Source organism: Halichoerus grypus, chromosome 4 (assembly GCF_964656455.1).
Source record: "Halichoerus grypus chromosome 4, mHalGry1.hap1.1, whole genome shotgun sequence".
In the NCBI taxonomy this organism is placed as follows: Eukaryota; Metazoa; Chordata; class Mammalia; order Carnivora; family Phocidae; genus Halichoerus; species Halichoerus grypus.
In genome coordinates, this window is record NC_135715.1 from 105351007 (window position 1) to 105495185 (window position 144179).

The window sequence follows — 144179 nt, forward strand, 5'->3', positions numbered from 1 at the left end:
TGACCTTAACAAAGATGATGGGAAACATCATGAAGGTTTCTAAAATTTTACCAGCATGATCTTAGAGCATTACTGAGACTGTTATGTTAAAAATTATTTTTCATACCCTCTGAAAGCTTAGCATATAGTATGATAATATGGATATTCTATAAATGTGAAGTGAAAACATTTTATATTAACTGTCAATGGGAAATAAACTCTCAGGTTAGTACCTGTGAAATGCTAAGCTTGGCTTGTTAACTCAAATGTGCTGCTATTAAAATAAGGGGCAAAACTGGATTTCTTCATGACCATTTCGCCATTTCTTATTTAAATATGCTTTTAAAATTCAGACCATCACTACCTTAGTGTTTGACATAACACATTTGGTTGACTTTTATCTATAGCAATAATGATGGTTGAAAATATCACTACCGTTATGCAACAAATTGTATGTTCTTGTGATGTGCCCTTAAGCAGCCTGTCTCCTAAGTAGAATAGCAAATTACTGGACTTAGATAATCTTTCAGCAGCTTGGTATTTGTATGTTTTTAATTTTCAAAGCAATTATAGAACCTTCTGCTTGAAAAGCCTGTTGTGTAGCAGGCAAATAGAAAAGATCATCATTACTTCTCTTTAAGTCTTGAGATACATTTGTTTTGCTGAGAGACAAGATCTTTGCTGTGTAGTTGAGATCCAAATATAGAACCCAAACTCCTTCAAAAATCCTCATGCAGACTTTAGGTCTTTCTGTGATTTAGAAGAATTTTATCCTTTAGAATGCTGAAGTTAATATTATTTTGTTGAAATTATAAACAATTTATATATAAACAATTTATAATTTACAATTATAAAATTGTAAAGTGAGGAAGGGATTGTGGAGAGAGTGGGAAGCCACAGTAATTCAGCAGCATGGAGAGAGCCACGTCTGTGGGCTGTCGTGAAGGAGGTCGGTGTGAATTTCTGTGTGTGTCCGTGCAATCTGCCGGTTACATTTTCCAAGTTTTCCTGTATACGCTTCTTCATCTCTTGCAGTTCATGTCTTTTAACTAGGTTTGAAAACAGCGGGGATATGAATTTGGTATATGATTGCTCTGGTGACTATCATTGCAAATTGATATTTTTCTATTTATAGGTTCCCCACAATTTTTACAGCTTTAAATGATAGGAAATCTCATCTTGTAATTTTCACTGAACTTTAGGCACAGTGTGCTTTGCTTTTCTCAAGTCTGCTGCAATGTGATGTTTCTTTGCCAGTATTCCCCACAGATCAGTCATCAGGGTGTCATTTTAACACCGTCTTCATGCAAAGGCAATAAATATGAAACAGTCTCTGAAATTATAAGCAGAGTCTTGCATAACTGATTACAGTTGTAATTGATGGTACCATTGATATAATGTCCAATATTCCCTGAAAAAATATTAGCCAGCCCTCTGGGTGAATGACAGTCAGAAGAAATATAGACACTGCTATTAAACGGGCCAAAACCTGTCTCAGTGGCAAAATATTTGATACATTCAGTCTAACATGTACAAGGGCATCAACCCATCGATATTGTCAATTCAAGTCAACTTTCGGTCACAGGAAAGTGATCTTTCTCTCTAATGGTGGGAGGCCTCATTCCCTACCTGCAACTCTTTGATAAAGAAGATTTAGTTGGTACCTAGCTTTTCTTTGCCATATCTAGGTTGAGTCAAAATGTTAGAGTTTTTAGAATACATCACAGTTCAAATATGCTTGGATACTTCTCTTTTCCCATCTGGGTTTTGTTTCTATGTTGAATTTATGCTTATTTCATAGTACAGAGATGCATATTTATGAGATCTGACATGAAAAGGAACGTGGCTGAGTGGCACATGACATAACTTTCACTAAGTGCTCATTGTTCATGGTCGAGGTAAAGCCTAAGACATCCAGCTATGATGCTTGTTTTCTAGGCATGTTGGAAATATACCACTGAAAGCTTGAACCACCCACTCACCTATTTCTAGGTTTTCATCACCTGGCTCAGTCAGCTTCCTTTCGACTGTAAGTTCTAGATAAGTAACATTGCTTTCCTTTCTGTGAATAGGACTGATTTTTTTCTCTCTTGAGTCCTTGCTTACAGAAGTTCTATTTCCTAAGAATTCCTTTTAATCCTATTTGCTTAAATAAATATCAAACCTGTTTTTAAAGATTCAGTTAAATTTTAACCTGATCCATTGGCATTCTTTACTAACTGGAAAACATGGAAAATAGGTAATCTTCAACAAATATGTGCTAGATAAATTGATGAATGAGTGAATGAAGAGTTAGAAGGGATCCTCAACCTTTCCAAATTCTATGGTGTTTGTTCATACCTATGTGGTCACAAATGTAAAATATTATTTTACTTTCTTTAAACAAGTAAGAGACTTGTGGATAGAAAATGCGTCATCAGAATCTTTGTATTTGTGTAGAGAAAATAAATTAGTTGTTTGTAAGAAATGACCAGTTTACTCAAGTCAAACAGTAGATTAATTACCATAAGTGTGGACATAGATTTCTCTTAACTATGAATTTTGTGTGGCTTTGGAAAAAATATTTAACCTTCTGGGCTTCAGCTTCCTTGTATACTAAATGAGGTCACCGGATAAGATAATCTTGAAGAAAATTTTCAGCTTTGAAAATATGATTCCATAAACAGAAGAAAAAATGCATCTGAGTAAGACCATATGAGAGTGGCAATGTACCCCTAAATATCCACGTAATGGAGTTTTTGCTGAAGTGTCAAATACAGGCCACTGAGTAAATTAATGTGGGAAGTGGGAATCAGAATTTAGTGATTTGCCAAAGGCAGAAACATTTACTAGAGAAAATGATTCTACCAGGAAATACAGAGCTAGTAAAATGAGTGAAATAAGTTATATCAGTTAAGTCTCTTTATGTTGCAAATAAGAGGAAAAAATTCAATGTGGCTTCAATAAAAAAAGAAATTCATCAGCTCACATAACTGAATAGTTCATAATTTGGTCTGGTTTAAGGCAAGACTTGGTGTTATAGCTCTAAAGATTTCAGAAATGATCTGGTTTTTCTTTATCTCTTTCCTTGCCCGTGAATGACCATGGCAGCTAACGATACCCTGTTGGATGTTAACACAATGAATTTTGAATTCCAAATTTCATATTTCACTCCAAAAGAGCCAGAGAGAAATGGTAGCGTTATGGAAGTGAATTATCCCAGAATTCCCTGATAAATGTCTCTTCACATTTTATTTGCTTTATTTCAGTTACGTATAGCTCTATGAATCAATCATTGCAATCAGGGAAATAAGATACTTGACAGGCTTAATCCAATCAGGGCTTATCTCAGGGCCCTGGGGTGTGGGATCAAGCCACAATGACTAAGAATCAGGGAAAGATGATTGTCTCAAAAATTTTAGGAAAACTTTTCAGTGAAGAGGGAGAAATAGATACAGGAGAGCCAAACACAGAAAATCACTAAGAAAGTCATTTTGTTTTCATTAATTTTTCTCATCAAACATTTGCTGAGTATGTACTAAGTAACAGGCACTCTGAGCAACAAGGAGTTCAGGCTACAGACAAGGCAGTCAGCAAAACCTATGATGAGATACGATGCGTAAATGTGCCAAGTGCTCTGGCAGGAGAGACACAGGCATCTCATCTATGGGGCACGGACCAGGAGCTGGGCTCATTATCTTGTACTTAAATCTTAAAGAAGTTGAATAACCTGCTCAAGATCACGCTAATAACATTAGGGCAATCATGTCATCATACTACCTAGCCTTTGCTATTCATTGATTCTAAGCAAAGACAAAGTTATTGCAAGGAGACCAATCTGTCATATATTCAAAGAAAGAGGTGGACAACCAGGACTCTACAAGGAGCAGCTAGACCAATTTTGATTCATGAAAATACTTTTTACAACAGCTGTCAGAATGTTTATGGGCAGCTCTTAACTAGAAGGTGACAAGAGAGGACTGAGGAAGGTTAAGTGAGCATCAGAGCATATTTCTATGAGGCGGTGAGCTTTGAATTGAGTACTGAAGGAGATAAACGATGGAGAAGGGGGTAAGAGCAGAAGTGGGTAATGAATGAGAAAGAGCACGTATGCCTAGGGGCATGGAGGATCAAGCTAGAGCCAGCAGCCTTCAAACAGTTTCGTGTGGTTAGACTTTAGGACGTATTTGGGGAACTGATACGTGTTTACCTGGCAAAGAAAGCACGTGTCCAGTTATGAAGAGCCATTTATGTAATGGCAAGGAGTATGGACCTCATCCTCCAAATAAAGTGACCCATTGAAAGATTTTAGTGTAGGAAGTGACATGTTTCAATTTACATGATTGGCATTATGAAGATAATTAATTAGAGAAGGACCAGAAACAACAGATATGCAGAAAATAAATCGCTATCAATGGATAAACAAGTAAATGTGAGGAAAATAGAAAATCCATAATAATGCCTATATTTCATTCTTGTGTGATGATACTGTCCCACCTTATCTCCCCCCCACCAAAAAAAAAAAAAAAAAAAAATGGAATAGGGAAGGAAAAAGAAGATCGGGTTTGAATGGGAAAGGAAATTTTGGATATTGCCTTAAATGCCTTCAAGTGAAGATATCTAGTTAGAAGTTGAGCTATGAATTAGAGAAAAGTTCACAGAGTCAACAGTGAAAATATAGGTGTGACCCAGGAAGATTTGTAAAGTGACAAGAGCAGAAGGCTAAGGATGGAACATTAGGGAATATGAACATTTAAGGTTGGGTATGAGGAAGAAAATGTAGCAAGACAAGGGAGGAAAATTAGAATAGTGTTATCTTTATCAGGATTACCAAAAAGACCCCAAAAAACAAAAAAACAAAAACACCACCAAAAAACCAACAGAGTTAAATGCCACCAAGATTGAAAAAAAAATGGCAGAGAACTATTAATTTTTTAAAAAATATTTTATTTATTTATTTGTCAGAGAGAAGAGAGAGAGCACACACAGGGTAAGCAGCAGGCAGAAGGAGAGGGAGAAGCAGGCTCAGGGAGCCTGATGTGGGACTTGATCCCTGGACCCTGGGATCATGACCTGAGCCAAAGGCAGAGGCTTAACCAACTAAGCCACCCAGGCACCCAGAACTGTTGATTTTGACAAACACGTGGGTTAAGGAGCCACTTCAGGGGAGAAGTTCTGTAGCTTAGTGATGGCAGAAACCAGATGCTAAGCTGAGGACAGGAGGTGAGGAAGTGAAGTCATCAAGGGTTAACTGGTCTTTGTCGAAGTTTGTCCATGCAAGGGAGGAGAACAAGGGTGGTAGGACAAGGGAAAGGGTGATGAAAGTTTTCTTAAATGGCCAGTATTTGAAAATAATTGTATGCTGTGTTTAAAAAATATCAGGATAAAAAGGCTGTGATGGAAGGAAAAGAAGATGATCAATGGAAAGCAGTCCAAGAGAGGGAGGGAAGAGCGGGAGCGGTGGCAGCATTAGGCCTGGACAGAGGGAGGGGCGTATTGATTCCAGTCCACAGGCCAGTGACATTTGGCTCTGTTGTCATTACAGACTTGAGTTTCTAAGGAAGAAATTTCTGAGCATTTAGATAGAATTGTGAAAAGTCATAATAGAGGCATTTATGGGTTATAATACCCATCATGGAAGATATTAATGTCATATTAGCCAGAGTGGAACATTTTATAACTTCATTTAGGAGGTCTTGTTTCTGAAGTGGGGTATTGGCATAAAGGAGATTTTCACTCTTAATGTTTCTAAAATTTCTAAAAAAAAAAAACAGGCTGGCCTGATCCTCTCCAGATGCTGTTTTCTTGCTTATCTAATTAAATCCAGATGCATGGTCCTGCTTGAAAACAAAAATAGGTATGATAATTATTTAGCTGTAAATTGTGAAGAAAATGATTTACCTCTGTGTCTGAAATTTACCAAAAGAAATAAAATTTCAGTGTTTGTTTTGTTCTTGGGCTGCACCTGTGTGTTAGAAAGTATGAAGCTATGTAAGAAAAAATGAAATGGAAAAAAAGCTCTTATAGTTTCATTGAATTAGAAGTGTGTGTTTTAAGAAAATAGTTCATCTGCAATGTGGTTTGACAACCCTGGTTTTGTTTAAGAGAGCTCTCCATTCCTTCATTGTTTCCCTCCCGCAAGCTGATATGCAGCAATAAGTTCCAATGTCTTGTTTTGTCGTTGGGATGAAAGGAGGTGTAACAGAGAATTAAATGAACCTATGAGAGTCCTTGTCTCTTATTTAGGTCTGAATAATTTAATTTCTGTATAGCTGCCTTTTAATGACAGTGATTTTTAATTATTCTATTCCTTACTAAAATGTCCTTTTGTTATTTTCTCCTTTAAAATCAATGTGCTCCTTTTTTTTTTTTTTTCTTTTTTAATGGCATTGTCTATATTTGCAGAGACTTACAAAGTGGTTCTTTTTACGCTTTGCCTCTTGGCTAGGTTAGCACCTGATTTCACAGCTTTCTTTGAGGACTTTAGTGTAGGTTGTCCATCAGAATGCTCCAGCTACCAAGCCACATTCTTCCTGGTCTTCATGCTATCACAGCAAGTTACATTTGCATAGCAATTGACAGTGTATTAACATTTTCAATATATGTTATCTTTATTCCTCAAACAAGACTTTGCTATTGAAAAGGTATGATCCCAATTTTGTGGAGTTTATTGGAAATGGCACTGGAATGAGAGACAAGAGGTCTGGATTATAATCTAAGGTGTGTAGCTTTGAGTCTTTTTGTTTTAACAGAAAAATGAAATATTGTGTTGAAATTGATCAGTACTTAAATTTAAGTTATATAGCTATTGTTTAATAATAAAAATTATGTGTAACCACGAGATATAAGTCATTAGAATTGTCTGAGACAATCTAGAAGAGAGTGCTGATTGTAGAGTTGATCTTTCTAGCTTCCCCAACACCTTCCATGAGCCCCTGAGACTCCTGCATGCTTCTAGATGCTCTGTCATGTTCCCTTTGAAACTACGCTCCATCTGATCCTATCATGTGACCACTGAAAAGTCTTTTCATGTCTTTACTTTTTAAGAAGTTACAATATTAATTTGGAAAAGAAGATAAAATTGCTTCCTGTGTCCCTCCATGTTGGAGCTTTCTGGCAAGACCTCTAAGACACCAGAACTGCTGCCAGGGTATCTTTACTTTGTCATTTTCTCATGTCAATTAACTAATGAATATGGAGGTCACTGGGTTTCATGGGTCTCAATTCTCTGTCGACATTTGGATGCACAATGGAGAACAATGGTGTGTTTTCTGATTGACAGCGTAATGTTTAATATGGCTAACTTCACACTCTTTAACAGGAAGTCACCTAATGATACAGTTGTGGTGTGTGTGTGTGTGGCTCCCTATCTTCCTGGGAATCCTCCATTGTGTATAACAAGACAGCGACTTTCAACCTGCTTCAGCATGCAAATTTATTTTACTCTGTCCTGCTTGTGAAAAGTACTCCCTCTGGGAATATTTGAAGAAAAGCTCTTCCTCTTGTTCTTGAAGAAGAAAGCTTCTTCTTCTTCTTTTTTTTTTTTTCTTTTTGGTGGATGTGGAGGACTGCTAGTTATTCAAGCTTTTGGTTTAAACATCCTTCAAGATTTACTGTGAAAAGAAAAGAAGAGAATATGGTTTTAGAAAGAAATTTTATGTGATGGGATAGTGACCACTGAAAAAAGATGAGAAAGCGAGGAAGATTCTGGTGTGTGTGTGCACATGTGTGTGCATGTGTATAGTGTGTTTACATTAGCCTTGTAGTGACCAACCATCCCAGTTTGCCTGAGACTGGGTTTCCTGGCATGTGGTATATTTTGTGTTAAAACCAGAAAAATCTCAGGCAAACTGGCACAAGTTGGTTTCCCTAACTATCTTACCACCGTTTTTCTTCCTTATACACAGCCAGATTTACCCTTGAGGAATTCCTTTTCACACTGACATAGTCTGATAGATGTGAACAGAGGCTCTCAACACATTCTCCACTAAATAGTCAAATGTCCCATTTATGTAATTGAAAAGAAAAACAAAGACTCCTGATAACTGCTGTTCCATGTTTTCTCCCTGGTGATTTGTGACCAGACTGTTTCTTCTAGGAGACTTATAATTCCTGATTCCCGGGCAATTCCCAAACTACCTTGGATTCTTCTGGTCCTGGAATTCATTTCTTTTGACTGTATTCTAGAAATCTTAACTAGTATAAAAGGTTGTCATATTTGGAATCCACACCACAATTTATTCTAGAGTATGTGTCAAAGAGAAGGAATGCCGTCCAGGAACGTTTAGAAGGGTGAATCCCTCTAGATGGAGCTATGTTGAGTGCCCAACAGGCTGCTCTGAAGCAGGGTTCACCCCTGACCCATCAGAGTTCATAAGAACAACAGTTCATGTTCATCACTTCCATCCGGGGCCTGTGCCAATCAATCTACTAATTCCACGAATTCAGTTCTCCAGCACTAAGGTGGTAGAGAGGACATTGTTCAATCCATGCCAACACCTCACCATTAATGGCTAGGAAGGTGTCTTAATTTTTGTCATTAGACTTTCTTCTGTCTCTATCTAATTAATTTGAGTAGACTCCCACTCAATGCACGAACATACCTGTCAACACTAAAAACAGTAGAGGCTAAACGCTTGATGAGATGGCAAAGAGACTCTTCTTGCTTTTTTACCAGGGGTAGAATAACTGGTTGATAACTTCAGAGCCGGGATGTGATCGCTAAAATGCTTTTATGTTATTTTATAATACCAGTATTCACACCCTCAATTCTGTCCTAGATTATTCATTCTAAACTTTCCAATATCTATTACATTCTCTTAGAATTCAAAGGAGAGAGCATTTTCAACTTTATGAATTTATCCTTTAGCAGGGAGACCATTATGCAGTAAATGGAATTGGTGACTATTTGATAGAAATGTAGATAGTACATACTTGCAAAATCATTAAGATAATTTCTAAGTGTCTGTACTTCCTGGGGGTCGAGATGTCTTTTATGGCTCTCCTTTAGAAACAGTCTGCTTCTAACACCTGATGTTATTTTTGACTTGCTTTTCCTCTCACTTAGCCTTGTTCTTCTTATCATTAAGTATTAACAATTATTCAGAAGATGTGACCCTTCTCAAATTTGGTGCCTCAAAGTGCACCATTGAGGCATGTTGAGGCGGTGCAAATAGTGGTTAGGAGCCCTGATTCTGGAGCTAGACACCTGGGTTTGCATTCAAGGTTGTCATTTGGCAGATCAGCAAGCAATGTAAACCTCAGTTCTTCAGCTTGAAAATAGTGGTAACAATAGTACCTACCTTGCAGGAGCATATGGATTAAATGAGATAATATGTGTAATTACTTGAAATGGTGCCTAGTGATATATGCAAAACACTTGAAATTGTGCATTCAAATGTGACAGAGAATTCTTTGATATCCATGAAACCCAGTGACCTCTATAGTCATTAGTTAATCGATAAGAGAAAATGATAAATTAAAGATACCTTGGCAGCAGTACTGGTGTATTAGAGGTCTTGCTAGAAAGCTCCAGTGTGGAGGGAAACAGAAAGTGACTTCATCTTATCTTTTATATTTTGTTTTATACTTTATGTTACACTGTAAATCTTATATGCATTGCCTATTCTTACTGTTATACAAAAACAAGTGATTTTGGCTTACCTTCCTGGACCTGTTCCATGATTTTTCTCATGCTTTATTTCTGACTCTACCTTCCTTTGTTGTGAATGTGTGTGTTGTGTGTGTTTTCTCTATTTTTTTAAAAAAACCTTATTCTTTAAATTTCTTTTTTCTTTTCTTTCTTTAAGAATTTAAAAAAGGATAATCTAAATTAAATCAGTTTGTCCTTGACAGTATATATATATAGTTTCCCTCAATGGGAAAAAAATATAGTTGCAAAGAGATTACTTAAACTAATGTAAGTATACAAAACTAAAGAATTGTGGACTGTCATATCAACAAATAGATGTGTAACTGCCTACTCTAAGCAACAGCAAATAATACTTTCACATTTAAATAGTGAGAGTCCTTTCCTGAGATACAAGTAATCATTGCATAGATCGAAATATTTCTGTGAAGAACTAAACACGTCCTTTTAACAGGAGATGAATCTGTGACACAGGACAGAATAAGAAAGTGTGCTTTTCCTGGTGGGTATGGTCTATAGCTACTGAGTTAAGTGTGAAGAGAAATTTCTTTTGGGATTTTTCACCATTATTACCATTTAGAAAACTTTTGTAAAATGCCTAATTATATGTATCACTGTACTATGTGAGCTGAAAATAGTCTTAAACAACTTTTTAAGTACTTATTGTTTGAGATCTTTTGAATGGTCTATGAGATACCATACATAAAGGCATTTAAAAGCCCATTATTAAATATAACATAATCGATATAAGTGTTCATTAATTCATGCATTAGTTAATTAGTTAATACTCATTGTATTATTGAGTATGTACTCTGCAACAGGCACTGTTCTATGCTCTAAAAGTTCAACACTGTGGAAAAGACTATTGGTGACTGACTCAGTAGAGATTATTACTTTTTTTTCTCATTATCAGAAAACTGACCTTGTGTAGGGTAATGTGCTTAGACAAAAATAAACAAAATCTTAGGATTTATAGCAACTAGAGTTGGCAACATGATAGAGTTCTGGCGAGTAGGGTGAAAGCGAATGTCTATAGGATGGATCTTCTAGGGAAATTATCAGTTTTTTGCTGAAGGGTTTAGATTTAGGTGGCCCATGTCTTTGCTCTTTGTCTTTTCCCCACTTTCTAGCCTTGAACTGAAATGTAGTGCTTCAATGTAGCAAACATATTGTGTCATCAGAATAAAAGACAAAGAGAGAGCTTAGCAGACGGATGGAAGGAGCTTGGGTCCTCTATCACTTCCTTGGGTATTTGGACTATTTCTGGACTACCTACTTCCAGGTTTTCTGTTGTCTGAGAAAAATAAGCTTTTTTTTTTTTTTTTTTTTTTTTTGCATTAAATGTCTCGTTAGTTTCTTTTATATGCAGCCAAATACAATCCTTGCTGATATTGGGAATAAACCACACAAAGTAATTGATCAACAACAGTCAAAATGGTGGGAGAAGTGATTTATTTGCCATCCTTAGTAGGGGATACAAATGTCTATATAAGTGAGTTTGGATTATGATTTTTGCAAAGGAACAATGTATGAAATTCATATACTTTATTAAGAATTTGAGAGCACATAGGAGATAAAGACTTGTTATAGGCTCAGTGGTCTGTGTGTATTTGTGTATGTGAATTATGTCTGGCTGACTCTAAGCCTTTAAAAAAATATAGTAACCAGTTTCTCTCCTGTTAATAATATGGCAGGACACCAATAACAAGCTACAAACTAATAGGGGCTAGGAAAAGGGAGATTGGAGGTGGTATGACATTGTTTCTTCTCTCGAAGAACTTATTATCTAATTGAACAAATAAAACAGATATGTAATACAAATTAAAAATACTTAATATGCGTTATAGTATGTAGAATATGAAACTTGGAGCTCAAGAATTCTGTTAGGGAGGAAAATAAAGTTAGTTTATAGAGACACAGTAAAATAAGGAAGGTCTCCTGAACAAGATAGGTCTTGAATAAATGAATTTGGTGGATGGACGGACAGAAACAAATGAAAGAATATTTTTGAAGTTCAGACTGGTTTATACAAGAGCCATGATAAGACCAAAGAAAGTCATTTATATGCAATATGAATATCAACTCTACTGAAGCAGAGATCGCAGAAATTAAAGTTGCTGAGATTCAGAGGACATAATAAAGGAAACATATTTGGGTGGGGCACAGATATACCTAAAGATTTCCAAATGTCATATAAAAGGGTTTGAGTTCTATAGGTAGATAATGAAGAGATATTTTCTCTTCCTCTCATTTCATTTCAAAAGAAAAAGTTGTTTCTCTGGAATTTGTCTGTTTATGTCCTTCTGATTTGGTCAAAGTGAGGCACAGAATTAGGGAAGAATGAAATAATATGTATCTAATGTTTACAACTTAATTGGAAGATGGAACATTTTAGTGGAAAATTCTACATCATATTTATCTCTCCACCCATCCCCAGATACAAAAACAAACACAACAAAATGATTTTTTTTTCTTTCCCTTATCCCTTTCTTTCTATTTCACTCTTCCGGCTTCCTTTTTTATTTTTAAGCAAAAGGTTTCTTATACATCAAATGGCTCTTTGAAAACAACATGCACTGAAGTGAAAGCAGGTCAACCCTAAAGGAAAAGGCACACTTATTAGAGAACACACAACTGTGAATAAAGAGAGGGAAGCCTTTCCTTCTATGAAGAAAAAGTTTCCTAAAAGGGCAAGGGATGCTTTTGAACCCAGTGACAAGACTGTCTTTTAAATCCCCAAAAGGTCATATAATAATTGAGATTCAGTGTTTTTTTTATTTTTTTAAACAGCAGCTTCTACTAAGTGAACCAGTAAAAGTTAAGCACTTAAATTAACCGAGCTGAGTGTAGACCCAAACATCCCTAAGGCAGAAAATGACTTTTGCTTTGACTCTCCAAACTTTCATATCCCTGGTGACTATGAACACACGCCCCAAAGTCATTGCACCTTAAGTACAAAACACATGAAATATTAGAAGCAGTTCCAAACTTTGGTTTCCACCTTTCTAGGGCTGTTTCTTCACAACTTTGGGATTTATTTCTCCATCAGATTTCCCAAAGCCTCAAAATTCTAGTCCTATCTCACATTGCTGACTTTATCCTCTCTGGGAACTACTTCTTGAGGCTAGCATATACCCTTCTGCTTTGAAGTCTTTGGTTATACTTTTTTTTTTTTTTCCCTTTACCTGGATTGAGATTTTTACCTGGTAAAATACTAACTTCTTTCAGTACTAATTCAAATATTTTTGTTTCATCTTATGTTATGTGTTTCCATTTGGAGCCACATCTTTGTGCAGAGATCTTTGGCAGGTCTCTGCCATGCACCCACTCCTGTGGCTGGCATCAGACTGACATTTTCTGAGTCTCAAGGACTGATAAGAGGTGAAGGGTAGTTATGTGAAGGATGGCATTCCCAGAAGTGGGGATGAGTACTATGTAGACAAAATAGCAGATTTCCACCTCAAATGGCAAATACACTTTATAAGATGCCTCTGGCTTTTTCTCTCTAGTGACAGGAGCTTTGGTATGTTGTGTTTTCATTTTCACTTATCTCTATGTATTTTCTATTTCCCTTGTGACTTCTTCTTTGACCCATTTATTGTTTAAAGTATATTGTTTAATTTCCATATATTTGTGAATTTTCTGGTTTTCCTTTTATTATTGATGTCTGGCTTCATTCCATTGTAGTTGGAGAAGATAATTTGTATGATCTCACATGTTAAAATTTTTTAAGATTGTTTTGTGGATAAACATATGGTCTCTCCTGGTGAAAGTTCCATGTGCATTTGAGAAGAATGTGTATTCTCTTGTATATATATCTGTGAGGTCTAAATGGTTACTCTTGTTGTTCAAGTCCTCTATTTCTTTATTAATACTCTGTAACATTACACTATCCATTACTGATAATGGTGTATTAAAGTATCCAACTATTATTGTAGAACTGCTTATTTCTCTCTTCGATTCTGTCAATTTTATCTTCATATATATTGGGGTTCTGTTGTTAGGAGCATGTATAATTGTATCTTCTTTATTAATATATTCATGCTTATAATTGCTAGGGCATTTTGGTGGACCGACTTTAATTTAAGTATCAATATCTTGGGGCGCCTGGGTGGCTCAGTCGTTAAGTGTCTGCCTTCTGCTCAGGTCATGATCCCAGGGTCCTGGGATCGAGCCCCGCATCGGGCTCCCTGCTCTGCGGGAAGCCTGCTTCTCCCTCTCCCACTCCCCCTGCTTGTGCTCCCTCTCTCGCTGTCTTTCTCTCTGTCAAATAAATAAATAAAATCTTAAAAAAATAAATAAATATCAATATCTTTGTCCCTTGTAACAGTTTTTGACAGAACATCTATTTTGTCTGATCTTGGTGTATGTAGCCAGCTCAGTTCTCTTTTGGTTACTATTTGCATGGAATACCTTTTTACATCTTTTCCCTATTTTTCTCTTTATATTTCAAGTGAGTCTCTCGTAGGCAGCAAGAGTTGAATTACATTTTTTCTCTTAATGCATTCTGCCAATCTATATATTTTGATAAGATAGTTTAATCCATTTACATTTAAAGTATGACTGATAAGGAAGCACTTCCGTTGTTTTCCTGTTTTCTCTACGTTTTATAGCTTTTCAACTCATTTCCTCCATTACTGCCTTATTTTGTGTTGAGGTGTTTGTATGTGTGTGATTGTTTTGTTTTTAGTGAACTATTTGATTTCCTTTTCATTTCTTTTTGTGTATTTTTGTGGTAACCATGGGATTGCATTTAACATCTTAAATTTATAGCAATTTAATTTGAATTGATAAAAACTTCATTTCAATAGCATGCAAAAACTCTGTCTTCCCCTTTAAATTATTATTGTTACAAATTACATCATTATATATTGTTTTCCCAATAATATAGATTAATAATAATTACTTTTTTAGATTTATTTATTTATTTTAGAAAGAGAGAGAGGTGGGGAGGAGCAGAGAGAGAGGGAGAGAGAGAGAGAAGCCTAAGTAGGCTCCAGGCCCAGCATGGAGCCCCACACAGAGCTTGACCTCATAACCCTGAGATCATGACCTGAGTGGCAATCAAGAGTTGGGCACTTAATGGACTGAGCCAAGCAAGTGCCCCTAGATTTATAATTATTTTTGGCATATTCTTTAAAATCATGTAGGAAATAAAAAGTGGAGTTACCAACGAAAAATACAATAATGTGGTTTTGATATTTATTTAAGTATTTACCTTTACCAGAGATCTTTATTTCTTCATAGCTTCCAGTTCCTGTCTCTCCTTTCTTTCTGGTCTCCCATTATGTATGTGTTGGTTTTTCTCAGGCTCTGATCATTTTTATTATTCAATTTTCTGTCCACTCCTCCAACTGGATAATTTAAATTGATCTGTTTTTAGTCATTGATTCTTTCTTCTGCCTGCTCCAATCTGATATTGAACTTCCCTAGCAATTTTTTTGTATCAGTTATTATACTTTCTAGTTCCAGAATTTTTATTTGGTTCCTTTTTATATTTTTTATCTCTTTACTGATATTTTCTATTTGGTGAGACATTGTTCTCCTTGTTTCCTTTATTCTTTGTTCGTGATTTTCTCTACTTCTCTGAACATATTTAAGAAGTCAATTTACAGTCTTTGTCTACTACATCCAGTGTCTGGGCTCTGTTCAAAAGTTTCTGTTAATTAATTTATATGTGTGTGCATGTGCATGCAGGGGCCATCCTTTCTTGTTTCATTGCATGTTTGTTTGTTTGTTTCTTTTTGAGAATTGGTGATTTTGAATATATTAGTGTGGTAACTTTAGAACTCAATTCCCCCCTTCCCCAAGAGCCTGTTGTTACTACTTGTTATGGCTTGTAGTTTGTTTACATAGTAGCTTTTCTAAACTGTTTGTAAAGACTGCATTCTTTATAGTGTGTAGCCACTCAAGTTTCTTTTCTATTAGCTTAGCAGTTAGCTAGTTATGCAGAGAGTTTCTGTGAAAGCCTGGGTCAAAACAACAACAGCAACTACAACAACAACAACAACAACCACAACTACAATAACTCTCCTGGTGTCTGTAGATTGGCTCTGCATAGGGCATTCCTTCATTGCTTATGCAAGCTGTTTACATCTCCGCCTTAGCTTTCACTTCCTACTTAAATGGTGCCTAAATGTCCATCACAGGTAAAAACCTAGTGTCTTCTCAGGTCTCTTTTGAGCATGTGTCTGTCCTGGACATGTGTATGGCTTTCCAGATTCTCCAGTGTAGGCAATAATTTTTGAAGATCTATTCCCTTATTCTTCATCCTTTTCTTTCCCATTATTTTTGGTTTATCTACTCCTTGCTGTGACTTTTCTCCCTTGTTCTTTGGATCTTTGGAGTTAGTGTATTTGCCGTTTCATGCTTTCAATAAACCTCTTCCAGGAGTACATTTATCTCTGAGCAAGCTCTTAGGTGGGTAAGACAAAGGCATATTTCCGAGCTGAGCCCTCAGGGAGTCATCACACAGTCAAAATATACAATAATAATTCTTTGAGAACAAGTTCTATATTGTTCCCTCTGGCATTAACAAGCTGTATGAGAAGTGTGGGTTGCCACTTCATTCCCACCAACCAGCTAGTGAGTGAGGAACGGTAAGTAGGTAAGTTCAAATGCTTTCTCACATAATTTCAGTGGCTTCTTTCTTCATTAAGCACTTTTTTGGTTCAAGTTTTTTATTAGGTTTCAGGATCCCAAAACATTTGATTTCGACAGTTTTTGCCAGTTTACTCATGCTTTGGTGGAGGGAAGTGGTTTTAAAATTCCCTACTCTGTCATTTTCAGACATCATCCCTGGAAATGACTTTTATATGTATAATAAGAAAGGAAAGAAAAATATAGAAGCATTAAGAAAGAGAACAAAGGACATTTTGATAGATACACCATTAAGGATGATTTTTGAAATTGTCGATCTTCTGGAGGGAGGGAATATGCCATTCCAGCCAGACAAGAAGTCTATGTGGCTGGTATTGAGAACTAGGTAAGCTGAGGGCTTTTGTGTGATATTCAGAAATAGGATGGGCCACTGTGGAGATTAACACAAATTATTAAGGGCAAACATGTTCACACTCAGCGTGTAATTTAAACTCTGAGTTATAAAGGTGATTTGTTCTATTTTTTATTATCTTGACAAAATCAAATTAAGGTAAATCCAATTCTACCACAATATTTCCTTTCCCCCCAAACCCTCTTACAAACAAAACAAACGTATATCTTATGCTTTCTGCTCTATCTCATTTCCCCAAATGTGAGATTCTGCTTCTAAATTAGATTAGAGCCTATGTGAACAAACTGAGACTTTACTTGACCTTTAGTTATATTCATTTTTCCATGGGCGGTTGTCTAAACTTTTCTTTTTTTTCCTCAATTCTGTCTGACTCTGGTTTTTTACATATTCATCTTACATCAGACTGATGACACCTGAAAGTAAATGATTTCAAATAAATCTGCAAAGTGATCACATTTTTTGAGAAAATTCATGGTACTAAATTTCAAGTTAATACTTCTCTAAATTATGTGGTATTTAGTTAAAGTAAGCAGACAATGGAAATGGAGTTGTACTGGGATTAAGTACCCTGGTGCTTGTTTCAGTTCTGTCCCTGTCCCCCAGTGTGACCTAGGGGCTTTAGTCTTCTTGGATATAATCACTCGTTGGCCTAGTTGGTAGATCTATTGATTTCAGGAATTAAAATAGCATGACACTTGCAAAGAATTTCTAAAAAGATCACTGTGGCTGAAATAAGGTTTAGGGGTGAGGCTGATAAGGAAGGCTTAGGAGTATACAGTAATGGGACGTGGCTACAGAGAGATGCAGGACTCAGCTGTTAGGGGTCTGGAAGCTGTCTCATGGAGTTCCAATTAATTATAGGGAAAGTGATGGTTTTGTAGGTATTTTTTTTCCCACTCCAAAAATTTAATAGTCATTCTTTAATATTATTATATAGTGGAGTCAAATTTCCCTCACTTACACTTTGTTCAAATCAGGATCTAAAGAAGGTCTATACATTGCAATTGGTTGATAAGTCTCTCTCTCCCTGCCCCCCATCTCTTTAATAACAGCTTTATTGAGATATAATTCATATGCCATACAATTCACCTATTTAAAGTATACAATGCAATGTGTTTTATTATAGTCACATGGTTGTATGACCATCACCACAATCAAATTTAGAACACTTTCATCACCCCAAAAAGAAACCCTGTATTTGTCAATAATTATTTTTCATTTCCTCTCAACTCACCACTAGCCCTAGGCAAATAAATACTAATCTATTTTCTGTCTTTAGGGATTTGTCTGCTGTGGACATTTCATATAAATGAAATAAAACCATATAATATGTGGTCTTTTGACATCTTTCACTTAGTGAAAATTTTTAGGGCTCATCCATATTATAACATATATCGTACTTCACTCTTTTTTATTGCTGAATGATATTCTGTTGATGGACATTTGGGTTGCTTCTACTTTTTTTTTTAAGTTTTTTTCTTTTGATTCCAGTATAGTTAGCATACAGTGTTATATTAGTTTCAGGTATATAATATAGTGATTTAACAATTCTACACATTACTCCGTGCTCATCATAGTAAGTGTATTATTTAATCCCCACCACCCATGTCGTCCATCTCCCCATCTACCTCCCTCTGCTAACCATCAGTTTGCTCTCTATAGTTAAGAGTCTGTTTTTTGGTTTGTCTCTCTCTCTTTTTTTCTCTTTCTTTATTTTGTTTCCTAAATTCCACATATGCGTGAAATCATATGGTATTTGTCTTTCTCTGACTGACTTCTTTCGCTTAGCATAATACTTTCTAGATCCACCCATGCTGTTGCAAATGACAATTTCATTTTTTATGACTGAATAATATTCCATTATATATAAATATATATATTTAATAGGATATTATATATATATATGGTATATATAAATGGTCTTTTTCCCATTTCAATCAGATTATTTGTGTTTTTTTGGGTGTTGCGTTTTATATCCATATGTGTGTATATCCATATATGTGCACCCATATATTTTGGATACTAACCCTTTATCGGATATGTCATTTGCAAATATATTTTCCCATTTAGTAGGTTCCCTTTTAGTTTTGATTGTTTCCTTCACTGTGCAAAAGTTTTTTGTTTTGATGTAATCCAAATAGTTTATTTTTGCTTTTATTTCCCTTGCCTCAGGAGACATATCTAGAAAAATGTTGCTATGGCCGATGTCAGAGAAATTACTGCCTGTAATCTTTTCTAGGATTTTTATGGTTTTAGGTCTCACATTTATGTCTTTAATCCATTTTGGGTTTATTTTTGTATATGGTGTAAGAAAATAGTGCAGTGCAGTTTCATTCTTTTGCATGTAGCTGTCCAGTTTTCCCAACACCATTTGTTGAAGAGACTGTCTTTTTCCCAATGGATAGTCTTGCCTCTTTTGTCAAAGATTAATTGACCATATAATCATGGGCTTGTTTCTGGGCTTTCTCTCTTGTTCCATTGATCTATGTGTCCATTTTTGTGCCAGTGCCATACTGTTTCGATTCATACAGCTTTTAAAATATAACTTGAAATCTGGAATTGTGATTCCTCCAGCTTTGTTTATTTTTTTCAGGATTGTTTCGGCTATGCTGGGTCTTTTGTGGTTCCATACATATTTTAGAATTATTTGTTTTAGTTCTGTGAAAAATGCTGTTGGTATTTTGATAGGGATTGCATTAAATCTGTAGATTGCTTTGGGTAGACATTTTAACAATGTTTCTTCTTCCAATCCATAAACATGGAATATCTTTCCATTTGTTTGTGTCATCTTCAATTGTTGAAACTTTTTTTTTTCTAACAGTGGTTGTATTCAACTCAGCTCATTTGCAACATTTAATAAATAAAGCCTGGATACAATAATTTTCTTACCTTTTGGAGAAAAAATGAATTTAAATGTAAACTTTATTAAGTAATGAGTTTTACAATTGCTTTCTAAAGAACAATCATAAAAGATGATCATGTTTAAATTTTCATGACTGACTTGCTTTTATCATTATTAAGCTATACCTTCCTGGTGTGATTCTGAATTGCATAGCTATTCCAACTAGAAGCTGTTGATATGTCACTTGGGGAGGTTTGCTTTTGAAGTTTCTTTTGGCTCAGGGTTAATGATAGCATAGCTTACTCACAGTCTCTTGCTTTGGATGTAGAAAGGTAAGCGAGTTCAAACATTTTTGAAGGTTTTTTGTTTTTAATCTATACCCTCAAAGGAAACGTTACTGGGGTAAAGAGAAACATTTCATGAATACTTGTGTTGGCATAGGACCATGTTATTTTAGAGGGGATAAAACTTATGAAGGTTTTTGTTGTTGTAAGATATTTTAAAATATCATGAAAACAGATGAAGAGAAGATGCTTCTCTTAATTCCAATAGTTTTCCTCTTCCTGTGGTACTTCCCAGGAGTCAGGTTTAGAGCTGAGCCTCCTGATACACTGCCAATTATTAATGATTCTATTTCCTCAGTGGCCCAGATAAAGTTATAATCATTTCCTTCCTGTAGGTCTTCGCTTCAGTGAGAAGATGAGTGAAAATGGATATATCTGTCCTCAAACTGGTAACAATGTCTCACCTTCATCCTCTGCCCCAATTTATCTCTGTCAAATAGAAGTATTTTTGTTTTCATCTAAAGAGTAAAGGAAGGAAAAGAAATATTCTCTTTGTGGATTATGTTAGCCCAGAGTAAAGCCAATCACCCTCCCTTATTAAATTGTTAGGAATAGAGAGAAATATCTACACATTCACTGAATGATAAAATGCTTCCCAAGAACAGAAGCAAGGGCACTAGAGGTATTTTAATAAATAATTTTCTCTTTTCTATTCAGAATTTGATCACAAATACTTTCCTGACGTTTTGAAAACACACCTGGGCTTCCAGGTCTCTGGTGCTTTTGAAGTACAAATACTACAATAGCCATTGGGATCCATGTTCTAACAAACCTATGATCTAAAAGTGGGATAGGGGCTGTTATAAAATCATAACTAATGGGCCTAACTGATATTTAATCCACATGAAAGTGCCAAGGGCACCCTGATCATTCTAAATTGATTTAAGCCTTATCAAAAACAAAGCTGGGTTAAATCAAGGATTGACTTTGAAAGAATGCTTTAAGGTTTAACAGTGGAGATTTACCTATTGGGAGAAAATAGAGATTCTAAAATGTTTTTGTTTTGTTTTGTTTTGGGGCAATGTGCCAATTATGACCTTATTGCAGTAATAATCTCTGTAAGAATTGTGGTATAAGATGAATCCTTTTGCGTATCCTTGAGTATTCACAAAGATAAAATAAAATAAAATAAAATAAAATAAAATAAAATAAAATAAAAAGTAAAATAACAAGGTCTAGTCTTTTAACTTTAAGCTCAAGTCTAAAAAAAACCAGAGTTTCTCTGCAGCAAGTCCAGGCAATAGTAAAGGCCACATTATCACTTGGGCCTTCCTTATGGTCCATCAGATCTATTGATATTTTTCATGTTTATAGCAAATGGAAATGCTATATGGAATCTCTGGACAGCACTAATAGGAGAATCATAGCTCAGAGCTCAAGATTTTGGAGAGAATCTGTACCATCTCCTGCAGTTGTTTTGAGAAAGAGCTACTGGATTGCTACTGGGCCTTCATAGAGATTGAATTCCTAACCATGGGACAACAGGTGACCATGTGCTGTCATGAGCTGGGTGTTTTCTGATATACTTGGCCATAAAACTGGGCATGCTCAGCCGTAATATATCATTAAATGAAAGTGATCTATAAGAGGTTGAATTAAGACAAGTTCTGAAGATATGAGTCATTTCATATGCTGGTCCCACTCAGAAGTGGGCAGCTACAGTACTACGGCCCCTCTCAGGAGTGCTCTCTGAATGCCAATAGTGAAAGAAATTCCTCCCACTGTAAAAGCCCTCAAGCAATACATATGGTTGCCCACTATGCCTGTAATGAAGGATAGCTAGAGGTAAGAATTTTCACTTATTTATGAATAATTACTAATGGTTTGACTGGATGGTCAAGGAACTTGAAAGAAACAGGATTTGATAATTGGCAATAAGGAAGTCTGTGGAAGAGAAGGATGAACCTCTCAGAATGGGAATACAATGAGAAGATATTTGTGAAATTTATGTGAATACTGATCAAAGTTTATCCACCACGGAGGAGAATCTTAATAATCAAGTGGACAGAGTGATACATTCTGTGGATAACCTTTTCCACTACGTTCTCTAGTGTTTGATCAACTAACCCATGAATAAAGTTATCATGGTGATGGGGACAGACTACACATGACTTAACAGCATGGAATTTTTCTTACCAGTGATGACCTGACTAATGTACTGCTTAGTACATAATGTATCAATAGTAGAAATAAACATTTGGTCCCCAGTATGGTACATTCTTCAAGGGGACCAGCCGGTCAGATTGATTATGTTGGGAGATCATCATGGGGGAAGTAGAGACTTGTTCTCCCTATAATAGATTCATACTCTGGATATGGATTTTTCCTCTCCTGGTGCTTTTGAGAGCACCACCATCTGTGGAGCCAGAGAATACCTTACCCACTATCATGCCATTCTATAGCATTTCTTCTGATCAAAGAGCTGATTTCACATCAAAAGAAGTATAGCAATAGCTTATGCCCATGGAATTAACTAGTCTTTCCACATACTTCATCAACCAGAAATTGCAGGATTAATAAATATGTGGAATGGCTTACTGAAGACTCAGTTCCAGTGCCAATTGGGTGACAACACCTTGGGAGGATAAGGTTCTGACATATGGAAACAGAGACCTTTATATGATGCTGTGTCTGCCATAGCCAGAAGACTTGGACCTGGGAATCAAGGGATGGAAATAAGAGTGTTTTTTCTCACTATATATGAGAGTGTTTTTTCTCACACTTTCTCACAGCAATCCCCCTGCAGAATATTTGCTTCCTGACCCAACAATCTTGAACTCTGCCACCTTGGAAATCTTAGTCTTTAAATTGGGCTTGCTTCAACTATGGGCCATAATGTTGTTTCTATTGAATTAGAAAATGAGACTGCTACCTGGCCAATTTGGGCTTTTTATGCCACAGAGCCAACAGGTAGAAAAAAGGGATATTCTAATTGATTTATCCCAATTACCAAAGAGAAATTGTGTTTTTGTTACACAAAGGAGATAAACAAGACTAACTGAAATCCAGAGGCTATTCTAAGGATCTTTCAAGGTGTTTCTTAGTACTTCCATGCCCCAAAGTAAAGATTAATGAGAAATTGCAGTAACCACCCCCCAACAAAGGCAGCATGACTGGGAGATCAGACCTTTCAGGAAAAAAGGATTTCTATCACTGCACAAGGTAAAGAACCTTGACCAACTGAAGTTCTGGCTGAGGGAAGGGGGAATATAAAATTAGTAGTGGAGGGCGCCTGGGTGGCTCAGTTGGTTAAGCGACTGCCTTCGGCTCAGGTCATGATCCTGGAGTCCCTGGATCGAGTCCCGCATCGGGCTCCCTGCTCAGCAAGGAGCCTGCTTCTCCCTCTGACCCTCCCCCCTCTCATGTGCTCTCTCTCTCATTCTCTCTGTCTCAAATAAATAAATAAAATCTTTAAAAAAAAAAAATTAGTAGTGGAAGAAAGAAGCAATATATATGAATTATATTCTTGCGAGCAATTATAGAGATGAGGAATATATTAGCTTTGTATAAATATTTCTGCTTGTTTTATATATGTGTGTTCATTGGTATATGCTAATAATGTTCTTCTCTTACCCCTTTTCAATTTTTATTTTATATACAAGTTGTTGGACGTTAACGTTAAAATTTAGTCTTAGGCAACAGAATATTTCCTGGAACTGTGATAGAATTTGGGAAGTATTTATTAAAGACTGTAATGGATATAATGATTATTGAAACTGTCCTTCTTCTCATTTGGGGGAGCAAGTGAGGGCTTCTCGTAAAAAGAACAGCTTTATCTTGTTAGAAAATATAGAGGTGTTTTGTTATTGCAAAGAAGCACAAATATGTGTAGAAATGTGAATATGAAAGCTGAGTAGCCAAATTGTGAGCTGTTCCAGTTACCGATTTATTGTCTGTCAGTTACTGATTCGCCTTCATTCTTTACTCTGTGATTATGAGGATGGGCCCTGTAAATATTTTTCTTTTGCTAGCTACCATGCGAGGGCATGTCAGTGGAGGGACACTGGAGCAGAAGAGGGCTCTGATGTGCTTCTCTTGGCAGGCTCCTGAAGTGTGCACCACTTTTCTATCACCAGGTTCTTGAGCTGTGGGTTGATCCAATAGCATCAGCTCTTATACCACAGGTGGTTTCTTGAGGATCTCGGTCCTCCTGCGCATTGTGCCCATCCATGTTTAGCAGTGAGCGGATTCTCCTGTCACTCCCTTGGACACCCTTGCCCCAAGTTCTGAGGTACCATCTTTCCCTATGATGGACTTTTCCTGGCATTTCAAGTTCTGAGAATGTGTTAACTTAGTGAACTTTATAATCCGTATCTCAAGCCCTGACAATGTTGGTGGGGATGTGTCTGCCCCTTCCTTGAATATTCTCTTTATATATGTTATTCTTGTGTTTTTTAGAGTTCCTTGTTTGTTACTAGAGAAATCCTTTGTTGTGCCATTCTTTTTTTTTTAAAGTTTTTAATGCTTGCATTAAACTTCTTATTAAATTACTGTGTGTGTGTGTTTGTTGTTGTTGTTTGGTCTCCTGATTGGATCCTGACTGACACAGTTGACTAAGTAAGTGGCTTCCTGATTGATTGAAAATATAGCCTACCAGGGATGCCTGGGTGCTCAGTCAGTTAAGCATCTGCCTTTGGCTCAGGTCATGATACTCAGGTCTTGGGATCAAGTCCCACGTTGGGCTCCTCACTCAGTGGGGAGCCTGCTTCTCCTTCTGCCTGCCACTCCTCCTGCTTGTGCTCTCTCTCTCTCAAATAAATAAATAAAATCTAAAAAAAAAAAAAAATAATAAAAAACAAAATAAAATATAGCATACCAGAAGGACCTTTGCCCTTGGAATATTTTCCATTACCTGCTACTATAAATGCCTGGAATTTCATATCTATAGACCCATTTAGTTTCATAGATTTTAATGAATATCTATGTGTTGGTTCTGTGCTATGTGCGGGGAGGTAAAATAGAGTCAGTGTTCATTCTTCGAGGCTTACAGTGCAAACATTTATAAGCAAAGTCTTTTAAACTGTATATTTCCAGAGTTAATAGATTTAGCCGACATATAAGCATTAATATTAAGTTGACTTATGTGTTTTTTTTCCCTTACTGGGCTGTTAACTAATATTAATGGAATCAAGGTATAGGCATTTTACTTTGTTTTAGGTTAGGGGCAATGGAAAGCAGAGGGGAAAAGGATAATTAGCTTTCAGAAAATTTTCTAATACCAAAAGAGAATTATAAGCTCACTGGTAGGAAACTTGGAAAATTAAAAAATATAAAATTAAAAAAATATATAAAGAAAGATAAAGGTTTTAATATTCAGTTTTTTCCACGTGCCAGGAATTAGATAGATTCTTTTACATATTTTAGTTCACAAATGGTCTAAAAATTACAAATTATGTATATTTGTACTTTTTTTGAACAGATGATGAGATTGATATTCAGAAATATTAAGTAACTTCCTCAAGGAGTCAGATCTGTGATTCAAAGCCCATGAATCTACCTCCAAAAGTCATGCTTTCTCATTCTAGAATACAGCTTCCCCACATCAGTCAATGAGTCTTAGTCCCAACTCAGTGATAAATACTTTGACTGACTTCTTTCTAATCTCCTTTTATACATATGTAATAGATATCTGCATTTGTAATAAATATGTCAGTTATACTATACATTCAATTTTACAGCCTTTTTATTTTCTTAAAGTAATGTCGTATTTCCCCACATCTTTAATAATGGCTTTGCAATATTATTTTACCACTCTACTAGTGGTTGAAATTTATGCTCCATCTACTGTTTTCATTGTGACAAATAATACCTCATATTTTTTGTGAATCCTTTGATGACCTTAAGATGATTTTTTTTAGAATAAATTCCTAACGGTGAAATGATAAAATGACACATTACAGCTATTTGTAATGATCTTGATGACATTGCCAAATTTTTATCAGAAGATTTGTAACAAAATTCCAACAATGACTGAGGGCACATTAAGGATTTTTGTTTTAATATATTGGCTAATTTCACTGGGAAAATATGGTAGATGAAATTATTTCAATAAAAAAGCAGTTAATGCTTTTTAAAAAAATTAAGTATCACTCAATTTGGGGGAAATGAATTATATTGTCTTTTGTATAAGTATCTTTAGAAGGTTCTTTGTTTTATACTAGATATAATAGACCATTTTATATCTGTGATTGCTATCTTTGTTGAAAAATTTTTAGGCCTTATGTTTGCTTTGAATTTTGTTTATGGCATAATACTGTTTCCCATTTAAAAAAAAAAAAAGATTTTGGGGCGCCTGGGTGGCTCAGTCGTTAAGTGTCTGCCTTCTGCTCAGGTCATGATCCCAGGGTCCTGGGATCGAGCCCCGCATCGGGCTCCCTGCTCTGCGGGAAGCCTGCTTCTCCCTCTCCCACTTCCCCTGCTTGTGTTCCCTCTCTCGCTGTGTCTCTCTCTGTCAAATAAATAAATCTTTAAAAAAAAAAAAAAAAAGATTTTATTTATTTATTTATTTATTTGAGAGACCCTGAGAGAATGAGCAGGGGGGAGGGGCAGGGGGAGAAGCAGACTCCTTGCTGAGCAGGGAGCTAGACAACAGGGGCTCAATCCCAGGACCCTGAGATCATGATCTAAGCAGAAGGCAGACGCTTAATGATTGAACCACCCAGGTGACCCTGTTTTCCATTTTTGTACAGTCAAATCTATTAACTGTTTGCTTTGTTATTGATCTAATTGTGGTTAACTTTAAAAAAAATGTCTCAGATCTAAAGTTCAGATTAATATTGCTTGTATTTTTCTTTATTTTTATCATTAAAATATTTACACTTAGCCTTTGATCCCACTATATTTTGTTGTATAACTTGAGGTAAGTGATAAGCATCTATTTTTTTTTTTTTTGCTTTTGTTTGTGTTTTCTGTATAAAACAAACTTTTAATAAATAGCTCTAATGAATAAGAGGGTATTTTAAAGTGATGGAATAGCTGGTTATGTCAGACCTGGCTAGGGTCCACCTTTGAGAAACTTGGATTAAAAAAAGGTCAGGATAGGACAGTAGGTTACATTGGAGGTGAGGAGAGTGATAAATAATATCCTGCTGCCATTTAGTGACTATGTACAATGCATCAAACAGTTGGTTAATTGTTATTCACATGTTGTTTATTCTCACAAAATCCCATTAGTTGTATTTTATTATCTTTGTTTTAAAAATGTCCAGTGATGTTAGTAAATTAGTAGATTAGTACACTTGTCCAAGGTCAGTAAACTAGAGAAATGTCAGAACTAGCATATGTGAAGCATATACTTTTTAATTTGAACATTTTATTTCATTTTAAGTACTATGTGATTAAACATTTTATTTCAAAAGTTTACATAACATAGAACTGTATAAAGTGAAATATTTAAATACCCCTCTGTTTTTAAGTTTTTACATAAATAGGACATTATTATTCATTCAACAAATATTTAGAGACTGCCTACCATGTTCCAAACTCTCTTTTAGGGTATCTCTGATTTCATGGATGGTACATTCTTTTTTTTTTTAAGATTTTATTTATTTATTTGAGAGAAAGAGAGAGAGTGAGAGAGCATGAGTTGTGGGGAGGGGCAGAGGGAGAGGGACAGGTAGACTCCCCACCTAGCAGGGAGCCTGATGTGGGGCTTAATCCCAGAACCCTGAAATCATGACCTGAGCCGAAGGTAGACACTTAACCGACTGAGCCACCCAGGTGCCCCGTGGATGGTACATTGTTATATTGTTCAAAACTTGTATTTTTATCTTGCTTATAAATTAATGAAACTTGTTTTGGGCGCCTGGGTGGCTCAGTTGGTTAAGCGACTGCCTTCGGCTCAGGTCATGATCCTGGAGTCCCGGGATCGAGTCCCACATCGGGCTCCCTGCTCAGTGGGGGGTCTGCTTCTCCCTCTGACCCTCTTCCCTCTCGTGCGCTCTGTCTCTCAATCTCTCTCTCAAATAAATAAATAAAATCTTTAAAAAATAAAAAATAAAAAATAAAATAAATTAATGAAACTTGTTTTGAAGACTTTCACTTATCTCTGTTTTTATCTCTATCTTTATATCTATATCTCTGAATCTGATTCTGTCTTTTGTCTATCTCTCTCTAGCATCATCTCTGTGCATACTTTATTCTGTTTAAAGTCTTCATAATATTTCATAAATATATATACTCTAATTTATATAATTACTGATGAAAGATTAGATTGATTCCAGGGTACAACTTTTAAATAGCCCTGTGTAAATATTTTTTACACACATATGAAAGTTTTTAAGATAAATTCTTAGGACTGAAAGTATGGAGTCAAATGGTTTGCATTTAAAATGTCTAAAAAATGCCAAATTGCCTTCTAAAAATATTTTGCCAATTGACATTCCTATCAACATTGTGGGAGAGTTCTCATTTCCCTTCCTCCTTACGAAAATGGATTTTATCAGTCTTTTAAATTTTGCCAATCTGAAGTCTGAAAAATGATGTCAATCATTAACTTACCTTTCCCTGATTCCTTCATATACAACTTCATTTATTTTTCAAACATAAAACGTTTATCAGACAAACTTCAGTTAAGATGATGCAATGCAGAACCAATTTTGTTTCTTTTTCCCACTGCCAAACCTGTGAAACCACCCGTTGGAATCATTCTTCTGTGCCCCTGGATGACTGGGGTAGGTGTCATTGATTTTTTGAGTTATTCCTTCAGACCATTCTCATCTCACGAGTTTCAGAAATTCTGTGTCGTATAAGATCAACACCAATGATTGTTACTCATTTTAAAACTCTCCCCCTCTCTCAGCTGGAGATCTTTAGTGGCTGAGGCCATATTTTGTTAACTCATTTTTTCATTCTTCTGTCTTTCTCATTTTCTCATTTTCAATCAATATTTCTAGCCCTTAGAAGGTTGAACTTAGTGTGAAAAAGAATTAGGAAAGAAGGACACAGTCCTATCATCCTGGTAGAGTTATAACCTCTGGTTAGTGTTCTCTTGGCGATGGCTATAAAACCATCATTGTTTTTTTTTTTTCTTCTGTGGGGGGCTTTTTTCCTATCCTTGGTTTTCCCTTGGGAGGGAGCCCTGTTCCAGCTTCCTGAATCCCAGGGACATCTGTTCTCCGTGCTCTGGGTTTCAGTTACCCACTTCCCTTTTTCATCCTCGGGTTGTTTTTGAGAAGAAGGACCTCCTTTTAAAGTAACATTTTATTAAAGCACATGGGCCATACAGGAAAGTAGATAATTAAATGTACAACTTTAAGATTCTTCCCAGAGTGAATATATCTGCGTTTTCACCACTCGGATCAACAAATAGAACCTTGCCAACTGACCAAGAAGACATCTCTGTGCCCTTTCCCCGTGATGGCCAGTCCTCAAAGTAATAATTGCCTTGGTTTGTAAATAGCTTTACCTGTTTATCTCTAATAATGCTTCTGATCTTAGAGTCCTCTCATTTAGTATGGGGTCAGCAGCTCTCCTTCCATTAGTGTTTGCATCACACACCTTTCTCTACCCTTGAACTTTCAACCTCTGTGCCCCTATCTTTCTAAAGTGGCATATAGTCATATTTTTAATAGTCTTGCCATTCCTTTCAGTTATTCAGACTGTTAGTTTTTTCTAATATTTTATTTATTTATTTTTGCGAGAGAGAGAGCGCGCAAGCAGGGGCGGGGGACAGAGGAGAAGCAGACTCCCAACTGAGCGGGGAGCAGAATGTGGGACTCTATCCAAGGACCCTGGGATCATGACCTGAGCTGAAGGCAGATACACAACCGACTGAGCCACCCAGGTGCCCCCAGACTTATTTTGTAATTTTATTGTTCACATATTGAGTTTAAATTTATCATCTTATGATTTCTTTAAAATTTTCCCAGCTCTTTTATGTCTCTTCTCTCTTTTCAGTTACTCAAGTGTATTTGTTATTCCACTTTCCTTTTCTATCATGTTGTTAGTTTCATATTCTTCTGCTACTATTTTTTAATTGATTACTTTTGAGATGACAACAGGCACAAACTTCTTCACCTGCTTCATGAATTGCTACCTCTTAAACATTCTGAGTAATGCAGGACACTTAATTCTCAAAAAAACTTTAATTCCATTCAAGCCCTCTTGCCTTTGTGTTTTTGGTTTCATGTATTTTATTTCTACTTCAAATCCCTCAGTATATTATTATTTTAGAATTCAGATTTACCTTCAGTTACCCATATAGTCACCATTTTTATTACACAGTCACATCATTCTTTCCTGAATGTCCACGCTCTGCCAAGCATTGTATTCCTTCTGCCTGAAGAAATCCTCTTCGTCCTTTCATCTTTTTAAGTTTGATTGGCAAGATAATTTCTTTATGTCTCATTATTATCTGGGAATGTTTTTTATTTGGTATTTGGCTCCCAATTAGCCTTTAGCAAAATCATTTTATTGTCTTCTATTGTCTGTCATTACTTTTAAGAAGTCAGCTTTCAGTTGCAAAATTGCACCTTTGAAGGAAAATGGTTTTCTTCTATTTTTCCTTGGTATTGTGTAGTTTTACGATGATGCACTTAGTATAGATTTTTATTTGTTTGCATCCTCTTTGGAGTGAATGATACTTCATTAATCTTGTGGCTTGATATGTTTCATCAGTTCTGCAAATTCTCAACTATTAGATTTTCCAGTATTAATTCTGTGCCATTCTTTCTCTTGAATTTTTCTGAGACTCAAGTGGTATCAATGTAAGATCTTTATCTTGTCTTACGCAGCTTTTAGATCTTTAACCCTTTTCTATATTCCAGATTTTCTCTTCTTTGTACTTCAGTCTGGCTATCTTCTATTGGTCTATCTTCAGAGCACAAATCTTCTTTGCAGCTATAAATTAATTCCATCAATTGCATTCTTATTTTCAGTCAAGTATTTTTCACTTCTAATGTAACTTTAATTCTCTTTGATAGTTTGCATTCCTTTTGAGAAATTCTCTATATTACTATCTCTTTTCTTAAACATAGTAATCATTCTTAAATGATAACTGTATCTGATAACTGAAATATCTGAATCACCTTGAAGATCTCTTTCTATTTTCTGGTTTAGTCTCATGTTGTCTTTTGATATACTTACTATTTTTTGATTGAATGTTAAGAATTATAAATTAACTGTAAAGGGTCTAAATTATGTTTTATTCCATTATAGAATATTTTCTTTATTATCTGCTAAGTAGTTAGACCACAATTGGATTTCATTAATACCAGCATTGATTAAATATATTTGAAGTTAGTTCTCAATGTCTGTCAGAAGTTTTATATTTCAAGATTGTTTTTATTCTTAGAGGGTCATCTTTAAGTTATCCAAACTGAAAACCTGAAATTTTCACAAGGGTTTCTCCATCTAGTGAGACCTTACTCAATTTTATTCTCTTCCACCAGGTAAGACTGCCCATCAATCTACTTACCTTCTCAGCCTCTTAGCAGCTACTTTTTCAGCTTCTCTCCCTCTCTCCTGAGCTGCCTAAGAATCGTGATGCTTTGAGGAGAAAGAGGATCAGATTGTCAGATTCCTTCTCTGTACTTTGCTTCACTCCTGAATCATGGACATGAAGTCCTGATTTATTGGTATCTCTGAATTCCATTTTTTTTTTTTTGTTTCTCCTGTTCTTTAATATTCCTAAAAGCTCTGCAAAGATTTTCTACACTAAAGGAACTGCTCCTCTCCTTTTCTCTCTTCATTTCTTAGTCTTTCTACCTTCACTGCTGTTACAGGTGAAAATGATCTTGGGATGTATGGTCAGCCTCAGGGAATTGCCTTTTTATCTGGAATCTCAGCCCCTCACATTTATGCTGCCTTTATATTTCCTTGATACCCTTAATCAGGTGATTTTTGTATCTGATACAGCTTTTCTAGTTATTTTTGATGAGTTCAATTGTCTACCTCAGGCTAACGTATCATAAGTGAAAGCTTATAGGTTTCCTTTTGTGACAATCCCGGTCTGATTCTCCTTCCCGTGATCCACTTCTGCTGGGTCTGGAAGCCCCACACCCTATCTGAGGTAAAGAAGAGGCACCCTCTCTTAACCCACTGAAAAGCTACTCAAGTTGTACTAATCATTCTCTCCAGAGAAATTTTTGCCAAGGCTTCTTCAAATTCACCTCTGGACAGACCTGGGGAATACATTTTTGGCTCATGCCTGTGCACATCTCCTCATAGCAATCTGCTTAGAATGAGGGATACTTGAAGCCTATTGTTTTGTCATAGTTTAATGAGTTTCTCTGAAAATTTTGAGGCAGAAAAGTGTATTTGCCATTCTGTTGCATATTTATTGGATGTTTTAAATTCTTCTCTTTGAATTGCCTATTTGTATCCTCTAACAATTTTCTTCTGCTAGATTTTTTTCTATTTTAAAAAATTGGCTTGGTGTTATTTAGTGTTGACTAGTTTCCAAATATGTTTTTTTAAAGTTTGCCACTTATTTTAAACTTTATGATATTTTTTGTTCAACAGCTGTGAAGTAGAGGTCTAATATTTTATTTTTTCAAAATGCATCCCACTGGCACAAAACCACATAGTAAATCATGTATCCGTTCGCGATCATATAGTCTCTCTTTTATCTTAAACTACATTCAATCCCTTTCCCTGACTTTCAAAGCAGAAGTTAATAGCACCTAAAATAGTAAGATCCTTAGTGTTTTTTCATTATCCATACTCCTTATATTATTCTCTTTCCTTTATTCAGCACATGAAAGGTAGAGTGCAAATATCGAATAGTTATAGTACCGAACATATATTCTGATATTTTTCTTCTTTTTAATCACAATGCTCTTATACTTTTTCTTTTTAAATGTTATGTCTCTAATATGCCAATGTTAAGATTGATATTTACCATAGTTTTTGGTAGATGTTTCTTAAATAACTTCAAGGATGTTCCCATTTATTTCTATCTTAGCTTGGTTATTTAGTTAGAAATATCTTTTTTGCATCTATGGAGTTGATTTTTTTTTCTTTTACCGTCTCGATGCAATGAGTTAATTTGTTAACTTTTTATTTTTAAGATTTTATTTACGTGCTTGACAGAGAGACACAGCAAGAGAGGGAACACAAGCAAGGGGAGCTGGAGATGGAGAAGCAGGCTCCCCGCCGAGCAGGGAACCCTATGTGGGGCTCGATCCCTGGACCCTGGGATCGTCACCTGAGCTGAAGGCAGATGCTTAACAACTGAGCCACCCAGGCACCCTGTTTGTTAACTTTTTTTAATGTTAAATAAGCCTTGACATTCTTAGGAAAATCATTGGTATGATTTCCAATATTTTGTTTAAGTTTTTATATTTGTGTTCAGAACTAAGCAGGATATATACGTGCTATTCTTGTCTTCTTTGGGAATCATGGTGAAGTGAGGTTCAGAGATGGTGCAGGATGCTTTCCATCTTTTTATTCCTCATTCTCTGAAGTGGTTTGTGTAACAAAAATCATCTTTCTGTTAGACACAACCACTATGAGTGATTCAGCTTGATGCCTCTTTTAGGGAGAGATTTTTATCCAGACTCTCCAGTTGCCTTTCGATGTCTTGTACTTATTCATATTTTCTTTCTCTTCTTTAGGCAATTTTGGTAATCTTAATTTTCCTAGGAAATCACACATTTGATCTGGATTTGACAATGTGTGAGTGCCTGTAGCAGTTCCACAGGGTCAGGCGATGGGGGCACTTGGGAGACCCCCCCCCCAGGGTTTCCTATACATTTGCTTTTCTTTCCATCATATCTCCCTTACAGATTATTTTGGTGACATGGAATTTTACTTCCCAATTATTACTTCTTTACATTATTTATAAATGGTCATTTAAACATAAATTTATTAGATGATTTATTTTTTTCACTAATAGTTCTTGTATTTTATATTTTTTATCTAACCCGAACCCATATTTTATATGTTGTGTGTAGTCTTTTTTTTAAAAGATTTTATTTATTTATTAGAGAGAGAGAGAGCATGAGCAGGGTGAGGGGCAGAGGGAGAAGCAGGATCCCTGCAAAACAGGGAGCCCAACACGTGGCTCGATTCCAGGACTCCAGGATCATGACCTAAGCCGAAGGCAGATGCTTAACCAACTAAGCCACCCAGACGTCCCTGTTGTGTGTAGTTTTTTCAAATATAGTCCTGCATCTTCTTAAATGTTCTTATTATTTCCTCCCATTTGTACATTAACTTGGGTATATGATTGGAACTTGAGGTTTTTCATTTTTGTTTTTGTTAGCGATTGAAGATGTTGCTCCCTTGTGATCTAGCACCCATGTTGGTAATGGAAAAGTTTGATACCAATTTGATTTTCTTTATTTAATCTCTAAAAACCTTTTGGGCTCTCTTCTTATCTTTCAAGCTTTGTGATTTCACCATAGCATTTCTTCTTCTCTAGGGAATAAAGATTCTGCTTGTTTAGCTTGATCCTTCTATGTCAAAGTAATGGTTTTGGAAGATCTGTTATCTACCTATCTATTTTGATTTCCAGATCCTAGAGTGGGGTCCTTGTTCTGTTTCCAGCAATGTGTCTCTGCCAATTGTCAATGGCAGGCCAGCAGCTCATGAAAGTGTGTGAGGACTTGCCATCCTTTTTATGGTCCGTTGTTAGCACAGACATGACCTTGCCTCTCCATCCTCACTCTCACTGGTCCAGCATAAGGACAAAGCCTGGAGCTGCCTGCAGCAGAGCACAAGTCTTTGTCCTTGCACTTGGTGCTGAGCGGCCACCTGGCCTGGCTGCTTCAAATGCAGCTCCCAAATTAATCACCATGATAGATATCTTAGTCTCTTCCTTCTTCTTGTGTTCAGTTTCTATTCTCTGAGACCAGAAGCCCCTGATACTCTCCTATTTTCATAAAACACTTTTAGACATTTTAATCACGCTTTTCTGAAGTGTTTGTTTCTTTATGGATTCTATCCTTCAGCAATTCTTCAAAAGATTTCTGTTCTGTTGATGGCTCTCTGTTGTTTTGTCCTCCTCTTATTGATTTTCTTCTTCTTCTTCTTTTTTTAATAATCCAGTGTGTTACTTCATGGTATTTGTAAGTATGGGGCTGGCTTTGAAATCAGTATTTGAAAGGTGAAAGTTAAGTACCAGAACATGGCAGAGGGAGTGGCAGAGAAATAAGGTATGGAACAATGTGATTATATTTCTTCTCTCTGTCAAAAGTTTAAGGGGAGGCTAAGCCTGTCCACTATTAATTTTGCCTTTCCATTATCTTAACTTATTTTTAGCAAACATCCTTGTTCGATCTCTCCACATTGCAACATTTAATATCAGCACAGTCTGTGGAAGCAAAATATCTTGATTATAAGATTACTAGAGAAAACAATATTTTTTGAGGTGCTTTCATTTACTCTGACACATCAGTGTGATGATATCTTCTCTAAAAAATTACTGAATTTACAGTATTGTAAGTCTACTAAGGCATTCTTTGTGTCAATAAGCTGCAAACAGTACAAAAGGAATCTGCCCAAGAGTGCTTGCTCCCCAAGGAACTAGACATTCCTTTTCATATTTAAGTCTAATAATGTGGGTTTTTTTTTCATGCCTAGCTTAAAAAAAGCAGCTACCTCCTGGGTTTTTATTTTTGCTTGCTTCTTGCTTAATAAACATGTTTTGAAAATCAAATATTGCCTCTAATAGAATTTTAGTCTCTTTCCATCTGGTTGTCAAAAATAATGATAGTGACCGGGGCCTGAGTGGCTTAGTCTGTTAAACGTCTGGCTCTTGATTTCAGCTCAGGTCCTGATCTCAGGATCCTGGGATTGAGCCCTGAGTGGGGCTTCACGCTCAGTGGAGAGTCTGCTTGAGGATTCTGTCCCTCTCCCTCTACCCCTCTCTGCCCCCCCACCCCGCTCGTTCGCGCTCTCTCTCTCTCTAAAATAAATTAAAAAATCTAAAAAAAAAATAATAGCATTAGACAAGATTGGGCTAGAGGCCAGAAAGAATTGGTTATAGGTACATGGTTCCTGATCTCCGAAAGCAAGGGTATCTCATCTAGATGTCTTCAAATATTGCACAGTTGTTGTCTGTTTTTAAGGAGGATTGGTGTTTTAGTTGCATTCCATTTAAGTAACAAAGAAACCTGTTTTATACTGTCTTAAGCGGAAGTACAGAGGTAGGTGGCTTCCAGATTCTCCTGGATAGCCCTACTCCATGTTATGTCTCTATCCTAAGATTCACGTACTGATTGCTGCTCCAGATTTCTCATCCAGCTACACCGATGCCCAGAAGAAGTTACCTCTTACTGTACCACTTTCCTAGAAGTCGCCCAGAAGACTAGCCCAAATACCTCATTAGCCAGCATTGGGTCGCATGTTCATTTCTAAACCAATCACTAACAAGGGGAATGGGATTATTATGATTAACTTAGACAACACAGAATCCCTAAGATGGGATCATGTTCCCCTGAGCTATATGTCTTTGTTGAGATGGGTGGCTCTGTGAATTTGATTAGGCAAGAGGAAGGGGGTAAAATGGGTATTGGGTCCGCAACTCAATATAATACTATCCACTATATCTTAGTAGTAGGGAAACAAAATGGATTTAAATTTTTTATTTTTTTAAGAAAATTTTTTTTAAAGATTGTATTGATTTATTCATGAGAGACAGAGAGAGAGAGGCAGGGAGAAGCGAGCCCCCCCCTCCCTCCCCCCGCTGAGCAGGGAGCCGGTTGCAGGACTCGATCCCCAGACCCTGGGATCATGACCTGAGCCGAAGGTAGACGCTTAACCATCTGAGCCACCCAGGCACCCAAGAAATGTTTTTTAATTAAAAAAAAATTAAAGTGGCTATATTAGGGAAAGCATAATTTGCATAATCTAATAAAATCTAACAGGCAATTAGTCGTGAAGAATAGAATTAAACACTTTTTTGGCTAGTGATGTATTTTAAATAGCATCACTTATAAAATTAAATGATGATAAAGTATTGTGAACAAGGTACAGCATGAATGTAATGGATATTATTATATAACTTATTTTTTTTATGTTTTGACTCCCTATATACATAAGACATGTAATAAATTTCCATATTCATAAGTTGAAACACTTTCACTGTTTACTTCCTTTTATCACTTACTTTCTGAAGATGTGCTCTGTATTTCAGTAACATGATTGCATTTGGGATCAAATGTGTCCTTCCGGAGAAAATAGTTCATGAAATACATTAAAATGCAAGTATATTTTTGATATGAAAAATAAAATATAACCAGAGAGAAATAACCTTCTAATTTTCAAAGAATCAACAATTTTATAGGACACACAAAGAGTAATGATACTTGATAAATACCTAGGAGTTTTATCAAGTTTTATAGAAATTTTGAAAAATCTGTAATGTCACCTCAAAAATCTATTGTATCTTTGTGATTCTGTGATTCTTGCTTCTTTTACTAAACAAAAGATGGTAATTATTTTGGAAAGCATAAGGTTTAGAAACAGGAACTTGATCCCATCTAAATTTGGTAGTTATCGCTCTAGCCCAAATATAAAAATGTATATACTGGCTGATGGACATTAAGGAAGGCATGTGATGTAATGATCACTGGGTATTATATAAGACTGATGAATCACTGAACCCTACCTCTGCGGGGGGAACCCCTTATTGTACCATACTCACCTTCCTTGATGTGATTTGAGACAATAAAACACCTATGTGATGAAAGAATAATTAATTAATTAATGTTAAAAAATGTATCTACTATGCTGTATAGTTGAGGATCTTCCAAATACTACCGGGTACTCAGTTTTACTCTGAGATGTAGAGTGGGTGCAGTTCTTTGGGAAGATGGTAGTGGGTATTCGGTTCTATTCCGAATAGGTTTATGGAGGCTGATCTTTTTTCATATAATCTTAAACTTTATATTTTGATTCATCTCAATTTTAATGGAATCCAGCGAAGGCTGGAAGAAGTCTGTGGTCGTGAAGAGAGAGTGAGGATATGCTTTCAGTGCTGTTATTACAGAGCCTGCGGCCAGACTTTGGCAAAAGTGTCAAGATAATAACTTGTTTGTCTTTGGTGATAAACATCTAAATTATATTGTGGGCTCCAGTTCAAATCCTCTTGAGAGGCATCTTAGTATTTTCACCACTGTGGTTAGAAGATAACTAGAAGTAGCGTAAAGTCACGATTCTAGTGTCGGTCATTTATAGAACCAGGACAATGTTATACTGTAGATTTGTTTAAAAATACTGGCCTTTTAGCACCTGAGGCATTGTACCTTAGAATGACTGCTCTGGCATATGAAAGCATATAAATTGCTAGAACACTCCCAAAGTAGACTGTTCTATATAAATCCACAAAAATGGTGTCTCAAAGTGATGTTTATTTTTTCCTAGTTGTTTGAGATGACCTTAGTTGTTCAGAACCCCACCCAATATGAGGCATGACAACTACCTTCAGATTTATCTTCAAGAAACTCCCATGATGGTAAAGAAACTGTGCCTGGCATAGTCCCTAGTAAGTACTCACTACATATATTTTGAAGTGAGAAAAAAATCTCCACTTAAGTCACCTTTAACACAAAATGAGAGAAAAGAGGTCATTAAAAACTGAAGGAAAATGAGACACATCATGAGGATGCTGCCTTTAGCAGTAAGAACATCTCCAGTTTATACAGAATTTAAAATGAATGGAGTCAGAGCTCAGGGCTGCTAGAAATTTGTGAGGATAAATCAATATATGAAAGGATAGAAAAAAAATTAAAATAGAAATATAAAAATATAATACTGAAAAAAGTCATGATATTCTAAAAAGCATTTTGCTTGTATTTATTTCTAAAACCTAAGTTGTGGTTTATAAAATTTAGTGTAAGAAAGAATCAATGGGGGAATTAGGTGAAAATGCTTTTTTGGGGGGGTTGTGATATATTCTCATCTATTCTGATCCAGTGGGTCAGAGTTTGGCAGAAAATCTACATTTTTAACAAGCATCCTTGGTGATTCAGAAGCAGGTGGTTATGCAGACTTATTTTGAGACAGAAATAATAGTCTGTGTATAAGAGTTAAGGATAAAGAACTGAATTTTTCATGTATTAGAAGTTGTTAATTTTATGTGCTCTTAGGAAAAGATGTATAGGAAAGAAAAATTGGCAGAACATAAAATACCACTTCTAAGAGATTTTTGAAATAAGATTTCATCTACATTATAGACTGAATGTTTGTTTCCCCCCAAAATTCCTATGTTGAAGCGTCCTTGTGCTGGTATCTCAGTGGACACATGATGCAGATGACAGCATCTGAGGGGCTGTGGGGGATTTTAGGCCTCCGGAAGAATAATGGTGATTCTTTAGTGAAGTCAGAGACTTTGGCACATAGGCTTTCTGGGTTAGTGACAAGGACCACAGCCAGGCCAGGATGACTTCGTCCATCTCAGAGTTTCACAAATGCTTAATATGATTAGAAGTTAGATCACAATAAAGGTGATATGAACAAAGTTTTCATCAGTTTCAGCTCTTCCAAGACAAACTGGTGGGATCTACAGTCATCGCTGAACTGAGCTCTGTGAAACCAAAATGGGGGTCAAACTTTCAGTATTTCTGAAAATCAGGCTAATGAGCTTTTAAATCATTTATAGAGCTTATCCTTCATAGGAAGCATAGGAAATTTGGGGTAAAGAAAGGTGCTAATTATTTTCACATTTTTTATAATATAAAAAATATATTACTTGTGTTGCTTCAATTCCATTTTAAAAATATACGTTAAATGCCTATTGTGTGCAAAGTACTGAGCTCTATTCAATTTCAGACTATCTCCTGGAGTAGATAGACTCAAATACCATGAACTCTGATGTAAATTAGACCTGTTTGTGTACTCTATTAACTGCAGGAGTAAAAATAGCAAGAGACCCGAGAAGCATTCTGCAAATGAAGTGACTCTCTCTCTCTCTCTCTCTTTTTTTTAAGTGTGCAGGTGATAAATAATTTTGGATAAGGTAATCTCCTGTATGCTTGAAATCTTTATACTTTAAGCACCTCATTACTCATTCCAGCATAGTTAGAGAACAAAGATTTGTGTGTACATAAATTTTCTAGACAACTGTTGCTTACCTCCTCAAGCACCAATTTCATTTTCAAGTATGATTTTTAAAATTTATTATAAAACTAATAGAGAATAGTATAAAAAATGAAAACAAAATCATTAAAATCTCACTATTGGGACTTCTAGCTTTAGCCCTTACATAAAGAGCTTGAAAGTTGTTACTCTTAATCCACCAACAAGGAAAAGGTAGATAAACTGAAAATCAAGACCCAGGTGAGAACTGAGGTCACAGGGCAGTCTGCCACCCTGAAATCTGGAGAGAGAGATGCATCCAGAGAGCTAGGCTGGAGCAACAGTGATAGATAGAGAAAGAGAGAGAGACAGAACAACAGAGAGAGAGAACGACAGAGAGAGAAACCAAGATCTACTTACCTGGGTCAGGATGTACTGGTGCCATAAACTGGTTGGAACATTTAAATGACAACTTTTGGGAATTCCTAGACCCAAGTGTGGACTAATGTGCGTGACTCTCTTAGGAGCTGATGTCTTAGGAGGGTCTACATACTTTCCTGAGCTTTCCTCCCAGGAGCCCTATCAGGATCTTTCTGTGAGAATCTGAGAAAAAGCTGCTCATGGCTCTGGAAGGGGAAAGAGAAGAATAACCATAGTCTTCTTTATAACAAAGTTCAACTCTCCAGTTAAGAAGACTGCCAAAATTCAGTTCTGATACATCATTCCAGCTGGAGAAAGGGAATCCCTCCCTATTCTAGCCCCCCTCTGGCTTTCCTATCTCACCAAAGGGGGAAAAGAGCCAATAAGGGACAGTACTTCATGGAAATAAGTTGGTAATCTTGCAGCCAAGGAAGGGAGTAGGGGGCGGGGGCAGGGAGCTATACCAGTAAAGAAACACTTATGATGCTCCCATCACTGAGATACAGGTTCTGTAAAAGACTGGAATTTAATTGGAAGGTTATAAACTTTATTTATTTATTTTAAAGATTTTATTTGTTTTTTGACAGAGAGAGAGACAACACACAAATAGGCAGAGCGAGAGGGAGAAGCAGACATACAACTGAAAAAATAGTCAAATTCACAATTATTGTTAGAGACCTCAGCAACCCTGTGTCAATAATTGGTAGATCAAACAGGAATTAGATCTGGTTATAGATGACTTGAATAGCACTATCCATCAACTTGATCTGATTGACATTTTTATAGAACACTCCACCCAGAATATACGTTTTTCTCAAGCTTACGTGGAACATTCACCAAAATTGACCATATGCTGGTTCATGAAACATACCTAACACATTTAACACCAGAAATCATACAAAGCGTTTATTATGCTAAGTGAAAGAAGCCAGACACAAAAAGCTACATATTACTCATCTTTTACAGAATTTAATTTGGAACACTGATTAGAACTGCATTAGATTTATATATATTAAATTAAAGAATGATCATATTTACATTAATGAACCTTTCTATGCATGATTATGATATAATCCCAAACTGAGTTGTATATATTAACCTTATAAATTTATTTCTAGATATTGTGTAGGATTAAAAAAAGCAGCAATGTCCACAATAGCCAAACTGTGGAAAGAGCCAAGATGTCCATTGACAGATGAATGGATAAAGAAGATATGGTGTGTATATATATATATATATATGGAATGGAATGGAATGGAATATTATGCAGCCATCAAAAGGAATGAGATCTTGCCATTTGCAACAACGTGGATGGAACTGGAGGGTATTATGCTGAGCGAAATAAGTCAAACAGAGAAAGACATGTATCATATGACCTCACTGATATGAGGAATTCTTAATCTCGGGAAACAAGCTGAGGGTTGCTGGAGTGGGGGGTGGGGGTGGGAGGGATGGGGTGGCTGGGTGATAGACATTGGGGAGGGTATGTGCTATGGGGAGCACTGTGAATTGTGCAAGACTGTTGAATCTGAGATCTGCACCTCTGAAACAAATAATGCAATGTATGTTAAGAAAAAAAAAAAGAAGAAGATAGCAGGAGGGGAAGAATGAAGGGGGGGAAATCGGAGGGGGAGACGAACCACGAGAGACGATGGACTCTGAAAAACAAACAGGGTTCTAGAGGGGAGGGGGGTGGGGGGATGGGTTAGCCTGGTGATGGGTATTAAAGAGGGCATGTTCTGCATGGAGCACTGGGTGTTATACACAAACAATGAATCATAGAACACTACATCTAAAACTAATGATGTAATGTATGTGATTAACATAACAATAAAAAATTTTAAAAAAAAGACCCTTTTTTGGTATATGGATAAAACTCTTATTTATATTATTTCATAAATGATCTATTAAATTTACATTAAATATAATTTTTTAGCTGAGCAACTTGAATTTTTGATATAAAGAAGTACGTCATCTGAAAATCGTATTTTGGCCTTTATTTTCCAAAAATGTTGAATAGTGCATCTTTCTCCTTTCTCTATACAAGGAGACCAAAGCTCTAGGAAACAATTGCTTTTATTTAGGGAACTGATACATTCCTTTCTGTTGTGCCTCTCAGTTTTCATATTGTTAGGCTTTAAAAAATGACCCTGTAATAATTATGAGAAACCATGGCACCTATGTGTATTTTAATTTTTCTTCTGATCGTTTTAGCTTGTGTTCTGTTCATTCTATTAGACCCTAAAGAGGCAGCTTTTGACATGTTTTATTCTCCATTGCCTCATTATTTTATAATTCATTACTCTTATATCTGAGCATTTTTATTTCCCTTCTATTTCTTGGTTTGGGTTTACTTCATAGTAATTTTTCTAACTTCTATGTTGGATATTTAATGCATTTTCAGTTTTTCTTCTTTTCTGGTGAATGAATTTAAGATTCTAAATTTCCACGTGAGAAATAGTTTAGCTTAATATGCAAGTGTCAATATGGTCATTTTTAAGATCATTCAGGTCTCAATAATTTCTAAAATATGTTTTAATTCCATTTTTGGTTCATTAGATATTTAGGATATATAAATTTTCTAAACATTTATTTTTATATTGTCTATTCTATTAGTTTCTAACTTAATTGCCCTGTGGTCCGAAACATGGAATGTATGATAATTTTTTGAAATTGGTCATAACTTGTTTTTTTTTGCTTTAAAATGTAGCTAATGTATGTAAAATTTTCATGTGTACTTGACAAAAAAATGTATATTGTCTAATTGTTAGCTGTAGGGTTCTATATATGTCCATTAGATCATGTAAAATATTTTCCTTCTTTTTCTTGCTTGATCCATCAGTAACTAAGATAGTTGTTTGATATAACTTGTGTATTAATTAGGCCACAACAGAGACTAGATTTTCATTCTGAATTGATTATATCCATTTGTTTGTTTTGATTTCTTGTCTTTAGTTTCTTCTTAATCTGGGTAACAACATGTGTTATAAGTCAGTTATATGGTCTCACTTCCTATATATCTTATAGAATCCTCCAAGACTTATTTTTCTTCTTGCTGTGACTCTCTCTCTAAAAATATTTTTAAAAAGTTCTTTATGTGGTAAATCTTTGAGACCTTGCATACCTGAAAAGTTGTTTTCCTTCGAGACTTGCAATGATAATTCATTATTTTCTTGTATATCAAGTTGTTTTGAGCATGCTGATGTTGATCTAATTCATATTCCTTTTCAGTGCTATGCTTTCCCTTTCAATATACTTTAAGATTTTTAGAACTTATTTTGCCTCTGATGCTCTTAAATTGCATAATTATCTATCATTTATCTGTCCTATGTTATCTATGCATTTGTAGTTGTTTTCTCCATCCTTTTTGTTATTTAATCTTTAAATCTTTAATTTTTGAAATTTTCAAAATTGAAATTTCACATATTTCTGGGAAAAAACTTGGTCAATATTCCTTTAAATATTTCCTCTTTTTTTTTTTTTTTTTCCTCATTCCCTTTTGGACTGCTAGCACCGGTTACTGACATACATTTCTAGCTTTCATAGCTCTTAATTCTTCCTTTGATACTTTCTTTTTATCCCTTCTTGATGAATTCTGAGACAGATCTTTGAATAAATCACTATTTTGTTCACTATTCTGTTATTTAGCTGTATTCAATTTGTTACATAAACTCCTGTATTGAGTGATTTAGTTTAACTCTGTTTTCATTCTCAAAATTGTCGCTCCACTTAGGGCTTTGCATTTAATATGTGCAATAGGAACCTCATCACAGTGGCTTAATCAAAGGACACTTAATTTTATTACATATAATAAGTCCAGAGATAGATTGTTCAGGATTTGTGGGGTGGATTTATAATTCCAGCATTGACTCAGGCTCCTTCTACGTTTTTCTGCTCAGCTCTTACTATCTTATAAATTTTGTCTTCATGTTTAATCTACTTAGTATCAGCTCCAGCACTGCATCTTTATCCCAGGTAGGAAGGAGAGGGGATGGCAGAGGGCAAGACATACCTTTTTAAAGAATTTGTTGTAGATGTCCCATCTAATAATTCCTGCTTTTGTGTCATTGGTCACTACTGTTTCACATATGGCTTCAAGGAATCCTGGAAAATGTAGCTTGTTGGCTGAACATAGGGCCACTCTGGAAAATAAGTGGACCTAGGTTGTTAAGAAGGGAAAATGGTTATTAAACAGTGAAATGTCAGTATCGTCACCAATGTTTACAAAAATATAGTTCTGGGACTTAATACGTTTTCCTCATCTAAATATTCATTTTTTTAGCTCAAAAATATTCTTTTATTATGTTTTTATATTTTCCTCTGCCTCTCTGCTATTAAATAATTGTTGAATTTTCTGAATCTATCCTCTGTGTCTTTTATTTCATCTTCCCCCCATTTTTTCCATCCCTTTACATTATATTTTTTGAGAATTATATAATTCAATCATGTATACTAATTTAGTCTTCAATTCTGTTTATTTAGACTTTCTATCAATAACATTAATAACTATTGTTAATTTTTAAGAACTCTTTTCTTGTGCTATGATTATTCTTTTGCCATAGGAATGCGATCTTCTCTTATGAATGTAATATTTTATAAAAGATTTATGAGAATACTAATTTAATAGTTTTAAGTTATTTTATGACCTGTGAATTAAATGTTTTCATCAGCATTTATTTTTCCGCTATTAGGTCGGTGTTATTCATCTTTATTCATGCTAAAGATGTTCTCCTAATGCTTGGTGATTCTTGGTTACCGTTTATATTTACATCATGTTTATAAATAAGGAATTAATTTATTAATTTTGAAAAGTAAATGCAATTCTCAGAACATTGGCAGTCATGACTCCCCTGTATTACGGGGAAGTTGTGGTCAGAGGAACGTGGAGATTCACAGGTCTGCCTTCTGTGTACCAGATTCCATCTCCTTGGGAGGATACCTAGTTTACCACCTCCCTTTTTTTCTTTTTTTCTATCCCCGAGGGCTCATCTTATCTGTTCTATGTAGAAGATCTGTGTGATTTAGAAAGTATTTTTTTCTGCCCCTAGCCTGAGAGCAAATACTACTTTTCGCTGCTTTAACAATAAGTCCAACTATTCTTTAATGTTTTAATTAACTACCTACAGGGGCTTTGTGGGGCCCCTTCTGCTTCCTGAACCTGTTTTCCATGACCAGAGGCTTTTCTCCTGCTTTTCAGTGGTCTCCTGTCTCACAGGGCTGGGGCAGCTGTATTTTCACACAAACTTATTTTGTATCTTGCAGATATTTCTCAGTGTTTCTGCTCCAGTTATCTAGTGCTATTGGGGATGTGTTTTTCTTCTGGATATGACTTTTTCTATTTTAAAGAGAGTCTTTAGAAAGGCAGAAGATAAATATGCCTGGTCAATCATCTGGAATCAGAAATAAAAGTGTCTTTGTAGTACTTTTCAGCAAGAATCTCATCCTCATTATCCAAAGGTGGGGAAAGAGTGAGATAGAAGTATTTTTGTACAAAAATGGTCAGGAGGAGAGATAATAAGGCCTGTAAAGGAAATTCCTTAGGGTTTTCAGGTAATAACAAGGAGACCCACATGGCAGAGGAAAAGTTTATGTTATGCCATTAGAGGAGGTTGGAGATGGTAGTGATACCACAAGATAAGACAAAAAGACTCATCATGAAAGTAGCATTCAGAAATATACTTTGGAGTAAGAAAATGAGTGATGTTAGGTATTGGGATCTTAGTTTAGAGTTTATTTTGTAGGCTTAAAATATAATCATAGTAAATATTAGCATTTGCTATTATATTATTAATGGTCACAATTTCTTTAAGAACACCATCAAAATATATGTTATAAAGTCCCTTCTGGGCTAAACTGATCCTTGGAAGTTTCCTAGGGAAGAGTGATCTTTGGACTGTGGTTTTACCCTGGGATGATCATGGGTCCTAAAGAAAACAAAAAATCTCTGTTTAGTTTGGCCTACTATCACAAAAATACCATAGGCTGGATGGCTTAAACAACAAACATTTATTTTTCACCATTTTGGAGGCTGGGAAGTCTAGCTCAAGGAACTGGTAGATCTGGTGTCTGGTGAGGACCCTCTTCCTAGTTTGCAGACCACCGTCTTCTTCACAGGGTAGGGAGAGGGAGAGGGAGGGATGAGAGGAGAGAGAGAGGAAGCAACTGCTCCTAATTACAAAGGCACTAATGTCATTCACGAGGGTCCTACCTTTATGACGTCATGTAAACCTCACAAAGGCCTCACCTCCTAATACCATGACATTGAGGATTAGAATTTCAATATATGAATTTGAAGGGCATACAGCATTCATTCTACAACAGGCTCTTACTAACCAAGTGTGCAAATGATGCTAACTGGAAAGCTAATTATTACTTGAGAGCGGGCTATCAAAATACTTGGTTCTTGAAGCTATAGTGTTGATAAAATGGAGAGGATCCCCTCAGTAAACCAAATAACAAAACAGAAAGTTGCTTGGTTAATACAGGCTTATTTCTCAATAAAGTTAAAACAAAAAACACACCAGATTTGTTGGAGATATAATCATATATCCTTGGGGGAAGATTTTTAAAAAAATGTGTTTTACTTGTTTGGACTTGATAGTTTTCCTCTTCTCTGCTACATGATGCCGCTGGTCATGCTACATATGATTATTTTCTAAAATCAAATTTCTCCTCTAGTTATTAACCAACTCACAGTATCCATTCATTAAACTGTTTGTTGATCCTCAACCTCTGATTTCCATATTTCCACCAAACTGCCTGACACTTCTACAATATTCAATAGCTCAACATTCAATAAGAGCCTGTTTTGTGTTTGCCTCCGAGAACGCATCCGGATTGTTAATTCCATACATAGTATAGGGATTTCTGTCCCACATTCTGAAGGTGTTCTCCTCCTAACCTTGCTGGTTATACCTTCTTAGTTGTCTACTATGTCTATTTTACTTAAAAGGCAAGACTGTTTTCCACAAGTACTGTAAAAGTCATCATTTTCAAGTATAGGCTAAATTTAAAAAGGTATGATGTTCATTCGATCCAGGTGATCAAAATTTGATTTGCTTGAGTCACTTCTTGAGTTGAAACAATAAACAACTTGATAGAATTAAACTATGACATGATTGAGTAGACATGCAAAATAACTAATAGTCCCTCTATTTGGGGACTATTTGGGTAAAGACAGCCTAAAGCATGAGAAAATTAGCATTGTCTTAAATTTTCAATATCTTTACTGTCCCTAATACTTATACCAAACTGGATTTGAGCCTAAGTCTCTCTTTCTTTTCAAGTATTGACGTGGAACTGCCTCTGAGAAAAGTGCTGGCCAGTAAAAATTGAAGGCCAAAAGTTAAACATGGTTGGGTTTGACTATTACAGAGACAATGAATTTCAAATTTTTTTTTTTTTAAAGATTTTTTATTTATTTGACAGAGAGAGAGATACAGCGAGAGGAGGAACACAAGCAGGGGGAGCGGGAGAGGGAGAGCAGGCTTCCCGCAGAGCAAGGAGCCCGATGTGGGGCTCGATCCCAGGACCCTGGGACCATGACCTGAGCCGAAGGCAGACGCTTAACGACTGCGCCACCCAGGCGCCCTGAATTTCAAATATTTGTTTTAAAATATTTTTCTACTTCAGTTTTGCTGTTAAATGACTCTAGGTAAGGTAGCTCACAGCTTTCTTTCCAATATGGTAGTTGGAAATATGGATTCATAATTCTGTAATATCTCTGTTTCTAAATACACATTCTCCAATTAGTTGGGATAAGGTGGGATAAGGGCAAAGAAGATCAAGATATGTCAAGACTAGGAGTAGAGTCAGTGCTGTGATGAAATTATAGCCACAGCTGCTAACATGATTTGGAAGAGTGGTGTTTGGGGTATAAAGACAACATAGAGTTACCGTGAGCTAAGGGGATAAAATATTTGAATATTCATTCATTCATAAAATATTTCATATTTAAGATTTTAGGTCCAAATAGGAAGACTGAGTGAAAAGAAAGTCAGTATTTATAGATCAGGAATATTCTTTCATTTAACTAATAGTCATTGAGAATATACTCAGTGTTAGACACTGTGGTGACTTTGGGGACACAGAAGTTTTCACTTAGGGCTGACCATTTTTTCTTCTGATACTCCGTTAGCAACCATGACACTTTTCTATTTCTTTCCCAATATTCTTTGACCACTTTGTTTTTAGGATTTTTTTCTGCCTAATTTGCACTCTGTTTATTATTTTTATTTTTTAATTTTTTTAACATTTTATTTATTTATTTGATAGAGAGAGAGAGAGTACAAGCAGGGGGAGCGGCAGGCAGAGGGAGAAGCAGACTCCCCACTGAGCAGGGAGCCTGATGCGGGACTTGATCCCAGGACCCCAGGATCATGACCTGAGCTGAAGGCAGATGCTTAACTGACTGAGCCACCCAGGCGCCCCTGCACTCTGTTTAAATATGGCTTTTACTTGAGCTTCTTTCTTCTGTTACATTCTCTTTTCTTTTTATAATCTCTCCTTTGGTATCATACCAACCCCATATTTAAATAACCAGTCCCCATCACTCTCACACCCATATTCTAGTTTCTATCATCAACACCCAGATCAAGGGTTCCAAATCGCTTCAACAACCAATGACATTTTATCAAGCAATATAGAATTTGCAGTCACCACCTTCATCCAAGTTGTATAGCTTTCTAGCTTTGTTTCTTGTTTTATTTCTTGGAATAGGTTTTCCCCATTTGTAAAATGGAGTCAGTTACCTCCCTTAAGTGATTTTTTTTTTTCAAGAGCACATATATATGAATGTAAAATGATTACTGCTTTTTAGATGTAAAGCTATTGTTTTGCACCACATGAAGATAAAGTCTATGATGATTTCCATTGTGTCAACTAGAGATGAACCCACATTCTTTTGAAACACGAATATATTCTATCTTGTATTTTAAAAATTTTACACTTGTTTTATCTCCACCTTCCACCCACCCCTTGACTACAGTGGGAACGGGGGACTTACGAATATACTTCTTTAGCACTCCAAACATTGTTTAACAAATCTGAGGCACACACAAGAGGTTGTTGAATTAAACTGGCGATCAGCTTTTATATTTGAGAAAGAAAAAAACTCCCAGATTCCAATAAACTCATCATTTGTTAATAAAATGAGATACATTGAGGTTCTTCAGAAAAATCTATGTTTTTGTTGATGGGTGAGAATTAAATCTGCGCTTGGCTTGAAGGTCTGCAGGCTGGCTGCACCTGCTTTGGTTGTCAGTGCTCGAATTTGTAATGCCAGAGTAGGTGTTGCTTCTCATTGTCAAGTACTAGAGTAAGCAAACTACGCTTCCTATCAATCATACGTGGCATGCATTGTGTGGGTCTGCTACCTCTTGAAGCTCTATTAAAAGAATATAACACTGGACAGGAACTGTCAAAGATTTAATCTACCTGCAACCGCCTCCTTCTGCATCCCAGTTGAATCATAGACTGATGAGAGGAATTGGCATGCTGACAACACAGAAGAGGGGGGGAAACCTGGAGACATCATTCATGCATTATATTTTATTTCTGTTTTGAAAGATTAGAGTTGCACATTTTGAATTTCCACATTCTAGCTGTACACCACATATGCAAATTTCTGTTAGCAAAAGGAATATGTAGATACTTTAAGATTCATGATGCTGGTAGCAGTGAGGTATTATTTTTCTAAAAAGCTTGACTTTGTTTAATGACACTATGTGTGCCTCCTTGTTCTGTCATGAAATAATTTAATTCTCTTTTTAATAGAAAAGGATGACAAAGGCATAGACACACGATCTCCACCAGCTCTTCAATGGGAAGGCTATTATGTCAAATCTATTTATTTATGACTTAAGAATAATTAGGTGTTAACATTTAAAAAGTAAAACTGGAAAATGGAAACAAAGTAAGTATATCCAAATTCAGAAAACAAGCACCTTGCTTTGTCTGAAGGGATGGTCTCTTTCCTGTCATGTCACTGTAACTTCTTCATGTGCATCTTTAAAATAAGAGATTTTAACCAACATGGAGAACAAAATGTTGAACTATCAGTTTTCAAAATACCCAGCTCTTCTTAGGGTGACCATTTATATTATTGTTACATTGTAAAAAACTGGCTGTCATTGATGTTTTTGTAAAGTAATTATGTAACTTAGGACCCTGTTTTCTTCTGAGTTAATACAATATGAAGAGAAATTAGAACACTGCATGTTAATATATCCTACAGTCCATCCCATTCACATGACCTAGGTAAGATTTTGGTAAATGTTGGGTCAATAATTCATGGTGAAACATTCTGGAAATACTGCAAGTGACAATAATCTACACTGTGAATTTAAGACAGATAAGAATGCTTTAGCTTTTTGAAATGTCGATAGTAGCATGCACACTGTGTTTTAAAAGTATAAGTTATTTACAAATATATTTTTTCGGGGTGCCTGGGTGGCTCAGGCATTAAGCATCTGCCTTCGGCTCAGGTCATGATCCCAGGGTCCTGGGATCGAGCCCCACATCGGGCTCCCTGCTCCGCGGGAAGCCTGCTTCTCCCTCTCCCACTCCCCCTGTTTGTGTTCCCTCTCTCGCTGTGTCTCTCTCTGTCAAGTAAATAAATAAAATCTTAAAAATATATATATATATATTTTTTTCATATGGAATTAAATTGTACTTTCTTGTGAATGGGACTTAGGAAAACCTGAATTACGGTTCTTTGAATACTATGATTAGGAAATTTTTATGTTATTAATTATATTGACCACAAAAGAACCTTGGTATTTCTTCTATACACTGTCTTATTTTTAGTTATATCTTTGAAATAATAATTTCTTTTTACAGAAGCCATTAGTCCTGAGAATCAAGGAACATTCAGACTGTTTAAATACTTTTGACACTATGTTAGATAATTTTGTTTTCAACTTGAATGGATCAAGGAAATAGTTGGTTAAACATTATTTTGGGATGTATTTCTAAGGATATTTCCAGAAGAGATTAATATTTCAGTTGGTAGGCTGATCAGAGTGTAGTGCTCTCTCCAATGTGGGTGGGCATGATTCAGTCTGTTGAGGGCCTGAATTGAACAAAAGGGTGGAGGAAGGGAAGATTCACCTTCTTGCTTCCTGATTGTTGGACTAGGGTGTTAATCTTCTCCTATTGATTCTCTTTCTCTGGAAAGCTCTGACTAGTGTAAGCACATTAATATCATGAATACTACACAATTACCAAAATTTATAATGCATTATTTAAAAATAAGATAAAGGCTCAGAATATAAAAAAAAATAAATAAAATATATAAACTATATTTTTATATATTTTATATATATAAAATATATAAAAATATAAAAAAAATATAAAAATAAGATAAAGGCTCAGAAAATATTAATTAGTATCAGCTGTCTTTCCTTTAGGGGGGATTTTTCTCACTTGCATTATAGATTTTGGTTGTGAACCTCCATTCATCAGGGCCTCTTCTCCCCTGTGGGAGTGTTGTGTGCTCCACATTGTAGAACGCTCCCTGCCAAGTTTAACTCTTGCTTTTTCTCTGGGACCCAGTGTTCCATGTTTCAGGACACATGAAACTTAAATTTCGTCATTTCTCAATGTAGGAATCTTTCCCCATGTTGGTAGGAAATATTTAATTCCACAACCATGCTGTATAGATTTCAGACCTAAATTCCCCTCCAGTTTCCTGAGCAAAACAGGAGTCCATATATTAAGACAAGGCCTGACTTTCCAGGAACTGTTACTTCTGGCATGAAGGGATTTCCTTTCTTTTTTGTTATAGAACTTGAATTAATATTTATATCTTTGTTATTGTTTTAATTTTTTTATAGGACTCAGCCTCTTTTAGAAAAAAGAAGGAAGGTCCTTGTTAATCTATCTGCATTAAAGTGAATTGGAAACATTTCTAAAAACATTTACATTCTAAAACTCTAAATCTAAAAACTTCCTCCAGTAATGGTAAATAATTCTTTATCTGTTTTCAGGTTATGAGGGAACAAATAACCTCATTTCATTCACATAGCTTACTTTTATAATTAGGCAAAACCTGAAAATTAGGCATTGTTATCCAAACTTCACAAATAAGAAAAGTGAAGTTCAGAAAAGCTAAGAAACTTGCCCACAGCCACTCAGCTAGTGACTGGCAAGAGAAGTTTGGAACCTGAAACTCTGATTCCAAATACTCTGAGCTTTCCACCAGGTCTTGTAGTTGTCAATAAAATCAATCTAAACACTGAGCTGTCTATGATAAGGCCACTGGTCATAATGAGTCTTTTCTATATCAGATACAATGGAAGGGACTCCAATAACATTGTTTGCTTATGACAATACACACTTCAGAATAAATTCTGCATATTTGTCTTGAGAGAGGTGGTTAAGAGAACTAATCTTGAATCATATGTCATATCTAGGTTTTGAACCTAGCTCTGTGTGACCATGAATAAGTTATTTAAGCTCTCTGAGCTTAGTTTGCTTATCCACAAGATGAAGATCAAGTAGTATTTCCTTGATTAGTTTTGGTGACATAAATTAGCAAATACATAAAGAACACTTAGAATTGTACTAGATACTTAGTAAGGAGCTTAATACATGTTAGCTATTATTCAAATGATCCATATGGAAATATCTTGCATCAGTTGGTCTATAATTGACAAAATATTTAGTATGCATCAGATATGGAAACAAAATTCTTAAATTTGTGAAATGCAATGTGTTTACCTTTTTCCAAGTGGATCTGTTAATTAGAGTCCTTTCTCATTAGCAGCTGTGCTTTTTTTATAGCAAAACATTTTTTATACCTTCAATTTGTGAGAAGCTAAGAAGCATGTGACAATTTTAATGAGGTTCCTGTCTACTTACATGAAATAAAAATTCTTCCACAATTTTTCTAAAATTAAAGTTCCCATTAGAATTTTAATGCCTGTGTTTTACTCTTTTTCCAAACTATTACTGACATCAGCACTGAACCTTTTAGTGTGAAGTTTAATTTATATGTTGGAAAGCTATGAACACATAAATATGCCTCATAACAACACTATATAGAATGTACTCTAAAATTAAAAATCACAGAAGTTAGTAATAATTTATGTATTTATCTGAAGAGTAGTTTTTTATTTTTATTTTTTTTAAAGATTTTATTTATTCATTTGACAGAGCAAGAGAGGGACACAAGCAGGGGGAGTGGAAGAGGGAGAAGCAGGCTTCCCACTGAGCAGGGAGCCTGATGCGGGGCTCAATCCCAGGACCCTGGGATCATGACCTGAGCCGAAGGCAGCCGCTTAAAGACTGAGTGACCCAGGCGCCCCTCTGAAGAGTATTTCAATCCTCACTGATGTTAAGTTCTTAGTAAGTAATCTTTGATAACATTTCAGTGACCTGTCTCCTTGACATTTCTTCTTAATTTAACTAAAGACTTTTTATTCATGGGGATGGCATTAATCTTAATAAGTTGGAAATAGTATTTCTGTTTTTCCTTTTTTTTTTTTTTATAGCCTATACCACCTGAAAATTTTCTGTATTGAAGTCTTTCCTGTCAAATGGAAATAGACTCAGTAATTCCAACTTCACCTGCAGATGCTGGGTGCTCCTCTATCCAGACCACTATGGGACCTGTTGTAAAGTGAGAGAAGCAATCAATAGCTAAGAGTGAGGGGTAAGTAGAAAAGTTAGACTCTCAAACATTTGAACAAGATTTAAAATAACACTATGGGGATTAACTAGGGGGCCAATAAATTATAGATAAAAAGATATGTTAAAATTTTAAGACTGACTCTCAATATTTAATAGTTTTCTTCAGGAAGACTCAGCAACCCAAGATTGACTAAGTAGGGTATCCAACAGTGTCTCTATGTTTCTAAGATTGCTGACTGGGGGAGCCCAGCTGAGCGGGGAGGAAATGAATTAAAAAGGCAACAGATAGGAACACAGGAAAGATTTTCAGTCTCTTGCTCTCCAGGAGATAAGGGGAAAGAGGATTTATCAGATTGAGTGAAAAATGGTAGAAGTGATGTCCAGGAAGTTATAGATTAGCAGGAGAAGTTTAGCACTAGAAAATTTTAGACATCCAACATTTTCAGAGAAAAAAAAAATGATCCCGGGGCGCCTGGGTGGCTCAGTTGGTTAAGCGACTGCCTTCGGCTCAGGTCATGATCCTGGAGTCCCTGGATCGAGTCCCGCATCGGGCTCCCTGCTCGGCAGGGAGCCTGCTTCTCCCTCTGACCCTCCCCCCTCTCATGTGCTCTCTCTCTCTCTCATTCTCTCTGTCTCAAATAAATAAATAAAATCTTTAAAAAAAAAAAAAAACAAAAAACTTGTCTTGCAAAAAAAAAAAAAAAATGATCCCACATGTACCTGGTGATCAGTAAGTGAGATGGTGGAGAGATGAAATATTATCTTCACTGCGTGGCTTTTCAATCTATTCATCCATCAGTTTAATTAGACACTGAAGATATATCAAGTCTAGAAGTGGACCCAGATTTTGTGGGCTTGAAGCGCATACAATTTTGGTGTCTTTAAGAATACAAAATTTCAAATGTATGGTTATAAATATACAATTAGGTAAGAACCTTGAAAGGGGCTCACACAATTCAGAGGACCTGAAGCTAAATCTGGATTAGCTGTTCACTAAGTTCTCCTGTTATTGAGCACCTGCATTCCAGGTACTGCCAGGACACAGTAGATACTATGGAGTGACCCAGAACAGTGGGATCATCTTACATAAAACCAGGGCTTGAAGCACACATAGTCATGGACTTCCACAAATCAAATATCCACCTTGTTATTCTGAGCCAGGGAAATGATTTTGTTTTCATGGCAGTGATGCATTTATTTAAAGTCCTGAGGATCTATGGATCTATGAGCCACACATGGGCATCTTCAGCATGTCACTCGCTGTTACATTTTTCATGAATGCAAGGATAGCGATGTTTTAGTGTTCAGGCAATATTCAATTATTGCAATATAGCAGTTGAGATCTCTTGATGGTCCAATGATTTCATTGTAAGCAATATTTTCCTTCTACCAGCTTCTATATAACAATTACCTAAAGTTTTTCCTTCCATCTTTTCATTTCCTGTCCACTCAAAAATGAAATGAATCAGAGATAATGAGAAGAAAAGGAAAGACAAATAAAATGTCTTTATAAGCCACAAACAGTATGGCATTAAATAAACAAGCAAAGTGTTTGTGGCATTATCACTGTAACCTCTTTACCTTTGCTGTTAAAAGAGAACATTGTCTTAGATGTAATCTTACTTCATACAGAAATCTCTCCATATCATGCAATATTTTATTAATATAATAACAACAATGTCATTGATAATAGTGGAATAATATTTTGCAGTTACAGAACACTTCTCTTCAAGATAAGTGGGCTAACAATAGCTCCGATTTCATTTCTATTAAAACAGTTAAAATAATAGGTTTTTGATTTGCATAAGCTGCAGATTAATGGTGTTTACTGAGCAGTGGAAGTTGTACTTATATTCAGAATGCCAATGACCGGAGACATGAAAGTCAGAAGCATCCCATCCTCCTGTAAACCAGTCACATGTTTATTTTTGGCAAAATGATAAAAGCACATTAGCATAGCAACTCAGTCAAGCTTAATGCAGAAATAACTAATTGGAAATCCTGGAGGTTCATGTAAGAATGAAATGAGTACTTTGTTTATTTAATTAAAGCAAAAGTAACTTTTTAATGACCCATTTAAAACCAAAGACACTTGAAAAACTGAGCAGGAAGTTTATAGCCTTATTGAAAATTGTAAGATTTCTTTGAATATGTAAATAAAGGTTACAAAAATTGATAATGCTATTATAAGCTCCCACAGTAGAAAAAAAATGGTATTTTTTATTTCACTCTTCCTTCCTTCTCTCCCTCCCTCCATCATCTATCTATTATCTATCATCTATCTATCTATCTATCTATCTATCTATCTATCTATCTATCATTGATCTATAATCTGTCTATGTATCTGGACATTCTCTTTCTCTATAATAAAAGATGGTATTCTTCCTTTAATGTGGACATCCCAGAGAAGGAGCTGTTCCCTGTCATTGGATACACCACAAGGGGAAGATGAATATAGTGTATTCCAGCCATAACAGCCTGCACTTCTTTCCAAGGCTGCTTTTTCCCTCTAGACCAATCCCCTGGTCCTTCAGACATAATGAATGAGCTTAGGGACTTGCAAGCGATTCAATATCATTTGTATTTTATCCTAAAGGAAGAACTGAACCCTTGACAGAGCTCAGTATGCACAGAAATGAATACTTCCTGTAATGAAGTGTTGAAGGTGACTTATGTCAGTAATTGATACAAACATAGTTTTTTAAGGCTGGAAAGATTGCTCCCTAGGTATTTATTTGTTCTATCTTCGATTTTGCAATGGTGAACCAGGTCCTGCAGTTTTTGAAAGAGGATTTAAATGAAGAGCTCCTTCAAAGACTTATCAGTTTAATGTTTTATTCAAGTTAGTTTTTTACCCTCATGAATAAAGAATGATTAAATATATGGTAACATATATGGGGGTTCAATGTTGTGATCTGCATTCTAGTCTTGAAAGTGTACATATAATTACCCATTCTTATACAAAAACATGCCATTAATTTTGAAGAATTCAAACAGAAATTCCAAATCTTAGCAGATTTTAGAAAAAAAAAAGACTCACAGTATGTGGCCTTAAGATCCTCACCTTCACATAATTCCATCTCTTTTGTGAACATTCTACATTTTGCCCTTGGCAAATGTTACTTATTCCTCTGGATATTTGCTTCTATCCCATGAAATTCAATGACTCAACTCATGTTTGGATTGCCTCTAATGGTTAGATGGCTTTATTTTCTACTACAGCATTTATAAAGCATTTTGTACTCATTTATCACAATCAAGAAGGGCAGCCCATCTTTAGGCAATGAAGAGAATCCTTTCCATATGTTACCTTACTTTGACTCACCGAACATAGACTGACAGTAACGACTTTTAGGTGTCCATATGTAGGTTCACCCACATTCTGTTTTGATTTGTCCGTTTGTTTGATTGTACACATGTTTAGTGTAAAAACCAAAAATATAAGTGAAAACAGTGCAGGACAATACAGAAAAACTTAAAGAAGAAAGTTAAAGTTCCCTGAAATCTCATTGACTAAATATACCATCATGAACACATCGTTGAGCGCTCTTTCATACCTTTCTCTCTGAACACACAATTTTATATTAATGGGATTACACTTATTTATGTATGTATGTATGTATTTATTATTATTATTTTTTCCATTCAGTACATGCCCTCTTTAATACCCATCACCAGGCTAGGCCACCCCCCCACCCCCCTCCCCTCTAGAACCCTCAGTTTGTTTCTCAGAGTTCATAGTCTCTCATGGCTTGTATTTATTATTTTTTTTAAAGATTTTATTTATTTATTTGAGACAGAGAGAATGAGAGAGAGAGAGAGAGCACATGAGAAGGGTGAGGGTCATAGGGAGAAGCAGGCTCCCTGCCGAGCAGGGAGCCCGATGCGGGACTCGATCCAGGGACTCCAGGATCATGACCTGAGCCGAAGGCAGTCGCTTAACCAACTGAGCCACCCAGGCGCCCTATTTATTATTTTTTAACAAGATTATATTTATAACATGATTTTCCTGTGGGCCCTTCTGCTCTGGCTGTGGTTTGCCATCCTTTTCCCCTTCATTTTATTCACCATCACTAACACCTGAGATTACCTGATATGTATCCTTTCTCATTTTTTTTCTAGGCTGACAATCATACTTGTACAGATTAGTTATCTGATTTTGTTCTCATTTTGTACAGTTAGTTTTGTTTATAAAAAGTGGATCGCATTCTATACATTTGTCTGCAACTTGCTTTTTTCACTTAACGATAAATCCAGGCACATCTCATTTCATCATGCTTCAGTTTATTGTGCTTTGCAGATACTGTGTCTTTTCAGATTGAAAGTTTGTGGCAACCCTGCATTGAGCAAATCTGTTGGCACCATTTTTCCAACAGCATTGGCTCACTTTGTGTCTTTGGGTCACATTTTGGTAATTCTTTCAATATTTCAAACTTTTCCGTTATTATTACATTTGAATTGCTGCTATCTCATGATAAAACTTTAATGGATGAGGCATTGCTTCTTATGGATGAACAAAGAAAGTGGTTTCTTGAGATGCAATCTACTCCTGGTGAAGATGCTGTAAAGATTATTGAAGTGACAACAAAGCACTTAGAATATTACATACATTTAGGTGATTAAGCAGTGGCAGGGTTTGAGAAGATTGATTCCAATTTTGAAAGAGTTCTACTGTGGGTAAAATGCTATTAAACACCATTGTATGCTGCAGAAAAATTGTTGGTGAAGGGAAGAGTCAATGGATGTGGCAACGCTCATTGCTGGTTTTTTTTTTTTTAAAGATTTATTTATTGGGGTGCCTGAGTGGCTCAGTTGGTTAAACGTCTGCCTTCTACTCACGTCATGATCTCAGGGTCCTGGGATCGAGCCCCATGTCAGGCCCCCTGTCCAGTGAGAAGTCTGCTTGTCCCTCTCCCTCTGCTCCTTCCCCCACTCATGCTTTCTCTATCTCTCTCTCAAATAAATAAATAAAAATATATTTTTAAAAAAGATCTATGTATTTGAGGCGCCTGGGTGACTCAGTCAGTTTAGTGTCTGGCTCTTGGTTTAGGCTCAGGTAATGATCTCAGGGTCTCAAGATCAAGCCCCGGGTGGCTCTACACTCAGTGGGGAATCTACTTATTAACCCTCTCTGCCCCTCCCCCTGCCCACGCATGCACTCTCTCTCTCTCCCCCAAATAAATAAATAAAATATTTTTAAATCGTAAAATATTTATTTATTTGAGAGAGAGAGAGAGCGAGAGAGAGAGGAGTGGGGGGAGGGACAGAGTGGGAGAGAGAGAATCTTAAGCAGGCTCCATGCTGAGTGTGGAGCCCTACTTGGGGCTTGATCTCACAACCCTGAAATCGTAACGTGAGCCAAATCAAGAGTCAGATGCTCAATTGACTGAGCAGGTTCCTCGAGAGCTAATTCATTTTTAAAATTTGTCTTTTATTTTCAAAGGATATGTGGCTTATTCATTTTCCTATTAATGAGCATTTAGTTTGTTTCTATTTTTTGCCCTTAAAAACAATTCTATAATAAGCATTCTATACATACATTTTTATTGATTTACTCTTTCATATAATGGAGTAGGTAATCCAAGAGTGAAACTACCATGGTAAAGAGTAGTTGCACTTTCAATTTTAATATTAATTTCCCTGACAGTGTTGGATATCCTCTACTGTGAATTGCCTATTTAAACCTTTGCCTTTTCTTTCTTCGATTAAATTTTTTGTTTTTTATCAAATTTTAGGTTCGTATATTTATACAAGGCCTTTGTATGTGTACGTTTTAATCCTTTTCCTCATTTCCTTTATAATATTTTTCTCCAATTAGTTGGTCTGGTTGGATCTCAGGAGAGAGGAGATGCATGATTGATTCTGTCTACGAGGTAGAACTCAGATCTAAGGCAGAAGAAGCCTGGTGTAAGAATCAAATCTCCTTGATTACCATAAAAAATCAAAGCCATCAAAGAACAATGAAGCTGCTTTCATGGTTCTTTCTGATAAACTGGGTTTTCTTTTTTTTTCCCCACTGGTCAATTTCCCTGTTGTTGGTTACTTATCTAATCCTTCCTTTGGTTCCCTCATGGCACCTGGTTGAGGAAACCAAATAATAGAAATTCCATCTTTGAAACATCAATATCTGAAGTAAGAACTGTGGGTCTTCCTTTCAATGGGGAAAATACTTTAAAAAATGCTGACAGAGATCACTTGGACTAAAGAGTGTTTTTATTTATTCAGGCACTGTGCTCCTCATAGCTTCTGTTGGCTTTAAGAGAAGTTAAAGGTGCAGGACTTTTAGGACTCAGAGAACTAAAAAAGGCTTACTTGACAAATAATTTTTATTTATTTATTTATTTATTCATGAGAGTCAGAGAGAGAGAGAGAGAGGCAGAGGGAGAAGCAGGCTCCCCGCCTAGCAGGGAGCCCGATGTGGAACTCGATCCCAGGACCCTGGGATCATGACCTGAGCCGAAGGCAGACGCTTAACCATCTGAGCCACCCAGGCGCCCTTACTTGACAAATAATTAAAGATAAACTTCTCAATGCTCTCAAGGAGCTATAGTCTCTGAGAAGTCACACAGATACACACACACACACACACACACAGTAAAATACATTTAGAGCTTTGTCTGAGATATAGCTAGTGTTGGTTATGTGGAAGAGAATGTCAGGCATTAAGAGTGGAGAGTTTTGCAGGGTCCAGTATGTATACTCTCCTGGGATGGGGACCAGTACAATTTTATGGCCACTGCATATGCAATGCCTGGTTCAGTTTCTGGTTCCTAACTGTTCATACCTATTTAGTGACTGAACGAATAAAGGAATGATACGAAATTTTTATTTTGTTTTGAAAGTCTATGAATAGAGAAATATTATGCTTAGATTTACACTTTAAAAATATTGAACTTGTATGAGTAGACAAGTTGGATTAAGAGGCGCTAAATGGGAGGAAGGGAGACTAATCAAGAGGCTGTTTCAGTAACTCAGACGCCAAACGTTGAGAAAGTCTGAAGCTAGGACTTAAATATAGATAAGAGGAAAGATTTGAGAGACAGTTTAGTTGGTAGAATCCACATAACTTGCTGACTAATTTTTTGTAGAAATAGAGTAAATTCAAGGTTAAAAGAAATACCCAAATTTCTGGCTTAGACATTCAGGAGTTGAGGTTTCCATTGAACAAAATAGGGGAACGAGGTGGAAGATGTTGGTATTAAGTTTGAATGCTGTGACAGTGGGCATACACACCTGGAGCTCAGGAAATAGGTCCTGGTGGAGCCATAGCTTTGGAAATCCTAATCACATATGGGACAGTATTTGAAAATGTTGCCTATGATGAGCAGCAAAATGAGGAGAAAAAGTATGGAAGACAAAAGTCAGAGTAATAGCATCTAAGGAGTGCAGGAGAAGTGGTTTTAAAGGAATTTGAGAAGGAGTGAACAGAGAATTAGAATAAAGAGGAGAGAGATTGTTCTTCATGTTGACAAATGTGTAACTGATAGTGTTAAATTCAACAAATGTAAAAGATATTCAATGTATTCAGCATTGTCAGAAGAGTTTCAGTACCATGGTGGGGGCCGAAGTATAGTTTTAGGTGGTACGAATGCCTAGATGCAAGGGAAGATGGGCAAGGTAGAGATAAACCACTCTTTGAAAGCATAGTTGAGGGAGAGGTTGATAGAAGTCCAATGCTTAGCACATAATAGGTGCTCAATAAATGTTTGTTGAAGAAATAAATGAGTACTTAAACTCTGAGCAGGTCAAGGCAACATGGTTATTAAGGAATGAAAGAGACATAAGCATGTTTATATGTTGAAATATATGGAGCCAAAGAAGAAAGAAAAAATAAAGTGATATAAAATAACACCCTGGGGAGTGAAAAAAAGGAGGGTCTCAACACATAGACAAAATAATTCACTTTGCCTAGAAAATAGGAGTAAAGATCTAAACAGACATTCAAATGTTACATATTTGTAAATAGGGGCAGCTGCTTGAGAGCATTTATATGATCATGTCTATTCTCTGTATAAATTAGGGAACACAGGCATGGGGCTGAAAGGAATGAGGTCAATGATTAGAATAACTTTTGGGATAATGGTAAATGGAACTGGTCACAGACAACTGGGACTGGCCAACTACACAGGGCATCCAGATGGCTTTAGATATCAAAAATCTTGGTGGGGCAAATTGCTCAGTTTCTGTGCATTTCTCCAGCTATGCACGACAGTAGAAGAATAGGTGCAGGAGGAAGGTGAGCAGATTGGTGATTTCCTAGGGTTTTTAAGTCTGGATCAATGCAAGGACAAAGGCATAAAGGAATAGAATGTGCTGGCAAGACGGGTTTACTGTAGGATCCTTACTCGAGGAAGAATAAAATAAAACCAGAAGATTTGTTGAAAGATTTAGTGGTAATGAAATAGAGAAATTAATTGCACAGTTTCCTAAAGAATACATATATCCTAATTATGTTATGATAATATTAAAAATTTGAAATTAAAGTTTCTACAATGGGTTAATTCCAGTGCTTGACAAGGTCCAAGGGATTGCTGAAGTGGAGAGGAGGTATAATAGATACATATACACATATACATCAATTAACTATGATTCAGTATTCAAAGTTTTACTTCATTGAAACAGAAGCATCAGATGCATAAACGCTTTCATATATATAAAATATATATGATATATTATCATAAGTATATGATATAATGCATATATATAAAATTTGGATTCACAGATTCTTAAAAATGGCTATGCTTATCTAGAGTGAGGGGCGCCTGGGTGGCTCAGTTGATTAAGTGTCTGATTCTTGATTTAGGCTCAGGTCATGATCTCAGGGTCCTGAGATCAAGCCCTGCATTGGGCTCCTCACTCAGTGCAGAGTCTGCTTGAGATTTACTCTCTCCCCTCCCTCTTCTCCTTACCCCACCCCGCTTGTGCTTGAGTGTGCGTGCACGCTCTCTCTCTCTCAAATAACTAAATAAATCTTTAGTTAGCATGAGTCATTGGCAGTCTGAATGAACTGCCTACATTCTTGGTAATTTTTAGTTATTATGTGATTCATATCTGTTGTTTCAGAAAAATTCAAACACATCCTTAATAGCCACAGTGTGGAGAACCCTGAAGGAAATGTTACCAGTAAGGAGGTTTAGTTTTGATGTGGGCACCATTTTTAATTGACTTTCATAATAGAGTGTTGCTGTCAGTGGGCTGACAGTTTCCTTCCTTTCTCTCCACTTTTTAGCACAGCTCTGTGCTGAAAATCTGACCAGCAATTTTTACCTGCAAATCTGCAATCTCCTGAAATAATATTTGTTCAAATAGCATCATTCTATTCTAGATAAAAATACTCCAGCTTCCTCACAAGAAATAGTGTTATTGCAAGCTTGAACTATTGAAAAAATAATATTGCCTCCAAGGGGGTACACCATCTTAATAAGACATATCTTCAAGACAAGGAAAAATGTACTTTCCAAATCCTACATGCGTTATAAACCACCACTTACAAAACCTTTGTTCTAAAGTGTTGCCAATTTTACCTGAGGCAGGCATTTTACTGCATTTAAAAGGTCTCCAAGGATGTTAGGGAATCTTAGGTGAACCTGCAGGCCTGGTGGATATAATGAAAACTAAAGTTTTTGTTTTGTGAAGTTTTCTCAAGGCTTTCCTCCTGGGTATTGAAATATAACTTCCATTTTGCTAGTCTAACTTCACCATGTAGTGCAGGCAGAAATTTTAGGAAGAGAAATAGCTGGTGAATGTAGTTAACTAAAAAAAATAGGGCTGTCTCCTCACTCACCTACTCTTCTACTGAAGGATCTGATGGTAGAAATATTGTTAATCTAATTAAAAATAGAAGCCAGTGGTCCATAAAAATGAGAGACCAATGTTATTTTTAGAATCTTTCACTTTTGTGACTTACTTGCTGGTTAGCTCTAGAAAAAAATTACCAAACCAAATTTACCCCCAAATTACTGCTAATGTCAATTTTTTTTCTCTCCTTTTAAAATTCTCTCCTTTCTTGCTCAGTGGGACCGGTGTTTTACCCAAACTAATGGAGTAAACCAATTCACACTAGGGTGCTAATAATGTTTTACTGTGTTGCTCTTTTTAGATATACCTTCTGCTTACCTTCCCTTATATATGTGATCCCTTTTATCATTTATTTGTCCAAAAATACATTTTTTGAACAGGTCCTATATGTCCATATATAGTCCTAGAAATATAGAAGCAAACAAGACCTTAGAGAACTCTGTTGTTAAGGAGCTTGCGTTCCAATGGAGGGCAGACAACAGCACTCAGAGATTTCCTCATATACATACATATGGCTGAAGGATAGGTGCTGTGAAGAAATTAAAACAGGGTAAAGGGTTGGAGAATGGCTAATGGGCTTTACACATCTTGTTCCCAAACCTTAATCAGAAGATAACCCAGGTTTATTATTTAAAAAACTTAAATACCAACTTAAAGAATGTAGTAAAATCATTTTTATCCATTTAATTTCAATTATAGCTGACACAAAGGAATAGTAACAAAATATTTCCCACTTGAGATAATGTGACAATAGCATGATACCAGGGAAATGCTAATTTTACATTTGGTCCCCATTTGGTACCAAAATTTTAATGGAGAAACTGAGAAAACATCCTTAATGATGAAAAGAGGAGTAGCGAGGACAAAATGGTGATAACGTCTAGATCTCCTCTGTTCAATATAGTTGTCACTGGGAGGCGTGGACACTGAGCACTGAAACTTGGCTAGCCCAAACTGACATGTGCTATGAGAGTGAAATGCACGCTTGAATTTCGAGGATTTACTATGAAAAACATTGTAAAATACCTCATTAAATGTTTTTATAAAGATTGCAGGTTGAAATAATGGCATGTTGGATATATTGGATTAAAATTAGTTTCATCTGTTTCTTTTTACCTTTAAACGTAGGGCTACCAGAAAATTGCACATTGCTTATGTGGCTCTCATTGTGTTTCTAACGGATAGTGCCAATCGAAACTCTCTAAGCCTTCCTTAAATCAGGAGTCAGCAAACTTTTTCTGTAAGGAGCCAGCCAGTAAATACTTTAGACTTTGTGGACCGAGGGAAAAGAATGGCAGATATGTTGTATGTAGTTATGTAACCATTTCAAGTACAACCACGTAAAAATGCAAACATCATATTTAGATTTCAGGTCAGACAAAAATAGATAGTGGGGGGTGCCTGGGTGGCTCAGTTGGTTAAATGACCGACTCTTGATTTCCCCTCATGTCATGATCTCAGGGTCCTGAGATCCAGCCCCAAATCATGTAGGGCTCCACGCACAGCAAGGAGTCTGCTTGTGGATTCCCTCTCTTCCTCTGCTTCTGCTCTTTTCCCCAACCCACTCGTGTGCACACTTGCTCTCTCTCTCAAATAAATAAATAAATCTTAAAAAAAAAAAAAAAGATGATGGGCTGGGTTTGGCCCACAGCCCACTTCTGCCTTAGAGTATTGTGGAAAGATGAAGGAATTCAGAGCTCAGGGGTCAATACTGACTATCACTGAGCCAAAAAGACCTTGGGCCAGACTTGGTTTCTGTTTCTTTTCCCTTTTTTGTAAAATGAGGGTGTTAACATCTACCCCTTCATGGAATTTAGCAAGATTTGATGGAATTGGTTTGGAAATCACTTGACAAAGATTCCGTTTCTAATTTCTTACGAAATGTGAGATTGCCAAAAAAGACTAGGGTATTTGGAAAGCACATCTTTTGGAAAAATATAGCACATACATGCACACACACACACACATGCCCACACACACAAGTTCTTTAAAAAAAAAAAAGCATGAAAATGGGTCATATAACAGCTTAAATTGTTAGAGAACAACAAAATCTATATGTTATGTGTGCCCTGACCCTCTAAAGAAAATGTGCAGTCCCTTAAATCTAATTGCCCCCAAAATGTCACCAAGAAGCACTAAGAAGCTCTCTGATGGTGAAATTTCAAACACCTGGTTTGGGGACCATCTTTGAACAATGGTCCTACTTGAAGTGTCTCACAACAGACCATGCAGAAAATAGCTTTAATATCTAGGGCTTTTGAGTGTTGCTTCTTTGTCTTTTTAGGAGTGAGAGAATTGTCAGATCAACACATGACACTAGTATTCATGGGTTGAGGGAAAAAAACTGAAAGGAAAATGACTCTCTAAAACTCTCTAAATAGTTTTCTTTTATTAATCACAACAGCATGCAAATGAATTTGGCAAGTATTTGTAACAGTGAGTATGAGACCTGATGTATTCAGGATACAGATAATCTTTGATGAATACCTGGACCATAGACTTCCCAGGAGCTCTGTGAACACTTTGGGCTCAGCAAACACATATGCACCACCTTGGAGAATAATACCCATCCCATGAGATGAATTCATGAGAAATTTAGAGTTAATTTCATTTCCACAGTAACACTGACTTACACTAAAGCACTCTTATTTGCTGCCCCCCATCTATTCTCCAGTAGTGTCCTGAAATTCCATAACCCTGCTTCAATTTCTGAGAGTGTCCTCATTTTTATATGTGTTGTATCACAATCTCACTGCATGCTTTGGCCTTTTGCAAGCTAGCATAATTAAGCATTGATACCAAGTGTTTCTATCACCAGTCTCATAGGCCAAAGCAGAAAACAAAACTATTCACTAGTGGCCACAGTTTCAGATGCTCATGGCTCAAATGCAATTAAAGACGGGCACTGACTCTAAATAGGTGCCCCCTTGAGAATTTTCAAAAACTCATTTTTAGCACAGTTGCACATGATACGCCATAATTGCCGTGCAAAGTTGTTCTACAAAATTTCAAGGCTTCTACGCAACTTAGTCAAAAGATTAAAGGCTCTGAGGGGGGGGAACAAGCCCAAGTTATAAGCTGCCTTGTTAACTGATTGAAATGTTCATCCGTCAGCATTTGTTTAATGCCCAGAACAGAGAACAACTCCAGATACTTCTTTGTCACTCGGTGTGACTCAATTATACTGAAGGTCAGTAGTTCAAATTAAAAAGTACACACTCTTCTCTCCATCAAACTTAATTATTATCAAAGGCTTGCCCTTATTATTTATTTGTCTAGTTTTATGTTCAAGTGAAAAGGGTGTGTGATATTATCCTCCAGAGAAGATACAGCCAGATAACTTGGATTCAAGTTCAAATTCTGGAGTTTCCATACATGTTATGAGATCCTAGACAAGTTATTTAATTTCTCCGGTCTGTTTCCTCTGTAAAATGGAGACAATAATAATATCTACTTTGTAGAGTTATTATGAGGTTTAAATCAATATATATGAAGTGCTGGCATGGAGAAAGCCCAGAGGAGTGGTTGTTAATTATTGTACATAGGAAAAGAGCACAGACCATAGTGGTCTAAAACTTAATTGGCATGATTGTGTAACTTTTTATTTATATAACTTTACAAGATGGGGCACATGGGTGGCTTAGTCAGTTAAGCGTCTGACTCTTGATTTCAGCTCTGATCATGATCTCAGGGGCATAAGATCGAGCCCCACGTTGGGCTCCATGCTCATCATGGAGTCTGCTTGAGATTCTCTCTCTCCCTCTGCCCCTGCCTTGGCTCTCAAATTCTCTCTCTCTAAATCAATCAATCAATCAAACAACCAATCAAATCCTAAAGAAGAAACCTTTACAAGAACTCCAATTTGATATGGACTTTAATATGGTTAGTTAATGAGAACTCCTATAACTTAAGGAGAAAATTTTCATTGTAAATATGCCTTTGAAGATTATTAAAATTTTAAATTAAAATATATATTAGAAATGTTAAAATCCAACTTGCCTAACTTACTAATGAGAAACTGAAGCCTAGAGAAGTATAGTGATTTATCTAAGGACAAAAAGCTACTTAGTCACAGAACTTGGACTACAACCGAGTAACTGTGTTTCTTTCAGGGTGCTCTACTGACACAATTAAATTTTAACAAACAAATGTGTCTGTGGTTTCAGAAGGTTTTTCTACATATTTCAAGATGTAAATGTTTAAAGAAAAAGAGCAAGAAAGGGCATACTGTTACTATCAAACCAAAGATGCACATTCTTCCAGTTTATAGTTGCCACATATGACCCAGGACGCTAGTTGCATTAAGTTTCAGATAAACAGCAATTTGTTTTTAATAAGTACATCCCATGTAATATTTGGCCGTGCCATACTTATCTGAAAAAAAAATGTTGGTTTGTCTGAAGTTAAAACACAACCAGCGATCCTGTATTTTAATTTGCTAAATATGGCAATGTTACCTAGTCCCCAAAGATGAATTAATCAGTGACTGAATATAACTGGATTAGCAATTTCCACATGAACAAGTAGGACAAGACATAATCCAAATTTGTGACTTTTTGTGAAGAAGGGATAAAAGTATCATATTTGGGGACACCTGAGTGGCTCAGTCGGTTAAGCGTCTGCCTTCGGCTTGGGTCATGATCCCAGGGTCCTGGGATCGAGTCCCGCATCAGGCTCCCTGCTCGGCGGGGAGCCTGCTTCTCCCACTCCCTCTGCCTGCAGTTCCCCCTGCTTGTGCTTGCTCTCTCTCTCTGACAAATAAAGTCTTAACAAAAATTAAAAAAATATCATATTTGTAAAAGGGCAGATACCATCATTATAACCTCATCCTGGACTTAGATATATTTGTTATGTTAATAATAACAATAGCTAACACTGAATGCTCTCCCTGTGCCAGAGACTTTATAATAACTGTATGGATACTGTGTCATTTACTGCTCACACAACCTAGATGATTAAGGACTATTATTATCCTCTTTATATATGAGATAGGTAAGTTAGTTTGGGTTTCCATCCACAGAGACTTATTTCTTGCACATGCTGTGTCTATTAGGGATAAGAGGCAGTCCTGCATTGTGGAGCCACATAAAGGGGGAAGCCTCCATCCAGGACATTCTGAGTCTCATGCTCAGAGAAAATAGATCATGATGGATCTATACTAAGGCTCGGAATGCTACTGCTTTTAAGTGACACATGTCACTTTGACTCAAATGTCATTGGCTATAGCAAAACACACATGCAAGCCTGAGACAATGAGACAAGAGAGTATAATTCTTTGCCAGGATAGAGCAGCAAATATTTTGAGCAACAATGCCATGTACCCTATGAGAAAGCTGAGGCACTGAACAGTTAAGGGATTCGCCCACTGTCACATGGTTAGATTTTGACTCGGGCATTCTGAGTCCACAGCCTGTGTTTTTAATCCTCTACCATTTACTGTCTTCTTGCTATGTGGGCACAACAGCCTGGACAGTCACTGATGTCTGTCGGTGCACACACTGAGCGTGTCAATTGTGATCAGAGAGGATCCTGGGAATTGTGCCATGCTGGGGGCTCCTGGCAACCTCCCTGTGACGGCAGCTTCAGAAATACCAGGAGGTCACACTGGGGGCCTTGCTTTCTGCACTATGTACACTACTGTAATTGAAACAGAATGTCTTTTTAGTTGTGCTATATAGGGTTTTAAAAAATGTATAAATAGTGTCCTGCACTTTAAATAAGATCCATTAGCAAAGCCCAGACACTATTAGCCAGTGAAATGACTTTCGGGTTCCAGATGTTTGTACAATTTTTCCCCGTGATTTCCATGATTACCACTGAGTGGTTACACCTCCTTTACCAAGCTGAATAATACATCACACTTAAACTGACATCTCACCAGAGACAGAGTGCTTCTGGAAGGCCTTGGAGAGCCTGAGCTGTTGAAAATGAATGGATATTAAAGTGAAATATTAGGCCACATAGTGGAGCATGGCTTGTTGCATAAGAATGTTAAAATGATGTTATTGGCAAGTTGGAGAACACAATAAGGAGAAAATGATTATAACAGCTAGGAAAAATGACATCTTATGAAAAATGCATTTATTACCTTAAATGGCTTGTTCATAATTGTAACCATTTTCCCATTGTGGTAAGAAAACATAAATCTTTTTTTTTCTTTGGTGCTCAGGTAGGTGATTTTTTTCTTTTTTTTTTTTTTAGAAGCCTTTCAAAACTTAGATCTATTTGCATTTTTCTAATTGATGAGAGAAATTTTACTCAAATCAGCATCAAGCGAAACAAAAATTTGCATATGGTATTTCTGAGAGGAGATTCTGAGAACTCTTGCCTGGTCGTGTAATTTTACAAGTTCATTTTATGGCACATAATTTTACCATAAGCAGCCACTTTCCATTCAAGCATTTAAGTCATTCAGAGCAAGGCTTTATTGAAGTAGCATTAGGAAAAATCCCTGTAGGTCCAGACTTTGAAACTTTTCCTTCTGGAAATGCATATAAACCTTAAAGATGAGGCTGGCATTGGGCTCTCCATCATATTACATATTCTTCTCCAAGTTAGGGCAGGACATTTTTATTTGGGAGTCAGTATGTTATGGCATAACTTCATTCCTCTTTTTAAGAATAAGCCTAACATAGAGAACAATGCCCAAAAGTCTAAGGGTATGTGTTTTAATACACCCTCTTCTCCTTTGCTAAATGAATATACTCATTTTTAAAAACTCGTTTCCATCATGGTTTAGATTTACTGGGCTTAAGGTGCTACGGCAGAGCCAGTGAACACCCAGCTGGCCGTGGCTACAAATATGAAGATGAAGGATGGAACAGAATCATTGTTCTCAGTCTTAGCTCATACTGAAATCACCTGTAGAGATTCGCAGACTCCTGCTGCCTGGGTTGCATTCCAAGCATTCCTGATTTAACTGGTTTGGAGTGCCACCTGGGCACCAGGATGTGAAGCCTTCCCAGGCGATTCTAATGTACAACTAAGACTGTGAATCTGGGGGCGCCTGGGTGGCTCAGTCGTTAGGTGTCTGCCTTCGGCTCAGGTCATGATCCCAGGGTCTTGGGATCGAGCCCCGCATCGAGCTGTCTGCTCAGCAGGAAGCCTGCTTCTCCCTCTCCCACTCCCCCTGCTTGTGTTCCCTCTCTCGCTGTGTCTCTCTCTGTCAAATAAATAAATAAAATCTTAAAAAAAAAAAAAAAAAGACTGTGAATCTGTGGAATCAGAATCGAGGGAGGAAAGCATATGTTCAAGAGTGGGACAAACTGGGATCTTGCGCAGACATGAAGGGCCTTGTTCTTTTCTGGTAGAATTGCCAGTAACCTGTTCCCCCTCCTCCTTCCCTGCCTGCTGGTGTCTTCCTCCTCTTTTTCTCTTTCCCTATCATATACGGAGTCCTTACTATGTCACAAAGTGCCCTACAGGGATTCCCTTACTGAGTCCTCAATACAAACACATGCTTTAGATAATATTACCCCTGTTTTGCAGAGGAGGATGTGGATGGTCAGACAAGTTTAGCAACAGGCACAGTGCTGCAAATTCATGACGGCTTTGTGCTTGTGTCTCTGTTTTAAAGAGACGAGCCCAGATATGTATTCTATTCTTTTTATGACCATTATATCAGTAGGTGCTCTTTTCTGAATTTTTATTTTTTTGCTTTTCAATTTGTGTTTGTGAAATGAAGATACTGTTAAAAGGTCAGAGACACTCTTCCTCTAAATATTCTCTCTTTAGTTTCTTATTATTGCATAAAACCCACTCTAGAGGCAGCCATTAGGTAGGACTGAGTATTTTTTTCTCTTCATATACAAATATTCCTAATCCTGGTAACAGAGTTAGCTATTGACATTTTTTTACACCATAACCAAAGCTTTCCAAATTCTACTCTGACCTTCTATCACTGGGGCTAGGAAATCTAGTAAATAGTGGTAAGGGGGGCAATCAGGATGTCTGAATGATGGGAAGCCATCCTTAGACTCCATGTGGGCATAGGGAATCGAGAGATGGTTAAAACGAGAGTGGAAAGGACGGTCCCAGCTTCTACGACAAGTCCTCTGTAGTCAGATAGTGGCAGCTGCATGGGAACCATCTCCTTTCTTATGAGTAAACTTGCCTTTTGCAGTCATCTTCTTGGCTTTAAATCTCAAGTTCTTATGCATATGTTTGCCAGTATTTTGTACACATTCACATTATTGTTCAATAACATTCTTAGTCTAGTGCTGCACTTTTATATATTTTATACAATAAAACTATTTCTAGCATGCACATGGATCATGAACAGCTAATAAGTGATAAGGGAGGAAAAAAAATCTTAAGAGTGGGGACAATCTGGGAATATTTTATGATATAAATGCAGTGGAATGCTGGCGTGGATGGATTATCTGTCTGCCTGTCTCTCTATTTTGCTTGTGGGGGAAAATATGAGAACAAAACTCATCTCCTTCAAAATTTATTTTGTATCTCCTTAGGAAATCTTGATATCTCAATGTTATGATTTTATACAAACATAGCAGGAGAAGTAGTTATTTTGGTTTTGTGTCCCCCCAAATGATGATAATAGACATTGATCACTTTCATCCACAGTGTGACCATGTTCGCTGCCAAAGAGGAAGTCACAAAATGATGCCCTACCACTGAGTGAGGTTATAGGAGCAGTGTCTTTAACTGCTGTTAAAAATACAATATAAGGATGTACGATATATCTTCTAACGATTGTTCCTTAGTTTGCTCATTGTCGTTAAAAGTCACCTCAGAAATTAAGTTCGTCCCATGGAGCTTCTATTATTCTCAACACTTTGAAAAATATCTCTATTGTGTATATTTTTCACAATTACTGCCTCAAGATGTTTCTACTTCTGAAATAACTGTGTACTTGAAGATGTTGGGATTTTAATTTTGGGCCTGAAAATGTTTGGTGATACGACCAAAATGTTACACTAAATTTGAACAATCTTCAAAAGCTCTGTGTAGAAGAGTTATCTCTCTGAATAGTCATTCTTTTTCTAAATAATTAAGGCCTACTCGGTAAGAGAGAAGCAGCAGAAATGTGTGTTGAAATTCATGAATCCTTCTATGTTCTTAAAACCTGTTATCTGTAATAATAGAGAACAGCAGAAGCCCTGAGTCCCTCTCTCTCATTTCAACTTTCAGTCTTCAATTCCATGTAGAATAAGCATTTGCTGCATTCATGGGAATTCCAAAGAACACTCTCCCTGAGGAATTTTTGAGTCAGACTCTCTTCACTGCACAAGGTCACAATAGATCTGGCAGAGATAAAAAGGAATTCCTTCTAGTTTTCATTTTCTAAATGACAAGTAGGAGAAGGTGCTTCCTTTGGTACTGTCTCTGATACCAAAATAAGTGCTCCTTGAGTCTTTCTTTCTTGCATTCCCACTTACACATTTAGGCCCAGTTGATATATTGTCACATATCTTTCTTACTCCGTCCTGTTAGTCCTTAACTTCACATACCTCGTGTTCGGGGGCGGGGGGTGGGGGAGCAGATACATAAAAAGGAGCTGTTTACACACAATCAGTGATGCCAAATCACGTTAATAAGGAAGAGTGACTATGATTACAGCAAAACGCCAAAAGCTTTAAAGATCCACTCTTATAAGATGGGAAATCAAGTTGGGAAATAAACAGGTGACTGAATATCTACATATGATTGAAATATAATAGGACTGGATGTAAAGAGGAGGCAATTTGGAGGCAAATCCAAAAGGAAAATTACATTTTGAACAATAAAAATTACATTGGAATAAGGATATCACTTTACATGTTTACTCTTTGAAGGACTGCTGTCTTGTGCATACCTAAGCTAGGCAATGTTTCATAAAATGATGCATTATGTCACAGTTAATTTTTCATAACTCATCATATTGATTTAGTCATTCGAAAACTATGATGACTCTTCTCAATCTATACAGTCATGTCTCTGGCAAATAACAGTAATTCAGTTTGATCAGAAAATTTCTGGGGGCGCCTGGGTGGCTCAGTCGTTAAGCGTCTGCCTTCGGCTCAGGTCATGATCCCAGGGTCCTGGGATCGAGCCCCACATCGGGCTCCCTGCTCAGTGGGAAGCCTGCTTCTCCCTCTCCTACTCCCCCTGCTTGTGTTCCCTCTCTCGCTATGTCTCTCTCTGTCAAATAAATAAATAAAATCTTAAAAAAAAAAAAGAAAATTTCTGTTTAATATTTATAGACTCAACTAGGGTGAATTAAGTTATGAGGAGTAATGATGGTAGTTAGGACAGTGGCAGAGTGTGCTGTTTCCAATACTCCTGATTTCATATCCTTAGGACCACATAGAGTAACCCAATGGGAAGCCTGGGGAGCAACATGTGGCCCCTAAGGGCCCTTTGACTTAGTTTTACCCATGACCTTTACTAACATCTCAGATTTCTTTGTCTTAATAGCCAATTCAGTATCAAAGCCCTGAGATGGTATTAACTGAGTTTTGTATCATTGGAGGTTGACTTTAAAAGCATTACATCTGAGGAGGGATGTCAGGAAGATGGCATAGATTGCTCATATGCCCCCATTAACAACAATAATTTGGCAACTACCTACAGACAAAAGTGCCTTTGTGAGAGCTGTGGGATTCAGAGAGCAGACTGTGAACCTCCAGTGCAGTCTAAGAATGAAGAGAGCAATTTTGAGACGAGAGATCTGCATCCAGGCTGCTGACTTGCCAACCACTGTCCCAGTGATAAACCTGAAGACAACTTCAACCCCCTGAGGACTCTGCTACGGTCCCATTTGGCTTTGGTCTATTGCCAGCACTGTATACAAAGGGACCCAGGAAGAGTCTTTCTCACCTGTATGCTGAGCAATAGGCATACAGACCTCCATCCTGAGAGTAGATCCTAAATTAGCCCATGAACCGATTCCAGTCCCCCTTAGCCACAGTCCAGAAGCCCCTGGAGAACACTGAATTAGACAATCACCATGGATGAGAGAGGTTTTGTGAAAATCCAGGAGTCTGGTGGAAGTTCTGGCACACTGTTGGAGCAAAAATAATCCAAGATTGAATGCTTTAACAAAGTGAAGGCTAGAGGAGGTGAGTGCTATGTCAAAGGTGAAGACAGCAATGCAAAGACTTCAAGGAACACGAAAACCAAAGAAATGTGACAGCACCAAGGGAACCATAATTTTCCAGTAACCAAGCCCCAAATCATGGAGATCTACAATTTACATGATAAGGAACTCAAAGTAGCCCTTTTAAGGTGGCTCAGTGAACTACAAGAAAATACAGAAAGACAATTCAATGAAATCAGGAAGACAATTCATGAACAATATGAGAAGTTTAACAAAGAGGTAGAAATCATCAGAAAACATCAAATGGATTCTGGAGCTGAAGAAGACAATGAATGAAATGAAAACTGCAATAGAAGGCATTGACAGTATAACAGATTAGCAAAAGAAAGAAGCTGAGAAATACTAGACAGGATCTCTGAAATGATCGGTTAGAGGAGAAAAAAAGCCTACATGAACTATGGGATACCAGTGAGAGAAACAATCTGTGAATTCCTGGAATCTAAAAAGAAGAAGACAGGGAAAAAAAGGCAGAAATCTTAGTTAAAGAAATAATGTCTGAGAACATCCCAAATCTGGGGAGAGCATTGTAAAGCCAAATTCATAAAGCTAATAGGCCACTCCAAAATTTCAATCAATTATGTTCTCCAAGACACATTATAATAGAACTGTCTAAAAATCAAGAGAAAGATAATTTTTTAAAACAGCAAGAAAAACATTTCTCTCACAGGAGGGGAACCCCTTGCCCCCCAAAGGCTATTTCAATGAATTTCTCAGCAGAAACCATGCAGGAAAAGAGAAAGTAGGATAATATATTTAAAGTGTTGGAAGAAAAAAACAAAACAAAACAAAAAAAACTGCCAACCAAGAATACTTTACCTGGGAAAGATGTCCTTCAGAAGTGAGGGAGTTCATCACCACCAGAGTTAAAGAACAGTGAAGGAAGTTTAACTAGAGTTAAAGAAAGAGTGAAAGAAGTTCTTCAAGCTGAAAGAAAAGGATGCTAGCTAGTAATATGAAGAGATGTGAAAGTATACAGCACACTGGTAAAAGTATATAGTCAAATTCAGAATACTCTAATACCGTAATATGGTGGTGTGGTAACCAATAACTCTAGCATCAAGGGTAAGAGACAAAAGCATTAAAAATAAATATAGTTACCTATTTTTTGATAAATACATAATATAAAAAGAGGTAAATTATGATATCAAAAACATAAAAGGGGGAGTAAGTGTAGTTTTCTTTTGTTATCAAAGTTGAGCTGTTATCAGTTTAAAATAGACTGTTACATCTATTGGATATTTTATGTAAGCCTCACAGTAATCACAAAGCAAAAACCAACAGTAATACACCAAAGGTAAAGAAAGGAGAATCAAAGCATACCACTACAGAAAATTATCAATTCATAAAGAAACAACAATAAAGGAACAAAGGAACTATAAAACATCCAGAAAACAATTAATTAGATGGCATTAGTAAGTCCTTACCAGTCAAAAATGACTTTAAATATAAATACATTTAATTCAAAAATCAAATATATATACACAATGGAATATTATTCAGCCATGAGAAATAAGGAAATCCTGCCATTTACAACAACATAGGTGGAACTTGAGAGTACGTGCTGAGAAACAGCATGAAACTGACAAATACCGTATGTTATCACTTATTTGTGGAATCCAAAAAAGTCAAACTCATAGAGACAGAGAAGAATGGTGGTTACCAGGAGCTGGGGGTGGAAGAAATGGGGAGATTTTGGTCAAAGGGTATAAACACCCAATTTTAAGAGGAATATATTCTGGGGCTCTAATATCCACCTTGGTGTCTATAGTTAACGATACTGTATTATATATTAAATGTTCTTTTTTTTTTTAAAGATTTTATTTATTCATTTGAGACACAGAGATACAGAGAGAGAGAGAGCATGAGCAGTGGGAGAGGCAGAGGGAGAGGAAGAAGCAGACTCCCTGCTGAGTCAGGAGCTCGATGTGGGGCTCGATCCCAGGACCCTGGGATCATGACCTGAGCCGAAGGCAGACGCTTAACCATCTGAGCCCCCCAGGCGCCCCTATTAAATGTTCTTATTACAGAAAAAAAGAGGTGATTATGTGAAGTGATGGGGTATTATCTAACCCTATGTGGTAATCATTTCACAATACATACATGTGTCAAATCGTCACATGTATATCTTCAAGTTCACACAGAAAATAAAGTGAGTCTCTTGTAGGAAGTAAGAAAACATTACATTGATATTATAGATTTATAATTTCCTTTCCAAATGGAAAATGGTGTTATTAATAATAATAATACCACATGAGCAAAACTATGATACTTTGGCAAGCTTACTTAAAAATTTTAAGCTAAGTGTTGAAATTCAGTAGGGTTTCCACGTTTCAAAAAGAAAATTGCTGTAGTGGGCAAGGCACTCTAAAGTTTAGGGGAAATGCTGAGAGCCAAGGGATAGAGGAAAAAAAGTTAAAGTCCTTTTAAGTCATAATTAGGCCAACTACTGTATCACTAAATGAAAAAAAAAATTCGATACAAAAGTTTTATCCTACTTTTCTAGCAACTGAGATACTCTGAGGATTATAAATTTGAGTAAATAAGTCAAACTTAATATAATCATAATATAAATTTTAAAATATGCTAATATTGTAAAGATGGTATGGTTTCTGGAAATACAATAATAAACATTAGTGAATTTTAATCATAGAACTTATCACATGGAAGAATACTTGGTTCATGTTAGTGCTAACATGCTAGCCAACCAATTTTCAGCTATGCGTGTTAATCTATAGGTGTTTTAAAAAAAATATGTACGTTGATAAATCTATTCAACTAACTTTTGTATTATATTTTAGAAGGAAAATACTTCATTTCATGTTTGTTTTTTTTCTTTTTTAGAGAGGGAGAGCGAGGCGGGGGAGGGACAGAGGGAGAAAGAGAGAATCTTAACCAGGCTCCCCGCTGAGTGCAGAGCCTGACTTGGGGCTTGATCTCACAACCCTGAGATTATGACCTGAGCTGAAATCAAGAGTTGGATGCTTAACTTGACTGAGCCACCTGGGTGCCCCTCCATTTCATATTTTAAATGTATCATTTTCAGGTTGGTGAAAGGTGTTTTCTGTATTGGTTGGTCAATTAAAGGGAGCTATAAACTTTCCAGGGTTTACAAATACTATAAAATTCTTAAATCATACAGATTCCTCTTGCCCCCAGCAATTGGCTTTGGCAATTGTAAAATTGATTTTTGGGGGGTCTTGAATCTGATCCAGCATCCCAACTAATTGGAAAACCATGCTTGTGATATAGCATGTCTTTAAAGCGGTCAAGATAGCAGATGGTCTCTAAAGCAAATTCAAAGCTAACAAGCCCAGTTGGGGCATATCGGAGAGCAGCGCTTAAAATGCAAAGGGAAAATGGACACAGTTCTGCTGCTCTGGCGATGGCTGTCTGTTACACAGATCTGTTTCCGCTTTGAAGGGAAACCCAGGGCATGTGCCTTTAGGCAAATGGTCTAGTCTCTCATTAAAGCGAAAGCCTCCTGCCTCTGGTACCTCTCTGTTCAGTTATCTTTATATTCCTCATCTAGGGTTTATATATGCAATCTTTCGATTTGAAAGTTTTTTTTTTTTTTTTAAGATTTATTTACTTTAGAGAGGGAGAGAGAGAGAGAATGCACGCATAAGTGGGAGGGGCAGAGGGTGAGGGAGAGAGGTTCTGAAGCAGACCTTGCGCTGAGTGCAGAGCCCGAGGTAGGGCTTGATCTCACAACCCTGAGATCATGACCTGAGCTGAAACCAAGAATCTGATGCTCAACCGACTGTGCCACCCAGGCCCCCCTCAAATTGAAAGTGTTTTTATGATCTATAGGGCACTCAGGTCATAATAATCATTCTTTGTCCCCTGCCCCAAACAATAATTTCCTGACATCTCTTCGCCTGTAGTTATCTTCCCATCACACCCTGGTGTCTAACAACCTAAGATGTTTGTCTAACCGTGGAGAGGAGGCTCTCACACTGACTCGGTCTCACTGCTCAAGATGGATAAATCTAAGCAATCTGACATGGCAGCAAGGGTCTGAGCTTTGTCACTTGTGCCCGAGACAAGGGCCGTTTACTTTCATTTGCTTACTCAGCATCGGGAGGAGACATGATGGGTGGCTGGCGGATCAGAATTCTCTTCCCCTTCAAGCAAATATCATGGGGTTTTCACTGGGAAGGATGATTCCATTAATTTAACCAAGAAATTTTGACAAGGTCACAGGAGCCACCCATGGTTATTTTGTAGGAAAAGAAGAATAATATATTTTAGGGTCAGGTTTAGTTGGCCACCACACAATTCCCTACATTGGCCTGAATAAAAGAGTTAGTCTTTTATTTGCCTGTATTTGTCACGAGAGGCCTGGATAAATATTTCACAGTATTCATTTTATTTTGGTGACATGGTAGTTATTAAAATTATCAACTCCTTAGGTTTTTCTTTAGCATCATATGAAACATGCTAGACATTTCTTTGTCCCCTGGAACTTACATATTTTGTTAGCAAGATTTAATATATTCATTATCTCACATCGTGTACTAGGAATGCAGTAGACGCTTGGAAAATATGGATTGACCAACTGGTTATTTGACAAACCCATGACATTGTTGGTTTTATTAAATGATCAAGAGTGCTGCATCATTGCCACTTATCCAGTATGCTAAATATTTTGGAATGTGATTGCACATTTCTGGCTATTTGTTTGATTTTGATGCGTTCTTCAGTACATTTCCACTCTACAAATAGTTGCAAAAATCTGAGTATTTTTCAATAGGATTATTCAGAGATCAAATGTCATTTGGGGAAAGTCTAAATGATTAATAGTTTTGATTTCTCATTTAGATGTGTCTTATTATAATGCAGACACAACTTCCTTTGGGGACTCTATCAGTTCAAGGAGATAGCAGTTTAGCTCACTAGCATTTTCGTTGTTTTTCTCAAAGCCTATGTGAGAAATATCCGCCACTAGCCATGTAGATAGAAATACTGATTTGCCAAGAATCGCTTCAGGAAAAAAAAACGATGACTGATTTCATCCGTTGTAGAATGCATGTACTTCTTTGCAACTTAGCCACTTGATTTGCTTTGGCATCTGTGTGTATTACAATGAAGAAATAGACATGGGTTTTCTGCTTAGTACAAATTCTTGCTTTACTGCCCTTTATGTTTCATGAGTCAGTGCCAGTCATAATCCTTTTTATCATTTGTAGCTTGTATTAATTTTGTAGGAACATGGTGTCTGTGTGCTTCACAGGTAAGGAAACTGATACTCAATTTCTCATTCGTTTGGTCAAGGTCATTTAGCTGGTGAAGCCGAGAAGTGGACGAAAGCCTTCTCCCCTAGACTTTGATGATAATACTGTTTAGTCAGAAGTATTACTGAACCCCTAGAGTTCTACATTTCATAGTTCTTGACTGTTGAGCTTTTAAATGCTTTTGGAGGGGCACCTGGGTGGCTCAGTCAGTTAAGCATCTGACTCTTGATTTCATTTCAGGTCATGATTTCAGGGTTGTGACATAGAGCCCCAAGTCGGGCTCCGCACTCAGTGGGGAGTCTGGTTGCGATTCTTTCTCTCTCCCTCTGCCCCTCTCGCCGTGTGCGCTCTCTCTAAAATAAATAAATGACTCTTTAAGTGTTTTTGAAATTTCTTTGACACATGAGTGAAGCAGTCCCCTGACCCTTGCTAAAAGTGAAGACATGGGGCTCTCCTGATCTCTGCGGTCATCACGACCGTAAAGTGAGGCTCCTATGCTATGCCATTAGTGTGGAGAGGTGGAGATGGAATTTTTTGAATAATCTTTTATTCCTCTATGAACAGAGGCTGTCTCTTTGGAAAAAGACTGTGGTTGCTTTTACTCACCTGCTTTGCATTTTGTATGAACAATTTGGTGACTGGAAAATATACACAAGATTAAAATTCAATAATTCCAAAGGTGGGGGAAGGAGAGTCTTGAGGAGAAATATATTACCCTTCCTCCCTCTCAGGTACTATTGATCTTTTTAAAACCAAGACACTGAGACTTGAGTTTGATCTCCAAACCAAAGGTGAGAACATCGTCTCTGACAAGTCAGACTTCTGCCCCTGAGCTGGCCATCAATCTGAACTGTGCTACCAGGCCTTTAACCTCTCCATCTTTGATGCTGCAAAGCATAGACTACAGCAAAGACAGAACTGTGAGGGCATAATGTGAAAGGCTCCCTCATTTTCTGGCACTGGAATATTGTGGAATCTTGGGTTGTAAGGGAACATTGTAAGGTTTTCTCAGCAATTCTCCACCACATTTTTAATACAGACTCTCCTAATGAGCTGAGAATGTATCCTATATTCAGTTCAACCCTACAGGACCAGGAGGAGACCAGAGTCAGAGCTCTTCTTCAGACCTAGTTAATCTCTGGATTTTATGGGATGTTGATTTTCAGGAATTAGAATGGTAGTAAGTGTCATTTATTAAATACCTACTGCACTAATTATTTCATAAACACAATAAACACGTATAAGTTGTACAAGTTTATGAGGTAGATGTTTTTACAGATAAGGAAACTGAGGCACAGAGAAGAACAACGATCATGTTTGTTGCTTATCACATTTAATAAGTTGTGGAGCTGGGTTTCCAGCCCAGGTTTGTCTCATTGGAAAGACCATGCTCTTATTCGATCATACCATGCTGTTTGAAGAAATTTCTCTATTGGAAAACAAATATATATATATATATTTTTTTTTTTTGCTCCCATAATTCTCTCATCTTTTTTTCTTGATTGAAACAATGTATAACTGTTTGCTGCTTACAGTTTCAAAGACCATGTTTTCTATCTTTGCTGAATTTTTGAAGTCTAAGTGGATATTTACATACAATGCCTCATTCTTGCATTTTCTTCTAGAGCTCAAGCTAATTTAATACTTACAATTTAAATGCAGATGCCAGCAGAACCCAGAATCTGTGTACACTAACATTTTTAATTTTACATCCTAAATTGAGTCATTTTATCAGTGCTGAGATTTCTTGTACTGGAATGTGGGATGATGTTCTCTTAGAGTCATCCTCATATCTACCCTATAATACCAGGGCTACTATGTGAGGAGAGGGGAGAAATTTGCCCTGAATGTCTCTGAAACTATTGTTTTTATATTTACATTTTTTTAAATTAAAAAATTATTCAAGTATAATTAACCTACAGTGTTATAGTCATTTCAGGTATACAATATAGTGATTCAACAATTCTATACATTACTCGGAGCTCACTGAGATAAGTGTTCTCTTAGTCCCCTTTATCTGTTCCACCCATCTGCTGCCAGCCTCCCCTCTGGCAACCACCAGTTCCTTCTCTGTATTTAAGAGTCTGTTTTTTATTTGTCTCTTTTTGTTTGTTTGTTTTCTTAAATTCCATGCATCCCTATGTTTATTGCAACAAAATTTACAACAGCCGAGATATGGAAGCAACCTAAGTGTCCATCAATAGAAAAATGGATAAAGAAGATGTAATATCTATTACTCAGCCACAAAAAAGAATGAAATCTTGCCATTTGTAACAACATGGATGGACCTAGAAGGTATAATGTTAAGTGAAATAAGTCAGTCAGGGAAAGACAAATACCATATGATTTCATTTTCTGAAGCCATTTTTAAACATCATTTATAAAAAAACATTGGACAGATTTAGATTTTGCCATTTGAGCATGTTAACACTGCACCAGTGCATTTATGTCTAATCATGACATCACCTTCAGTATTCCCTGAGGACGTCAGGCTTCCCTATTCCCAGGGCTTGGTCCATCTATTTTGCTATCCCCAAAATGCTCTTCCCCTAGTTCATTCTGAAGAATATTTAGTCCTTCTTTACCGTTCTTCATAGGCATACTTCCCTGACACTGTCCCACTTCCTTAGTCCTATCTCCGTTTTATATTATATCCACATCTGACTGTGAGTCTGTGTGTTTCTGAATGTATGTATTCATGAATATGTATAGCAAATTAGCTTGGCACATCTCAGTAGAAGGAGAAAACACTCCTTCTTCTCCTCTGAATCCAAGAAGCTAGCTAGCACAGTGTAGAACACATAGCAGTCACTAGATACATTTACCAATTAAAACTAAACACTCTAAATTTCAGAACTATATTATGGAACTGGTTTATGAGATTCTGATGGGTTTCGCTAAAGAGAGAGATGCACTTCTCAAGGAAGCCGATTACGGAACATCAGTGTTTTATTGGGACAGCTGGTACAGTGAAGAAATTTTGCAGCCATTTTTTAGTAAGGCAAAATCTAATTTTCGTTGCCTACTTCCTAATAACAAAAGTTTATAGCTTATTATTTTAAGAACTTAAAAGGAAAGAATCACCAAGGTAGCATATAAATAATAAAACCATTAAAACTGAATTTCAGTATCCCTCGACACAGGCATTATTCTTAGCCAGTCAGTTAGAAAATGTTTTAACTAGCAAGAGACATTTTTTTTTTCTTGTGTATGTGTCTTTGTATTCTAATGAGATGAAAAAATCTTGGCTACAGTACTCACAGAGGACATATTGCTTCCTTTGAAATACAGCTTTAATGGTTCTTACGGAGACAGAGTACAAAGCCGGTGCTATATGGCTCTGGACCTGGGGTTGCCCCGCTAGGGCTTATGGGTCAAATCAAACCCACCATCTATTTTTGTGCAGCGTGGGAGTGAAGGATGATTTAAAAATTTTAAATCATTGAAAAATATCAAAAGAAGAATTATATTTCATGACGTGTGAAAATTACATAAAACTCAAATGTCAATGTCTATAAATAACGTTATATAGGCACAGAGCCATAGCCATTCGTTTATATATTGTGTGTGGTTGTTGTGCCACAGTGACAGAGCTGAGGAGCTTGCACAGAGGCATTATGGCCCACAACTCTAAAATATTTACTCTCTGACCCTTTATGGAAAGTTTGCCAATCTGTCCTCTAAAAGACACGCTTCTAGTGCTTCTTCCATGTCCATTTATCTTGGAAGAAATGTATAATCAATCAATACTTCCTTGCTACACTGGACAGTCCGTGTTCAGGATCTCACATGGTTATATGAAAAATCAATGTGATTCAGTTCTAGAGTTTCTGATAAATCTAGGTTGTGTCATAAAAATAAACAGGGTTTAAATGTAGCCTCTATTCTTGTTCGTCTTACACATTTCAATAAATAAGGATGAATGGAAAATATTCCTATGAGACTCAATAGTATGTCACAGAGATAATAGGAATTTATTAAACCAAAGTACTTTCATTTCCAGTAACCCACTAATTATTCCTAGTTGTCATCCAGCTCTGCACCCATTGAAATACATTTGTTTTTATGACTCCAGGAAAAAGGTAGATATGGACTGGAACAAGAAATTCAATATTTGACTTTGCCTTTACAAAATGGTCTTCTCATATTTAAGCATCTATGAAAACTGAAGCTTTGGGTTTGCAAAAATGAGGTTTTGTTGAGAGAAAAGGTTTTACAACACAGTCTCATATCTGAGCCTGAAGAAGGTAAAAATAGAGTCAATCCTCATTTTTTGGCCTTTCGCTATTAGCTATTCAAGAAAAAGGGTGTATTATAATCACAAGTTCTGCTAAGAAAGGAAGGATAACTAGGAACTTCTCTTGTTCCTAAGGGGTGGGGTAGATAGGAGTACAGAAAGGCAGGAATGCACAGCATCTGGCAATAGCTTTGTTGTATTCCTTACCTCCTCCCTTAGGCCTTAACCAATGGTTAGGTGCTAGAAATATTCAGTTAAGTTTAGGGACATGAAAGAGCAGGAATCTTCCTCCTCAGTCCTCCAGAAAAGCTTAGAATACCTGGGGTCTCGTGACACCATGTTCAACATGGCAGAATCCACACATCCAAGTACACTCTGCACCCAAGGACAGAAAAGTAGTGGCCCGGGCTGAGAAAATTTTCTGCCACATTTTGCAGGGACCAATAAGGGCTCCTGCAGTTTCAGATAAAATAAAATAAGCAGACCAAAATTACACTGTAAGAACTCTGAGAATTAAACTGCTATTGGAACCATAGTACAAAAGTAGGTCAAGACCCCAACACCCATGTGATAGACCTAAATAGAGTGACTTCCTGCTAAAACCAAATATTTTAATAGGACATAGAGCCTCATAGTGTAATAGACAATATGTCCAGAATGCCATGAAAATCACTTCACATATAAGAACCAAGAAAACAAAAACCCAACAGACAATCAACTGACAAAAACACTGAGATGAATCAGATGTTAGAATTATCTGACAATTGTAAAGCAGCTATTATAAAATTGCTCTAACAATACAATTATATATATATAATATAAAAAACAATTATAAATAATAATAATAATAAATAATTTTATTATTTATTATCATTTATTTTATTAACAATAATAAATAAATAACAATTATAAAATCTCTTGAAATAATGAAAAAATCAAAATCTTAGAAAAGATCTTAGAAAAGTAATGAATGGCAAGCTAGAGCATGGGAGAATCACCCATAATGAAAGTTATAAAAATATCACCAAATAAAAATGATAGAACTGAAAAATAAAGTAACAAAGGGTTAGGATCTTGATTATGTAAACCCTCAAAACTCAATAGTGGAGAAAAAACAATCTGGCTATAAATTGGACAAAAGTCATGAGCAAAAATTTCACTGAAGAAGATGGATGGCAAAGAAGCATTTGTAAAGATACTCCTTGTTATTAGTCATTAGGTAAATGTAAATTAAAACGGCAGTGAACTAGGTCTACATATCCATCAAATGGCTAAAATATAAAATAACTATAAGTACAAATGCTGGCAAGAGAAACTGAAACTGGATTATTTACACATTGCTGGTGGAAATGTAAAACAGTACCGTCACTTTGAAAACAGTTTCTTAGAAAATACTAAACATGGAAGTACTTATAAGATCCAGAAATTGTACTCCTTGGCATGAATCCCAGGAAAATAAAAACTTATGTTTACAAAAAAACTTTATGTAAAGGTTGTTAACAGCTTTATTTGTAATAATCAAAAACTGCAATCAGCCCAGCTATCCTTCAACAGGTGAATGGTTTAACAAACTGTTGCATACATACAATGGAATACTACTTAGTAGTAAAAAGAAACAAACTACTGAGACATATAACAATTTGAATCACTCTCCAGAGAATATTTTTGACCAAAAAACCAAAACAACCCCACAACTTGAAAATATGATATAATATATGATTCCATTTTCATAACATTTCTGAAATAATACATTTTAGAAATGGAGGACAGATTAGTGGTTATCTGGGATTAGAGATAGGGAGATGGGGACAGGAGGAAAATGGGTACAGTGTAAAAGGACAACTCAACAGTCCTTATGACTTTGGAGCTATTCAGCGTCTTGACTGGTGGTGGGCAGATGCACTCACACAGGTGAAAATATTATCTAGAACATAATATACACATGCGTATATAAACAAGTAAAACTGGGTAAATCTGAATAAGGTTGGTGCATTATATCCATATCAATATTCTGGTTACATTAAACTATAATTTTGCAAAATGTTACCCCTGGGGAAAACTAGGAAAAGTGTACAAATAATCTCTCTGAATTATTTTGTACAAGTGTATGTGAATCTTCAATCATTTCTCCAAAATTTCAGTTAACGATAGTCTGAGACATTAATAGTCATTGTTGATAAACTTTCACAAAAAGGCTTTTTTTTTTTTAAGCCTGTAGATTGTAGGGACCTCCCAAGACTATAGACTGTGGTAGTCCCCTCTATCATCACTAGTAGATTCCAGCCCAAGAATCCAAAGTGCAGGCAGGGTTTACCCTGTGCAGGATGAACAGGCTCAGATAAATCAGGAAGAGACACCTCAATGAGACCATGAAGAACCAGATGGGTGCTCCTTTCCTGGACCTTGGGCAAAGCTTCTCTCCCCATTTCCCAAACTCAGATCTTTGTCAGAATGAAGCACCAGCCTAGAGGGAAAGTGAAGAAGCTCTGAAAGACTGTTTTCCTAGAAGTGCCTAAACAGCCACATGGACACTGTCTAAAATAATGCTACCTGAATATGGCTAAACTGTAACTGGGTTAGACTGGGTAGCCAGGAATGGAATAGTGCAAGTTAACCGTTTTAGATGGATGTTAACCAGAGCAAAGTTGAATTCAGTTCTAAAAAAACTAGAGATCATATATATATATATTTGCATATCTGACTCATAGTTTTAAAGTGTCAACCTTAGTAAAATAATTTCACTATACTTGAATATATTTGAATATGGAGCCGCAAGGGTGATGAGGAACATGGTAAACCTCAGTAAGTCAGCTTCCCCTAAGCATCTGCTTCAGAGCATCTTTGGCAATCTGCTCTATCCCTTTAGAATGACCATGACCTTGAAGACAAGGAAGCAAATGGTTCAAGTCCAGAAAAATTCCCGCCCACAAGTTACTTAAGCTCAATTGAGGTAAATGCAGCCCTTAGTCATAAATTAGACTGACAATCTGTGTATTGCCAGTAACTGGTGCAGAACTACCAGCCGCAGAACCAGGGCTTAATAAGCAAAGTTGAATTTTGAGCTGTCTTGGGATATCCAACCTAAATACAAGGTGCATTTTCTGGATTTGTATAACATAATTTTGACTGCTATTTTCCCTTCCCTGGAAGTGTCAAGGGAGTTGGAAGCCATTATTAACTTCTGCTAAATAATGTAATAAGAACTTGACTCTCAGTATTTTTGATATAAGCCTGAATTTTTAGCTATTAGAAATAGTGTCTAGTCCAATTGTTCTTAATCTTTCCCCTTTTGTTGTTTTCCCCTTTGACCTCATATATTAAGCTGTTTAGTTCTGCATATGTAATCTTCAGAGCCATTTATTACTGAGTATGCAATACAAGTATTGAATAACAATTGTCCAATTTCCATTAGGCTTTTAAAAGTCTTTAGGCCTAGTTTTTGGAGCTCAATTATCACATTATTATTATTTTTTTTTAATATCTCACATCCTGAAAAATCACAGTTGAAGGGGAGCAGAATATTCCACACCAAAATGTGCCACCTTGGCATGCAGATTATTTTGAGCTGAAGGCATTAAGACATAGCAGATTCAGGAGAAGACTTTTAACTTTCCCTTAACTGCCTAAAAGAATTTAGATGGTGAATCTGTACCAGGAAGAAATCTATTTCCAGAAATAACTTCTTATATCAGAAAGACTTATCTGTATGGTATGGCAAACGTTTGTTTACCAAACATTTGCTCTTCTCATCTTCCTGTGATTGTCTTCCTCCCCTTTGAAGCCCTAGACCCCTTGTCTTTTCTCCTTAGCTCAAGATGGTATATAAGCCTCAATTGCTTAGCTATCTTCAAGTGTCACGTTATTGAGGGGCTCCCGTACATATGTAATTACATTTGTTTTTCTCCTGTTAGTTTGTCTTATATCAATTTTAGTATCAGGCCAGTCCATGAACCTAGAAAGGAAGAAGGGAAAAATCTTCCTCCCCTGTACAATCTTACAACCACTGTGGCACTGGATGCTTTTTTACCCTAATAGTTCTGAGGTCAGCCTCATTAGCATGGCTAAAATAACATGACAACCACATCCTGCGCTTGTAGGATGTCTTCACAGAAAGCAGCACACTTTTGAACAGATATTCACTCACGCATGGCTTGAGTCTTCTTAGGAAGTTTTCCTCTAAGTCATCCCTGCTTTTTCTAGAGTGAGACATAGGCCTCGAGAGGATCCTTTTATGCTAACATAACATTGTAAGTCAGCCCGCTGGCCTGCAGAGGGGTCAACAGAGGTCTTGTTGGTATTGTACAGTGGCCCATGACTCAGACACCTGCATTTATTATTGCTCTTTCGTGCCTTTAGAAAAATGTACATTGGTAAGTAACTGCTTTTGCAATACATGAGAAATGACAACTTTAAGAGATGACTGGAACAATTAAACTTAATGATTACTGTTAAAATTCCAGCCATGTATAAGGCATTATAATAAGCATTGCAGAAATTTCAAAGACGAGACAGGTAGATTCTCTTCCCTCTGATTGCCTACCATTCAATACCATCTTTAAGTCATACATTTTAGTTCATATATTTTCATGTTTATCTTGTCATTTGATCCTTAAAATATTTATAGAAGAGAAAATTGAGGCTGGAGAGCTATGACTTGCCTAAAATTATAGAACCAGCACGCAGTGGGCAATGCTCAATCCTAAAGCCAGGTTGTCCTGATGTCTTCCCAGCCCATCGCTCCATTTCCAAACCTATTTCTGTTAACATTGTCCAACACCTGTTTGCATATTTAAATTAAGGTATTATGGATTTTTTGTTTTTTGTTTTGCTTTAGTACATTATCTTTTATTGAGGAATATATGCTTGACGTGAACATTATCTGAAAAATTCTGATGCCAAGATTATATAGTCACATCAAAGCATTCCAGCTGTTAGAACAATCGATACCTAGTGTGTTATGCCTGTTTTATCTCTAAAAGCGATAGCAGATTTGAGTCCAGGTGCTATCAGTGTTTTTCGTAATTAATTGAATACTGGTAGCCTGCTAGAGAAATAAGCATATGATTGCATCATTAAAAAGGATGAAATATTTATTATTTTTAGGAAGGAAGGATCTCTTGATCTTCTTTTCCTAACAATCTCCCTCATTATCTTCTAAAAGTGTTTATTAGTTATATTACAGAAAAACGTTCTCACTGCCAAATATTTCCATGAAAAAACAATGCTCTGCATTCAAATTATCTTGCACTAAGATATCTTAATAAAGGTGTACTAGTAAGCAATCATCATTAATTGAGTCAGTGTGGTATTTTAAGGGAATAGAAAAAAATGAGAAATGTAAATAAATGAAGGTAATTGGAAAGAGGCTGGAGATCCAGAGATTCCTCTCTACATTTATTAAATTCTAGGAACCCTTCTTCCAAAATTCAAGGAGCTTCCCTATAAAAGTTGTGGTTCTCACACAGTGGCAAGAGTAGAAGTCTAAATCTGGAAAAAAATGTCCAAGACACAAGCAGCGGAAGAACAGATATAATTGGTTGAATTGCAGAACAAGAGGTATAATGACCGAAGGGGCAGTGTGAGAGATTAGTGAGTTGATAAACGGCTTTAAATAGTGGGCACTACTTGGGGCGCCTGTGTGGCTCAGTCGTTAAGCGTTTGCCTTCGGCTCAGGTCATGATCCCAGGGTCCTGGGATCGAGCCCCACATTGGGCTCCCTGCTCAGCGGGAAGCCTGCTTCTCCCTCTCCCACTCCCCCTGCTTGTGTTCCCTCTCTGGCTTTCTCTCTGTCAAATAAATAAAATCTTTAAAAAAAAAAAAAAAATAGTGGGCACTACTTAAAGAAAAATTGCAAGGAGAATATGGATACAAGAAAACAAAGGTATGAAGAATAGAGAAATTAATAGAGCAGAATAGGGGTATTAAAAGGAGTGAAACAATCTTGGAACATTTCCTCTAGACCCCACTAAGTCTCTGAAAGGAAGAGGCCATTGACACATGATTGTATCTATCTAGGTGAAAGGTAAAGGGTGAAGTCAAATTGTCAGCAAGGATCAAAACATTTTGCTTGTATGTTAAACGTTTGCATCATTTAGTTTTTCACTTTGGCAACATAGACTTTGGTGTTAATAAATCAAAAGAAAATATGTTTAGTTCATGATGAATGTGTTTGAACTATTTTCTTGAGATAACTTAAAGATTTAAATTTCAAAATTACTAATTAAGGCACAAATGAAAGGTCTTCCTCTCCTCCACAAGGGAAGAAAACAACCTGTCATTTTTTTCTTCAGTGATCATGGGCACCTTAGCCTGGGTAACTTTTCCATGAGTCGCAAACCTGACAGCACCACATTCACAAATAGCTGAACTTCCACCATATTGTTGAATTTATTGTTGAATTCAAACTCAGTGGTTGTCATTTGCTTTGTAGCAAATTCAGAATCTATTATGGGACTCATGAGCTCAAAATACAACTCATTGGTTTCCCCATATCTATCAGATTTCACTGCACTATGTCCTGCTTTGTTTAGCTAGTAAAATAGTCTGTTTTCACAATTGTTTTAACTTTGATACTTGTCTTTCTCCTTCTCTTCTCTCAATTATCTTTGTTTCATACTTTTCTTTTGTATTCCTATCAGTTATTTTCAAGTTTTGTCTTTTAAAATGGCATGAACTTATGGCATTTCTTTTTGGACCCGGGGTTTTTTCCCTGTTCTGTAAAAGCTTTTTTTTTTTTTCCTTCTTCTTCTAAAGTTAACACCATATTTTAAGAAAATAAATCCTAATTCATGTTAAGTTTCGGCATGTGAATATTTTTAATACGTTCTTACCTATACGTAATTGTGACAAATTTAGAAACCCTTCTAGAAAATTTGCTCATTAAGAATACCATGTATAAAGGCTCAACTTCTTTATTTTGTAAATTACCTGGCAGGAGGAAACTCTAAATAATTCTGCTTTGTATTGCACGTTAAATATATTGAATGAGGATATAATTTTATCTTTTATGTCCAGTTCATCAAGTAGGTGATGGTTCTTCATAAATCATATTTTAACCATTATAGAGACATATCTTAAAATTTAAAATTTCTTTTTGATTGACCCACTAATTTCCCCTAGATAGTGAATAATTATTTGTTCTTACTATTTTTAAACTACCTCCCTACCTTCTTTCTTATCTAACACTTCCCATAATGAAACTGCTAATTTTATACTTCAATATTTTCCACCCTTTTAATGCATTACTTTACTCCTTTTCCTACTTATTTTTTCTAAAAATACAAATAAATTCCCTAGATTTTTATGGCAGTAGGGGATGCAGTTCTATTTTCCTAAACATTTAATAAGATTAATAATGAATAATAAAGGAGGCAAAGGACAAGTTTGTTCTAGATCATTTCTTCCCTCAGCCTTATTCTTCACCATGTTCAAAAATTTTATTTTTCCTTTTGATATATAGCAATGTAAATCACCTGTCATTTGTGGAAAATGCTCTCTAAAGGACTGTTTTGATGTTGTAGTATGTTTGTATTCACACACTATGCTGTTTCTTCTCTAGTATTTATTTGTGACAGCTCAGAGAAAGTGTTTGCCATAGATCTTGGACTATCTGGGTTTCCAACCATTTTTAATCCTAAATGCTTTTTAACAACTTATAGGTACTGTTTCAAAGCCTCAAATTTTTTTTCTATCATGTCAACATCCATGACATGTATAATAATAGCTAGTTCCTCTCTGCCTTTCACTGGTAAATTAGCTACCTCTTCTTTGATCTTCTTAAACTTACAAATAAATTCCTCTCTTCTTCTTAATAAAAATATTTCTATATAACTAAAATGTTGCAGTATTAATACTCAGATATTCCTTTTAAGGAAGTATGTAATTCAGTACATCAGGTTATCTTTTTTATTTTTCTCATGGGGTGAAAGGTAGGACAGAGAAATTTCAATCATTCAGTGAATAATAAACCTGTGCTCATCTTACTTTTTACTTTGGCATAGCCATAATTAGGATTTGAGTCATATCTCTATGGATACCATCTTTTTAAAATTTGACATTTTCACTTAGTATTGCACCCAACATTTAAATAAGAGAACAATATTGTGGCCCAAACCTGAAAAATATGTAGATAACTAATACACTAGCGTCCATATGAGCCTGGATATAACTTTAGAATGTTATTCCTTCTTCCATGAAATAGAAAACAAAAGCAGGTTTGGAGCAGAAAATGCTAGTTGCTTATGTGTATCAATTTTCCTCTTCTTAGTTATCCTGATTTTATTCGGGATAGAAATATGTTCACCTAAAACACACTTTCCACCTCCTTACAGCTATGCAAGTCTGTGTTCCTAAATCAATGAAATGAAAAAGTGACTACAATGAGTGGGACTTTGAGGAAAGCACCTAAAAAAAGAGCCGACAAAACTCCTTTATGCTTCTTGGAATTCATACATGATAGCTGGAGTTCTAGCAGCTGTTTTGGGGCATGAAGTGACCTTGGGTGTCAATAGATCTGTAATTGCCGTGGAGTCACAATACCACTCTGTGGTGTATGCTCTCAGACTTCTTTTATGTGAGAGATAAACATTTGAATAATGTTTAAGACTGATTCTAACTGATAACAAATCAAAAGAAAGGAAAGTGTGATTAAGTTCTTTGGCTTTCTATTTTCATTTGAGTTAATTTTTGTAACATGATTTTATAATGGGTTGCTATGTTTTCAATTTGCAAATACAACTACTCATATTCACATATAAATACAAAAATACAAATGCTCCTAGAATTATGAACTCAATTTTTTATCCTCAGAATATATATTTTGATGTTCTTTTCTAAAGATTTTATTTATTTATTTGACAGAGAGAGACACAGCGAGAGAGGGAACACAAGCAGGGGGAGTGGGAGAGGGAGAGGCAGGCTTCCTGCTGAACAGGGAGCCCAATGTGGGGCTCCATCCCAGGACCCTGGGATCATGACCTGAGCCGAAGGCAGACCCTTAATGACTGAGCCACCCAGGTGCCCCTATTTTGATTCCTATACAATTTTTTTCATAGCTATGATGATACTAGCTAACATTTGTATAGCACCCCATATAGCAGACAAGGAAGATGATAGCTAATTGCTAATGATAATAGCTTGAAGCTAACCTTTTTAAATGCTACATTTTATCAGCTGTTATTTGGTAGAGGTGTTTTAGTTGAAGTCAAACAAATCTGGGTTCAATTCTTCTCTGTACTATTTACCAGCTACATGGCCTTGAACAAATTACTTAAGTTGTTTAAGCATCAATTTTAAAATGAGGCTAATAACATCTAATTCTCTACATTATTATAAATTTAAATAAAGCATGCTTCTTTTTTAAAGATTTTATTTATTTATTTGAGAGAAAGAGAGAGCACAAGCAGGTGGAGCTGCAGGCAGAGAGAGAGGGAGAAGCAGGCTCTCCACTGAGCAGAGAGCCTGATGAAGGGCTCGATCTCAGGACACTGGGATCATGATGAGCTGAAGGCAGCCGCCTAACCAACTGAGCCACCCAGGTGCCCCAAAATATGCTTTGAAAGCATTTAAAAGGGAGACAAAGCATAAGAGACTCTTAATCTCAGGAAATAAACTGAGGGTTGCTGGAGGGGAGTGGGGTAGGAGGGATGGGTTGGGCTGGGTGATGGACATTGGGGAGGGTATGTACTATGGTGAGAGCTGTGAATTGTGTAAAACTGTTGAGTCACAGACCTGTACCTCTGAAACAAATAATACATTCTATGTTAATAAAAAATTAAAAATAAAAATAAAATACCAATATAATATTCTTAATGAGAAAAAAAAAAAAATATATATCCTATATACCTGAAACTAACATAACATTGTGTGTCAACTATAGTTAAGGGAAAAAAAACTAGGGATAAAAAGCAATACTAATATTTCAATATGTTATTTGTCACATTAGCAATGAAGGCTGGGCATATGCTGACTGGCTCACACTTATGTTCCATCCAATGGGGCTTGTTAGTTCTTTTTCAGTGGTCTGAGTTTGTAGTCCCTTCACCAAGTGAGATAGTTTAGTACATGGTATTATAAATGTTGAAGAAAATCAGAGGATGTATGGAAATAAGAAAGATTATATATATCATTCTTTCAATAAATAATGATTACTGTGATTATTGCTATAATCTGCCCATCATTTGACATACATTTCTGCTCCTTCAGTTATGTTTCCTCTTTCAATCTCTTCTTGAAATGTCTAATTGCTCCAGTAGACAGTAATCTCAAATGACACATGAAACACAGTCTTTTCTTATATATTTGATTAATTTGATATTAGTATTTAGCTCTTACATTATTATTCAAACATTCATTTATATAGTTTCTGCTTTCTATCTCTACTTTTAAGCTCCTTGAGGACCACTACTGATTAACACACTTCTTTATAGCTCTCTTAGCAATTGATCAATGCTATCCATAGAATGGACACACCAAAATGTGTTTGTGCATAAATAAATGGACTAAGTGTACTTACTCATGGCATCATTTCTTTAGCTTAAATCCTCAATATTAGCTTTTTTGTCATTGCTTTAGCCAACTTTACCCCAAGATTGAAGTTACACTTCTCATCTTTACCCTCAAGAATTTCTAAGATAGTGTGTTTTCCATTGTTTCATTCATGGTAACCTGCAAACATTTCTGACTTTCTCTGTTTCAATTTCTGCCTCACAATTCTCTTGCCCAGGTTATGGCATTAGAGGTCCTCTACTGCAGTGCCACTGAAAATGTGTTCTGTGAAACAGTCCTGGTCCACAAATTCTATGTTACTTACTGGTCCATGATGAGAGCATTACAGAAATTGAGATAAAACATTTAAAAACTTTTATAACAATTTGGTATTTCGTGGATATACAAACATGTGATCTTTACCCCTGTCTCATCAAACTAGATATAGGTTAGTTTTGGTATTGTGTACTGAGTTACATTGGTACAAACTATGAAGAAGTCATGGACATTTGGACAATACATAGGTCCATAATGGATTGAGAATGAAACACACACACACACACACACGCACAAGATCCCTTACCACAGATAGTTTGGGTTGCATTATATTAACAGAACCTGAGACAAGACCTCACAAGGGGTTAGGTTCAGCACTTGCTGACATTAAATCTGTGTAGGTGTCTATGGCTTTACACAGCTTTTCTTTGACCAGACTCTTACAACATAGCTTAGTATTCTTCCCCACCTCTTCTTCCAATAAATTGCATTGAATTGTGAGTTACCAGTTATCTTCCAGTTTCAAAGTCTGGATTTTCAAGGACTTTTATTTCACCATTATTGACTCTCATCCATATCATGGCATAGAGTAATGGGAATCCTTGTGTTATGGATTCTAAGCTGAAGAAAGACACAGCTGCCACTGCACCTTTAATCTTTCAGAACCTGCCTGGTGCTTATTGCCACCCTCATCCCTAATGTTCTCTCTTCTCCTTCTGAGTATCAAAGAGATCATGGAAGCTAATTTCAAATTAGCAGTAACCATTTGTGGTTCTGTATCATTGACTGTGCACCTTTTTTCCCTTATACTTCCAACTATATGGCCACTGGCATTTAGTAGACCTTCACTGTGAGTTGGAGTCCTTTCATGACTTAATATAAATATGCTTTTAGGCCCCTTTCATTTTCTGATATAACTAAGTCAATTCATATTAAATCCAAATAGAGATAATTGTTTAAGAAAGTGAGCCAGAATATATTGAGAACCTGTCATGTGCCTAATACTGTGCTAATGACCATTCAGTGTACTAAAAAGTTGTCTTTTTATCACTTACCTTTAGATGTATATTCTGGTTAAGGGTCTAAACAGGAAATATGTATGAATATCTACTTAACAAGATACCATGCTAAATAGTGTAAAAGTATAACAAAAGCATTTATGTATCTGGGGGGGAATATATTCTAAGACACATGTAGGACAAAGAATAAGACAAAATAATATCCATGCTACCAAATCCATATCTGGATCTTAATGTTTTTAATTCTTTGCATGTTAAAAGTTCATTTTAATGGATATAATAATTTATTTTAATGCATACTGATTATAATATTATTATAATCAACATGGATTGAGTGCCTGCTGTCTGCCAGGCAATGTTCTAATTGCTTCTACCTGCATTAGTTTGTTTAATCCTCAGGATCACTCTGTGAAATGGTGCTATGATTAGTTTCATTTTATAGTATGCTTATTCTTATATTTAATATAAGTAAAAGCATTTAGTATCTTTTAAAGTGAGAAACTGAGACAGAGAAAGGTCAAGTGATTTAACCAAGGTTTCATAACTTTATAAAGTAATGAAAATAGACATGTAAGGAATTGTTCTACATGGTTTTGATTTAGCAGAGAATACATAATCCATTAGAGCAAATTATCGTCTCCCAACTCAACAACAAGTGTGCATTAGTATTTGGAAATCTTCACTAACCACAGGACAATCGGAGAAGGCCCTCACAACTTTCAGATTAATTAATTATCTTATTAATTGAATAGTTATTTGGGTACCTACTATGTACTAGGAATTGTTCAAGATATCAGCATGTACAGAGATAAGTGAGATGCACAGACATCCTTATATCCTATAGGCTGTAGAAGAGGGTTTGGGTAACATCTACTTGCACTGATGTTTTTCTAAATGGAAGCCATGACTGTAGATTATTCTAATAAAAACATGGTAAGGTCAAATAATTTTACTTTTACCTCCTGAGAGATGGAGGGTTTTTCTCCCTTTTAAACATGATCTTCGGTCACTTGTTATCTCTTTTAGCCTCTTCAACACTGTTCAGTCATAAAACTCAGCCATGTAGTGTGAAACTCAATTAAATTATGTGTAATAAATTCCAGGGGACATTTGAAAGACAGAGTGAATTACAGATCCTGAGTTTAGTCACCTTGTTTTACATGTCAATCTGTTTTCCTCTCTTTCCATCTGTTTCTCACACAGGCTGATTTCCCTGGAAGAAGCCAGAGGTTTTCCATGTTAGGAGGCAGGTGATACCTTAACTGACACTTGAACCTGAGGGTGTGAGGCCAAGGGTATCATTCTGTAAGGTATCGAAAGCCTGGTGTTCAGCTACTTTTGAATGAGGTTAGGTGGGGAAACATGTAATTTAACTGAATTTCAGTTTCTTTACCTACAAGATAAGGAGAACAATAATAATTAATAAGACATCTTGAAGATGAAATGAGACAAGCCATGGAATACTTGGAGAACTAAAAGCTGTATAGCAATATAAGGCAACATAATAGGGTGAAAAGGAGAGGGGTTTTGACACCAGGCAGGTAGAGCTCAGTAGCTTAGCCTGGAGGCTCCTGATTCAGACTGCCTGAGTTCAAATCCTGGCTAACCGCCTGCTAGTGGTACAATTTTGGACTATTTTTGTGATTTATCTAACTCTCTCTTTTCTTATCTCTAAAATGCTAATAATAGCTGTACCTGCCTTTAAGTGTTTTTTTTTTAAATGAGAAAAATAAATGCCCTTAGTATAATATCCTAAAATGAGCTTGTATTTTATTATGTATTTAGTATGTACCAGTAGTGTTCTGTGTGTTTCATAAGTACCATCTTGTTTTGTCTTTAGTGTAGTTAATATAATAGGTACTTTTATTATCTGCATTATATAGAAGAGGAAATCTAAACATAGAGAGTTATGTAAGTTACCCAGATTTGTTAAAGATAATAAATATTGGAACAAAAATTTAGACCCTTACGTTGTGAGTCTAGAGCTCATGGTCTTAATATTCTGCTTTTCTGCCTACAATGATGAGGAAGAGCAGGTGTAAGAAAGAGGGAAATCTATTCCCCTAAATTCCAATTTACTACCTGTGTGGACTTAGGCAACTTTAAACACCCTGAATCTCTGCTTCCTTACACAAGGATGAAAAAAATTGTTGTGCGCATTGAATGTGAAAACATACGGAGGAGTATAGCATATAGCCCGCATATACACGTAAAGAATACGAAAGATAAATGAGCACCTCCCAGAGTATGAGACACAAAGTAAAGTTTCTTTGACTTTAGATGTTATTTTCAGAGTTTTATGTAGTTTTTTTCTGCTGAAAAATAGAAGTAAGCATAAATCATACATATTATGTGGTATTTGAAAAGTATAAATACCTGAAAAGAAAAATCACCAGTATTCCACCCAGGAGCCATCACTGGAATTGCCAGAATATTGTACAATTACAGACTTTAAAGGTGTTTTCCTTTTGAAAAATTTTTCTCTTTCTTTTTAACACTTGAGTGCAAAGAAGACTTTATGTGCAACACCTACTACCCATCTTCTTCACATACCTCTATCAACTCAGAGTTCACTGCCTGCTCCTGTTTGTCTGAGTTACTGTGGCTTAATGGCTGTCTAACTTCTTAAAGGCTCCCAGATCTCCTGCTTCTTCTTACTCATGCCCTGGTGTAATGTTCTTCCCTTGTGTGCGATTGGACCTACTGACTCACTTCGGATTAATAAATGAAGGGATGTAAAAATGAAAGGATATTACTTATGCTGTCTTGGTAGCATGACAGCAGAAACTTTCTCAAAACTGGGCCCGCACAAAGAAAGGAGAACACCCAGAAGGGGAAACAATAGCAAAAATAGTGTTTGAAACCAAGGAGCTCGCCGAAGTCAGCCCTGTTCTGTGGTTTCAGGCTTGTTCTTTGGCAAAGTTTTCTGTCATCTGCAACCAAGAGTCCTAAATGATACATTAGTGCCTGTTTTTAAACCCATAAACCAAACATTTCACCCCAAAATGGCTTCACTAATAAAGGAGCAAAAATACTGACTATAACATGCACAATGTATGTTTAAATCTCCAGTTGGATAAACTACTATTTGCTTTAAGAAAATAGGACTAACCAAACGAAGTATTACCAATTCAGTGTTTACTTGCCACTCAAGATGAGGAAAATTCCTTAAAACATTTTATACAGAACATTTTTCAAGATAGTCTCTCTCAAAGTAAGTTAAATAGTTGCAATTTAGTAATTTATTGTACCATAAGGTCACTTAAAATATTACTGGATCTTTCTTTGGGTGTTCAGAGGGAAATTATGAAAGGACATTGGCACCATGCTATCCATTTTGAAGTCATAGTCACCCTATCTGCATTCTGAAATATCATAAGAGATTTAGAAAAGGCTTTTAGTGAGAAAACGAGGCATTTATCAAACAGATTTGAATTTGCTTTAGGTTGTGTTTAATACAACTAAAATCCTTAGCTCCTGGCTATGTTAATATAATTTAAAGGTGACCATAAAATTTTGTTCTCTGGATCTAACCCTTTGAAAGCTAGTTGCTTTTTAAATTAATATGAATAATACTTGAAATGTGGATGGAGGTTTTTCTGGACTCACTCTATTGCATCGTTATCAAGGCATGGCAAATAACTGCTGAAGAAAGAGGTTCAAAAATAAAACAGGATAGCATCTATTATGCATTCGTATTATTGCTGCACATCAATTTTTTTCTAGTAACTTTTGAAGTACATGACTACTGAGAATCATGGAAAATATTGATTGTAAAATACATGCCATGCTTTAAACAACTGAGCAAAATCCTTAGCTATTCATCCTGATTTAATAATAGGATGCTCATCAGTTATGTGTGGAGTTCTCACATATAATTTACCATATCTAATAATTAAAATAATTAATATAAAAATGTTTTACAATGTAAACTATTTTGAGCACAATCAAATCTTTCTTTGATATCTCAGTGGACATTTTGGGTACCCATTTTCTTCATTCTGTCAATATTGATTGTAATACACAAAATTCAGATGAAATTAATTCTAGATTTGTAATGGTTTTCATGGCAATGACTTTCTATGGTTGAGTTTACATTAATAACATGTGGAACAGACTCTTGGGGTTTAAACAGTTTGATCTTCAAAAATATGTGTTATCTTCAGAACAGTAGTTTGATATAAATAGACACCCTGAGGATTCTCAGAAATACTTGGTAAAAAGATTAGACTTTCCCTAGTTAGGCTGAATAATGATGCTGACTACGTCTGATGATTATAAAGAGGTAATCCTCTGATGTGTGAACATACTATGGACACTTGGGTTTTCTGGGTTGTATTTCAGGCATAAAATGAACAGTTTAATTAGCCATTATTGTAAACAAACTCTTTTAGTATCCATAAATCACAGAAGACACATGTATATCCACTAGTGTTTCATTGGCTATACTAGTTCTGTACGTAGAATTAAACTACATATATATGTAATATATATTTTATGCATAACACATACATACACATATCCTTTAATTAATGGACCTAGTAAAACTCCAGGTCACAGTTTTTTACTTAAAATTATTTTTAAATGTTAAAAATCTTAAGTTGTTCTCAATAGTTACCCTATAATTTTACTTTCTAGAGATAACATTTCCAAGAGATAATAGCATTTGGTTCATATGGGTTCAGAGAGTTTAACTGGGCAATTCTACTAAACTTTCAATTTCCAGATACTCCCAAGTGATATTTATGTTCTTCCAGGGAATAGAAAAAAAAACTTTCTAAAACAACAATAACGACAATACCAATGAAGTCAGAATTTCTACTTAATGGAGAAACACAAGCGGCCTTCTCATGGAGTCAGGGACAAGATAAGAATGTTCAATATTTTTAGTACTGTTTAACATTATATTAAAGCTGAAATTCTCAATTTATTTATTTATTTTTTTTAAAGATTTTATTTATTTATTTGAGAGAGAGAATGAGATAGAGAGAGAGCATGAGAAGGGGGAGGGTCAGAGGGAGAAGCAGACTCCCCGCCGAGCAGGGAGTCCGATGCGGGACTCGATCCCGGGAGTCCAGGATCATGACCTGAGCCGAAGGCAGTGGCTTAACCAACTGAGCCACCCAGGCGCCCCTGAAATTCTCAATTTATGCTACTAACGTTTTGGCTGGATAATTCCTTGTTGTGAGGGTTTTCTTGTGCATTTCGGGATGTTTGATAGCATTCCTGGCCTCTCCCTATGATATGCCATAAGCACCAGCACCCTGAAATCAAAAATGTCTCCAGAAATTTCCAAATATTTCTTGGGGAATAAAATCACTCCCAGGTAATAAGCACTATATTAGTAGCATTAACCAATGAAATTGGATGAGATAAAACTATAACGACATAAGAATTGGAAAAGAAGATGGTTTAGAAAACTACCTTCTACAGATGGTATGGTTATGTATCTGGAAATTGTATGGTAAAAACACAATAAAAAATCAGCAAGTTAGCAGGATGTTAAAATTAATATGCAAACTCTTTGGTCATATACAAATAATAATTGTTTAGAAAATATAACAGGAAGGCAATTTATAATAGCAACAAAATATATAAAATGTATTGGACTAAATATGCAAAATTTGTATGAAGAAAATCTAAAACACTTCCAAAAAACACACAAATAGTTTTCAACAAATGTAAAGATACATTTTTTTCTTGAACAGTTACATTCAGTGTCATAAAGATGTCAATTCCCTCAATATATAAATATAAGATATCAATAAAATGTCAGTAACTTTTAGTGGAACTGGGTAAGTTGATTCTAAAGCTCATATGGGGGTTAAAACACCCAGAAGAACTAGGAAAATCTTGAAAGAGAAACAATGGCGGAGTGTGGCGACAATTCGCTCCCCCAGAGAGTAAAGCCCTCTATCAACTGATTGTAAGTAAAATAGTGTGTTTGGGGCACGTGAACCAATGGAATAGAATAAGAAAGCCCAGGAATAAACTCTAGTACATGTACATATGGAAATTTAATATATGACAAAGTTTGAATCTAAAATAACTAAGAAAATGGTAGACTTTTTGTTTGATGGTGTTGAGACCAGAGGACAACCACTTTAGAAAATAAGAATGTAGAGACCCTCCTTACACCAAACATCAGAATAAACTCTAAATGAATCAGAAATAGAAATGTACATGTGTTAGAATAAAACATGGAAAAAAACCTCCCCTTATAATCTGGATGTGGAGAAATTAAAAAGCTTGGCAATGTACTTTGTTGAGGAAATGGGCATTCCCATACATTACAGATAGGAGTACAAAATGTTGCAACTCTTTGTGGAAGGAATTTTAAAATATCTAACCAAATTACATATGCATTTACTTTTAAATCTACAGCCCATTTTAAGGAATTTTCCTGACAATATAATCAACATGTACAAAATAATATATCCATAAGGATAATTATTATAGCATGACTTTCCTTAGCAAAAAATTAAAGCAACCTAAATGCCCATCTAGAAAAGACTGCTTGATTAAACCATGACACATCCACCCAATAGATTGCAATCAGCTGGAAAAAAGAAAAAGATGTGGAAGATCTGTATAAAAGTCCAGTATAAGTTCCAAAATAAATTGTTAGATGACTTATAGGACATTGTGAGAGTATATTTTGTATGAAACATGTAATTATTTACAAATAAGTCAAATTTTTTTTTTTGTAAAAGAAACACGGCAAAGATAAATTGGAACAGGATGGAAAGAGTATAATAAAGAGAGTAGTTAGGGATGTAGTTTAGAGAAGAGAGGGATAGGGGTGAGACATCTCTGAGTACACATTTTTACAGGTTGACTTGACATTTAAATGTATCACATATTAAAAGAACAAAATTAAATGAGAAAAGATAAAATGAATAGAAATAAATCCAGCTAACTTTTTACAAATTGCTAGCTTCAAAGTTTAGAAGAAAAACACAAAATCACCCAACTATTAGTTCAAGTAAAATGTGTATCCTGCAGTCTGACAAAATCCTTTAAGGACGTCTTCTAAGGACAAAAAGAATCTCAGTAAAATGGCAAACTTAATTTAGTAAGTTTATTGTTGTTAATGAAACTGGTAATTCTGAAACTATTTTCTGTGTTTGAAGAATAGAGAAAATGAATACATATATTTGTGATTTAGGGAACTAAGGTTTTCAGCATAGAAGATATGGAAAAACAAACCAGAGCTTCATGGAGAGATCATTGATTCCAGGTATGTACCTGGATGGTAGAAGTTGATCCTGGAACACCTTTTTTTTGTGCCAAAAGCAAAGATGTACTCAAAGACTGTTGGGGCATTCAAAAGGACACAGGATCCTGCTTGAAAGAGTCCCCTTATGAAAAAAATAGGCTCATAGGATATCCTTTCACAAGTAAGTATATTTGAATATGGATTGTATATTATATGATATTATGGAATCAATTATGAATTTGGGAGCTGAAAAAATATTTTGTGTTTTTGTTTATTCTGATATAATAGTCATTATGGTTGTTATACATAATATTAATAGGTATTTTTGATATGGTATTTCAGGAACTTTTCAAGTATTTTACTTACGTTAACTAATTTAATTATGAAAAGAACTCTGATATAGATACAATTATTATCTCAGTTACATAGACATCTATATTACTTTTCAGCTTTTTCTCTTCTGGTATAGAGCAAAAATTCTCCATAAAATCACAAGTGTTTCAAAATCAGTTATAAATAATTTGTTACCCATAATGAAATTCCAAAGTATATTGAATTAAAAAAAAACACTATTACCAAAAATATCAGAGATTTACAATTTTATATATATATAAAATATCTATACGAACTTTCCTCAACTTACGATGGGATTACATTCCAATGAAACCATCATAATTAAAAAACATCATAAGTCAAAATTGCATTTACTACACCTAACCTACCGAACATCATAGCTTAGCCTGGCCTATCTTAACCATGCTCAGAACACACATTAACCTATAGTTGGGCAAAATAGTCTAACACAAAGCCTATTTTATGATAAAGTATTGAATATCTCATGTAATTTATTGAATACTGTACTGAAAGTGAAAAACAGAATGGTTATATGATACAGAATGGTTGTAATGTATCAGTTGTTTGCCCTCATGATCGTATGATTGACTGACAACTATGGCTCATTGCCACCGCCAGCATCGCAAGGAAGTATTGAATCACATCCCACTAGCCCCAGAAAAAAAAATCAATATTCAAAATTTGAAGTATAGTTTCCTTTGAATACATATTGCTTTCACACCATCGTTAAAGCTAAAAAATCATTAAGTTGAACCATTGCAAGTTAGGGGCTGTCTGTAAATTTTATATATTTATAAAACCCATGTTATATATATCCTGTAAAAAGTCCCACAGAATGGGGATTAAGCAAAAGAAATTTATTGTCTCACAGTTCTGGAGGCTAGAAGTCTTAGATCAAGATGCCAGCAAGTTTGATTCGTTCTAGGGCTGTGGGAAAGAATCTGTTGCCCGGCTCTGCTTAGCTTCTGGTGGTTTGTTGGGATCTTTGTCATTCTTGGGCATGTAGATATGTCACCCTGATCTCTACCTTCATGTTCACATGACATTTTCCCTATGTGTCTGTGTCCAAATTTCCTTTTATTAGATGGACACTAGTCATATTGGAATAGGGGCCCACCCTACTCTGGTATGGCCTCATCTTAACTAATTACATCTGCAATAACTATTTCCAAATTAGGTCACATTCAGAGGTATTGGGGGTTAGGATTTCAATATAAAACTTTGTGGGGAACAATTCAACCCGTAACAAAAACAAATGTATGTAGCCCTAAAATTGTGATTGAATTTCACCTATTTTTAAGTTCTATAATCATCCTGCATACATTTTTGGTGACTTGATTCTTTGCTCAATATTCTGTTCCTGAGATTTATCTTTGTTAATACTTGTATCATATTTATTCTGTTTTATAAATATACTACAATTTATTTATGTATTTTACTAACAATGGATATGTGGATTGGTTTAATTTTAAGTTTCTACTATAAGAAATGTTGCCATGGCTATTCTTATACAAGTCTCCAGATATATATTGCATGGCACGCTCTAGGACAGTATTTCCAGCTAGTCTCTAGTCTCTGCCGTAAGTGGATTACAAATGTGTTGGTTTATTGACCCCTCACCCCTTTGCCCTTGGGCAGCAGGGAGCCTCACTCATTACCCTAGTATGCTGTGCAAACATTATCTCCTTCTGTGGACTTTAAAAATGTTAAAAAGCACTGCTTTACAATAATGTTGACAGGATATAGAACATGTCTACATTTATTAGATGTTACCAAATTTTAATCTTAATGTCTGATTTCCATGAAGGATTTGCCTCCTACTTCCACGTTAATTTTTCTTTATATAGGTTTTGGACAAACTATTAGGTAATGCAATCTTAGAAGTTCTATATCTTCTAGGTAAATTGTATCCTTTTTTAATGTGTGGTGACCTTTTCTAACTCAACCATGCTTTTTTACCTTGAAGTCTCTGTGTGTGTCACCATAGCTGTCTTCTGGGTAGGATTTCTGAGATGATTTTTTTCAATCTTTTCCATTCTAATCTCTCTGGCCTTGAATCTTAGAGATACCTCCTGTCAATAGTATGTAACTATCTTTAATTTCTTTAAGCAATCTAAAAATTGAATAATTTAGAACAATTATTCATCTATCACTTATTCATTGAACATGTAAAATGGAACCAGTTCTGCTCTGGGTCTTGGAGTACATGAGTCAAAAAGAAGATGCTAGGGTTCCTATTGTTGAGAGGTTTATATTCTAGTAGGGGGATATAAACAATATCAGTAAATAAATATATATATGATATACTATATGAGGAATATTGTGGAGAAAAAGGGAGAAAAAGGAACAGGATAAGGGCCTGTGGTAGACAGAATTCTAAAATGACCCCTCAATAACCCTTGTGCTTGTACAATCCCCTCCCCTTGAGTGTGGGGAAGATCTGTGCATTAAATGATATATCACTTCGATTATATGGCAAGAGGGATTTTACAGACATAATTAAAATTCCCTAATCAGATGACTTGGAGTTAATCAAAAGAGAGATTATCCCAGTGGGCCTGGCCTAATCACATGAGGCCTTTAAAAGATGGTGAAACATCAGAGACATGTTCTTCTGGCCGAGGAGATGACTACAATTACCACGTTGGGAGAGGAGAAGACCATGTGGCAAGAAATTGAGGGCAACCTCCACGAGTGGATTGCAGCCAGTGGTTGGCAGTCAATAAGAAAATGAGGTGCTTAGCCTTTCAACCACAAAGTGATGAATTCTACCAATAACCATGAGCTTGAAAGAGGACCCTGGGCCCCAGGTGAGACCCTCAGCCCCCACCAGCACTCTCACTGCTGCTCGTGAGACGTGAGCAAAGGACCCAGCTAAGTGGTGCCTGGCCTCCAACCCAGGGGAACCATGAGATAATAAATGTGTGCTTGAAGCTGCCAAATTTGTGGTGATTTGTTACACTGCAATAAAACACTAATATAGAGGGATTGGGTCAGAGAAGGCTTCTTTTTTTTAATTTTATTTAAATTCAAGTCAGTTAACATATAGTGTGTTATTAGTTTCAGGGGTAAAATTTAGTGATTCATCAGTTGCATAGAACATGCAGGGCTCATTACATCAAGTGCCCTCCTTAATGCCCAGCACCCAGTTACCCCACTCCCCCACCCAGAGAAGGCTTCTTTATAAAGGTGAGATTTGAGCCAAAAGGTGAAGAGTGAATGGGGAGCCATTTCAGGATTTTGATCATTTGAGTAAAATGCTGATGTAAATATCAAAATTCTGGATTTTGTTTATAGAAATTAAGAAAGGAGAAAATATAATTATATAATAATTTTATAATTAAGGTATGAAGGAGTATTTGAATAGAAAAGGATAAATTATTTTCTCCTCAGAAATAAAGTCATCACTATTCTCAGAGACAGCATCTCAAATTACAGAAATCTTCAGAGAAAGATCTCCTGAAAAGATAAAATCAAGGATCTAGAGATATGCAGCAATAAATGCCAGCAGAGGGTGGTGGAGGTGGTGAAGGTGGGGATGAGGTATCAGTGGCAGGAAAGGTTGTTGTTTAGTTTACGTGATGAATATTTAAAGGAATCACAACCTGGAGAGGAGCTATTTAGTGACTAATCAACCATTCATCAGTGAATAACTAATTGTAGAACCTTTGCTGTGTGTGCAGTAAGCATTCACTGGCACAAACAGGGGACACCGTGTAAGGCTTTGGCTTTTCTTAAGAGTTTTGGGTAAAGAAAACATGTGGAGCAATTATAAGCCCACATGCAAATAAGGCCTAACCTCTTATGCAGTGTAGCCACAGGTTGAGGAACAACAAAAGTAGAAAACAGCACGGACTGCAAGAACCAAGGAAACGTTTATGGAGAAAGCATCGCTGAATCTGGTCTGTGAAGGGTGTGGCAGAAATGAACTAATCAAAAGGGCTTGGAAAACATTATGGAAAGTGCTCAACACTGGGACTAAGGAAGCCCAGTATTCTGATAGCAGCAGCAGATTTGGAGATGAAAGTACCACTAGAAGATGTTGCTTAACTTTCTTAATTTCTTTTTATGCCAGGCGTGATGTAGAATGATTCTTTTCTTTAAACCCCCTCCTGCATCTTCTATCCTGAAAAACAAAAAGCAAGAATCTTATTTCATTTACAAGCACTAAAGAAAGGTATTGTCCTAAATATACATGCATAAGTACCATGGATTCAGGTTAGTGAATGAATAAGTGCAATCCAGAAGATTAGAAAATATGGAGAGTTTTAGTTTTTAAAAATAGTGTTGAAGTTTAATATGATTCCCTACTAGAGCTTAAGTTCCTCAAGGGAGTAGTTATGATTTGAGTTAGTATTTTCAGTAGGGAGGACAGTGAGTATGGTTTTGCTAAATGGATTACCAAGTGAATGATGAATGAATGAATGAATGGCAATCTGGTTTATTTAATCATGTAGCATTTCGGCAGATGGTTGAATTTAGGGGGTGCATTCCCAACCCTCATTATTCTTTTTAAAAGCCTTGCAAGCCTCACCCTGATTTCCTCACACCTGTCCACCTTCTCTTGAAATATACTGTATCCAGGCCCAGCCATGTTCCAAAATGAAACACCACCATGTAGAGTCACAGCAAATGAAATCAATTGATTCATCATATTCTTAATGAGTGTTGGCAAACACCAAGACTGGCAGACAGATGGGATTCCACAGAGTAGGTACAGATGGACCAGTCAGCCCAGAAGGGAAGTTCTTGTTTGTTTGGAAAAGCAAATGTTTCATTTTAATACAACTTTCATGGTTGCTATTGTTGTAGTTGACATTTTCAAACCACGAAAATATCTATAGATATGAGACTTATTACAAATACCACCTCACCTTGTATCATTTCTTCTTGGTCAGACTTCCAGGAGAGGGCTTTTTGTTTTTTTTTTTTAAACAAAGTAGGGCCTTGCAAAATTATCTGTATCTCAATAGTATTACTATGCCTTAATTTAGAATTAAGCAAAGTCTCCTGGCATAAAGATCATTGAACAATTCTGTTATGGCATAGGAGAGTTTTTCTGAGATTTCTTTGAGTCAGAAAACAACAACAAATATTTAAGTTCTAGAGAGGGATTGGAAATCATTCCAGGATTAGGAAACACAATCTTTGATCACTTAATTATTTTCAGAAATATACAGTGTGCAAGGGTGTGGATTGTAGAGAGAAAGAATCTTCATGTATGAATATAAACCCCCAGAGAGGCTAAATTAATTGCTTAAGGATGCCCTGATCCAAATGATGTAATTGATTTTAAATTTGTGGATCTTACAAGCTGGGATGGAGTGTGTTCTCACAGGTGCTACTGTTTTGCACTGTCTTTAGTACTGTCCCGGGAAGCAGCAGAATCTACTCCATGTTTTGTAGAGTTGGCACTCGTTAGTGCTCGACAAATATTTAATAGTATGATGTGCCACACACACTAATGTGTTGAATATTTTAATTTTCTGCATTCCTGTGTGACTTAGTCAATGTTGCATATTAAAGAAAACTTTCTGAAGCTTAAACTTGGGTGAACATAGAAAAGTTCAAAAACTAAGTGGAAACTGTCAATCAAGTGGCCTTCTTTCTCCTAGGGTAGATGAGTTGTTTAAATGAGGTGATTAGCTCAATGGTATACATTTACTCATGTGAAGATATTCACACTGCAACTCTCTGATTTCGGAGAACAGACTACTGAGAGAAGTTCTTCATTTAGAATTCACTCAGAATGGAGTTAAGATGATTCGATTGCCATTGTAAGAGTTTAGAGTATAGTTTTAGGACTATCATTTTTTAGGACTATCTGCTTGTTTTAAATTAAAGCTGCTTACTCCATCAAGTCTACTTATAAAATGATTTCTCATATATATTATTTATGAGCTAATCTACTTTTCTAGCTAACCATTAAGTCCTGACCTGGATGAGTTCTATGAAAAACTCACTTCAAGCATGATTTCTATTACCTGATGGCTTTCCATAACGGGGCTGGCATAGAAACTCTACACAGCCAGGGGAAGGGCTAATAAATATGGGATGGCTAGGGTGTTTCTGACCATCTTGCAGAACAGCCCCAAAGCCAACAGGAAGAGATTTCAAGGGTAGATGATGGTGAGGCTCAGGCACTGTAAATGCCTCCAACTGGACAGCAACTATGCACACAACCTATTCTGACCTTACTTGCTCTGCATTGTTCCTTTACTCCAGCTTTCATTCTTCTTTGATTTTTAAAAGAATTTTTTTAAAGCCTAACTGTTGTAGCTGATTATACCTCACTGTTTCTCAAACTTCAAGGGCATACAAATCACTAGAGTTCTTGTGAAAAGCACATCCTGATTCAGTAGGTCTGGGCTAGAGCCTGATATTCTGAAATTCTAACAAACTTGTAGGTGATGTTGATGCTGCTTGTTGCTTTAGGACCACACTTTCTTAGGCAGCATCCCTGTGTATGCATCAGAACCGTATGTGTGGCATTAAAAAAATCATAGATGTGATTCAATAAGTCTTAGGGGACTTATTTATGTTTGTAAAACTCTCCATGTGATTCTAATTACTGGCCAGGTATGAGAAATCTCATTGAGAGAGATGTTTTACATTTTGATATAATTGTCTATCATTTTTTATTCAGTTTTAAAATAGAATATCATGAGTGTACATATGAAATCTGGGCCAGGTAACAGAGTAATCTCTCATTTGCCAATAATAATAAATATTTATTGGTTTGTTCCCTTAGTTACTCAGCAATTTATACCTTCATTCAAACTAGTTTATTACCTATTCATTCATTATCTAAATGATTGGGAGAGGGGCAGATAACTTAGTTCTGATGGAGGAGACAGCAGACAGGGTCCTAGGAAATGTATTCAGTTCAGATCAGTTACAATAAACACAGCAATGGTGGTGTGGTGGTGGTGGTGATCTGGGCAAATGGGAGGAAATCCCAAAACTGTCAGTCAGGGAATACTGTTATTTTTCTAATTTTGTCCAGAGTCATAACTAAAGTTAGAATAAATTATTCAAAACCTAAAAAGAAAAAAAAAAAAGAAGTAAATGCCTGTATTTAGAATACTTTGTGTTCAGGCACACAGATATACATAAGGCTCATTTGAACTTTGCACAAATGGCTGGCCACCTTAGATTTCCAAGTGCAAGAAAGAACAGACAGATCTAAACAAGAAGCAAAATAGAAGAGCACACATCCTTTGAATAACCTGCATAGATCTGGCTCCTCCCCACCACCATTTCTTTATTCCAGGACAGCATCTTTCCATTCACTTGTGTTAGTTTGGGTTCAAGTTATAACATTATGTGGCTAGTGCCAGTGGGAAATAGCCGGCACCTGTTACAGGGAAACTTTCATGATAGGTCTCCTCTCTCTCTCATGACCCTATTCCTGAACTTCCAAGGTCACTCTCCCTGTTATGGACCCAATCCATAGCTCTTCTAGTGTGGTTGGAAGCAGCAGAAATGAAAAGTTGCAGTGAGTTAAAAAGAAAGGGAATTCCAATATGAATACAGGAATAGCCCATCTAGACCTGGAAATCTGTCCCTCTGGAAAATTGCTGAACAATAGTGAACTATGTAGATATCTATTTCTGAAATTGGAGAAATTGGTTTATTATCTTGAGGTGACATTTCTGGACCGTCTAAATGTATAATAAATGAAAATGGGAATTTATCCTTAATGGAATCAGGACACTATTCAGCTGCAAAAAGTTATTATGATATTCTTTCAAAGAGACTCTCATCAAATTAAACTGTAGATGTATTTTCTTTACCTAAAATTACTTTGATTCTGCATATTTTCCTACAACCATAAAGAATATTAAATATTAATTTGTAGTAGGCTTCACATTCCTCCCTGTTCAAACTAGTTTATTTCTTGAGTTTTGGCAAAAAGAACTACTTAAAATGCACTACTGGATGTGATTTTCAGGGAATATTTCTAATGAAGAGAGAAGGACAATGAAATTGGCAATTAGTTTTAAATAAAGTCATTTAACCTATTCTGTGAAAGAAGTGACATAGACTTTCCTAAGTTCAGAATGGAAAGAGAAAAAGCAAAACTATGAGATTCAATTAAGTGTGGAAAAGACAGATTATTTGTAATATTTCTTTTCACTGCTATATTTTGTCAGTCTATGATTTACATTGTCAAATTACTAAGGATTCTGATATTGGAAGAAATTCTAGAATGAGAATTTTTTAAAAAAATTTCCAGTGTAAAAAACATGATTTTATTATCTGCTTATTTTGAAGATTTGATTATCCAGAAAAAAATTGAGATTTTTAAATAAATTTATTATTAATACTCCATGTCCTAATTATTTTTATTTATTTGTTTTTCTTTTTTATTAATTTCTTTTTTCTTTTTTTTTTTTGAGAGGGAGTGCACGTGTGCATGTGAGTGGCAGGGGCGGGGGATGGTGGGGAGGGAGAGAGAGAATCTTAAGTAGGCTCCACACCCAGCACGGAGCCCAATACTGGGCTCAGTCTCACGACTGTGAGATCATGACCTGAGCTGAAATCAAGAGTTAGTCGCTTAACTGGACTGAACTGCTCAGGTGCCCCTATTGATTTGTTTTTCTAATTAGTTATTTTTAGAAATGGTAAGCCAATTCCTCTTTTCATGTTAAATTCTCATAACATGGAAATCAATGCTTCAAACTAGTGAGGGAAAAGTTTTGAAATCTTTGGTTCCCTCCCAAAAGTTACATTGTGCAATAGAGGTTATATGAAAGAGTGGTGCCGCCATAAGAAGTAGACCATACAGAGATAAATATAAATAACCAAACAATGGGATACATAAACTCTATCTTCTTAGATGGAAAGCTGCTTTACTGTGGTTGGATTATGAGGTTCTAAACTTGACTTTATTTAGCATGATCAGTTAATGAATAGACTCCCTAACTGAGAAATTTAATAAATACTGATCACTATTTTAAATAGTGTCACTACTTTCAAAGATTTCAAATATAACAAGGTAAATTTAATTAATTTCAAAACCTATTCAAATTCTTTTAAAATTATTGTAATCTTTCTTATACCATTTCAGATTACTATGTTGCCATAGATTGAATTTATAATGACTTCCTTGCAGTTACTACTTATGTGGTCATATATATATAGTATAAGGATGTGATTGGATAATTTTGTTTAATAGCTTGTCCATAGAATGTTCATCATATGATGTTTTCCCCAAATGGTCATTTCTTATCTATTACTGTAGGATACATACAGGTGAAGGAATTGTTGGGTATTTCTCTAATCTTTGGATAGAAGAAAAATGTTTAGTTGTATATAACTTACCTTATACTACAATAAGATAAAAACTCTGGATGAGTTAAAGTGACATAATAAATAAAAAGATACTTAATAGAAGAAAATAATAGGAAATATTTTTATTAGGTTAGGGGAGGTCATTTAAGCAAGGTATAAAATATCAGAAGAAAGAAGACTGAGATACTGAATACTGCCGTTATTTCTAATTTTGAGGGTAAATATATTTTAAATGAGAATGCATTTGCAACATACAAGAACAGGATTAATTACTATTATTCAATGTACTTCTACAAAAAGAAAATAATAGGAAAGAAAGAGAAAGAAAGAAAGAGAGAGAGAAAGAATCTAGAGAATAATGGTGAAGTCTATGCACAAATAATTCACAGAAGAGATACAAAATCCCGAGGTTTATATTAATTCCAATTACATTACTAGTGACCATGGAAAGGCAAATTAAAACAAAAATAGGCTACCAATTCTCATCTTTTAGGGTTAGAAATTCTAGTGAGACTAATCTTTTACATAGTTGGTGGGAATGTGAATAGATATTAGAATTTTGAAGGTCAATTTGATAGTACCCGGAAAAATAGAACAAAAAAGTACCTTTTGGAAAAATAGAACAAAAAAGTAGCTAAAAGCAATGGCAGCTCTGAGATAAGGGTCTCACAATGTTTACTTCAAAACTACGGAGAAAAACATGAAGGGAAAATAAAACCACACAAAAACATGCCTACAGCAAAACATGAAAACAGAGAACATCACTTCAATTTAAGTAAAGTAATAGAAAACACCAAATCACTGCACTGATCTCTTAAAACATTCCTACCCCATGACTTTATGGCAAGAAAAGATAGGCCAAGAAAAACTGATGAAAGAGAAAAGAGAGTTGCTAGCCTAAGACTGATCTAAAAACCACTCCCAAAAGATATAAGGATACTATAAGTCTGAAAATATAAAAAAGACTATCCTGGCAGATTAGAGCATGGTCTATAAAAAGAGACTTAACATATGATTCAAAGGAGAATTTTTGAAATGCATAGCTCCCATGGGAGAAAAATGGGCAAAAGAGACAGGAATTCTTTGGCAACTGGGAAACATTTTCAGAAAATAAGGGCAAGGCAAGGATATCCATTTTTTTTTCTTTACCATTCAACACTGTCCTATAGATATCAGCCAATTCAATTAAATAAGAGAAATCAGGGTGCCTGGGTGTCTCAGTCAGTTAAGCATCTGCCTTCCCCTCAGGTCATGATCCCAGGGTCCCTGGGATCAAACCCTGCATAGGGCTCCCTGCTCAGTGGAGAGAATGCTTCTCCCTCTCCCTCTGCCTCTTCCCCTGCTTGTGCTCTCTCTCATTCTTTCTAGTTCTCTCTCTCTCAAATAAATAAAATCTTAAAAAAGTAAATAAATCATTTAAAGCATAAGAATGGGTAAAGAAGTTAAAGTATCTCTATTTTCAGATGATATGAATGTATACCTAGAAAACTCTACATAATTAATGATGAAACTATCTTAAGCAATATAAAAAAAATCAGTGAAGTACCAGGGTATAAAATTATAATATAAAAGTCAATAGTCTTCATACACAGACAATAACCAGTTAGAGAACGTAATGGTAAAGAAAATCATAATTTATAATAGGAATAAAAATACTAAACATTCAGGATTCAGTTTAAGAATTATGTGTAAAATCTGTAGGAGGGAATATTTAGAACATTCTTCAAAGACCCAAAGCCAGATTTGAACAAATGGAAAAAGATCTACTGATCTTGGATAATACAATTCAGTGTATTTTTTTTTTTTTTATTTGACAGAGAAAGAGTACAAGCAGGGGGAGCGGCAGGCAGAGGGAGAGGGAGAAGCAGGCTCCCTGCTGAGCAGGGAGCCCGATGTGGAGCTCCATCCCAGGACCCTGGGATCATGACCTGAACCGAAGGCAGACTCTTAAACCTCTGAGCCACCCAGGCGTCCCGGATAATACAATTCAATATTATAAAGATGTCAATTCTGGCTATTTTTTGTGTGTGTGTCAAAGAATATATTTTTTTTTATTGTGGTAAAATATACATAACATAAAAATTAAAATTTTAACCATTTTTAAATGTACAATGGCGTGGCATTAAATGTATTTGCAATGTTGTGCAACTATCATCACTAATGATTTCCAGAGCTTTCTCAACATCCCAAGCAGAAATTCTGTACCCATTAAAAAATAATTCTGGATTCACTTCCCCCCACAGCCCATGGTAGTCTCTATTTTACATTCTGTGAATTTGCTTATTTTAGGTAGGTCCTATATGTGGAATCATATAATATTTGTCCTCTTATGTCTGGCTTATTTCACTTAGCATAAAGTTTTCAAGGTTTATTCATATTGTAGCATGTATTAGCATTTCATTCCTGTTTTATGGATGAATACTATCCCATTGTATGTATATCCTATATTTTGTATATCCATTCACCTGCGGATGGACACTTGGCTTGTTTCCACATTTTGACTATTGTGAATAATACTGCTATAAAGATTGCTGTACAAGTATCTGTTTGAGTCCTTGCTTTTAATTCCTTCATGTGTATAAGTAGGAGTAGAATTGCTGACAAATTTAATTTATACATTTAATTTAACCCCAAAGATAAATCCAATAAACTCTAATGGATTCAGACAACTTGATATTAAAGTTCTTATAGGAAAAAGAAGCATGCAAGAATAGCCAGAAAAAAACATCAAAAAGGAAAAACTTTGAGGGAGGTTATCCCAACCAAGTACTAATGTATACCATGAAGTCTCTACAATTAAAACTGTATAACTGTATGGTGCTTAATCTCAGGAAACAAACTGAGGGTTGCTGGAGTGGTGGGGGTGGGAGGGATGGGGTTGCTGGGTGATAGACACTGGGGAGGGTATGTGCTAAGGTGAGCGCTGTGAATTGTGTAAGACTGCTGAATCACAGACCTGTACCTCTGAAACAAATAATACATTATATGTTAAAAAAAAAAAAAGAAGAAGAAGAAGAAGATAGCAGGAGGGGAAGAATGAAGGGGGGAAATCAGAGGGGGAGATGAACCATGAGAGACAATGGACTCTGAAAAACAAACTGAGGGTTCTAGAGGGGAGGGGGGTGGGGGGATGGGTTAGCCTGGTGATGGGTATTAAAAAGGGCACATACTGAATGGAGCACTGGGTGTTAAACACAAATAATGAATCATGGAACACTACATCAAAAACTAATGATGTAATGTATGGTGATTAACATAACAATAAAAAAATTTTAAGAAGTAATATATCAAGAGGATAAAAAATCAATAAATCATATATTGACAAGTAAAAAAAAAACTGTATGGTGCAATGAATCATGGAACGCTACATCAAAAACTAATGATGTAATGTATGGTGTTTAACATAACATGATAAAATAAAATTAAAAACAAAACAAAATTTAAAAAAAACAGTATGGTGCTGGCACATGATGGACTAGTATAACAGTAGCAACAAATAAACATATCTAGATATAGACTCAAATATGTATGGCAAATTAGTATAGGATAAAGGTGGCTTTTTAAATATTGTAGCAATGATAAACTTTTTAATTAACAGTTCTGGCACAATTGGGAATTTAGAAAAAGATAAAATTAGATCCATACCTTATACCATACACAAGTTTAAGCTCCGAATGTTTTATAGATCCAAATGCCAAAAATTAAAACATGCAAGTTCTAGAAGAAAATCAGATTACCTGTAGTTAAAATTTTTAAAAAATCCAGTAATTAAGACTAATTGAGATCAGTCCGAATTAATGACAAATCACGTTCTAGCAATTCAAGTTGAACTTTAAAAATGTTGCCTAGTACCTTAATTTTTTCCTTTTTTTTGCTAAAAGTTTTAAAAATAAAGTAAAATGGGCATATATATGTATATATGATGAAAATAATTTGCTGTTAGCACTGGGTATTGTATGTAAGTAATGAATCACTAAATTCTACATCTGAAACTAACACTGTATGTTAACCAACCGGAATTTAAATAAATTTAAATTTAAATAAATAGATTTAAATTTAAATAAATTTAAATTTAAATAAATAGATTTAAATTTAAATTTAAATAAAAACTTGAAGAAAAAAAGAAAAGAAAATAATTCACTGTTGACTTACCTTAAATTTGGTTACATTCTTCAGTTTTTTTCACTATTATTTTTCACTCTCCCTTATTTTACATAACAAAAGTAAACTTAAACAGCCTAGTTCTTTTACAAAGGAACAACAAAAACCTTAACTGATACCTAAATGCACACATTTTTTTTTTTTTTAGATTTTATGTATTTATTTATTTGACAGAAAGAGAGACAGCGAGAGAGGGGACACAAGCAGGGGGAGTGGGAGAGGGAGAAGCAGGCTTCCCGCTGAGCAGGGAGCCAGATACAGGGCTGGATCCCAGGACCCTGGGATCGTGACCTGAGGGGAAGGCAGACGCTTAACGACTGAGCCACCCAGGCGCCCCTAAATGCACACATTTAACTATAAATAAAAGCAGATTGAACAGATCACTTGACTAAGTCAGGTACAAAGTACTAAGTTAGCTATGTGAAGAAGTAAAGTACACACAGTTCCTACTCTCAAAGAATTTACGGTATAAATATAGTCCATGCAACCTCAAAATGACCAGCCTGCATTCATAGTATTTTGCTCTTTAAGATAAATTATTTCCTGAGTCTGTGAAATACTGAACTTAAGAGTATATCTTTGTATATCACTAATCTTTCTAATGCTATATTGGGTCCTTGTCATTTGAAGAATTTTTTTCCCCAGTTTTATTAAGTTATGATTAGTATACACAAAAACTGCACGTAATGTACACAGTTTGGTGATTTGGGGCATATGTATACAATAAATAGTGTTACCATCATGACAATCCAGGCAATAGATATATATCTATCACCTCTAAAAGTTTCCTTATGTTTCCCCCATACCCTGTCTTTTGGGTGTGTGTGTTAAAGAACACTTAAGAGGAGATCTAACTTCTTGACAAATTTTAAAGTGCACAATACCTTCTTGTTCACTATAGGTACCATGTTGTATACCAGCTCTTTGGAACTTATCTTGTATAACTGTAACTTTATACTCTTGGAAAAACAGTTCCCCATATCCCTCTGCCTCTATCCTCTGGTAACCACCATTTCATCATCTGCTTTTATTCCTCCAACTATTTTGGATGCCTCATATAAGAGGAATCATGCAGAATTTGTCCTTTTGGAGACTGGCTTATTTCACCTAGCATAATGTCTTCCGGGTCCATTCCTGTGGTAGAAAGTAGTAGGATTTCCTTCTTTTTAAAAGCTGAATAATATTCCATTTATGTATATGCCACCTTTTTTTATCCATTCATCTGTTGATGAACATTTGTGTTGTTTCCTTATATTGGCCATCGTGAATAATGCTGCAGTAAATACGAGAATGTAAACATCTTCAAGATCATGATTTCAATTATTTTGGATACATACCCAGAAGTAGAATTGCTAGATCTTACACTAGTTCTATTTTTAATTTTTAAAGGAAACTCCATACTGTTTCCCATAGCCATAGTACCATTTTACCTTTCCACCAATAAATATACAAGAGTTCCAATTTCTCCAAAACCTTGCCCTGTCATCTCTTCTTTTTTTTTTTATAATAGCCACTTGACATGTGTGAGGTGATATCTTATTATTGTTTTGATTTGCATTTCCTTGGTGATTAGCAATATCGAGCATCTTTTAAAATACCTGTCAGCTATTCATGTATCTTCTTTGGAGATACGTCTATTCAAGTCCTTCACCCATTTTTTAATAGTTATTTGTGTTTTTTTGCTATTGAGTTTTAGGAATTTCTTACATATCTTGGAAACTAACCCCTTATCAAAAAAATGATTTACAAATATATTCTCCCATTCATACGTTGCCTTTTCGCTCTGTTGACTGTTTCCTTTGATTTGCAGTTCTTTCATTTGACAGAGTCCTACTTAATCTATTTCTACATTTGTTGTCTGTGCTTTTGGTATCGCATCTAAGAAATCATTCCTGAGACCAATTTCAAGAAACTCTCCTCCCACGTTTTCTTCCAGTTCTATAGCTTCAGATTTTATGTTCAAATCTTTAATCCATTTTGAGTTAATTTTTGTGTATGATGAAATAGAAGGGTCCCATTTTATTCCTTTGGATGTAGATATCCAGTTTTCCCTACACCATGTTATTGAAGAGACTATCCTTTCCCCATTGAGCTTTCTTGGCACCCTTATTGAAGATCAGTTGTCTGTATATGCCTGTGTTTATTTCTGGGTTCTTTATTTTGTTCCATTAGTCTATATGTCTAATTTTTTGCCAGTACCATGCTACTTTGATTTCTGTAGCTTTGTAATATATTTCAAAATCAGGAAGTGTGGTGCATGGAGCTATTTTGTTCTTGCTCAAAATTACTTTGCCTATTTGGAGTCTTTTCTAGGTTCTATGTGAAATTTTGGATTTTAAAAACATTTCTGTAAAAAATGTCTTTGGGATTTTGATCAGGATTGCATTAAATCCATAGATTGCTTTGGGTAGTATAGACATTTTAACAATATTAATTCCCCCAATCTGTGAACACAGAATATCTTTCCACTTACTTGCGTCTGCCTTCCTGTGGAGATATGACTCAGGATGAAACCAAATGTCTAGACAAATAGTTCTGTAATTTTTAATTGAGAGTTCAAGCAATAAAATCATGCCTCAGAATATCCATGGTTTCTATTTTGTAGAATTCTAGTGGATATTGCTGTTCTGTCTTCCCTCACCATTTCTTTAAAAATCTGTATTTCCCATCACTAAATTAAGTGACATCTGTAACCCATCAACTTCATTTGGTTGCCCGTCTATCTTTTTTGAGCTGAGTTGGGTCTAGGTTTATTTGATGTGCCTAACTTCTCTATGGTAGAAACTATGTTCTTAGAGGTTTTTTTTTTTTCCTTATACAGCCAAAGCTACTCTCAAAATGGGTACTGATTATATTTTTTCCTTTGAAGGGATATTCTGTTTTCTCCAAGAGTGTTTTTTGACAATTATCTCAATAGAATTGCAACAAATCTTTCTTGTTTATGAAGCCAAACTAAGCTCTGATATACTTCGTAATAATGCTATAGTTATTTCCTTAATTCAGTTCACTTGTTATAATAGATCTTTATGCAAGCAGAAAATTACCATGACCCTTGAGCTTCTTCTATATCTCTACTATTTTTTACCACCAATAAAGTGAACTCAGTGTTATAAGGATACTTAATTTGCCAAGGCAAAGTGAAGATAGATGGAAATTGAAATTCAAAGGCCAAGTATCTTTTAGAAGTAGGCTATATTAGAGATTTAGTTATCGCAAGGGATAAACTAAGAGATGCTACAAAAATCCTCTTAATTGTCCTGAGTTCTTTGATATGGATCATAAAATATTTTCAAAGCCCTTCAAGAAGAAAATGTTTATTCTTAGGGGGTGAATAGGTCATTCAGTTAATAAATTTCAGTATATCCTCCTATATGAAAATAAAACTTCAAAAACACAAATTAATTTTTATCTTTCCTTAAGAATTAGTCACTATATTGTTTCCATTTTGCTCTTTGCTACAGCCTGATACACACACACACAGATTTACACAATACATTTCTCTTTATGGATTTTTAAATATAATTTTTGTTGCCACTATAATTGTCTTTCTTCACAACTCACAACAGGGCTCTTTCAAACCAATATTTTTTCTCACTATTGATCTTGAACTTTCATTGCTTTTCCCAGCATCACTGTGCTATGTGATCCTTTCTCCAAGTTCCTTGAAATAAAAATATTTACGTGTTTTCCTTTCTAACTTTTTGTACTTTTTTAAAAATACTTTTTATTTTGAAATAATTACAGATCCACAAGGATTAGCAAAAATATTTGAAAGTTCCCATATACTGTTGGTCCAGATCCCTCTAATGGTTATATTTTGTATAACTATAGTGCAATATTAAAGCCAGGAAATTGACATTGGTACAATATATGTGTAGAGTGCTGTGTCATTTTATTACATGTGTAGAGTCAAGTAACTACCATTCCAATCAATATATAAAATTATTCTATCACCACAAAGATAACTCTCATGCTATCGCTTTAGAGTTACATCCAACCTTCCTTCTCTCAACTATCCCTAACCACTGGCAACCACTACCACTCTATAATTTTGTTGTTTCAAGAATGATATATAAGGGGAATCATAAAATATGTGACCTTTTCAGACTAGCTTTTTTTTTTTACTAATGCCCCTAAATAGAGTTGTTTTTTAATCTGCTGTGCCAATTTCTGAATTTTATTTCATGTTAGATAATTTACAATTAAAGTAATTACTAATATATTAGACTTTAAGTCTGCCATCTTATTTTTTGATTTCTGTCTGTTACCTCTGTTTTTCAATTCTCTATACTTCCTGTGCATTGCTTGAACTTTTAAAAAAAGTCACAAATATAAAAAATAAAAAAAAAATTCCATTTGATTTATCTATAGTATTTTGGGGTATACCTGTTAGGATACATTTTTAGTAGTTGCTCTAAGTGTTATATAGACGTAGTTTATTGCAATCTACTGATGCTAATACTTTACCAGATCTAGTATAGACACTCCTTCAAATCCCTTTGCTTTCCCTCACATATATTATACTTGCCCTAAATGTTCCCTCTCTGCGCATTAGGAGCCACATCTGACAATGTTGTATGTTTTGTTTCAAGCTTCAATCATATTTTAGGAAACACAAGAGAAGAGCCTATTTATTTAACTATATTTCTGTTCTTTCCATTGTTTTTTCTTCCTTCCTGATGTTCTAAGATTTCTTATCATTTCCTTTTGCCTTCAAACTTAATTTAGCCATTGTTTTAGATTAGTTTGTTGGTTACAAATTTTCTTAGTTTTCCTTCATTTGAGAATGTCTTTATTTCTCTTTCATTCCTAAAGGTGAATTTGACCAGATATAAAATTGGGGTTGACAATTCTTCTCTTTTAGCACTTGAAGAGTGTTGTGCTGTTCCCTTCTGGCCTCCATGGTCATGATGAGATTCTATCGTCAGTTGAATTTTTTTTTTTTTTTCCCTATGGGTAAGATGTCATTTTCTCCTCCATCACTTTTAAGATTTTTTCTTTGTCTTAGTTTTCAGAAGCTTGATTATGATGTGCCTTGGAACACATTTCTTTGGGCTTATCCTGTTTTTCTCTCAGCTTCTAGAATCAGCAGGTCTGTGTATTTTAACAAATTTAGAATATTTCCAGCCATTATTTTTACAAATACTTTTTCTGTCCTATCTTCTTTCTCTTCCTGGGACTCTGAGGACCAAAAACATGGCAGATCTTTTTTTATAAGCCCACCTGCCCCTAAAATTCTGTTCAATTTTTTTATGTCTATTTTTTCTTTTTGAGCCACATAGGGTAATCTCTGTTGTTCCAAATCAAATGCAATGATTTTGTACATCATTGTACATCTACTGGATGTTTTATTTTAGTTATTGTCCTTTTCATTTCTAAAACTTCCATTTGATTTTCTTTATATTTTCAATTTCTCTACTTAGACTTTCTACTTTTAAAATGTAATCAGTTTATGATTGCATATTGTAACATCCTTGTGACGGATGCTTTAAAATCCTTGCTAGAAAATGCTAACTTTAGTGCCGTCTAAGTATTGGCTTTGTTGTTTGCCTTTTCTCATTCAAGTCAACATGTTCCTAGTTCTTGGTATGATGAGCAATTGTTGAAAATCCTGAACATTTTCAATAGTTACATTGAGACTCTGATATTTTTTAATATTTCTGTCAGCAGGACTCCCTGGACAGTGATCTTTGTTATTATTTTATTTTGATTTATTCATCTATTAATGATTGTGCATGCGTGTGTATTTGCATAAAATTTGTGTGTTGTTTTGAAGTTTCTTCAAAGACATGAATCATGACTATTATTTTTTTCTCTATAAATCTTTGATATGTTAAGTTCTTTACACATATTGTTCATCAGTATGTGTTGTTGATAGACTGGCTATTGAAATAAAAACCAGGTATAAGAACTCAGCCTACAAAATTTCTTATACCATGATATAACCAAATGCTAAAAGTATAAGCCTGTACAACTGTAGTAAGAAAGTAAAGACAAGAAAGTAGCAGAGCTAATGCAGAATATCTTCAATAGATAAGATTCAAAAATAATTTCTTGATTAATAATAAAGACATATCTGATTCAGCACTCAAAAAAATTTCGAAAGATTGGTATTTTCTTTTCTTAACAGCCAAAAAAATTGAGACTTAAGAAGGTTAAAAACTTCCCCAGTCAGTAAGTAGTAGTGCTGATATTTAGATCTAGGATCTGGTCTGACTTCCAAACATGCAATTTTCCCCCAAAGTCTCTGTGCTGCATTCCATAGTAGAAATTACATTATAGACATTTGATATGCAGTAAATAAAGTGAAAATTTTTTGTAATGTTCTTCCTGACAACAACCTTTTAGTTATCTAGATGTATGACTCCCTTTATAAATGTGTATAGAGAAACCGATATTGAAATATCAAATAATGACGTCAGTAACCATGAGGTCTATTCCTGATTCTGCTACTCTCTCACTCTCTCACTGCGCATCACGCAGTGAGTCCTACAGCCTTTCTAAGGCTCATCTCTCATACAGTTTGGTGAGAGTTTCCACATAAGGACATTGAAATATATTGATTGTGAATATCATTTACTTGCATTTATAATGTGACCTCCCCCTCCTCCTCCTCCTCGTTCCTCTTCTTCCTCTTTTTCCTCTTCTTTTTCTTCTTCTTCTTCCTCTTCTCCTTCATTATTCTTATTATATGATGGGAAAATATTCTTTCTAATATTTCAGGAGCTAATGTTACTTTATGTTTTAGTGAATCATTGCACTTGACACTTGACATTTATGTTTTTAAGTCAACAGTTTTCTGATTATGAATTAGCCAGTTTCTCATTCTAATTAGCAGTTTGTGCTCTGATTTGATTTGTCATTGGAAAGTCATGAACAACCGATTCATAAGACACTAATCCAAGAGGAACATGCATGTCAAGTTATTATTTTAATTAGATCTCATGAGCTGAACTTCCTGAATAGCTTATTGTCAAAACATTTCTCCTCTTCCCAGGAGTGATTAAGAGACAGGCGAACGACTTCTACACCAAATTTGATGAAGAAGAAGCAACTTTTAAAACATATTTTCAAAGTGCTGTTTGCCAAAGCCTTGGACAGAGTCTAACTACAGAATCTGCCCTTAAGTAAAATGTTTAAGGTGAATAGAAAATAACCATGATCATGCACAAAAGATAGCAACATATATAGTTATAGAAATATATATAGTTATCATAATGGGGAAAATTGGAACAAGTGTCTAATTATGGACTAAGTAATCTGGAAGCAAAAGTTTTATACATTAGAAAAAGCATAAATTCCTCTTAGGTTATCTAAAGAATTCAAGCTATGAAAAAAGGGAAACCATGGAATTTTAATGTATTAGGAAATGAAAAACATATGGACATTGAGGTAGTTAATCCGTATGTATTAGCATAATCTAAGAGGATTTTATAATAAGTAGGGACATGCATGATAAATGTACTAATTTTTATAATATGAGTATCAATTGTATGTCAAAGTACAGTTTATATTTCAGCACTAGTTTTCTTTGTTCACAGATTCAGACTTAACATTGAAGAGAATTTTTTTTTTTTAAAGATTTTATTTATTTATTTAACAGAGAGAGACACAGCGAGAGAGGGAACACAAGCAGGGGGAGTGGGAGAGGGAGAAACAGGCTTCCCGCAGGGCAGGGAGCCCGATGCAGGGCTCGATCTCGGGACCCTGGGATCATGACCAGAGCCGAAGGCAGACGCTTAATGATTGAGCTACCCAGGTGCCCTGAAGAGAAATTTTTAATTAGTTGTTTGCTTGTGACAAAAGGGGGTCTTCCTTACTGATCTCAGAAGTACCAAGATTTAAGCAATTTTATAACTGTATTCTGATCCATGTTACAGGTCATTCCCTATCAGTACACAATTTTTTCCACTACTATTTTCCATTTCATGGCAGCCCTGTTATTCAAAAATCAATGTGCATTATAAGGGAAGTATAGAAACAGATAAATAAGTAGAACCAGGTAAGCTTTACTTGTTAAAGTTGAAGATGGTAATTGGCCAGCCTTGACTAGAATTGTACTTCCATTTGACTTCAAAGATATCATTTTATCATTCTATCATTTTGAAGTCTCTTCTATCATTCAGCATTTTATACTCACTTTTGTGACCGGGATATAGGTAAGTAGTCTGAGCTGAAATTTTTGAGATTTATTTTTGTTTTATTTTCTAGATGTATTTAATTGATTAAACTGGCACCAAAATAGGAGCAGAACTCAGATTTGTCTAGGCTCAGGAGCCTATGAAAGGAAAGGCAAGACTGCCTTATGAGCCCACTAAAGACAAGCGTTTCCAGTTTGGCGGTGAAAGATGGGAATAGTTCCCTTGCCTTTCCTTGAATCCCTTTGCTGTTGATCTTGCAGGTGGGACAGAGCAGCTGATGGGATGGGGGAGGGGAAAGGATTGCACACTTGTAACATGGAGGTAATACGGGTCTGAGTGTGCTATTAAGGCATATAAAACACTCTACTCACGGAGGGGAGACTTAATATTTCTGTTCAACAAGCTAATCTAGCCAGCCTTTGCTCAAGCGTGTTCTTTCCTTAGCGGATTCCATCATTTCCTGTCACAATGCTGGCTGGCGTCGAGAGAAAATTATCATTCTCTAAGATGCTGGGAACAGCAGTCGTATCTGGCTCCTCTTAAGTAATTCAGTTACTTTAAGAAAGCAGCAGCTACTCATAAGAAAAGGGGTGTGTGGGGGCGGGGGTAGGGAATATTTTTATTTATTGACTTTCTTCAAGAACAACTGATTATGTGTCAACAAGGTATATATCATTTATTCAAAAACATTTATCAAAAGTACTTAATTTTTCCAGAATTGTTTAAGATCTTGGAGTTACTATATATATATATATATATATACACACACACACACACACATAATATATTTACATATATACATACACACACACATATATATGTGTATGTATGTATATATGTAAATATATTGTAAATATATATAAATATAAAATAAATTAATTAATTAATAGATAGATAGATAGATAGATAGGTATAGATATAGATTTACCACAGATAGTGTGGTAAAATTTAGGTCACAGAAAGGAAGGTGTTTGGAGAGCCTAGAGGAGGGGAAACCTAGTGGCAGTGGACAGGGAAAGTTTTTTAGCGAAGCTGATTCCTGTGTTAATTTGAAAGGCTGAGCAGGAGTGACCAGGAGAAAAGATGAGAAGACAGGGGCATTTCAATCAGAGGATACAGGATTCACGCGTTGAGGAGTTGGAAAGAAAATACGATGTGCTCCGTGAAACAGAATCCGTGGTGTTTCTGGTACAGTAAATGTAGGATGTGATGTGGTAGAAGATTGAACTCCAGCAGCGCTTTTCAGCGTATTCAGATCACTGGGGATCTTGTTAAAATGCAGGTAGTGATTCTTTAAGTTCCGGGTGGGGCCTGAGATTTTGCATGTTTAACAAGCTCTCAAGTGTTTGCTGCCAATGTTGTTGGCATGCAGACTGGGCTTTGAGTGGCAGAGACGCGAATTAGAAAAAAGATAGCTTTGCCTTGTAGAGGTTGTCATTGTAAAAGTATGAGGGGTTCATCCTGTGAAGGGATGTGATCAGATTCACATTTTAGATAAATTACCCTGGTGAGAGTGTAAACGGTAAGACTGGAGGCAAGAAGAAAAGCCTATTTATCTATCAAACAGTTTATTGTTCTAAGTGTCTTATGAATATCAGCACGTTTGATCTTCTTAACTTCATTAATTTTACAGATAAGGAAACTGTGTCACAGAGAAGAAAAATAATTTGCTTCAGTTCATACAGAATTGGTAGAGACAGGATTTGAGCCCAGCAGTTTGGCTCTGGGGTCCGCGCTTTTAACTTCTCTGTTACGCTGTGTTAGAGCGTCGGTGAGGGATAATCTGAGCAAGTCAGGGCAGTGATGGTCATGAGACATAAGGCTTTGTCGTTCCAGCTGGGGTCCTGGGAACGCAGCCCCAGCATGGCCCGCAGAACAGCCCCGCTCCCAATCCCAGCCCTGCTGAATCAGAGCCTGCATTTTGACCAGATCCCCAGGTGATTTGTATGCAACCTAAATTTGGACACAAATTCAACTTATTTAGCAAAATCACTTCATAGGCATTGTGTAGTCTAATCAGGAGCCATATCATTTCTGGTAATTTTTCTTTTAGTGACATTACAAATTTTACTTCTATTAATATGTTAGGGTTGCAAAATATTGATATTCTAATTATTTCGTGTCCATTTGTTAGCTGCAACACTTTATGAAGAAATCCTTCCCTTATTTACTATTGAGTTACTATGGAATATAGATCATAATTGATTATTTCCCTTTATTATTTTCAGAATAATAAGTTGGTTCTCTAGCAACTTCCAAAGGTGATCAATACAATGTTTAGTATTATTATATATGGAGAGATTTTAAAATATTTGGTGTATTTCAACCCATTGCCCTTATTATCTTTATCAGTGTTTAAATTGTCACATGTTTTACAATGGAGCATGTTCAAGATGGTTTCTGAATTCTTCTGACATGAAGACAGTGGGCTTTTCTAAATGCCTTGCTTTCTCTTACATCAAGATATGCTGTACATTTCATACTGTACATTTTCTGCCATTTCTCTAAAGAGTCTTGGTTTCTTTTGAAAGGAAACGTTATAAAAGTTTCTTAACTGGATTCTTCTATTTTTCCATGACTAGGAGCAGGGTCCCAGACAAATCTCACTTAAATATTTTATTTGCTAGGTTACTTCACTATGCAAATCCTCTTAATGATTTTTTTATTTAACTCATAGGACAGTCCAAACTCCTTAGCCCAACTTCCACAGCAATAGGCTGTCTGAATTTAAATCACATTTCCAAATTTTTGCTGTTAGCATATACATAACTTATGCTCCAACTAGACAAATCTATTAGCTATTCCTTGAACTCTCATAGTTTATCACTATTTTCAAACTTTAATTTACATTTTAATAGTCATCTGGGAAAAATTCCTCTTCCCTTTATTTATTTTAATTTATATAATCAGGTAAAGAGCCAATGTAAATTCCACCTACCATTTAAAGTTTTTTTTTTTTTTTTTTTTTTTTTTAAAGATTTTATTTATTTATTCATTAGAGACAGAGAGAGAGAGAGAGGCAGAGGGAGAAGTAGGCTCCCAAGGAGCAGGGAGCCCGACGCGGGACTCGATCCCAGGACCCTGAGATCATGACCTGAGCCGAAGGCAGACGCTTAACCATCTGAGCCACCCAGGCGCCCCCCATTTAAAGTTTTTGCTATCTATCTGTATCACAATGTCTTTTTCCTCCTATTTCTAACTATATTGTAAGCTTCTTAGGGCAGGGGCTTTGCTGTAGTTTTTTTTTTTTTTTTCCTCTTTCATCGAATCCTTTGTCCCACACACAGGAGGCACTTCGTTAATATTTGCAAATTTACTGATTTATCCTCAGAAACCTCTTTTCTCACAAAATTAAAAATCTTATTTTTCTTTTCTTGATACATTATTAATTATGCAAAGCTCAATATTTGAATAGTAGGAAAAAAATTGTTTTGACTAGGAATCTGAAATAATTTGTTTTCAAGTTGTGGATGACATAGTCTCCTTAAGATGAATAACAATGAAAACAATTAGAGTCGCTACATAAATAGATATAATGTTGAGTCACTGATGCCAGATTCTTTTTTTTTTTAAGATTTTATTTATTTATTTGAGAGAGAAGGAGAAAGAGAAAGAGTATGAGCAAGGGGGGAGAGGCAGATGGAGAGGGAGAGGCAGACTTCCTGCTGATCAGGGAGCCTGATGCGGGACTTGATCCCATGACCCCAGGATTAGGACCTGAGCCGAAGGCAGACGCTTAACTGACCGATTCACCCAGATGCCCCTGATGCCAGGTTCATAAAAGCATGTCACAGAAGCATTTTATTGTATTCTTAATTTTAAACTATGAACTTTAACTTTTGGTCACCCGTTTGCAAAACAAGTGGTATTTGTTCATTCAGATACCAACTTGGCAATAGTAGAAGGTGAAGTGAGTTTCTGCAGATGGAAAGAAGCCATGTGATATGAATTACAAGAGAAGGAAAATATGGAAGAAAATAATGGATGATGGGAAATAAAAAATGAAGTAAGCATACAGGAAAAAAGTAAATTTAGAAAGAGGTTTGTAGGCAAAACTTCGAGGAAGCTCTAAAATGCTGAGAACAAAACTACAAAATCGATACTAAGAGATATGATCAGATATATTCAAACTTGTACACCCAAAATTAATATTACACTGCATGTTAACTAACTGGAATTTAAATAAAAGCATTAAAAAAAGACATATGAGAACATAAGACAGAACTGCAATCATTTATTAAGCACTTATATGTGTGATACGCATTGTACTAGTTTCTGGGATTTTGAAAAATAATTTTTTTCCCTGATAGAGCCTTCTAGTTCCAGTCTTCTGGCTCATGGACAAAAGGAGCCAGCAAGAATCACCAGTCATCAGTGGATTACGTTCAGCAGGAATGATGGACAGTGTGGGCAGGACTCAGCACCCACTCTCTGCCAGAGATTGCCCTAGCCTGAGGACGAATGCTCAATGCTCAGTACCTCAAGCTGCAGGAATGTACTCACATTATATAACTCCTAGTTGTGGTTTATAATCTTACTGAGATTTGGTTCACTTTAGTAGATTCATCTGTCAGTAAATAGTGTTACTATCTGAGAACAAGAGTGGCCAGTCATCTCAGCTTGTTTCTCATGGCCAATCACCGTGTTGTTTTAGTTTTGGTTTGGTTTTGGTTAATGTACCAGGCTTCTGTAAGCAGGGTGAACAGAAGTCTAGCTCTTTGAAACAGGGCCAAGATGAGGATGAAGCAAGTGAGGTCTAGGGCACAACAAAATCCAAATTTTAAATCAAGACAGAATCGGTATTGCTGCTCTTTACCTTTGCCTTGGGCTCCAAAAGGTCTCTTGTTCTGCACTGTAATGTATCCCATCTTTACTTACATTCTGGCTATATTGTTTACCGTGAATTTTTGCATTAATTTTGTTATTTCAAATATTGCATTAAAGTATCATTTATCCTGCATGCTGACTTCCTGGTGATCCCTTAATTTTTCGCCTCGGGTGAGCTTGGGATCCTAATGGGGCCGTGCTCTGAAACGCCTGACACCAATATTGCATTTCTGACTTAAATGCTGCTGCACATTCCTGGGACACCAGGTTTTCCCCCAAGCAAGGGGGAAGGTTGGCTGGCATGCCTTGGCCAGGTCAGCTGGCAAACTATTGGATATTTGTTGTTATTGCTAATTTCTTTAACTTGTCAGAGATTCTTTTAAATTGTAGTGAATTCTGTCCAAATTAAAGCATTGCAGGGAATTATTTCACATATCATAATGCTGAGATTTTCTGTGTTTGATGGGGATTCTAGGTTGCAATCTAAGATATACGACGCAGACATAGAAAAAGCCGTGTGCCCATTGAAAGATTACACAGATAGATGAAATCACATGGGAGGAATTCAAAAGTTAGTTGAAATGAATGACAAAGTGAAATTCACTTTAATATTGAAGAAGGAGCCAAGGGACTTAATAAAATATCCACAAAGAACTCAGTTAAAACACCAAGTGTTTTTGACCTTACAAAAGAAAATGAACAAACCGTATGGTTTGCCCGTGGATTTAGTTTTCTGCTGACGTCATACTCACAATTGACACTACAGATTTTTGTCACCTGTGCATATTCAGTGCAGAGTAGAACAGAGGTTAAGTTTGAGTATTAACAACTTTCCTACTCTCAGGATCTGCTCTGTGAGGCAGTAGGTATCTGTTTCTATTAAAATGCTGCCAATTCTACTGAATTGTACATGTCCCTCTTTCTTACCCCAGCAGCAACCCTCAATTCCTAGAAACTGTTTCTTAGGAGATGACTGCAGTTGATTTGGGGAAGTTGCTAAAGGACTGTCAGATTGAGAGACAAGAGGAAACTGAGAGGCAGCTAAAGCAAATAATCAGATCGGGAAAGAGAAGAAAATAAGAAATCACTTGAGAGGCCGTATGCAAGATCAAGGGTTGAATTTTGTCTTAGGCAAATTAACCTTGGTTGCTGTGAGCCTCAGTTTCCTGATTTGCAAAATGGGGAATAAATAACTCTTGTTGTTGCTGAGAGGATATACTAAGATAGTGTTTGTAAAATCTCAAGTGTAGAGTTTGATAATTGTAAGCACTCAGTAAATAGTTATTGTTAATATTGCAGAAAGATACTGAAGTTGAATATGCAAAACCATATACAATATATGATAATTCCCCACCCTTATGTAAATATACATGTACCCATGTGTATGTTTGTGCACATGTGTATGTATGCAATGTGTACATGCTCACGTAAGTGTGGGTATGTATGTGCAGGTATTTATGTACACACACACACACTTTCTTCTCCAAATGAGGCTCCAAACCACTAAAACTGTAGAAGTTAGGTGTTGTCACTATGCACTGATTTACTAACAAGTGTTTTTATTAAGTAGGATTCTGTGAAATGACTCTCATATATTTCTTCCAAAGAACTTTTATTTTCCTGAAATGTAAAAAGAGAAAAAACATCCTTTTCTAAAATATCTGGTGATGGTAGTATCTGGAAGTCTTACAGATGAGTGCTAGAATCAAGCCTGTGTTCAGTAGTTGAAGTGAAAAGCACTTGATCAATAATTACAAGGCTGTTAATTTGAGTCTTCACAACTGCGAAAAGAGCCAATGGACCTTGGGTATCTAAGCTCCGAGGCCATAATAGCTTAAGTATTATTAATTAGTTAATTAATATTCACGAACGCCGTCCAGACCATAAGAGCCATAATAGTAACCTTCGTGACTGTTAAAAATGGCAGTGCTCAGGACAAACCAGTCTTTTTTTTTTTTTTTTTTTAAAGATTTTATTTATTTATTTGTCAGAGAGAGAGACAGAGCACAAGCAGGAGAGCGGCAGGCAGAGAGAGAAGCAGGCTCCCCGCTGAGCAGGGAGCCCCATGTGGGACTGGATCCCAGGACCCTGGGATCATGACCTGAGCCGAAGGCAGCCGCTTAACCAACTGAGCCACCCAGGCATCCCAGGACAAACCCGTCTTTTTATTTCTGTTAGTTATATTCTTTCTGGAAGTTTGATGGCTCTCTTCAGGCAAATGCCTCTCCTTAGTGGCAAAACTAACAGGAAAAAGAAAGGAAAAGGGAGGGGAGAAGCTTGCGGGTCAAACTCACATGTAGAAAGCAAATTGCCATTCAAACTATCTGAGCAGAAGCGTAGCGTGGAGGAACTTAATAATGTGCATCCATTAAGCTTGACAAAAATGTGTGTCACACGATGCAGCGCTACACAGAGGAGCCAATGAGCTAAAGATGCAATTCGCCGAGCGGCATTGATGGTGTATACGCAAACTTAAATCAACTTGGAGACAATTCAGAATGGAAGATCATTCTTAATTTCATTTCAGCTTTTCCCTCCAATGTGTGTTTACTGAGCAAGTGCTGTATGATAACCACGGTCCTAGACACTATGTGGGATAAGCATATGGGTAAATCTTTCAGTAAGATGCCATATCTTTGTATCTCCTTGTCTAAAACACCCAGCATATGGCATCGTTCATAATTCATTCTCAAAAGCTGTTTGTTAAATTCACTTAAAATGTAAAATAGAGTTACTGTCTCCATGAGCAGGCAGTCAGATGGCAGAACAAAACATAAATATATGTAAGAAATAGCAAAAAAAAAAAAAAAAAAGCAAGTACTTATAAAAGGTGAAAGCCGTAAGTGCCAAGGTTGGGAATAATCATCTGAACTCAAAGGTAAGAGAGAGGAAAAGTATAACCCAGATTGTCAGTGTAGCAAGAACAAATGTTCAAAAGAAAAAAAAAGTGTAGTTTGTGCTCAACAGACAGTTCAAGACAGTTCAAGACGTCAGCTGGGATGGGAGATCCAAGGTGGTAAGAAACGGTAAATACAATTAGACAGCTTTAGTGAGACCAGATTGGGAACTTTGGATTTTATTTTTTGGAGAACTAGGAGTACTGAAATTTAGAAATACTTTAATTGATGGATTGAAGCATAAGAATACTAGGGTCCAAGCCAGAAAATAGGAGATTGCTTCAGTAATTTAGTATGAGTTGATTGAATATTTTGGTCTATCTGAAATGATAAATGTATAAGGACTTACAAGGTATCTTTAGTGAAAAGAGGATGAACTTTGGAGGAAGATTGACATGGATTTTTCTATTTTTCAGACATGGATTTGAGTCCTGGCTCTGCCACTTTCTCGGTTTATAACTTCGGGAAAATAATTTAATTTTTCTGAGCCTAAATTTTTTCATCTGTAAAGAGACCTAAAACTCCTACATTGTAGAATGCTAACATAGTACAGAGAAGAATAGATGTTCAGTATTGTCAACTGTCTTCCCTTTGCCTAACCCATAAATCCCAGCTCTTTCTGTAATGCACGTAATTTGACCCTTACCAAAGATTCAGTGGACAGAAAGCTCTGAATTTCACTCTGCATATAATAATAATTAAAAAGAGTTAGTACAGTATACAAGTTACTATTCACTTCTACACTTTTATATTCTCTCTCTATATGTGTATATATTTTTTTATCCTTCCCTCTCAGGGAAATACAGACACATACACACACACACATAAATACACACACCCTCAACACTTATTATTCATGAATGCGAGCCAAACCATTTGCATTTGTGACAACGAATGCCTTCACAGATAGGTTATGCCTGCCTTTGTTTTTCTCCCCAAGGCAGTAGAAACTGATAACTGGAAGGTCTTTTCACTGAGGAGGTAACTTCTTCCTACAACTTTTCCACCCTTAATCAGAGGAGTGTACTTTCTGCTTACTCTTTTTCCCCTGAAGCAATTTAACTTCTTTGCAGAGTGGAGAAGCTTGATTTGCATACAGAAAACAGTGATAACTTCCTTTCTCCGAGTAAAAAGAAGCAGAGTTTAGCAGAAGGAGCACAAGATTTGGACAGTCTTTTTTTTTTTTTTTTTTTTTAAGATTTTATTTATTTGACAGAGAGAGACACAGCGAGAGAGGGAACACAAGCCAGGGGAGTGGGAGAGGGAGAAGCAGGCTTCCCGCCGAGCAGGGAGCCCGATGTGGGGCTGGAGCCCGATGTGGGGCTCGATCCCAGGACCCTGGGATCATGACCTGAGCCGAAGGCAGACGCTTAACGACTGAGCCACCCAGGCGCCCCAAGATTTGGACAGTCTTAAGTTCAAAGTTTGCTTCACCACTCACATGAGATGTGAAATGTTAGAACAAATATAAAAAAAGATGTTTTGAGACTTATTTTTTTTTCTGCCACTAAAGATGGGGAAATGATAAGTTCTGCTTTGCTGAGTTATTGAATTTAGTGAAATATCTTATGTAAAGCTCCTGACATTGTATCAGTGACATAACAACCTAAATCGGCTTCAGTTGAGTCTCAATGATAAAGGCGTCTGCTCATATAACAAAAATACCTTCTTCCTTTAGCTATATTGAAGCACAGAAGATGGGTAATTTGCTAGGCTTGATTAATATAACCCAGAGAGTCTCAGGGCAGTTGCAGGATGAAGCTCAGGATGTACTTGAATAGGACTCAAACAGCGTCATGTTAATACCAAGAGCCCCACTCCAAGCCACCCCTCTCCTGTGACCATTCCGCTTTTCACTTTCCTCTCCTGTTTTTTATGACTCTCTCTTCCAGGCATTTCTCATTAGTTGTGGGGCAGGATAGAACTGTGGCGGAACTTGAGAGAGAAGCAGCTGCCAGGGTCCTCATTCCACCTGGGGTTCCATTATCCATCCACTGTTGGCTGGAAACTTGTCAGAGTGGACACTGCTGTGTGGTCCTCTCCAAGCTCAGGGGCCTCAGTGAATGCTTTGGCAGCATCAGCTTTGTCCACAATGCCAAAATTGTCTAGAACATAAATTTTCAATGAATTCTGGTTCCCTTCTCTAATTCAATTGCTTCTTGTCATAAAATTGTGGATTAGGATAATCAGCAGAATTTCTTAAGAAAGAGCCATCAATATGTCTTCTTCCAAATAAACTTAATGAAGCTCAAGTGAAACTTTGCTTTAAAATGTTAACTGATCCGTCACATAATTGTTATTTACTATTTAATAGGCAAGAACAGAAACAGGCATCATGGGAGTCTTTATTATAGGTGTAATATTGCCAGGTTTTGTACTTAACAAAATTGGGAAGTTGCACTTCACATATTAGCAATATTTCATAATGTTCAAGAATGAAGTTTCTGGAATCAAACTACCTTTGCTTGAAACACCAGCTCTGCTGCTTACAAACTGTGGCCTTGGGCAACTTATTTAACCTCTGTGCATCATCTCCCTTATCTATAAAGTGTGGGTCATAATTGGATGTTTGTGACTAGTAAGTAAATTAACGCAAGTAAAGAGCTTAGAAGTGCCTGTTTGAAGGCAATGCCCTCAATAAATATTAGCTATTGTTATTTTTGTAATATTTCTTTCTATAAGCTTTACTTCTAGAATCCAGTTCTTTGATATTCTCTTTTTTAATATCATGCTCATCCCATCCGAATTTCCTGAGTTTTCCCATGGAATACTATCTAGGTCTGAGCTCCTAGATCTTACCTCATGCTTACAGCATTTCTAAGATATCCTTCACCCCCAGATACTAGCCTCAAGGTGGAACCCACCATAGCTCTGTTTCTACCCAAACAGCAAGCTACAGTAATGAATGATTAATCAGAAAAGTTGTCAGCATCAGGGGTTCCTACCTGCAGTAATGGATGACCCAGCAGTTAGGTGGGACACACTCATGACAGTCTGAGAGCATTCATCATCCTAGACTAGCCAGCTGGAAGTCAATGGCAGGGAAGTCTGAAAACAGTAGGTAAAATGGCCTTAGGTAATGCACTGAGGCTCACTCAACATTAGGACTTCAGTTCCTGCCTGGGGAGAAATCCACAGGAATAAACCTCTCTCTTCATTTGGAAAGATTAATGGGAACTGGGGTACAATGTAGAAATCAGGAAGCTTGCTTTGCAGAACTAACAACAAGACAGAAACAGAGAGAGGCTGAATTCCCATTTATTGAAAGGGGATCCATGAGGTTGCCCTGATTTAGGGTGAAATCTGCTGTCTACAGAGGCCTTTAGATTTGGTGGGAATAAGATAGAAGAAGATGGAAGAAGTGCATCACCTGTAAAACCAAAAGGGAAAGGCTGAGTAAGGTATGTCTGGGGATATATCAACCTGTCTGGCTAAAAAGGCTTACACAATGATACATTTAGGGTCTGAATTTGGAGAACATTAAATGCAAGGCTAAGAGCTTGATATGTTTCTGTTAGGAAGAAGGGAGCCATTATAATCTTGAGCAGAGGGGTGGAATGAGGCAGGCTGGGTTTAGGAATGCTGCTTTGCTTATATAAATAGCATATATTAAAGGTATGAAGGAACTGTGATAAAAAATTCTGTCAACAGTCCAGGTTTGAGGAAAAAGTCTGTGTTAGGTTGTTGAAGTAAAAATGAAGTCTTGAAGATATATTTGTATTTTAGCTAATATTCAGGATTTGTTAATATGAAAGCATAACCAAAATACAACTCTGTTAGTTTTTACTAATAAAGAAGTCCTTGAGAAGTAAATAAATCCTGCTCTTTTGGGATTATTTAAGTTTACAAATAACTCTTATGCTAAAATAAATAACAAAACACAAAATTTTGTTTAATGGTCAACAGGCAGCAAGGGTAAAGAGAAAGGTGAAAGTTAAGATATGCTAAGTTGTTATGATACACTGTGAGGCAGGAGCTACTCTGTGTGACAGATTGAGTGAACTATGCTCTCGAGTCTCTTGGTGACTCACAGATAAAGGGTTACCCAATGGCATGCCTGTCCATTTCTAACTCCAGCATGACAGCTAAAGGAAACCTGTTTTTTGGTAACATTGTAAGATGGTTCTCTTCCCCTTTTTTTGGTATTTGCCAAAAGTAAACCCGATAATCCCAAATACCTTGAAAAGTTATTTATTACTTTTGGCAGAACAGAAAAAATGTAATAAGATGCCATGCATCGGATAAAGAGTGTTTTTTTCATTTTAAGCTCTATAGAATGCCAGCTTCTTTTTCAACAGCTTCTCTGAGGGAAATATGTTCTTGGCCTCCAGAAGAAAGGAAAAAAAAATTGGGAAGTAAGTTATGGGCTTATGAAGCCAGTAATCAGTTTGCCTTCAAGCAGCTGGACAAGTTTTAGATTGGTCGTTGTCATTCCCATTGCCATTGTCATTACTATGATGATGGGCATCAGCAGCAGACATGGAAGAAACAAGGAGTTACATCTCATGAATCATCCAATAATTGGAGGGTTTAGGACAGTGTTTCTCAAAGTGTACCTCAGAAAGCTTCTTAACATAAATTAGACTCCTTTCCGTTGGGCCCTGGCACCTGAATGTTTAATAAGATCCTCAAATGATTTGAATCCAGGCTTAATTTTGAAAATTATTAGTTAATTGTTTTCTGACGTACATCTTCCCTTTTTCCTACTCACTAACGTTGATTTTTTTTCTCCAGCTATAAATAATGACTTACTAGAGTGGAAGCTCCATCTTAGACACTCAAAACTATAAATGCCAAATTATGTGTCTGTGCGTGCTTGTGTGCACATGTGGGCATATTAAGCGTATGAAAGATACCTTGTTAACTGCTACATTGTGCCATGCACAGAAGTTTGAACTGTATTGTACAGCTTCTTCTGTAATGTTTTCAGCAATCAAAACTGGATAAGCCAAATAAGGACTACATTCCCAGGCTTCCTTGCAGGAGATTGAGGCCTTGCAACTAAGTTTTGATCAATGAAATAGAGGGGAAATTGATGTATATACCATGTTTAATATTAGTTCAGAAAATATCTTCATAACTCTGCCTCTACATTTCAGAGACTCCAGTATGAGGATCTTCATAATCTGTGACTTAATCTTTCTTCCAACATCCACTCTCTCTTCAAGGCCTTGAAGTTTTCAAGTATTCCTAATGACTCCCATAATACACAGGAACTTGACTTTTCCATACAGTACATTATTCTCTGACTGTTTCCATCAATGTCACCCTCGCTTCGGAGTGTACCTTGGTTAAATTTGTCCATGTCCTTGTTTATCAAGGTAAAGGATAACTAGTCAGGTCAGCTTAATGGCCATTGAGAGTTAATGGCTTAATTATCTTTCATTATTTAATTAATATGTTAATTTCTCTCATTAATTAAATAATAAATGAATTTAAAGTAAATTCTTTAACCTGGGGCTCTTTGGATTCTTTTTCTGACTTTGTTTCCAGTCCCAACTTGCATTAATGCTTTAGGTACACATTTTGCTCCAGCTAAATAAATGAGTCTTCCTTGCTCATTTTATCCCTATTCTCTGTTTTGGACTCCAGGCTTTCTTCATGTTGGCTGGAATACTCACTAAAACTTTTCTCCAAATATAATGCTTTCCCAGACTTCATGGTTCACCTTCATTCTTAGACTATCCCTTGACAATCCCTGATCAAAGTCATCTCTCTCTCTCTCTTGCTACATGATTGTTCTAATAGTGTTTATTCAACAAATACATGCTGTACAAATAAAATGTTCCAGGTAGTGGGGATACCAAGAGAATAAAATCAAATCCCTGTCTTCCAGAAATAATGTGTCATGTCATGAATATAAGTAAACAACTATAATATAATGAAAGAAGAGATGATAGATTATTGTGAGATTCAGTGGAGAAGTGTAATCTCTACTGATCAATTAACATGTAAGGTATATATGACTTTGCTATCCTAGGTATCTGTTATGCATAGTTTTTTGTTCAGAGCTGCTATGTGTGAGGACTATAGGCTACATCTTTTTTTTTTTTTTTAAGATTTTATTTATTTATTTGACAGAGAGAGATACAGTGAGAAAGGGAACACAAGCAGGGGGGAGTGGGAGAGGGAGAAGCAGGCTTCCTGCCGAGCAGGGAGCCCGATGTGGGACTCAATCCCAGGACCCTGGGACCATGACCTGAGCCGAAGGCAGTTGCTTTTTTTTTTTTTTTTTTTTTTTTAAAGATTTTATTTATTTATTTGACAGAGAGAGACACAGTGAGAGAGGGAACACAAGCAGGGGGAGTGGGAGAGGGAGAAGCAGGCTCTCCGCTGTGCAGGGAGCCCGATGCGGGGCTCGATCCCAGGACCCCGGGATCATGATCTGAGCCGAAGGCAGGCGCTTAACGACTGAGCCACCCAGGCGCCCCCGGAAGGCAGTTGCTTAATGACTGAGCCACCCAGGCACCCTATAGGCTACATCTTATTAGACATGCTTAGAAATCTGTTATGAAGCTAATGAGAATCAGAAAAACAACAACAATAACCACAACAAAAAACCAGAGGATGTCTGAAGATTAAAGAATATTAAGAGTAAGCATTGGGAAAGAAGGGGCTAGTTTGTGTGGGAGTGGTCGTGTGCCAGTTTTGAGCTTGGAAGTCAAGAGGCTTTTCCCATTTCCATCAACCCCCTTGGAATCTGCCTCTATTGTGTGAACAAGCCCAAACGGGCCTGCTGGATAATGAGACAGGAGGTCCAATAACCGCTGTCATCCCTGATGAGAGCCAGTCCCCAGACACTCTGCCAGCTGACCAAAGATACAAGAGCAAACCCAACTTAGATCAGTGAAACCTGGCACATAACCACAGAACTGCCCAACTGACAAAATAATGCATTTTTAATTTAAGCTACTAAGTATAGAGGTGATGTGTTATTTCGCGAACACTGAACGCTGACGTATACACTTGACTGGTGGTTAAAAAGACCTAATGTGGGAAGGGGTGATGCGATAATAATCGGTACTAGTAGCTCACATTTACTTACTATGTATGAATTACTATATGTATATGTACTGAATGTTATCATAATAAGGCGTGTATGTGTGTGTGCTCTGTAAACTACTCTGAGTGGTAAATATTACCACATTACTTATTTCTTCTCCTTTTTACAGATAAGGAAACTGAGACCCAAAGTAGCTAAGGAATCTGAATAACAAGGCAGAGCTCTAAGGGGCAAAGCCAGCATTTAAAATCCCTCTTCTTAATCACTTCTGTCTTAATTCTATGTTATATTGCCTTTCAGTGAAAAGAGGAGATCAGAACCAGGACAGATGTGTGTTAGAATGCTCCTTTAATGTGTTTCTTATGGGATGTCTCATTAATTCCTGTGGCTTCTTAATGAGTCATGTTAACCTTGATATCATCTTCAAAGTTCCCATCCCAGTGTCTTGTTCCAGTTCCTTAATCCAAAAAAGAGATATTGATGTGAATTTCATGCCCACTGGCACACCGGGGGGAAGACTTTTGAACAGTCTGAGCTTGAGGTTCTTCAATACACAGTCACAAAGTTATAACTATTCTGCCTATGCCCAAGGCACTGGTGTTCATTAAGGTAGTTTTGGAGCTCTGAGACAACCAGGTCATAATAGTGACATTTCTCACAAGTGGAAATTAGTATATTGTATAGGTCATTTCAGCACTCAAAAATTAGTGTTCTATTTACTTTTTAATGAGTAACCATATTACTAGGGTGATAGTTACGCCTTTTTAAAGGAGTTTTCCAAGGGCATCCTTTGATGATGTTAGTGTAGGGTTTTTGTTACTGCTGAGTTTTTTGAGGAACAATTTTTATATAGATGTACATGAATTTTGACAAAGTTTTATAGTCAGATAAGCACCAGCACAATTAATATATAAAAGATTTTCATCAACCCCAAATTTCCTAAATGTTCCTTTATAGACAATTCCCTCTCCTAATCCCAGCTTCTGGTAACCATTGATCTGATTTCTGTCCCTATAATTTTTCCTGTTTTGGAATGTCAGAAGCACATAGTTGCTTTCTCTGTTTGCCTTCTCACTTAGCACAATGCTTTTGAAATGCACCCACATTATTATATAAATCGATATTTTGCTGATTAGTATTTCATTTTATGATTGTATCACAAATTATTCATCTGTTCTACAGCTGAAGACATTTGAGTTGCTTCCAGTTTTTGGCAATTATGGGTAAAGCTGCTATAAACATTCATATACAGATCTTTGTATGGACATAAGTTTTTTTTTTTTTTCTTCTGCATAAATACATGGTCATGAGATCGCTGGATCACATGGGGTATGGACTGAATGTTTGTGACCCCCAAAATCCATATGTTGAAGCCCTAACCCCTAATACGATAGTATTAAGAAGTGCGGGGTCTTTGGGAGGTAATTAGGTTTAGATAAGGGTAGAATCCCCATGATGGAACAGCTGCCCTTATGATAAGGGAAAAAGACACCAGAGCTTCTTTCTTCCATGTGAAGATAGAGCCAGAAGGCGGCCATCTGCAAGCTAAGAAGTGGGCTGAATCTGCCAATACCTTAATCTTGGACTTCCCAGCCTCCAGAACTGTGAGAAATGAATGTTTCTTTCTTAAGCCACACTGTCCCTGGTGTTTTGTTACAGCAGCCCAAGCTTACTGAGACATATGGTGAGTATATATTTTGCCTAGGTTTTTGACATACTTACTTTCTGTATACTTTATCAATTATCTTTTATTTGTACTTTAAATTTTAAATCTTTTTAAAAGGAAGCTAAATATACTTTTATTATATTTTAATTTCCTTCCTTGCTTTATTAATGCTCAAAAACAACTCCTTTAGACTCAGACATTTGCTCTACGCCATAGCGGAATATGTGATACATTCCATTTTTAAAGAAACAATTGTGAACTTATTTTTTCCAAAATATTTAATTTATAAATTGAAACTTATGCTTCATTCACTGAAACCAAAGTAAACATCCTGTGAAGGACAGTGGCAGGCAGAATTAGTTGATGGAGAAAAATAAATGTAAAATTCATTCAGCTCTTCCTCATGATGGCCTAATTTAATCAATACACCTGCAGTTGATTGCTGCCTTTTAATGTGTATATCATATATCACATATAGAGTGAGGAGGAGGCACTTCACTACTGCACCTTGAAATATGAATAAAGAGATAAAAATAGGAGAGAAAAAAAGGAAGGAGTTAGAAGGATGATTACAGCATTTTGCAGGAAGGTAGCCAGACAGGCTTTAAATATATTTTAGATCTATTGAATTAAACCATGAATGAGTCATTGTCTGGAAAATAATTTATATTTATATTAAAGTATTAACTTGTACTTTCTTGGCATAGGAATCAATTATATGATGAATCCTGTAGCAATCCAAACAGAAAGTTTTTTTGGGAGATAATTATATTCCATTAAGAAAGGTAGGTAGCACTTTGCAGAAGGAAAAAATAACAGATACCATTAGAATAAATTTCACAGGTTTAAAACTGCATTAAATAGCAAAAATGAATGTACCAATTAAGACCTAGTCAAGGCTCACTTTGCCCCAAAATAAGAGAAAAGCTGAATTGATCAATTGGAACATCTATACACTGTTGGAAGAATTCCTTAGGAAATTGTCGTATTATCCTATTTAGCTTTAGGGCCCATGGAAGATATTAAATCTCTGTATTCTCTCCTTTCCCAGGCAGGATGGAGAACCAGGGTGATGGCTGGTGTTGTGACAACCAGGGCCCTAGAGTCCCCAACTTATTTCTGAAGTGACATCTGCTATCACTGGGTCTATATAGTTATTTTCTAAATGTCTCGGTAGATCCTGATGAACATCTTTACAAGATAATTAGTTATATTCTAGGGAGTGACATTTGCTTTTCCTTGAAATAAATTTGCTTTCCTAGCTGTATGCCAACAGTCAGGTCATCCATATGACAGACTATGACACTAATCACAAAAACAGCAATAATTTCTCCTCACTACCACTTTTGAGCAGGTACTTTTGTACCTTTATATGTGTCGGACTCTGTGCTAAATTATTCCCATATATTATTTTTAATCATCACATCCAAACTAGGAAGAATGAATTGTAATCCTTACTTTGCAGATGAAAAATGAATTCCAGCGTTTGATAATTTGCCATAGATCAGTCAAGCTCATAGTACATGGCTTATTTGAATTGGGTACTCAAGTCTGTCCTGGTTATTTCTGGGGGCACTGTTGATTTCATATAAGAGCAATCATTTTACCCTTCATCTTTACTGACAGGCACCCTGAAATTATCCAAGTATTCAGTCTTCCTCAAATGACAGCACTCCAGTAACAGAGCCCAGAGACTTTACAGCATTAGGGGCACAACCTATATTGGATAGGAAGTCAACGTGTGACTAAGGTAGGCTCAACCAGATCAAAGAAAAAGATGAATATTCAATGTATTGCTTGAATATAAACAAGTGAGTGATTGTAAACGAGGAAGATTCTGCTTTTATCGCTCTGGGGCAGACTTCTTGTGACAATAAACAAAACTAGTCTGAGGATGACAACAAGACTCCAAAGATGATTGTAAGAAAAGACCCAGGAAGAAATACAGTCCTTGATATCACCATTGGGCCACTGAATCAACCAGCCTTTGAACACACCCTTTCCCTGAGCTTCTTGTTATCTGGGATAATAAAGTTATTTGTATTGAAGGCCAGTTTGTCAGGTACTCGGTAGAGCATCTTCCCCTCCATAACTAATCTATGCCCGTTTCTATCCCCTGTATAGAAACGTGTTAATTCTCAGTAATGTTTTGGTGAATTTCTATGAAAAAGAGCTAAAAATGTAGATGTAGCATGTGGCCTTTCTCAGTAATAAAGCAGCTTAAATAATAATTGGCTGCACAGGATTCTCATTTTATGACGCTGTAAAGCCGTATATGCATGTTTAGGGCCGTAGCCATACATTACAGTTTATTCCTGCACAGAGCTCTATGTAATTTGAAAGCAGTAGCAGAGAAATGATGAAGATTGCTCTCCTGGAGCAGAACTGCAATGAAGATATCCAGTTCCTAAGCCCCAGTCACCAGTGGACCACCTAAGGTGAAAACGATAAATTAATTCATCTCGTAGCAGAGAGTGCCATTCCTTGCCTTTAAATATATGCAATTTATCTGCCATCATTTGTGGGAATGGATAGCTGGACAACAAGCTATCCCCAGAAACATTTTCAGATAAAATGATAATTTTTCTCTAAAAATTGTATTTTTATGTAAACCGCAGCCCAAATATAGATGCAGCTGATAACCTTGA